Source organism: Nelumbo lutea, chromosome 4 (assembly GCF_056320005.1).
Source record: "Nelumbo lutea isolate HS-2025 chromosome 4, American lotus-T2T, whole genome shotgun sequence".
Taxonomy (NCBI): domain Eukaryota; kingdom Viridiplantae; phylum Streptophyta; class Magnoliopsida; order Proteales; family Nelumbonaceae; genus Nelumbo; species Nelumbo lutea.
In genome coordinates, this window is record NC_142687.1 from 35,457,495 (window position 1) to 35,601,673 (window position 144,179).

Below are 144,179 nucleotides of genomic sequence, written 5' to 3' on the forward strand. Positions count from 1 at the left end.
TTGGCTTGCTAAGGCTCTCCATCAGTTGTAAAACTGGGCGAACGTCTCGTCATTTTTTTGTCTCATGTTGGCTAGGTCATCCAAGGTGACTTCAGCTTCAAGATTGTAGGCGAATCGGTTAATGAATATGCGTGATAGTTGGAAAAAGGTAGTGATAGACTGACTAGGAAGATTTGTGAACCATGTAAGTGGTAGGCCTATTAAACTTTGGGGAAAAAGTTGTAAAAGTAAGGCATCATTGTTCTAAACCTTTTCGCATTTAATGAGGAAAGTTTTTATGTGGGTGCAAGGGTTTCCTATTCCATCATATAAGGTGAATTGGGGAAAAACGAAATTTGGAGGAAAGGGGACAGCACTAATGTGAGAGGGGAAAGGATGGGAACAAAGCTCATGTAAGGAAAAAGCTTATAAAGAGCTTTTATAGTCGTCTAACTGTTTAGCTATTAATTTGTTGACCATTAACTCTATGTTTTCTTGAGACGGGTGGGGAATAGGAAGAGTTGCCTCTGGTGGGAGTGGATGGGTAGTAGGTTGGGTGGGTGTTAGAGTGGGTAGAGGTGCTGAAATGGGTAGGGGAGATGAGGATTGCGTAATGTGCGGTGTGTGTTGTGTGTATTGGGTGTGTAGAGGGAGAGCATGTAGTTTGTGTGGGGTGTGGATTTTGGATTTGTTGGTGAAGTTCTCTATTTTCAGTAGCTAGCGCGGCTAGGCGTTTATTTAGTACAGCGGTTGTATCTTCGTAAGATGTAGAAGTGAGTTGGGTTCTGTTTCAGCTATGGTTGTTTGTTGTATAGGGGAAATGGCAGGGAATGTGGTGTGGGTGTGGTTTTCTAAGTTGAATCCAGGGAGTTGGAATTGGTTGGAAGCCATGATTTCGTTGACACTTCTAAGTTTTTGTAGTCGTGTTTGGACCGGCATGCAAGGAGGTTAAATAGGATCAGGTGTGTGGGGAGCGCAGGCGTGCCAAAATGAAAATACTAATAAAAATCAGAAAGGTTTAAATAGCAAATAGGCAGATAATAATAATGGAGAAATGCTATAAGGAATAGTTACAGCAAGAGAATGAATTAGCGGTGAAAGTTAACAGCAAGAAGAAAATGAGCATTGATAATAATAACTAAAGTGCTTAAGTAGGATTAAATAGGCCAGTCAACAAAACAAAAGAGAGAATAGCAATGAGTATAATAGAATTCACAAAACAGACTTTAGCGTAGCAGTACGAAAGATGCAAATAAGGCTTTACAGCCTGATTATGAATGCTAATATTGGATAGGTACAGCTGCTACAATTATCAAGAAATAACAAGATGAGGTAGGACCAAGGCAATGAATAACAATTTGTACAGGAAATACTGAACACTAATATTGAGTCAGTAACAAATAACAATTTGTCAAATGAAGTCAATAGCTAGTTCGGACAAAAGGGATTTTAAAGGTTCGGATCCGATTCTACTAATATGAAGAAATGAATAAATCAGCATCAGCCATGTATTTATCAAGTGTTAAAGGGTAAACCAATCAGATCATTCTGCTAAACCACAGTAGCATGAATATCATATAGCAAATAGATATAGAACAAATCAGGGAGGAAATCACAATAGATAGGGAGTTTAGTACTTTCCTATTCAGATAACATTGGATTCCTTCCCCCTTTACAAATACGATGATGACAGAACAAACAGTCGGCTGAAGCTTTCTTCTCCGAAATCAAATGGAGAAAATAGATGTGTGTTTCGTCAGCCTGTTTTTGCCGGATTTGCATCTGTAATCTAATATGTGGAGCCAATGGTGGGCTAATTGTAGCCCTGCTGTGAAGCCAAGTTAACGGTTGAGACAAAGTTTGCCCCAGTGAAGTGAGAGAGCAGGGAAATGGTTTCCGAACTTAAATGGAACTTGGTGCTGAGTGAATAAGGTGTCGCTTAGACAATGGTCGCCTCTGCGTTCTGTATTTTGTTCTCCCCAAGGCGCCTCCCCTTGGAGTTTGAAAAGGTTTTGGGAGGAAGAGGCAAGGAAGTGGGGCCCACTTGGGTCAAGGGTCTGCTACTTACAATAGGAACCTTTTCTTCTCATTATTCATTCTTGGTTGAACAAGCTCAAACTAAGTATGAGAAGGAACTTGATCACTACTTTGCCCGATTCTACATTATTTTGAGGCTCATATAGGACGAGCAAAACTCGAGGAAATTTCAAAATCTATTCTCATCCCCTATACAAGTGTTGGAAAAGTTAAAATTGTTATACAAAGAAAGCCTCGGGAGCTCTTCTACTCAGCAAAATTGTTCCTTAAGTCGTCTCAAGCCTCAGATTTTATCAGAACATATGTTGATGGTTCATTTAAGTCTCCATGCTTACATGCTAGTGTAGCTTATTCTATAGTATCTAGAAAGAATCATTTAATATCGGTAGAAGGAATTCCATGTCAAGAAGCAAGATGCCAAGATGTTGATCTCCGCACCATAATTGAAGGACTTGAAGTAGCTAAAAAGGAAGGATTCAAAAAAAAATCCTTTTATTTTTCTGCAACATACATGGGGAGGAGTTTCAAATGGAAACAATGCTTTTAGATCATATATATAATTTACTAAGATTCTTTGAGGAGATTCAAATAGAACATATTGGGCGTGAGCAGAGCACTATAGCTCATTTTTTTGCTTATTGGTCTTGTTTACATATTATTAATATCAATTACATATATAACAAACTCACGGTTTCTCCTTCATATATCTATACTATATATAAAAGTGTGAATGTAGTGTAAAATTTTTTTTGCACTAAAATTACCTTTTATTTCTTTGATTGAGAAAGAGTAAAAATGTATTTTATTATAGTTTAATGCTAGCTTTTATGGCTACTAAAATGCCTATGTTTGTGTATTTACTCCATCTCAAATTGTATGGGTTGAAAATGTAGTTTCAATTATTACTTTCCTTCTTATTTAATCTTCTCTCATTAAGGCTTATACTTAAAGTATTCAATCTCATTTTCTCTTATTAAATAATATATTTAAATTATTTTTCATTGAGAAATGCTACTAATTAATCTATGTCAATATTTTTTTAACAATATAAACCCATATATTTTAAAACTAACTCAAAACAAACCCATTCTTTAGTCAAGTGGTGGCTAAGCAATTAAACCATTCAAATAAAATTAATCAACCTATAAAGTTATAATTGGGTAATAAAAGTTTTAAAATATAAATAAATATAAAAAATTACAAAAATGTAGAAAAATAGACACATTTATAATATTTTTATTGTTAATAAAAATTAAAATACAAATATGTAGGAGTACAAATACAAATGTGTATTATGCAAATACATACAAAATAAAAGGTTTTGCACTCTATAAATTTGTATTTGTACTCCTTCCAAACTAAGCCTTAGGTCTCTATTGCTTCAAGGAAAAATGGTTGTAAAATTTGCATTGTAAATTAAAATATAAGCAATATCTTATGATTTTGGAAAAGAGATGCAGAATTTACATTGACCAATGAGAATCCCTTATGAATTTTGATGAATACGAATTTATGATACTAGTTGATTGGTTATCACATGTTTTAGGGGTATAATGCCTTTCTACAAATTTTACCACAAGAATGGAATTTTCACCTCTTTTTCTATAGCTAAAACAAAACATTTAAAAGAGGAAAATAGTACAAATGTTGTGCTATTAAAGAGAAATTCCTTATTTTGAGCCCTAGCGGGGACTTGTGCGATGCACAAGCTTTGTTAAGAGAAAGTTAAACAATATAAACACAAAATAGTATACAATTGTTTTATATTTTAACTTTTTAAATAGAGAAAATTCTATATTAGTACCATGTACTTTGGGCCAAGTGTCACTTTGGTCCCTAAACTTTAAAACGTGTCAATCTAGTACCTAAACTTTTAAAATATACCAACTTAGTACCTACAACCTACCATTAATTAGTCATTAGTTATGTATATCATGTGACATATGTGCAACTTAAAATTTTTGAAAATGTTAAAATTATCCTTTTAAAATAAATATTATTCATCATCTTCTTCCTCAAGAAAATGAAAAATGGGTGAAAAACTAAAAACTCATAGCGTTTATGGATGAACGGTAGACATATCCATCGTGTCTCTTCTAGCCAACGGTGTTTCACACTTCTCCCCTCAAGTCTCCTGAAACAATGAAAGCCCTAAAAGGATTCTCTCCTAAATTTGATGCTTTGAAAACCTTGAAGCCAGAAGCACTGGTTCCAAGCTCTTGAAGGTTAGGGCAAATGTCGGTTACGAATCTAAAAACCCATTCGCTGACAACTCTCTATTTATCCTAAGGAAGACATGGTTATGGATATTCAAAAGTTCAACCCAGCTGTGTTTTTTAATCATTTGGTAGAAATAAAACCCATTCATTGGCAACATCAAAGAAGGCCACCAGTCATTGATTATTACCGTTCAATGTGCCGAAAGCAATCTAGATCTACATATTATGAGTTTTTTTTCTTCTCACAGAATTTGTAGGGAAGAGGATTGATTAGAGTTTAATACAAGGGAAGGTTGGAGTTTTTCAGCTGAATGCTGTACTTTATTCTTTAATAATAATAAAAAAAGAATTTCGAGAGATAAAAACAATAATTAGAACATCTTTTGACGGTGATAGGTCTATTCATTGGATGTGTGACAGAGTCTAAAACTTCAGACACTACTAGAGAATTTCCAGAGACTAGAGGAGCCTCCTCCTTTGTTGGGTTGTTTCAACTCTATTTTTCTTTCCAAGGTTTCTACTTTATCCATGGAAGCGCTTTCAAGTACAATCCTCTTCTAGGTTGGTTCACAGAGTAAGTAACATGTTGATAAAAAAAAAACTCACCTAGATCTACTAGGTCCTACTCCTTGATCGTCTCTGATATTGATGCAGAGATAAAGGATGCTAGAAGTGAATCAGCTTATGAGCTTGTTCATGAGAGAGACAATTTCTTGTTTCTAGAAGAAAGTGTTTGACAAGTTCCCTGATGAGTTTGGTGCTGAAGTGAATCAGCTTATGAGCTTGAAGCTTGAGAGATTTGTTGGTTGAGCCACTAGTTATGTACCATTTATAGTTAACACTTCTTATTCTCAAAACAGATTCACTTCACCTTTCACTGAAATTAAAGCTCATTGAATTAACTAAAAGTAAAAATTTTTGAGTGAAATCAACACGCTCTTGAATGAACCGCAAATATGAAAGCTTACAGAAATCACTCGGTGAGTGTATTCTGTATCACTCACGTACGCTGAATTCACAGGAACCAATTTAAGCTTACAAAATTCTGTCAGTCAAGCCCCAACTAACCTAGGATGAACTCGGATCTTGCCATTTCTGAAGACCCATTCAACCTCTTGGAGAGATCTTCTGGACCATATTCAAAACAATGTGGGGTTGGGTCCATGTAATTAAAATCATTAAAACTTGAACTCAAGGGGCATTGTGTTGCCTTCTTTCCATTATTGCCTTTACACACAATTTGGAAGCTAACATACTAACATCCCATGTTAATTTTTTGACTACTTTTGAACACAGAAGTTGATAAACAAAATTGAAGTCATTACAAGAAACGGAATTGAAATAAGTTTTTTTTACTTTCAAAACTAGTGAATGACCCCATACTAAGTACAAGGAAGTTAATTATATATATAGTGAGTTATTATTATTAGAAATTAATAGCTGAAATTATTATTAGTGAGTTCAAGTTGTTATTATTAGTAATTATTATTAGTGAGTTATTATTATTATTAGTAATTAATAGCTGAAATTAATTAATTAGAAGTCATTAATTATTATCAGTACCCCCTCTCTTTCGAAAAGTTGACTCATCGTCACCGTCGTCATCAATGACAACAACTTGATAAATACATAAGTTGATAAAAATAGGTAAATATCATTAATTTATTTTTTTATCATTTGGAAAACTGAATAAGAGAAAATTAAAATGGTTAGCGTTGCAAAAGAAAAATTATTTGGATTTTTCCAAAAAAAAATATTAAACATAAGAAACCAATTGTTCAAAAATAAGGTTGTTAATCAAAGAGTAATTAAAATTATTCAGTAAATAATAAATTTAATAAATTAATTATTAATAATTAATAATTAATTACTTGTCCAAATTAAAACGGGTAATTTCAGAAAATAATTTTAAAAAATAAAATTTTCTAATAACATTTTTAATAATAATCAGCATTATTAATAGATTAATAATATATTAATAATTATAAAATCAGTAATAATAATAAGTATTTTATTACTAACTAATAATATATTCTTATTATGTGTTTATTGATTTTGAAATCAGCAATATTAAAGTATTATTATTATTTTATTTTTATTTTTATTAAGTAATTAATTTGTTATAGTTACGATTTTTAGTTAATTCATAAAATAATATTTTATTTTATAATTCTTTAAGTTTAACAATATTGAATAATTGAAAGTTTTATAATTTAACTTTCACTAAATGAAGTATTTATTGGAGAATAATAATAGTATTAGTTATAAATAAGTAACACTAATTATATATTTATAAAATAATTAATACGAATTTAATATTAATATAAAATGGTTATATCCCAGTTAATAATTAAAATTATTAAAATACTTATTAATTAACATTCTGAAGTAATAATTATCATCACTAGTATTAGTAATAATTAATTATAATTATTGATAATAATAATATAATTATAGTAATTAATATAATATTATTAATAATAATTACTTATAATAAAATAATTCATTAACATTAAATATAAAATGATTATTTCAAAATAATTACTTATAATAATATAATAATTATAATACAAATATTTAATATTAAATATTTATTTTCAAAATAATTAATATTAGTTAATATAAATATAAAATGATTATTTCTGAATTATTAATTACCATTATGAAAATATTTATTAATTATAATTTCGAATTAATAGTGAGCAATATTGTCAGTAATTAAGTATTAGAAGTAATTATTATAAGAAATTATTTTTCTGAATTAATAATGAGCAATATTATCACTAATTAATTATTATTAGCAATTAAGTAATAACAGTAATTATTAAAAGAAATTATTTTAAATAATTAATTATTGTTATTAATTAGTTATTATTATTAGTAACTAATAGCTAGAATTAATTAATTAGAAATAATTAACAATAATAATTATTATTAATTAATAGTTGTACTTAATTAATTAGAAATAAATTATTATTAATAATCAATAGCTGGAATTAATTAATTATAAAGTTTTGTTTTGAAACACATGGAAAAACTAAAATGTAATCATTTAATCTGATTTTTCTTTCAAAAACCGTCAATCAAAAATCATCCCTACCAATAAGACATATATGGGGCAACCTAAAACCTGTAGCTATGACATGATCAAATGAACATTCAGCGTACGTGAGCGATACAAAATATACTCAAGCTTAAAACCCGTTCAATGCAAAATCAATTTAGATGGATTGGACGGACCAACAAGACATATTGGATTAGACCAATCCGGTTCAAAATATTTATTAGATTGGATTGGACCTGGTCCGTCCATAACAAATTTATATTGGAGTAGGTTGGATTAAGCCAATATCTGATCCATTAATTTAAGATAAGAATATGTGTCAATGGGCTGGGTTTGGGTTGAAACCAATCTGAACCAAAATGAATTTGAATAGATTGGATGGTCCAAACATTGAATTGGACCAGTCCTAATTGGTCCAAAACATTCATTGGATTGAATTGGACCTGTTCCATTTATAATGGACTAACATTGTACTGGATTGGATTGGACCAAATCCAATCCAATTGACACCCCTAATTGTACGTTCTTCGGACAGTTTTCTAGTGATATTTCCTTTTTTGTGTCATATTTTACTTATTAGAACCAACATGAAGAACTAATTAATAAAAAAATAGATGATACTTGAAGGGCATTTGTGTTCTTTTACATGATATTTAACAATGTATTAATGATAGGTACTAAATTGTTTCACTAATAGAAATCAATTTCCATTTCCACTCACAAGTACTACAAACACCCTTTGTTCCTGGTTCACTCACTGAGCAGGTCAACCACACTATGCAATTGTGTGACACAATAAAAGCTACATTATGCTCTCCATGTGTATGACCTACACACTATCAATCGAAGTAAAATTTAATTTTGTCTATGTTCGATAGGGTAGTTCTAAGGGTTGAGTGGACACCATCTTTTATTACAGGTAAACACAACCTAACTATCAACCACACATGTCACATAGAAAACTGTTAAATGGATATAGAATTGGTCTTAGCACTTGAACATGCTAAACACAACCTAACTAGCCAAAATTACATTTTTGCAGTTTCGACCATTGAAGACCGTTATGTTGATTCTGCTGGTTAGATGGGCACCATTTATTACAGGTAGATGTAGAAACCCGTTTAATGGATTGCTGAATTGGTCATGATACATGGAAACGTTAGGCGAGGTTGAGTTGGCCAAAATTACAATTTCACAATAATTTTAACTATTAAGGACAGTTATGGTGGTTCTAGGGGTCAGTTGGGTATTGTATGTTATAATTGGAAATTATATCCCATTTAACAGATGACAAAATTTGTCTTAAGACCTAAACAAACTAGTTAGGATAGGGCCAAGAAAAATTGTAATTTTATAGTTTCAACCATTAAGGACCGCTATGGTGATCTCGGACATGGAAACTCATTTAATAATTAGCAAAATTGGCCTCAACATCTACACATGTCACATAGGATTATGCCATCAAAAGTTGAAATCTAATAGTTTAAATTGTTAAGGACCATTATGATAGTTCTAGAGGACAGACGATCACAATATTATAAATCTAGATGTGAAAACCCATTTCGTAGATGACCGAATTGGTCACAACACTTTAACACTCCAATAAAGGTTGAACTGACCAAAACTATGATTTCAAGGTTTCAATCGTTAATGACCATTATGGTTCTTTCTACGGCCAAATGGGCACCATATTTTAGGGGCAAATGTGAAAAGTCATTTAATAGATGGCCGAGTTGGTCTCACCACCTAGACACATTAGGTAGAGTTGGGGTGACCAAAAGTGGAATTTTGCAGTTTCGACTATTAAGGGTCGTTATAGTGGTTTCAATGGTTGGATGTGCACCCTCTTTTAAGGGTGGTTGTGAGAACCCATTCCATCAATGGCAGAATTGGTCTCAACACTTGTACATGTCAAGAAAGATTAAGCTAGCCAAAACTGTGTACTTGAAGCTTTAACCGTTAACAACCATTATGGCCCTTAACGGTTGAAATTGTGAAAACATAGCTTTGGTGATCCTCACCCCTTTTTTCTGTTCTAGGTGCTAGAACCAACTGCACCATTTATTATATTAACTTCCACATTGGTATATAAAAGATGGTGTCAATCCATTTACCATAATCCCCATAACAGTATTTAATGGTTAAAACTGTGAAATCACAATATTGGCAAGTTATACCCTATTTGGAATGTGCACCATTTATTATATTAACTTTTATGGTGCATCTTTGTGTTCAAGTCATAGATCAAGGCTTGCTATTAATTGTCGTAAGCGTTTGACCAAACATCTTGATCCAATTGATTTCTAAATCATTATTGTTCACTAACAACCTACAAGAAAAGACAAATTAATTATGAAATTTGCATATAACAATTTCCATTTCAATTTTGTGCACCATTGTACAAAATAAATAAGTGGTACAATAATAATACAAATAAAGATGTGAATAATTTCTCATAATACAAATAACCATTCATGGAGAAATCTCACACACAATTGTTGTGCTTATAAAAGAGGATTAAGGCAAGGAGATTGTCACTCCCTCCTCTTTCTTGTTCACCTTGGTAGTTGAGGTCCTAAGTTAACAAATCCTTAAGGCTGATCAGAAAGGTCTATTTAGAGGTTGGAGAATTAGTAAGGATGAGATTGTGGTGACCTCACTTTCAATTTGTAAATGGCATAATTATCTTTTGTGAAGATTGTGAAGAACTTACCTTCATCAACTCAAAAGCTTTAGTAGATAAATTCCAACAGGTTTCAAAGTCGAAGGTCAATTAGGGTAAGAATTGTGTTGTAACAATCAACTAGGAAGAGCATGTTGTCTAGTCCTTAGTAGATATATTGGGTTGTGAGTTGAACTCTTGGCCTATATATATATATATATATATATCTTGGTGTTCCTTTGGGGGAAATTCCAAAGATAACTTTTGAAAACCAATTATAGAAATATTCACTAAAAAATTAGCCATGTAGAAGAGAAGCTACTTTTTAACAAGGGGTAGAATCACTTTGATTAGGTCCACCCTAGCAAATTTGCTAACATACTTGCTTTTCACCTTTAGGATCCCAACAAAAGTAGCCAGGAGAAGATAATGAGGGACTTTTTGAGCATTTCTATAATATGTTGTAACTAGGTCATGAAAAGATGAATTGCATTATATTTTCAACAAAAACTTTAATTAAGGGAAATTGTCTAAAACTCACACCATGACTTTTCACGAATTCCATTAAACTCACCATAACTTTTCAAAATGTCTAGGGAACCTCATGTCAATAAGTTTTTGTTTTCCAAAACTCACCATCTGTTGAAGCACCATTAGAGTTCATTGACACAAGTTATCCACGTCGGCATAAATGTAATTTACATGACCAAACTACCCTTGAATGAGTCAGCCTTAGTAAACATTTTTTTGACTAAAATGCCTTTAAGCACCCAAACTACTTCATATATAAGATTTCCCTTCGTTGAGAGTCTTGTTGCTCTCAACATCCAAGCAACCCATATTTGACCTTCATTTTTTTAGTTTTGCTTAATTAGGACTCTCTTTTTTTTTCATTATTTCTTCTTTTGCTTTAGTTCTAGTCCTTTAAACCCACTATGTTAGTTAACGAGCTATATGAATAAGATCCAAACAATACATATACCTAAGTTGTAAAAGATTTAATAGACTTGGTGAAAGAGAAAATATTGAATGCCCCCAAAAAGCCAACACTAGAAGCATGTGATGAACACCAAAAACAAGTAAAAAAAAGCAAAAGAACAAAATACCAAAAGTGATGTGTTTCGATTAGACCACTAGATTGAAAATAGCCCCTTACCTAGCAATGCCAATTGGATGGACCATTAAAGGGTAGGAGGAAAACCAATAATCTCTAGTATCAAGTTGTTGGTTAGTACCCAATTCTCAAATATTGTACTAATAATTGATATATCCTATCCATTTACAAATGTTGATATATTCCGATGGTTATTTTTCTATTTATTCAAGTGGCTCAGGCTTAAGTTTTCCAAATCATTTTTTTTTGTTGAAATACATACATATTCGTTCAATACAGACTTAAATAAACAAAAAAATACAGAAACTGTGTATAGCTTAATGGTTATACAACACTATGTAAAAATACATACATATCTTTTCTTTCTTTTTTTCCTTATAAATAAGAAATGAAACAGAATAAGGAAGTGTGCAATATTTATAAATTTCATAAATATGAAATCTTTTTGTAGGTAGAAGAATTATATACAAGAGTGACTTTACCCTTACAAGCAAAGTAAATAAAAAGATGGGCCATTGGATTTAACTGTCTATTTACATGAATAAGCGAAAAGATTGAAAACTAAGCATCAACCTTCAAATGTGAGCCTAGTGAAGAGATTAACAAGCTTTTGACAATCAGAATATATTATTATATCAACTATATTAGCTATTGAAGCTGCTTCTAGTCCACTAAGTAAGGCACGAAGCTCTGCATCATAACTTTCTATGGCCCAACAACTTCTTCCTTCATCTATTGTTGTCACTAGAGAGGTAGTAAAATATGAAATCTTGTTGTATTACTCAAATGGAGATCTTTATGAATTAGATTGAAGCTCAAGTCCATCATGGAAGAAACATATTTGGAGTGAAAAATCAAAGCAAGATGAAACAACTTACTTAATAACAGCCTAGGATCCAAAACCCAACCATGGATTCCTCTTCCACTATCAAGATAAAGATACTAAAAGGAATTGCTTTGTCTCTTTCTCTCTCTATTGCCTTGTATTCTCAGGAGAAACACTGATAATGATGAACTAAACGTGGTTGAAAATTGTGTACAAAAATTATCATCGATTGAAGAATTCCCAATTAACAAAACCCAAGAGATTTTGAAGTTCAAATTGAAAAAACATGAAAAATATATTATTAGTCCTGCAAATTCATGAAAAGCACAAATAAAAAAACTTCTCCTAGTGAATTGTATCAAGATAAAGATACATGGGTGAACTCTCTCTCTCTCTCTATTTCCTCTTGTTTTTAGGAGGAAAAATAAAATGGTAAACTATAGCAATTGTAAATGACTTAGAACAGTGGGGTAGTTAGATTCGAAGAACAAGGCATGAACAATGGAACACAGTTATCTTTCAGACGTAACATAACAATCCACAAAAATTAGATCGATTGAGTTGGGGGTAATTTTGTCCAAAACTATAGGAGATTATGACATGGAATGTCTATCAAATAAGGGATGGGGGGAGCACTAGGATTTTGAAATAGAGGGAGGATTGCAGTGGCTCCCATTTTAACGATCGGGCATTCTTGGGCTTATAATTTGTGAAGTGGGCTACAACGTCATTCCCCGATGATAGATAATAACAGCAAATGTCAGCATATAATCATCATGCATATTCATGTAAAACAGATAATTCCACAACAAAAAGGGGTCAATATCAATCAATCCTAAACACAACCCATCTAACTAGGGGTGAAAGTGAGTTGAGCTTATTCGCAAGCTGTTGGAGATTGGCTTGCAATAATCAGCTTCAAATCGAGCTTGATTTGAATTGAGTACTTGGTCGAGTCAAGTTCGAGCTTCACATAACCAGCTCAAGTGGCTTGCAAGCCTAATCGAATTCATAATAAAATAATATTTTTTAATATATTTGTATTTATAATATAAATAAATATTAAGTTTTTTATACTAACTTATTTATAATATAAACAAATACATTTATAATTAATTTTTAAAATATATTTTTATTTATAATATTAATTTATTTATAATTTTTAACATATTTTTAATTTTAATGTACTTATTATTGATTTATTTATAATCACTTGAGTCGAAGTCGAGCTCAAGTAGCTCGTAAGTATCAACTCAAATCTAGTTTGAGCCAAATATACAAAACTTGATCGAGCTCGAGTTGAATTTTGAGCTCTATGTTTTTGAGGCAAGCTTGAGCTCATGTTGCTTGATACTCGGCTCAACTCGACTCGATTGCATCCCTACACCTAACAATTTTGCATTTTTTCAAGCTTCCACAAATAACAAAGAAACGTAAATAGAACTATCCCTTCCCTTTCACCCCATCAATTAAAAATAAAGTTTTCAATAAAAAATTACAAATAAAAAAAAGTAAGTAGAAGAACAAAGACACTAGCACATATCCACAGATTTTATGTCAAAAAGAAATGGAACCCAATTCAAACTCATACTAGTAAGGATTGATAAGCACGAAGAACCCAACATAACACAATCGGTATATTAAATTCTCAAAGCATAAGCCAATTTATATCAAACAAAAAGAAGCTCTATATCCACTGATTCCGTAGAGACAAAACAAACCAGATAAAAAAATCGAAACTAGGTACTTATAATACTCAAATAAAGCAGAAAGAAGATAGAGTTAGAGGCTAAGAATGTCGAAATTGGATGGAAACAGGGAAAAGTGGGGTTCCTTGAGGAGCACACGCAATGAAGCAATAAGAACACGAAGAAATATTCAGACAATTCACCTAGGAGTTCTGAAATCCATCTCAGCTTTCAAAACTTTGTGAGCATCAATGGAAAGAGTCAGATGAAGATGAAGGTTATTGTCCGATGAATATGAATACGAAGATATCTCTTTGTTGCCTCTAATTTTGGGAAGAAACAAAAGACGACTTTTTTTTTCTCTATTAGCTCTTGTTCTAGCAAGACACACTCAAAATCACAAACTTGGAGGCTGTTGACTATATCATATAATAGAGGGTATCAATCGAAGCATTTTCAATTCTAAGATATACATTATCAGCGTAGTAGACTCGCGAACCGGAGGGACTTATCATACAACATTCAAAATTAGGCAATGAGCTTGGAGATATGATCTAAATATTTAGGGATAATTTTGTCAAAAAAAATTAAATAGATGTTGTGGAGAATCTATCTGATGGGGGATGGGGGCTTAAAGGAATTTTGAAATAAAAGGAGGCTTGGAGGGTCTCCCCATTTAACTTATTGGTTTAAGTGGGATTAAAATTCATTAAGTCAGTTTCAACATCATTTTCCCTTTAAATAATTAATAATTATATTTGATATACTACTTTTAATATTTGTTTATAATACAAAAATAACAATAATTAATTTTAGCTATAATTGTTTATCAAACCAATGAAACTAACCAACCTGACTCAACTTGACCCGAGTTGGTTTTTCGATCGGCTTTGGTCCAACAATTTCCCAAGCTGACCAAGTTGGATCAACTTCAATTTAGCCATTTGTATATATATATATACATACGTTAATAGAAAAAGTAGGAAAATTTCCATATTCCTTAGGATAAAATTTCTTATATCATTAATTTAATTTTTTAATAATACCAATATAATTTTTAAGTGTAAATCTTTTGAACTGATTGACCAAATTGACAATTGATCCAAACCAATGCAACTTGAGTTGGCCGGATTTCACTAATGGTTAGTCAATTTTGAGTGACCAACTCTCCAACCCGACCAAGCCAATTTGGTTGGCCAAACAACCTACAACAAATCAAACCAACCCATGAAAATAAGTTTATAATGAAAATACATGCTTTTTGAAAATAAGTTTATAATGAAAATACAACAAAGAACTTATACAAATATAATAAATACCATAAATACAAAAAATATATTAAATGAGCCAATAAATAATGTAATCTCAAATAATAGTATAAGCTCTAATAAATATTAAACAATAAATTATAATAAAAATACATAATTACAAAAATACAATAAAAACATTTAAGTATGACATGTCTTCTTCCTCTCACTCTAACTCGAGTCTGGATAAAATTTATCAGATTAGAAGTCCAAGCCTTTTTATTTGCACGTTGAATCATCTCAGATGTATAGAAGGACCACTGAAACCCCCTGGTGTCATTGAGTTTGAATGATCAAAACACACCCAAGTTCGGTCTCTAAATCTCCAAATAACTAGCAATAATTATTCTTTCTAAATAAATCTATAATGGTTAGAGCATAAACAAGATGTTTCAATGGGATTGGGAGGTGCCAAAGATTTCAAAGGAACTGGTTTGGCGACCCTCCTCAGATGCCAACTACATCACAACAAAAGGCAAGAAGAAAACAATAAATAAATAAAGAGGAATAAATCAGAAAAAAGAAGAAGAAGAAAACAATGCAAATAAAATTGTACTTTATTTGATTTCAGTTTGCACTCAATAGGTGAAACAAGGGAACTTTAGTCCGATCCAATCTTGAGTAGTTTGCCTTCGATGGGGATAGCTTTCATGGGATGCAACCGGAGGAGAACTAGAAGCCTGACGATCTCCTGAAGACGTGTTTCTCCAACAGGTTAGAAATGGAATCTCCAGTAATAATTAGGACATTTTACTCACTGAGGAATCTATATTCTCATCGAAGGAACAACGAACGATAGCGAGAATGGAGGAAAAATATAAAAGGGAATGTTGAACGGGAAGGAGAAGAAAGAAGAAAAATCGAAGGAGGTGGTTTTTCTAGGCTGCTACCACTAGTTCTGTGTCGAGAGGAAGAAGGGAGTGAAATAATGTTCTACCTTCCTTCTTCCTCGATCTTCCCTCATCTGCTTCACTCACCGTTGCAACTTACAACAACATTAGTTTTTCTTCCTCCCCTATCTTTCCATCGATCTCCCCCTTTTTATCTCTCATTGTCTCCTTCTCTCTCCCTCAGCTTTTATTCTCTATCTATCTCTCTTTTTGTTTTACCTAGAAGAAAACCGTTGTTGTTGAACGTTATAGCTATGGTGGCAGGTAGAGATGATAACAGGGGAGGGGAAATAGATGGATGGTTGGGAGAGAGTGATAGAGAGATAAAGAGAGTGAGAGAATATAAAATAAAAAAAAAAAAAATAGAGAGGAGAGAATACGAAAGGTTTAACAGAAGAAGGAAAAGAAGATGAAGGATAATTGGGTTTTAAGTAAAATTTATATGTTACTTGGTGTCATGCATATACAGATTTTGACGAAACATTAACCGATATTAACGAAATTGTCAGAAACGATAGGGATGGTTTGAGACAATAATTAAACATTAAGGTTAGAGTTTGTCAATTAACTAAACAGTAATAATTTAAGAAATTTGCCCTTAAAAAAACTTTAATCATACCATTATTATTGTTATTTCCCTTTCTCTAAACTCTAAAACTTGTACATAGTGAATACTTATAAGTTATAACTAAATGCATGAAACTTGCTTATAAGTGATAACTAAATGCACAAAACTTGTGGTTCAAGCTCCCTTTGGAAAGAGTGCAAATACAAAAATGCTTGGTATAACTACAAATATGTCTTATTCACAAAAATGCAAAGTTGATTTAGTTTTTCAATGCTAATTTTGCACCATTGCCAAATAATTTTTAGTTGTAATGGGTGTAAATACCAATTCCAAAAATGGAATCCACCTGTGTGATTAACAAACTTTGCTCTCATTTTAAATACAAATATGTCAAATTCATTACAAATGCCATTTGCAATAGATAAATACATTGTGATATACCTACAAAACTGACCTAGAATACATAAATGAACCGGCATTTGCATTCTTTCGGAACAGGAATAATTACCTGGCAATTAGTTTCGTAAGGTAACACATGCCCTTGCGAGTTGCGATACTAAACCTCACCAATTGTTATGTTGTATATTGTGGGGCCTCCATAATTTTATATCTCTAGATGGGTCCACAAATTGCACGCTGAAAATTGATTCCTATCCAACAGTCCCAAGTGCTGTCTATCCTACAACCTGCGATAAAAGATTCCAATCCGATGATTCCCACCAACGAAAATAGTACGACCTTTGTCTTACCCTGTTGTCCTAAGGCATGATCATCCATTGGATTGTCACGATTTCAACAAAGACAACGATTTGTAACCAAACCACCACACATTCCGTGCTCCTTCCCCACAGAGCCTCGGTGACGTTCCGAACTCACTATCTCACAACTCCTATTTTAGCCACGTGGCGATTCTGCAGAGTACGATCAGCTGATCAGGGTCACCACAGTCGGGCCATAAAATGGAGTGACGAACTCGGTGGGTCCCGTCACCCCAGCATGTCTGCGACGCGTCCCCGCACTGGTTCCCGTCTCTCCTCGTTCGTTTCCGAAACGGCACATCGATCGAGTCCAGGTCAGACCAATTATTGATTAGAGAGCCGATGCCCGATGGAGTGATTGATTAACGCAAGCATCCACCTCGACGACTTCTCTGTTTCTTATAAGTTGCAGCCAGCCATGGCGGTTTCTTCATCTCTGGCTTCAATTCCCCCAAAACCCCCATTTTTGAAACCACGCTAACTTCAAGTTATGGTCTACCTGTTGAAGCCCCCATTTCCTTTCCACCCCAGGTTTCTGCGAAACCCTAATTTCACAGCCTCATGGAATTCCCTCTACCTTTCTGTCTTTTCGCGTCTCTGTTTCCATCTTCTCTTCCAAAAACCCTAGCTATGCTATCTGAGATCTGCCTAAATGACCGGGGTTTGAAAATTTATAGTTAAATGTATCCGAAATTTGGTTTTTGATTTAGTCTTCTTGAGTTAGATTCAGAGGAAACTGTACTTTTGGCTGTTATGCATTCTTTGTTTGCTCCATGCATTGGTTTCTTATAGTCTGAGGGTTGGGGGTTTGTCATCAATGGCAATTGTGACAGGAGATAGGTACCTTGATTATCTGGTGAAGTTTGTTGACAAACAAGCGGGTCCTTTGCTCGAAGGAACTTTGGTTTTGAAGCTAAATCCAGTCGGGCTTCACTATGTTCAGTCAAGACTCGAAGCGTTGCAGGAACTTGAGCGTCTTCTAGCTGCTGCTCCCATTGATTACCTTCGGGCTTATGTTTCTGATCTCGGGGACCACCGGGCGCTCGAGCAGCTCCGGAGGATTCTCAGGCTCCTTACTTCTCTCAAGGTTGTTTCGGTATTTCCGCCGCCTGCTAGAGATCCGACGCCTTTATCTTTATTGCCTTTCGGACGGCTCAAGTATTTGGAGCTCCGCGGATGTGATCTTTCAACTTCGGCCGCAAGAGGACTACTGGAGCTGAGACATACTTTGGAGAAGTTCATTTGTCATAATTCTACTGTAAGTTTGATTTTATTATATTGTAATCTATTTGATTATATTCTGGGGTTCCTTTATATGACTGGGTGTACATACCAGTCTCCAAACATTTGATTTGTGTTGTTTCTTCAATAATTTAGGATGCTCTTCGACATGTATTTGCCAGTAGAATTGTGGATATAAGGAAATCTCCTGTATGGAATCGGTTGTCATTCGTTTCATGTGCATGCAATGCATTGGTTCTCATGGATGAGTCTTTGCAACTGCTTCCTGCTGTTGAAACGCTTGATCTAAGTCGAAACAAATTTGCAAAAGTTGATAATTTACGGAAGTGTACAAAGTTGAGGTTCCTGGATCTTGGGTTCAATCACTTGAGGACAATCACATCATTTAGTGAGGTTGGATAATTCGCATTATTACTTCAGTATTTTGTTATTTGATATCACCATTTTGTTCAGTGGTGTAGTTAATTTCTATTACATAAATTCGAATCTCTTTTTTAGATATGTTCTTTTTCTTCTGTTTCTCTTTATACGCCATTAATGCTTTTAAACAGGTAAAAGATGATAAACATATATAGCTCTCTTATTGATCATGCAGAATGTGAACTTTATTTGTATAATACAGAAAAACAAGCACATGAAGATCTTTTCTAAGAATCTAACTAGTCTGATCTCGTGGTTCATACACCTTTGGAGGAACTTTTTAGAATGGCAACCTTGAGTGGAAGTAATAACTAACATGCATGTGGACATCATGTACCACAACCATTGTCATCTGATCCTTGGTAGCAGCAATGCTATACAAGAGACCCAGATTAGAGTATTGTTTTTCATTGCAACAGCAGAACAACATCATTTAGAATCCTATTTTTGATCCGGTTTAAGTTTTCGGAAGAGTGGAACAATCATATTTTCTAAGGAAAGAGATATCCTAAATCCCAGCTCATTTATATTGCATCTGTCGAGTTGTGCCTTGAATTCTTTGCTGCAGCCTGCTCCATGTTCTGACCCACATTTGGGGAGAGAAACCTAGAAGGCTTTTTTGGGTAAATTTCCTAAACTACCCGTAAGGTTTAGGAAATTGACTAACTATACCCCTGCTGTTTCAGTATTGTCTTAAAGTACCCCTACTGTTTCTAACAATTGTCGACATCGTTAAATGGTAATGGAAAAAAATAAAATGTCGAATTTGGCCTCCATGGTTTCTCAAATTTTCAAAATAAAATCCAACTGCTGAATTTTTTAGAACCCAATATTATCCTTCACCTCTCTTCTGCCATGTAAGGATCACCGTCACAGTGTTCCTTCGCTACCTTCACCTTCACAGTGTTCATCTTTCTCGCTTTCTCTCACACTCGTAAACAGGATAAGCCTCTAGCCTCCTCTGTGATGAGAGGTAGAGAGTAGAGAGCAATGAGTCTCCATCCCAACTCTCAAAGAAAGAAGCAACGAAAATAAAAAGAGCCGAAATGCTATTTTTTTTCATGAATTTTAGCATTCACGATGGAAGATCATCCCCACCTCTGAAAACTCTAAATTTTCTTCGTTTCAAATTTGGTAGCTACCAAATTCTTTGCTGAGAAATCTTGTTTAATGGCGGTCATTTCAACCTCTTTGGTTCCGATGGATGCTGAGGATCAACTGGATTTGAATTGAGAGAGAGAACAGATTTCCCCTCCATGACCACACCCCATTCTCCATGCACCATCAAATCACTCGCATAGCTATAGCATCACTGATTATTTTTTAGCCAGTCCCACTGCGGGCTTTTCCATTTGGATGATTGAGTAAAGAAGAACAATTGTTGCGCCTTGCGCCTTAGGGGCAAATTGACCCCTGCACCTTTTTTGCGCCTTGCGCTTTTAAAACACTGATTGGCACCACATGCATCGTTGCTGGATTATGGGTTCAAGGTTCACGCCAGGTTAGTTTGCTTTTATTTCACAGTTCTCTATGTTGCTGCCTTTGTAGGACCCGAGAGCACGTGTCTTGCCTGCATATTCGGGCTGCCACTGGCCATATCTGCAGATAGTAAGAAGCAATCGGCTCTTGTTTTTTGCCTGCCAGATGTGGAGATGATGAAACATGGGAGAGAGAACAAAGGGAAAGAAGAAGGAGAGAGAGAGGCTAGAGGTGGAGGGGTCTGTTGCTGCAATGAGTTGCAGCGGCAGTGATGAAACAAGGGAGAGAATGAAGGGGAAGAAGGAGAGAGAGAGAGAGAGAGAGAGAGAGTGAAGGGTAAAATTGGGTTTTAAAAAATATATGCCACATGGTTTCACATGTGTACGGAACTTGATGGAATATTAATGGATGATAACGGTAAGGGTAGAGCTAGTCAATTGTCAGAAATAGTAGGGTTACTTTAAGACAATATTGAAGCAGTAGGGGTATAGTTAGTCAATTCCCTAAACCTTAGGGGTAATTTAAGAAATTTGCCCTTTTTTCATTGAGGTCTGTGGTGGGTGTGGAGGGCTTTGTATAGACCCGACCGGTTTTCATCTTATGGATCTGATCTGGCATGTTATGTTCCTAAGGTGCCATTCTCCCGCATATGAATACTCATATTGTATATATTTTTTTTGATAATTGAAAATATTTATTAATCAGTAATAGACAATAGTACAAAATCCCCTAGGAGAGGCATGAGTTGCAACCTCTCCGGGCTAGTTAAGTACAAATTTCTAGATTACTAATAACTTACAATGTAGCACAAAAAAGATCTTCCCTAGAAACTCCCTGTTTGGCTAAAGAATCAGCCATAGAATTAGCAGACCTGCTAACCCATTTTACCTCAACTCTCATATTGCTGGTTAACCACTTTATTTTTTTGATGAGATCTTTGTAGCCCCAAATGGTAGTATCCGGGTTTAAAAGCCACCCTGTTACTACCTGAGAGTCCCCTTCAACTAGGAGATGCTCCACCCCAAGCCAGTTAGCAATCTGAATTCCTTGTACTGCAACAAGGATTTCTGCCCGTGTGGAGCCCCCCACTCCCACTTGTCCTGAGAATAAGGAGATTATGCTGCTGTCCTTATTTCTCAGGATACCCTCTATACCTGAAGGTCCGGGGTTACCTTGGCTGCTTCCATCAAAATTCAACTTGATGACACCTTCCAAAGGAGGAACCCATTCTGACAAAATTCTATTCTTCTTTGTTGAAGTGTTAGCTATTATTAACCAATTCCTCCACAAGTCATCAAAGGAGAAATCATCAAACATATCTAAGGTTTTTAGCCAATGGATTGTTCTTGTTAGGATGTAGTCCTTCACTTCATCTAATCCTCTTTCCTTCTCTAAGAAGATTCTTCCATTCCTTTCCTCCCAAAGAGTTCATAAAGTGGCTGTCCTGACACATTTCCGCATGACCTTGCCTCTTCTAGTGTGCCAAACAAAAAAAGATGGGTTAAATAACGATCTTAAATTAGAAGGCAAAGACCAACTACCTCCAAATAAACAATGGCTCCAATTCTATAAAGCTGTAGAAAAGAAACAAGAGATCAACAAATGGAAACAGTCCTCATTCTCGGCCTTACTCAAGGAACACCAATTTGGGGAAAGACAAAGAGAGGGTCTCTTTTTCTGTAAGTTTTCCAAAGTATTGATTTTCCCATAGTAGACTTCCTAGCAGAATACAACAATTTTTGGGGGAATAGGTCGTGCCCAGACTTCTTTGAAAGGGAAGCTTTGGGAAATGGGGTTAGAATTGAGGGATTTTAGAAAGGAAGAACAAGTAAATGTACTTTTTGGAAGAGGAGTCCAAACTCTTTGATCAAAAGAAGTGGGGTCCAAACAAACAGATTCTAGTAAATGAACTAGCTCAACAACACAACTCGACTCACCATCCCTTAATCCTCTATGAAAGTCGAAGTCCTAGGTTAAAGACAGGGGGGGTTAATGGGCTCGAGAGAAAATTTGCAATTGGCTCATTTTTGTGACGGGAAAGGGAATAAAGTGAGGGGAAATGATCTTTGAGGGGTTGAGTACCCACCCAAATATCCTCCCAAAATAGAATGGCATTACCAGAACAAACATCATACCTGATGAAATTGAGGAAGTGAGGGAGAATACTATGTATAACCTTCCAAGGTGTAGTGAGGGTAGCTCGACGAGATATCTCGGAACCCCAACCATTTCTTGAGCAGCCATGAATGCTTTCCACCACCTCATGCCATAATCTCTCTCTCTCTCTCTCTCTCTCTCTTTCTCGGGGCCATCTCCATAACCACTTCCCTTAGAGGGCTACATTCTTTAGCACTATGTTCCCTATCCCTAGACCCCCTTCTTCCTTTGGTTTGTTAACTATCTCCCATCTAACCAGATGATCCTTTTTCACCTCTCCTGGTTCCCATAGAAAGTCCCTCATTCTCTTCTCCAGTTTCTTAGCCTCCCTTGGAGGAACCCTAAATACTAAAAGGAAGTAGGTTGGAAGATTGGCAAGTGTAGCCTTAATTAAGGTCAGCCTACCCCCTATTGAGATGTAATTTTTTTTCCAAGCCACCAAGCATTTATCAAATTTCTCCACAATAGGGACCCAGAAACTACTTTATTTAGGGTTAGCTCCTAAGGGTAGCCCTAAGTATGTCAAAGGCCAAGAAGAAATGTTGCAACCTAAGCACTCTGCAATGGATTCAATCTCCCTATTCTCCATATTTACTCCAGCACACAACTTTTATCAAAGTTTACCCTCAAGTTGGAGACACTCTTAAAGGTTCTTATTAAATTCTTAAGGTTCTCCACCTTACTTAACTCATTCCCTTCACAGAAAATAACAATATCATCAGTAAACTTAAGGTGAGTTACTGGAATGCCTCTACTCCCTATTATCCATCCCTTTATTTGGCCCTCATCATCTTCTTTGGAGATCATTTTACTGAAGACATCAACAACAAGAGTAAAGAGGAAAGGGGAAAGTGGATCACCTTGTCTTAAACCTCTATTGGCTAGAAAAAAGGTCCTTAACCACCCCATTCACCAAAACAGAATAACAACAAGAACTTAAACATCCTTTTAGCCAATTACACCATTTATCCCCAAATCCATGTCTACTTGACATCTCTAGCAGGAAACTCTAGTCCACTAGGTCATAGGCCTTCTCCAAATTTGCAAACAAAGCCTTTTCCACCCGATCTCCTCATTTCTTTCACACTCTCATTTGCAATAAGGATCTGATATGTAATTTGTCTATCATGTATAAAGGCTCCTTGTGCTTGGCCAATGTGAGAAGGGAGAACTGTTTTGATCCTCCTAGAGAGCACTTTTGCCATAATCTTATAGATGCTTGTCACCAGGCTGATTGGCCGAAAATCTTTGGGGTGTTTGGCATCAGTCTTTTTAGGAATTAAGGCTAGAAAGGTGGCATTGATTCCAGGATTCACAATATGTTTATCCTCAAATTCTCTAATGGCTCCAATTAAATCTTCTTTGACTATGTCCCAACAATCTTGATAAAATGCCATTGTAAATCCATATGAACCCGGTGCCTTAGCCCTATCCATAGAAAAGACAACTTGTTTAATTTCCTCTTCCTCACTCATTCTTTCCAGCCATCCCCTATCTGTTTGGTTCAAAGTTGGCCAATTCTCCTCCCCCACTATTAACCGATTCTCTAAAGGTCTTTGAAAGATTGATTTGAAATGATCCACAATCCTACTAGCAATCTCCTCTTAAAAGGTTATCTCCACACCATCAACCTCCATCTTTAGTATCAAAATTTTCCTTCTTCTCCCATTAGCCATAGCATGAAAAAATTTGGTATTCCCATCCCCTTCTTTGATCCACTTGTGTCTGGATTTTTGTCCCCATGATATCTCCTCCCTCAACAAGATCTCCTCTAACTCCTTTTTCAATTTCCTTCTCATTTCTCTGTCTTGCTCATCCATCATTCCCTGGGATTCTTTTGCATCTAAATCCTCAATCTGAATTAATAATCTAGCTTTTACCTCCTCCGCTCTTCCAAATTGATCCCTATTCCATTCTTTTATTTTGCCTCTTAATCCTTTTAAATTTGTGGAATCTAACCCCATTCCATTTCACTTCTCTCATCTCTTCACTCCACCATTCCTTAACCGTAGGCAAAAAGTCTGGATGTGTTAGCCACATTTTCTCAAATCTGAATGATCTAGGTCCATTACCAAGAGGTTCTTGTCCTACTTCTATAGGGCAGTGATCAAAGGTTATCCTAGGTTGGGCCTTAGCCACCAAACCTCTCTAGTGGCTCTCCCAACCTTCATTAAACAGGAACCTATGTAGCTTCGGGCAAGTTGGGTTTTCTTGGAAGTTGGACCAGGTGTAGGTAGCATGTAGTTGTGATGGCCTCATATTGTATATGCTGGTTCAATTGGTTTAGTGTTTATGTTAGTCTTATTTATGTTTTAAGTTCTTAGTTATTGAGCCTAAACTTGTTTTATTTATTTTTCATGTCTAGGTGTCCCATCATTAATCAAGGGCATTCTAGTCCATTCTTGTAACGTTACTTTGTAAACATTTGTATAAGGTTATAGGGCCGGCTGAAGTGAGTATGCCGCCATTCTCAAATCTCCTTCTTTTCTTCTTCTTCTTCTTCTTCTTTGGCTGTTGTTCTCCAACAAACATGGTATCAGAGCACTAATCGGTTTGACTGGTTACAACCGCCTCTTTTTCTCCACTTCTCTAGTCCTTTTTTTTTCTCTCTCTCCTATCTCGACCATTGTGAAGAAACCCTACGACTGACCGTAGAACACAACAAGGTCTGTATCTAGGGTTTCCCTTGGTTGTAGGGCCCAAGGGGGGTTTGTTCCAAAAGTTGATGCCCTACTAGAAACCCTGCAACAGGTAGTAGCCATTAGGTTGCAAAGAGAGATCTGTGTGGAACATATCTAGGTGGAAGGATTGAGTTAGACAGTCCTAGTACAGATCGTAAGGGTGGTCATAGTCTACGACAGCAGACGTCAAAGCCCAGTCCAGAAGTGTCCAGCATAGTACAAGAGTGTATTGTTCTTGGTTTTAGACCTGTTATGAGGGGTTCTCAGACTTGTAACAGTTTCGGTAAGTCTGAAATTGTGTTCTTTGAACTGAGTTTTCAATTGTGTTCACTGTAAGAGGAAGGAGATGTCTTAAATATCGGGAGAGGTGTCTTCTAGGGATAATAGAACTAGTGGGAGGTCTTCTAATCTGGAAAACCCAAATCTGCACAGCTCGCAGATCACCAGTGTATTGTTGGATGAATATAACTTCAGGGAATGGTCTGTTTCAGCCATGCTCTTCATTACTTCCTGCGAACTTACATGTTATTTAGATGGACAGAAGCAGGAACCTGAAGTGGGTAGTGTGGAGTATGCAATATGGCGTAAGGAAAATGCTACTGTTATGCCCCGACTGCTTGCTTCGATGACTCCAAGAGTGGCCAGGACTGTTCAACACTTTCCCACTGCTGCTAAGATTTGGGAGAAAGTGTCTAAAACTTATGGATAGAGAAAGAACAATGCATGAATCTATAGGCTAAACCAAGACATTGTTGCATTGAGACAAGGAGATATGACAGTTGCAACTCATTTTGCAACCCTAGAAGGACTATGGGAAGAACTTGATCATCATCTTATTCTTGGTTGGGAGAATGTAAGAGACAAGGAGAGGCATGATAAACAAATTGAAGAAGGTAGAGCCTTTAAGTTCTTGGGTGGCTTAGACCCAATGAATGAGAGCATAAGGTCTCAAATTTGGGAAGGGATGAAATGCCAGATTTACACCATGTCTACTATCTAGTAAGGAATGAAGAGGTTAGGAGGAAAGAGATGCAAGTTGGCACTCAAATACAGCCTGTTGAACATTCAACTTTGATTTCTTCAAACCAAAAAGGGAGCAAGCATTCGGATAAGAGGTATCTTAAGTGCACTCATTGTGGAGGTGAAAGGCATGTAAAAGAGACTTGTTGGGTTCTTTATCCTCATCTGAAACCAGCTGCATTAAGGAAAGACAAGAAGCCTAAGAGAAATCAAACAACAAGTGAGAACCTTGTTACTAGTCACAGTGGTGAGAGCTTGAAGAACACATCTACAGTTACACCTCCTCCCATGGGACAGATTGCTAATTTCCACACATTCGGGTCCTTGGTTTTCACTGCTGATGAGGTTGAGGTTCTTAGCCAGGCCTTAACCCGTCTAAAGACTAATTCCCTTGCTTCCACCTCTCTTGCCAGATCAGATATTGTCTTTGCTTATAGTGCAACTAGTTCTGTAGAGTCTACTTCTTGGATTATTGATTTCGGTGCAACTGACCACATGACACACATGTCCTCTTTATCTTCTTATCATTTGATGTCTGGCCAAGATAAGATGAGAGTTGCTGATGGTTCTCTCTCCACCATCTCTAGGAAGGGGGGGGGGTTGACCTAAGCAAGGGCCTCTCTCTTAAATCTGTTCTACATGTTCCCAATCTTACTTCCATTATCTTATCTGTTTTGAAGCTTACCAAGAATTTAAACTGTAGCATAACTTTCTTTCCTACTCATTGTGTCTATCAAGACAGACTGATGAAGAGAATGATTGGGGGCGGTTATGAGTGTGGAGGTTTCTTCTATTTTGATGCAAACACTAGTTCGGCCTTACTATCATCTGCTGGCAGTAGTCAAAATAATGAGGAGTCAATAGCTAGGTTACACTTGTGGCATGATAGGCTAGGTCATTTACCTTTTTCGTCACTGCAAGGGTTGTTTCCTGAATTATTCAAGGGTATTTTAAGTCAAAGTTTAGTTTGTGAAGTGTGCCAATTGTCAAAACAATGTAGAACTCTTTATCCAATTTCTAGTAGTGAAATTCAAGCTCCTTTTGATTTGACCCATTCTGATGTTTGGGGCCCTTCACCTCTTGTTTTTGTAGATGGCTTTCGTTACTTTATCAGTTTTATTGATCACTATTCACGATGCACATGGATCTACTTGTTAAAAGGACGTGATGAAGTGCCACAGATAACTATGGAATTTCGTAAAATGATTGAAACTCAATTTGACAAGAAGATTAAGCAACTCCATTCAGACAATGCTGCTGAATATTTTGAAAGATCCTTGAACCTGTTCATGGAGGATGCAGGCATGCTACACCAGTCATCTTGCGCTAGTACCCCTCGACAGAATGGGGTTGTTGAGTGCAAAAATAGACACTTATTGGTAGCCGCTCGAGCTTTACTATTTTAGAACAAGGTTCCCAAGCACTATTGGTCTTAAGTAGTTCTTACCGCATCATATCTGATAAATCGGATGCCATCCAAGGTGTTGGGTATGAAAACTCCTTTCTCTGTCCTTTGCCCTAATCGTCCAAACTTTCCTCTTCCACCTAGAGTCTTTGGTTGTGTATTTTTTATTCATGTAAAGGATTCAAAGAAGACCAAGTTGGATCTTAGGGCTATGAAAGGAATCTTTCTAGGGTACTCTCCTACACAGAAGGGTTATAAGTGTTATGATCCCGTTATCAAGAAGAAATACATCACAAAAGATGTGGTATTTTTTGAGTCTCAATCCTATTTTCATTCTTCCCAGAATCCTCTTCAGGGGGAGACTAGTGGGATAGAAGAGGATTCTTCTTCTCCCTCTTTTTTTTGTGCCTCTTTCAGCCTCGAGCCTTCCATCTTCTCCTCCTGATCCTCCTAGTTGTAGCATCCTAGGTGAATCTAGTGAGGCTCTCACTAAACCTGTTACCACTCTTGATGCTGCAAATGTAACTAAGGACACTAGTAGGCAACAAAAAGATATAAGAATCACCTACAACAGGAGGAAAAAAGACCCTCCAACTCATGGCAGCAACCAATTGGACTTGGATTAATCTGTCTCAACAACTCCAGGTAATCTTATCACTCATACTTCTGATTTGGATCTCCCTATTGCTCTTCGTAAGTCTACCTGTTCTTGTACTATCTGACACCCCATTGCTAAATATGTTTCTTACTCACGTTTATCTCTTTGTTATTATTCCTTTGTGTCTGTTCTCTCTTATGTGCATGTCCCTACTAGGTACTCAGAGGCAATGTTTGATGCAAGATGGAGAGAGGCTATGAATGAAGAAATGAAAGTCTTAATGAAAGCCAGGACTTGGGAATTAGTGGATCTACTAGAAGGGAAGAGCACTGTGAGATGCAAGTGGGTGTTTACTGTGAAGCATAGGGAGGATAGGTCCATTGAAAGATACAAGGCCAGACTAGTGGCGAAGGGATTTACTCAAAAGGAAGGGATTGACTACAAAGAGACTTTTGCTCCAGTCGCAAAGCTCAACACAATCTGGGTTCTATTGTCATTAGTTGCAAACTTCTCATGGGAGCTACATCAGTTGGATGTGAAGAACGCTTTCCTAAATGGCGATCTACATGAAGAAGTATTCATGGATCCTCCACCAGGTTATGGTTTTGATGGGTAAGTGTGTAGACTGAGGAAGGCATTATATAGTCTTAAGCAGTCTCCTTGAGCTTGGTTTGAGAAGCTCTGTGAGGCCATGAAGAGAGTGGGATACACTCAAAGTGGTGCAGATCATACTTTGTTCATAAGGAAACAGGATAGTAGACTTACGACACTCGTAGTTTATGCGGATGATATGGTGATTACAGGGAATGATCTAGAAGAGATAAAAAGATTGAAGGAGTTCTTGGCATCTGAGTTTGAGATCAAAGACTTGGGCCATCTGAGATACTTCATTGGAATTGAAGTTGCTAGGTCACAAGAGGGCATCTATATATGTCAACGGAAGTACGTCATTGATCTTCTAGAGGAGACAAGTATGATGGGGAGTAGACCAACAGATACTCCAATAGAACATAATCATGGTCTACAGGAATTAGTAGGAGAGGACTACCTTGATAAAGAGAGATGTCAAAAACTGGTAGGGAAATTGATATATCTGTCTCTCACTCGACCAGATATTGCTTATGCTGTACATGTTGTCAGCCAGTTCATGCACTCTCCAAAGATTCCTCATATGAGAGTAGCAGAAATGATTCTTAGGTATTTGAAAACTTGCCCAGGAAAAGGAGTTTTGTTCAAAAAAACAATAAAATTGAAATTAAAGCATATACTGATGCAGATTCGGCTGGTTCTGTTGGAGATAAGAAGTCTACTTCTGGGTATTGCACGTTTGTTGGAGGGAATTTTGTTACATGGCGAAGTAAAAAGCAGAATGTGGTTGCTAGATCAAGTGCAGAGGTTGAATATTGAGCTATGACTCATGGTGTTGCTGAACTATTGTGGCTTAGGACCCTTCTTGGTGAGCTCGGGATAAAGGTTGAGTGTCCTCTCAAGCTGTACTGTGACAACAAGGCTGCCATCAACATTGCAAATAACCCAGTGCAACATGATAGGACAAAGCATATTGAGATTGATCGACACTTCGTTAGAGAAATGATAGTTTTAGGGGAATTCTGCATTCCTTATACTCCTTCCGAGATGCAGATTGTAGATGTACTAACAAAAGGACTAGCTTCAACAAAATTCTTAGACTTACTTGGCAAGCTAAACATGACTGACATCCATGCTTAGCTTGAGGGGGAATGTTGGTTCAATTGGTTTAGTGTTTATGCTAGTCTTATTTATGTTTTAAGTTCTTACTTATTGGGCCTAAACTTGTTTTATTTTTTTTTATGTCTAGGTGTCCCATCACTAATCAGGGGCATTCTAGTCCATTCTTGTAACATTAATTTGTAAACATCTATATAAGGTTATAGGTCCGGCTGAAGTGAGTATTGCCGCCATTCTCAAATCTCCTTCTTTTTTTCTTCTTCTTTTTATTCTTCTTCTTCTTTTTCTTCTTCTTCTTCTTTGGCTGCTGTTCTCCAGCAAACAGTATATTGTGCTACAAGCTTCCTGCACATGAAAAAAAAGATTAGGTGAGAGCATGAGAGTGGATTAGGTTGGAACTTGTGAGTCTAGGTGTATTCTGAGTGCAAGGGTTTTTTATGAGGCCTTGTAAGAGAGTTTTCTGTGTGAGGAAGCTGCTCATCATTTTTTTGGTAATGAAGAAAGAAATTTTATTAAAATAAAGAAGAGACAATACAGAGAAAGGTGACCACTGATCACCGAGAGAAGAAAAAAAGAAAAAACACCTTCCTACTCCAAGACTACACCTAGACTGAAATAACAAGCCTCACACCCCTGACACAACAACTCCCCCTCAACAAAACACAACTGCCCCGATTAAACAAGAGGAACAAAACAAGGAAAGCACCTTACAACGACCCAAACAATGAAATCCAGCGAACAAATCTTAATGTGAGGACACAATTTCTTCTATTACGTTTCTTTGATTTCTTCACCTTCTTAGTAGGTCCAATTCCAAACAAATGCTCTTTCAGTCTTGCAAAGATTCTTGATGCCTGAACTGTTCAAATATTCTTCTGGCTAGTAAATCTTCTTACTGCATTCAGTTTCTTCAAAAACTTTCTGATCCTATGGCATTCATTAGTTCTTTCCATCTCCAGCACTACATTTCTTTCAAACAACATAGAAGACTTCAACTCTCTCTTCTCTAAAAACTCACTTCAAATCCCTTACCCTTAAATTATTTCCTTGAAGCTCTAAATTTGAGCTGGCATCCCTTTCTACAGGGTTTTCATTCAAATTTCCTTTATCCTGCTGTTTAGGCATTGTAGGAAATTCTTCTTCTAGCTCTCTAAGCATCTTCCTTGTGTGGTTCTTTTCTTTTTGATCAGCAACACAGAAAATAGATTTCATTAATTATAAGAAAGCAGGATTACAACAAGAAGTTGTGAAAGAAACCAGCTTTAGAAGTTATCCCAAAACAATATTACAAATGAGCCCAAAACATGAGTTCTCTGCACCCCTTGCTTGGCTAAACTACCTGCCAAGCTATTGGCAGTTCTCCTCACCAATCTCACTCGGATTGACATGTCCTGTGACAGCCATTTGAAACGCCTGAAATCATTCCTCAAATGCCATGCAACTCCTCCCCCTTAAGTAGCCAATTAACCACAGTTTTCAAGTCTCCCTCAATAATCAGCCTTCTAATACCCAGTTCTTTTGCCTTCTCAATCCCATAAACAGCAGCCAAAAACTCTAATATTGCCACATCACCAAACTCCACAGGGCTGGAGTATAAAGCCATTACATTCCCCACTTTCAAAAGGCGCACAAGTGAGGCACATTTTAGGGTAGGCACCACGCCCAGGTCCTAGGCACAACACTTTCAAAAGGCGCACGCCTGGTGTGCCTAGGCGTGTGCTGATGTGCCTTGTGCCTTAGCTTAGGCATGCGCCTTTTGAAAATTTTACGTTTTTTTGAACCTAGCGTGGGCTGGGGTCTCCGCCTCGAGACCCCTGACCACACCCCTCGAGGCAAGCCAATGTTGTTCATTCATTCATCTTAATAAAATATCTTCTTGAAAGGCAATTAAAATTATACAATAATTATTTTTTGTGTGAAAATTAAGAATTTAAGACCCTAACATGGACTTTTTTTGGGCTTGCCTCGAGGGGGCGTGGCACGAGGCGGCTCGTAGAATTAGGAATGTAATATGTTTTGCATCGCATTAACTACTTGAAGTATTGCAATTGAGGAAAAAAGAGATTGTGGGTTTTACATGTTTGAAAATGTTTTATATGTTTGATTTTATTTTTAAATTTTAAATTTGAATACACTTTACATGTTATGTTTATTTATTTTAATTTTAGATAATGGGTTTTTAAAACTAATTTTTAAAATTTAAGTTTATATTTTTATTAACATCATGTTTAACATTTTTATTTTTCTTTGCATTTTTTTGGAATTTTTTGACTTTTTTTTAAATCTTTTAACATTTTTTTTGTATTTTTGCGCCTTGCTTCAAAAAGGCGCGTGCCTTGCCTTACACCTTGTGCTTGAGGCGCAAATTGGCCCTTGTGCCTTTTTTGTGCCTAGCGCTTTTAAAGCATTGCTTCATTCCTAATGGCCCCACTAATACCTGACGGGCCTGGAACCCAAACAGCTCCCATCAAAGTTCAGTTTCTTCTAGCCATTTATTGTGGGAGCCCAAATCTTAACAGATTTTTGTCTTGTAATTGAGGATACAACAATAGCACCCCAAGCTTTGAATAAGTCTTCAATCTTGAAATTAGAAAACAACTTCAAACTTTTTGCCCAATGTGCCACTCTTCAAGTTATTGTTTCAACCAAGGCTTCCTTACTTCTTTCCTTTTCTTCAAATATTATTGCATTTCATTCCTTCCAAACAGTCCAAAGTAGTGCTGCTATAGTGCATCTCTACAAAGTACGGTTTCAAATTGGTCCAAATAACCAAAAAAATATAGTTTTTCCTATTACGTTGACAAGATGTCGACTAATATACATTAATAATATAATATATTAGTATATTATGTTAAAGTTCGGCCTGCCCTAGAAGTCTGTTTTGTTTGTTAGCTGAAAGGTAAAGTAAACAGCAAGAAGGAAGAGAGGAAAGAAGAAGGAAGAAAGAGGAAGGAGAAGAGAAAAGGTCTGGTTTGAAATTAGGAAAAAGTCAACCCTAGTTTCGGCCAGACTTGTTATTATATTATTAATGTAATTGGAAAAGACATAAGTGCCCTTATTTAAGTAAGAGGCACTCGAACTAACATAATAGTACACATCAGGACTCTCAACAGGTACAAAGACTGAAATACCCCTTCACTAACATATTATATTAATATAATACAGCATATTAATATAAATTATTCCATTAATAATTTCTATTTAATATTTAAAATAAAATATTTATAAAAAAGAATTAACAAAAAATAAAAACAAAAGAATAAATTAATTACTTTATAATATAAAATATAAAATATTAACTAGTTAATATTTTTAAAATATTTTTTAAAGTCAGAAAATGTTTATTAAATTTTATACTAAATCATAATTTATTATAAATTTAGTATTAAAAATCATAATAAATTCATTAAATTTTATAAGAAATCAGAATTTATCATAATCTTAATACTACAAAAAGGAGAATCAGTTTATTAAATTTATAATAAAACATAATGTATTATAACTTTAATATTTAAAAAATCAGAACAAATGTATTTCTATTTACTAGTGTGAAATAAATATATTAGAATTTATAATAAATCAGAATAAAAAATAAGAAAAGAAAATATCAGATAACCTTGTAAAAAACATCAAAATGCATAATAAATCAGTAAATCGTCATTTACTAATTTGTTATTGATCTTAGTTTCTTAGCTTTATATAATGGTTGGGAATAAGATAATAGTCTAGAAATATGTATTAATGCTTCTTTTATCATTTTACAAAATATCATTGCGTAATTCCACAACGTCTCTAATTTTTACAATATTTCTCCTTGACATTTCCGACATATCCGACATATGTCCTATATTTTGGTAAGCGACATTTCCATTGACATCAACATTTTAAACCTTGCCACAAAGTCCTACCTCTCTTTTTTGTACAGCTAATACTAGAAGGGCTAAACAAACCATCCAACCTATCAGGAGATGACCATCTGCATCCAAAGAGAGAAGTAAACCAATTCCAAAGAAAGCTAACAAAAGGACATGAGATTAGAAGATGAAAGGCAGTTTCACCATTCAACTTACAAAGAACACACTAGTTGGGGGTTAAACACCAATTTGGTTTTTTTTAACTAGGAAAGAAGGGGAAGTAGAGGTGGCAACCAAGGAATGTAAGGACTTACAAGAAAACAACCCTTCAGAGTTAGGACTCTAGACTTCAGAATCTGAGCCACCTTCATTCAATAAAACTGAATTCCACAAGCTCAGAAGTTCAATCACCATAGGAAGTTTAGAATCTCTAAGGTTCCTAATGAAACCAAATCCAGTTTAGACCTGAATATAGGTAATGTTGGTTTAAGAAAACCGAAATAGGCCTACTCTTAAACCTGGAAAGATCAAAAAGAGAAGGAAATCTGCCACCAAGAGGGGTATCCCTAATCCACACATCCTTCCAAAACTTGATTTTCTGGCCAGGTGCCAAATCATACTTGATATGATGTAAGAAGGAAGGAAGATGGTCACAGATGGCCTTCTAGAGAGCAAGCCAAGGTTGCTCTATGAAGATGGTCATGGATGCCAAATCATACTCGACATGCCATGAATACTTGCCACAACTTTGTGCCATAGCTTCTCATTTTCAATGGGAAATCTCCATAACCATTTGCTTAGTAAAGCCTGATTCTTCAACTTAACATTACCAACTCCAAACCCTCCTATTTTCAGTTTCACCGCCTTTTCCCATTTAACCTTGGGATCGTTCTTTTTATTCCCTTGTCTCCCAAAGAAAACCCCTCATGATTTTTTCAATTTTCCTCACTACCTCCTGTGGCATCCTAAATACTGACATATAGTTCATTGGAAGATTTGCTAGGTAGACTTAATGAGGGTTAGCCTCCCATCATCGAGATGTAGTTCCTCTTCCACCCAGCTAATCTCTTTTCAACCCTTTCCACCATTGGGGACCAAAAACTAGTTGATCTAGGATTATCTCCTAGTGGTAATCCTAAGTATTTCATAGGCCATTCACCTTTCTCACAACCTAGGGATTCTGCCATGCTTCTCAAAAGCTCCTCTTCAATGTTGGTTGACTTGGTTCCAACCACTAGACTCTTCGACCAATTAATCCTCAAATTAGACAGTCTCTCAAATAGTTTCACCACCAACTTTAAGTTTTCCACCCCCTCACTACAGTCTCCATCACAAAAAAATCAAGATATCGTCTGCAAATTGTAAATGAATGATCCAAATATTATCTCTCCCTACAGGCCAGCCCTAAACAGATGCAAACAATTTGCTCTAGAAATTAACTTGCCTAGTACTTTTGCGATCAAAGTGAACAAAAGGGGAGAAAGGGGATCAACTTGTCTAAGTCTATGAAATCCCTAAAAGAAAACATATACCGTCCCATTAACAATGACGGGGTAGTGACTAGACTACAAGCAGCCCTTAGTCCATTTACACCACAAATCTCCAAATCCACACCTCATAACATCAATTAAGAAATTTCAGTCCACTAGATCATAGGCTTTCTCCAAGTCCAATTTGATAGTCACTCCCTTTCTCTTTAGTCTTTTCTGAGCCCCCACATTCATTAGCAATATGAATTTGATCAGCAATTTGTCTATCCTACACCAAGGCCCCTTGAGACTGTGAAATCAAGGGGGGGGGGTCACTTTCTTAGTCCTCAAAGACAACACTTCTGCTTTGACCTTGTAAATGTTGGTAACTAGGCTGATAGGTCTGAAATCACCAGGCTGGATAGCATTGTTCTTCTTTGTATCAATGCTAAAAATGTAGAGTTCATCCCTGTCTGACTACCTATGGAATTCACTAGACACTATTAGAAGATCTCTTTTAATTATGTCCCAACAATCTTGATAGAAAGCCGTAGTGAATCCATCAGGCCTTGGAGCTTTTGATCTATTCATAGAGAAAACAGTTTCCTTGACCTCATCTTCTTCAAGCCTTCTCTCTAAAAACTGCAATTGAGATTCCCCCCCAATCTCCAATTCCAGTCTGGTCACCTTTCATTTAGAGGCCTTCTGTAAATAGACTTGGACTGCATCGAAAAAGCCTTTGCAATCTCTGTTTGGTCTTGTTATCAGATGTTATTTTATGTGTATAGTACCGCAGGGGTACTATTGTACTTTTCCTTTTCATTATGTTTAGTTGTTGTCGCCCTAATATAAATATAACATACTACGCCGCCTGCAGTATCTTTTTGGGCTCTCAGTCCTCTCGTCTCTCCTCTCCTCTCTCCCTTTCTCTCTTCTTCCTGTACAACATGGTATTAGAGCAGGACGTCCAGGTTTGAAGGGTGAAGTCGAGCAGTCTGTCTTTTCCTCTTCTTCGCACCAGATTTCCAGCATGTAGAAGACTTTGTTTCGAGGGTGATAGATTTTTCAGAAGTTATCATTTGTTGTTCATCTACTGTTCGACTGTTCTGATGTTCGACTAAAGCAACCTTCTTTTACTTTGTTCTCATATGCTGTTCGGCTGTCCTGATGTTCGACCGAAGTAACTTTTTTTTTACTCTCTTCTCTTTTCTGGTCGTGTGCCTGCACTGGACCTATACTAGGTCTGCCGATTGGATGTGAGGTGAGCTGCACCTCTTTCTTTTCCTTTTTGTGGGGTCGTTTGATCCTTGTGAAACTGTAGGTCGTAAGGACCTTGTTTATGTGCTGCAACAACACCTTTTGTTTTTTGGTGGACTGAAGGTCTAGAAGTGGCCGGCACCTTCTGTAACAACTTTTTATGGCTGTGTTCCTCTTTTGGGTGTTGTTTTTTGAATCTGAAATCATGGGTGGTGAAGATTCTGCTACATCCGGAGTTTCCTCAACGCTTAATGGAATGAGTGGGGGTGTGGACCTATCCTTTCCCATGGCTGTTGTCCCTCTTGATGGTTTAAATTATTTAGGGTGGTCAAGAGGGATCAAGCTGTACATCACTGCAAGGGGGAAGATAGGTTATATTAATGGGAGAATAAAAGAACCACTTTCTGGGAGTGCTGAATATGATAGATGGAATCAGGAAAACAACATGGTTATGTCTTGGCTTTTAGTCTCTATGCAACATCAAATAAGGAGGAATTTCATGTGGGCTGAAATGGCAAATGAGATATGGGATCAAGCAAAATCAACATATTCGGAACTGCGACACTATGCAAAAATCTACGAACTACAGGCAGAATCGTCTACTTGTAAACAGGGGGAGAGGTGTCTATCTGTATATTACTCTGACTTGACTTTTGTCTGGAAGGAGTTGGATCATTATCAGAGTGTGGAATGGAAGTGTGATGAAGATGCAAAACTGTACAAAAAACTCATCTCCCAGGAGAGAGTGTTTGCTTTCTTACATGGTTTGAACCCTACATATGAGTCTATCAGGGTCCAGATCCTCGGTTATAAGGATCTTCCATCTGTTCAGGAAGTTTATGCTCTTGTACAATTTGAAGAAAGCAGAAGGAATTTGATGAACAGTTCTGGTGGAGATGCAGTTGTGTTGGCCGCAAAGGGAGTGTTACTACTAATGGAGGAAATTCTTCCTAGAAGGGAGATCTTTAGAAAAAAAATGGATGACAGATAAATTGTGGTGTACTCATTGCCAGAAGCCCCGACACACCCGAGATACATGCTGGGATCTTCATGGAAAGCCGAAATGGGCTCAAGATCTGAATAAGAAGCAAAGTTTAGATATGAATAAAAGGTCAGGACAGCAAGGTACAAAGAAACACACTATGGCCAACATGGCTACTCGAGAGAATCGGGCCCCCATCCATGCTGTGACTAAGACACATTCATCTAGATCTAACCCAAGGGAGGATATTATGAATTCCTTTTGTGACCATTTAGAGCTCTATGGTAGAGCAATTCGTCAGATGGATGCTCCTCCCTCAACCTCATTTGCGTCTATATCAGGTAATTCTGCCACAACTTTCCATGTTGCTTCTCATACCCTTAACTCTCCATAGATCATTGATTCTGGAGCGTCAAAACACATGACTGGTACGTCCTCTTACTTTCAAACCTATCGCCTTCTTTCTAGAAGAGACAAGGTGAGACTAGCTGACATATGCTTCCATAGCTGGTCAAGGAACCATCTCTCTTCCCCTTGGCCTTACCCTCTCTGATGTTTTACATGTTCCAAAATTTCCCATTAATTTGTTCTCTGTTAGTAGTGTTACTAATTCCTTAAACTGCTCAGTGACCTTTTTCCCTTCTTACTGTGTGATCCAGGATCTGGCCTCGGGGAGGACGATTGGTAGAGGACGTATGGTTGATGGACTTTACATGCTAGAGAATAAGGCTGGTGTTCATGTTACAGTGTCTAAGAGTCAGTCCTGTAAGAGTCAAGTTTATTTATGGCATTGTCGCCTTGGTCATTTATCTTTTGAGTCTTTGAAAGTGGTGTTTCTAGATCTGTTTAAGTCGGTGCCCATTTCAGATTTCTCTTGTCAAACATGTCAATTGAGTAAACATTGTAGAACTCATTTTCTTCCAAAAAATAGTAAATCTGAATTTCCTTTTCACATTGTTCAAAACCACATTTTTAACCTTATTTTGTCCAACATTTGTGATCTTCTCCCTAACCGAGTTCTTTTTCTCCCCCAAAACCACATTTTTAACCTTATTGATGCAACAATTCTCAAACTTAATTCTATGCTTTGCCACTAAACCAGGAGACCCTCCAGAGTTTTGACCTTGAGTAAGATGACTCCCTCTCCTTCACCTTTCAAGCAGAAACCCCAATAGGATTCCCAGATAACACTTCCCATAGGAAGCATTATCTGCTCTGCCATCACCCATGGATGTAGGCCAAAGACTAAACCATGTAAATCTTTGTATGCTTGTCTTGTGGTTGTTTTTCTTCCTTGCTTTGAACATTCTCAGCATCTCTGTATTTTTTATTTCTTGATTGCCTTGTGAACTTGGTGTTTCCTGGGGTTTATCTCTGTGAACATGTATCACTTAGATTCACTTGGCGGATTTGCTTTGCTGTGTACTGCAAAGCTGACAACACTCTTGAGCACTCTGTGATTCTGGTATTTTGGCACCTGCAAATCTGCGGTTTGTTTTCTGGGATTCTCACACCTGCAAACCTGTCACTTCATCTTGACTTCAAATCTGCTTTTGATGTAGCATGGGTAAGGGTCCTACTAATTTAGGATATGGTAGCAGGCTTTGTTGGGTAAATGAGGGGCTGTGGGGGTCATTAGAGATGAAGAATATATGGAGGGAAAAAAGTAGGGTTCTTGTTGTGCACCAAAGAATGAGTAATAACTAGAAGAAAGAAGTAAACTTTTGCTGTTAGGGAGAACAGAAAATCCATAACTAACCTATTAGGGCACTTAAATAAGGACATCAACTCCTAAACAATTCTAACAACTCAACACTCTCCTAGGCCAACTAAAGCTACTTTAATTTAAAGAGATCATAGATTACTAAAAATTGTAAACTGCAAGTTTACAAAAAACCATAATTATGAGAATTACCATAAATAGCAAGTTTGAGACATACTATAAATAGTATTTCCAATATAAGTATATAACAAGAACCAAGTAAGCCGTTTTAGTTTTCACCAATTCTTCTCCCATAAATTTCCCTAAGAAAAGAATGGGGCCAAAAGCCTTTTCAGACAATTTCTTCCTTTTCTTCAAATCTATTAACTTCTTTTTGGGTTCCCAAAGAGGCTCAAACTGATCTAACCTAGTGCTTTCTGCTGCATTAGCTTCCCTCCCGGATTTGCAGTGTCAAAAATGGGATTCATACAACAGCATCTATTTTGGTTGAGTTGAGGACCTGAGATTTCACAAAATCTTACACTAATCAGAACTTTTTATTAATCAAATTTCTTCTCTTACTCGAAAAAAAAAAAGGATCATAGTTCAGAAGTTGTGGAACAAGATTACCATATCTCATGTTTCTCTTTATAGCAAAAAAAAATAAATAAATAAATAAGAGGAATTTCTATTAAATACATGCAAAGTATATAGTAGCTGGGGTTGATGATGAAACCTGATATAGAATTCTTTATGTTACATATCAATAATAAATAAACAAAAGAAAACATAATAAAAGAGAACAACATGAATACTTGCTGGAATTATAGTAAAATATATAAAGTCTTAACTGTACATGGTTTGTTCATCCGGTGTCTTTGCTTTGTGTGCTATGGAGTTTTGATTTTTGGATTAGTTGAGAAACCTACATCCAGGAACTTGTTGAATTTTGCAGGTCTCCTGTTCAATTGCCAAACTTGTGCTGAGGAACAATGCTCTAACTTCATTGCGTGGGATTGAGAATTTGAAGTTACTTGAAGGGCTTGACCTTTCTTACAACATTATTTCCAATTTTTCAGAGTTGGAAATTCTTACAAGCCTTCCATCTCTTCAAAGCTTATGGCTAGAAGGAAATCCAATATGTTGTGCCCGATGGTACCGATCTCAAGTTTTCAGCTTTTTTACTTATCCACAAAGAGTAAGTTAATGATTACTATTTCTGTTTCTTTCTCTTGGTTTATGTCCCACATCACTCATTTTCTCCTTTTTAGAGTTGTCACATCTTGTACATGTGTTCTACTTTTGAATGTAGCCATACACTTTCATTTTTCACTGTTTCTATGTATGCTTTTGTATACTTGAGAAGATGAGCATATTTTCTAGCAAGAGCTTTTCAATATCCAATTTTATGGATTGCTAACTTACTGCATCCTTTAATTCTGTTTTATGTTCAATCAAGTTGAAATTAGATGATAAGTTAATTAGCAAGAGAGAAACTTGGAAGAGACAAATTATTCTTGCAAGAAGGCAGAAACGACCTGCTGGCTTTGGATTTTATTCTCCTGCAACACATGATGCTGAAGGGGAAGGGAATTTTAACATGAAAAAGGTAGGCAATTTCACTAATCAGTTTCCAATTTCAGTTTGCCTGTGGTTAAACTATATCACCTGTCTGTATGGAGCTCTATCTCACTTCTTTCTTTTCTGTCAGCCCAACCTAAAAAATAGTTTATGAAAATTTTGCAGAAAAAATTCTCTCGCCTTGCTTCTATTGAGGATGACGAGCAGAGGAGATATACATGTTCAGACTCTGGTGACCATGATGCAGGTTCTTGTGACAGTGAGATCCGAAGTAGAGAAGAGAGTATCATTTCTGATGGTGAAACTGAAATAGTTGGTCTGATAAATAGGATTGAAAGCATGAAAAAAGAGCGTTCTTTTCTTTGGCTGAGAGACTTGAAAGAGTGGATGGATCAGAATTCTGAGAATGTGGGTGAAAACAGCAATTTTACAGGTCAAAACTCATTTCCTGGTAAAGAGATTTTTATGAAAAACGTGAAAAGGCAAAAGAATTTTGGGAACAGCTCAAGATATGTCACTGAATCTGTTCAAGCATCAGGAGATGAGAATAGGACAAACATTTTAGAATCTGAGAACTCTTTTGGAGATTCTTCTATTGATTCCCATGCCCATCAATACTTTGATTTAAATCAAGAAATGGTGCTTGATGTGCCTGTTGGAGTAAATGATACCTTTCTTCCAGATAGAGTCGCTGTCCAGGGAAATGATAATATGGATGTAAAAGTTAATACACCATTGACAGCAATTGATGAGATTATGGAGTCCTATTCATCCTCTGCTTGCCCTAGCTCACCTCCTCATTATCAAGAGGATATCCTGCATCGGCGTCACAATCTGGAGGAAGAATTTATGCAACTATCTGCTGACTCATATTCGGTGGCATCTTCAGATAGTGATACGAGCAGCAGTGAAGACAACTTCTATCGATATGGGACACCTTTATATGAAGTTGATGGGTTACAGCATAAAAATTCTTTGAGCACAATGGATAGGAGTATGAATGACAACATGCACATACTTCTTTCTAATGACAATTATTATGATAAAACGGACAAGGAGTTGGGCATTGTAAAGCAGAACGGAAGAACTTTGTTGGATACTTCCATTGATCATGGCTTTAGCATTGTAGGAGTAGGATGTCTAAAACCAGATAATGCCCAGCAATCTTTCACTGACAATATTCTCTTTAGTGCTAGTGACAGTGGCATTGATCATGTTATGAGCCAACAAGCAGATTCTTTGGAGAAGAAAAGATTTAGAACCAAGCCAAAAAGAAGAATTATTTCACTATCAGAGGAGAATTGCATGGCAAGCAATGCAGAAGTAAGCTATCAAGAATTAAATAACACCCCAGAAGTTTGTAAGGCCAAAATGGAAGATGAGCCACAAAACCAAATTCCGAGGATGATTTCCCCCCCTCTTTCTGAGAATGATATATTTATAAAGAACTATTTTCATTCAAAAGTTGCTGATGCCACAGTCTCCGAGACTTGTATGCAGTATATACGTTGTGACAGTATACTTGAGCAGGAATCAGGTTACCAAGAAGGGTAAGTTTTTCATCACTCTTAAATTTTCTTGTAAAAGATGGTGTAGTATAACATACAGAAATATTTCCACATTTGACATATGGCTTGCGTTGGTGGTTTACAACCTGAAGGAAACTTTTAACTTAAACTTCCATGTAGTTCTATTAAACATAATAGGGGTTCTATCCCTTCATTAAGTTTATCTTACATTTTTTTCTTAATACCTAGAATTTCAGCTTCGTACTTTTTAGTAATGTCAAGTCAACATTAGCCAACCTTCCTACCTACTTCCTGTCAATCTTCTGTATTCCTGTTAAGGCGGCAAAGAAATTGGAGAAGTATATGAAGGGCTTTCCTTGGGAACCAAGGGATGACAAGAGAGGATACCTAGTAAAATAATAAAACATTGACAGATTAGTTGGCTTGCCATTATCTTCCTTATGGGCCTGTTATCACTTATGTGTTTTATGTTTTTAGTTATCACATGGTCACATGATCACTTTAGTTATTGCTGCTGCCCTAGGAGCCTTGATGTATTTCATATCTTCCATTACATATTGAATATAAAAGGGAGTGGGAAACTAACAAACCCCACATATTGTTCTTCTTTCTTTCTTGTTCTCTTCTCTTCTCTCTCTTTCTCTCTCTTCTTGTTTTATATATTTATGTTTTGCTGAAAATTATAACTGAAATAGATCAAGGGAACATGGTGGTGGTGATCCATTCACGAGATCCTTCCCGCCTTCCTGAGCCTTGTAAGGTATGATGCAGGGTGTGGCAACAAAGTCCTGTTTTGGTAGGACCTTTGGTTAGGTAATTCCCCTCTTAAGGTCCAATTCTCCTTGCTTTACTCTATCTCATCCAACAAGAATGAACCCATAACTAAAACTCTGGTCTAACTCTATTTCTGAGATGAAATGGGACTTTGGGTACAGAAGGGGTCTAAGGGATAGGAAATGCAATTCTCTGATTGTTTTACTTTCAAAACTCTCAACAGTCTATTTACACCCCCATTCTTTAAATGGTATAATTTGGTCAATCCCTCAGGGATTTTCTCTGGTTCTTCTTTCTTTACCTTCCTCATCCAATCCCTCCAAAAATACAGGCTCTCTTTTGGGAAGTCTTCCTTGGAGAGATCAATGCCGGTGGAAAACTCCAAATAAGAAGGATTAGTAAATGCCTTTCTCCCTATGTTTGCATCATTTGCAAAGTAAGTGATCAGATCATTTCCTCAAGATGTGTCTGGCCCCTCCAATCAATGGTTCCTAAGGCAGCCCAAGAAGAGAGGAAGAGATATGTGGAGGGCAGCTATCATTTGAACTATTTGGGAAGAGAAAAATGAAAGAATCTTTAAGGAAAAATACAGAACTAAAGACCATTTAGTGAATATCATTAAAGTGAAGATGTCTCAATTGGTGAAGCCAATGGAGATGTTTAAAGACTTTGCGTGGATGATATAATCAGATAATGAGGAGTGGTGGCAAAAATATTCCACTGCTAGAAACACAGTTATCATGGACTGAAAACCCCCAACAAGGAATAGATTGAAACTGAATTTTGATGGGAGTTCACTTGGTAACCCTGAACCCTAAGTGATTGGGGGTGTATTCAGAGATGGAAGTGGCAAAGTAATAGCTATTGTTCTCAGGCCCCTTTTTTTGATAGATAAAAATTTATTAGCTCTCATTAGAAGCAAAGGATAAAGAGTCTGTTGCAAGCATCCCAGTATGAGGTGCGAGGTGCAGCCTCACTCATTAATACAGAAACAACATAAAGTTACAAGTGGGCCCAGTACAACTAATCCCTAGTTACTCCTTGCTTAGCAAGGGAGATCGGCAATTTAGCCAAGGAATTGGGAGCAACTTTTGGATGGCTTAAGAGATCTGCCAATAGAATGGCTGACTCCTTGGTCAAACAGGGGGTTTACCAGTTTAGAGGGAAGACTTATTTTGGGTACAACTGTAAAGTAATATGGGTGTACCGTCAATATGGAGGGATTGATTCCCGAACAAGTTAATGTAATGTAGTGCCTACACTGTAACCTAATTTGATGCTAATGAATTTTTGTTACTGATAAAAAAAAGGGGGTTATGGCCTGAACTCCTAGGTTTTAGGCTCATTTAGGAGAGATGCTCCCATTGAATCAATATTTTTGTTGGATGAGAGTGATATGATGAGACAATTATACAATACGACTTCTAGTGACTTATGCTCTCAAAGGGGACAAGTCATTTCATTCTAGGTTCAGATAATATTTGGCTTCCCTTAGCATTTTATTTCAACCAAACACTAGAAAAATTGACATTTTTCTATGTTAGCTGTTCTGCAATATATTTTGTATCCATCCAAGCACAGCTTGGATATCTTTTCTTTACTGCCTCTATGGGCAGGTTAAGCTGCAGGCCCAAATAAAATATAAAGTGATTAATAATAATTGTTTTGAGAACAAGTTACCTATCGAAAAATAATAATTGTCTTGAGAATTATACTTCCTAAAGAAATTTCAAAAAGACTTATGAGAGAGGCAGTTCTCTAGACTGAATTGTAAAATATGCAGCCATAATGTCATCCCTGTTGTTTTAGATGTTGGCTATGTATTTTGAGCAATCTAGTATTGAATTTTGACTAGGGTGCTACGTTCATTTGGACTCAAAGATCAGTTAACTGCATGGCAGATGCATTGTCTAATGGTGTCAAGAGGATTCATTTGTATTTGTGGTGGGGTGGGGGGGTGGGGGGGGATACTGGAAGTAATATAAAAAATTAAATGTAATCGGATGGGGTGGGGTGGGTAGCGGGGCCAGGATATTCTGTTGGGGGTGCATGACACTAATAAAAATTTATAGGTAACAGATGAAAATTTGACTTGTGAGGCCAAATGGCCAATCACATCTTGTGTTGTTTTCTTTCTGTCTTCTTTGTAACCACTGCTCTTAGTTTTATTCAGGTCTATGCTGTAGTTGTTTACTCTTTACAGGGATTCTCATCTGTTGTGTTGTACATGCAGAGAAGTAGCTTTACTACTGAGCAGTGAAAATAAGCTATACGTTCTACTCATTGATGTGACATCTGATGGGTCAGGTTAGTTAGGTTAGTCGCATGAACTATTTATCAGTGGCATACACACTTGTTAGGTCATGCTGCGCAGTTAGAAAGTGCCTTCTGTTGGTTTTTGGTTATACCACTACTGCTGTTAATTTGGTTGGTATCTTGCAGGAACTATCTCAAAGGTCATTGGATACCATAGACTTGAAGATATAAAAGAAATTGTAGTTGGTATAGGGCTACAGATTTTGAGGTTGGTGTGGTGGTTCATCTTTTCTTCTTATGACAGTTACAAGACTATTCACTTCTATGGTTTACTGATGCTTTCTATCTCTCTCTCTCTCTCTCTCTCTCTCTCTCTCTCTCTCTCAGTGTTAACTTGGAGAAGGTTGCACCATACTTATTCATAACTAAGACTATCGATAAATCAAGGAGATTACTTAATCTCTTGCAAGTTGTTGATTCATACGCAAGTAATAGATGCTCCTTCAAAAGGTGATTTCTCCACCTTATACCTCTAAGGTATTGAAGACAAAATTGATGCTTCTATTAATTATTTATGACTTTTTCACCTTCCTCTAATGATTGGGGACTTGGAAATTTGAATTACAGTTTGGAACAGGTTCAGCTTAAATTGTTTGAGAGGCATATTTGTGGAGCTCTGAAAGTGAGCATATTTCTTTACACAATGTTGCTTTTTCGACAAAGCAATTGTGAAGGTATATGTATGCATGCTTTATCTAAAATTTCACCATGATAATTTTCCCATTTCTTTTTGGTTTTTGAAGTGAATGCATGTAATAATATGCTTCTGTTTTTGTCAGTTCTTGATATATGCCAGAGTTTTAATTAGTATCTCTTTTTCTCTGTGGTCACTTCAAGTCCATCTGTGAAGTTTAAAGATTGCTTGAACTAATATTACATGGTTTTAAATATTGGTGTGCTACGAAAATGCCTAGATGCCTCTCTTGCACTTTATACGGGAGGTGTACACCTCTATGCTCTTAGCTTTTAAGCTAGTTCTTATAATAAAGATATTAATAGAAGTGGGGGCACCCTTTTAGTATGTTCCCCATTATATGTTAACACAATATAGAGGACAAAAACCATCCAAATTTGTTTCTTGTAATATTATAACAAAATGCTATAGATAGAAGTGGAGGTTTTATTTCTTTTAATGCATTACAGTCATTTGAATATGAGATGACACAATTGTTTATGATAATGTTTTGCAATTTATGTGAATTTTCAATTCTGAAATTTTGATATACTGATTGACTAGTGATGTTTGTATTATTATGGATGAATGATGCTTCATATGATATACTTCAATATGTGACAATTTTTTTTTTTTATTTTGATAAATAACATCAATTCCATGAAAATAATGAATAGATACAAGAAGATCCCCTTAGAGGCGCGAGGAGCAGCCTCTCCAAACAGCAAATACACAAACTATAACAGAGATAACATGAATGTTGAAATTAAAACAATAGTTACAATTGTGCCCAGAACAATGTTTCCCTACTTATCCCTTGTTTTGCCAAGACATCAGCAAAAGCATTAGCTGATCACCCAACCCATTGTACTGTTATAGACATATTTCTTGTCAGCCATTTGAATTTCTTTAACTCATTTTTGTAGCCCCAATTGACATCCTCCGGATTATTTAACCAGTCCACCACTGTCTTAGAGTCTCCTTCAATCTGAAGCTGCTCCACACCCACTTCTTTTCTAAGAAGTATTCCTTGTATTGCAGCTAACAGTTATGTCCGGATAGAGTTCCCAACTCCTAAAGGGCCAGAGTAGATTAAGACCTATCCAGCTTCAATATGTGACAATTTTATTATTTTGAAATTACAAAATGAAAACTTCTAACTTCTAATAATTTTCCTATTTTTATAGGATACTAACTACATTCTTTATTTATTAATTGAAAAAAAATCTATGTCAGAGTTGTCAACACTCTTGGCTGAATAGAGAGGAGAACAAGAATAACCTTTGAGGTGTCCAAAATAGTCGACCCCTATCTCAAAGAGTCTCTTATATATTTAAAGATATGTGCAATTACAATAATGCCAATACAGGGTTGAAAGAGAAAAAAGAAAAAAGAATATAAGTAATGTAATGTACAACAAGGACTATACCAAGGGCAAAGGCATTCTTCACATCTAACTGGCAAATGTCCAATATCAGACAATATACAATGCTAAGAGAACACGAACTATGGTGATCATAGCAACAAGGGCAAAGGTTTCTTCATAATCAACGCCATACTCTTGACTATATCCCTGGGCAAATAATCAAGCCCTATATTGATCAAGAAATCTCTTAGATTAAACCCAAGAACTCCCAACAATGGAGGCATCTAAAGGAATAGGCACAAGGTCCCAAGTGTCTTTCTTATGTAAAGCATGAATCTCTACATCCATGGCTTCCTTCCAATGAGGGCTACTACTAGCTTCCTACTAGGAGCGAGGAATATTTATGGAAGATAAGACAACAAATAAGGAGCTATGGTTTGAAGGAAAACCATAGTGGTTAGGAGGTCTAGAGATATAAGTAGAATGACAAAGAGGAATAGAGATAAGAGGAGTATCTGAAATAGAAAGTAGTAGCAGAAATAGAAGTATCACTTATAACAAAGGTAAGTGAAGATTCACTTTAATTCAATTGCTAGACCTTCTAGGGCAATCTGCTTGAACCCTTCATTGGAAGATTCTAGAATCTGGGTAGGCTCTCCAAACGGTCTCTTTTCTTGCTCTTCTTTCTTCAGAGTACTTGCTTCCCCCAATCCCCCTAGGTGGGGATTTCCCTGTGAAACAAATTTAGTGCAAGCCTATTCCCCCGAAGATTTAAGCCTTCTGTTGGGAAATATTCCTTGATAAGGTGAACACTTGTGATATGCTACAGAGAAGAAGGCCATACATTTGCCTTCTCCTCATGTGTGCTCTTTGTGTAAGGAAAGTGGTGCGACCCTAAGAACCTGGTCTGAAGTAGCATAATCATTGAGAGTAAGAGATAAAGTAAGGCTGGAGTGAAAACCACCAGAAGGCTATAAAGTGAAACTAAAATCTGATGGAAGCTCCTTTGGAAATCTGGGCCTTTCAGGAGTAGGAGTATTCATAAATTCTAAAAGGAGGATATTGGGTATGTTCTCATTGGTTGGCACCGGAAACTCAATAAAGGCTGAACTTTTGGCATTACTACATGGTTTAAAGCTAGCCAAACAGTTAGGATATAGGCATGTTGAGGTGGAAGGGGACTATAGTAATTTCCTGGGCAGCAAAAAACAACCATACCCCATGGACATTTAAACATGTGATTAGGGAAGTGGGGAAGATTCAAAAGGATGTTGAGGCTGAATTTAAACGGGTCCGAAGGAGTGCAAATGGGTTAAGCTGATTGTCTAGCAAAATAAGAGGCACTGAGATGACAATTATTTTGGGTTGCACTGTAATGAGGGACAGAAAAGAGTGATTAAAGGGATCATCAGTCCCATCACCAAGTTGCATAAACTGCTTACAATCTAAAATTTAAATAAAATACATGTTTGCTGATAAAAAAACTATAGGGGCAGTGGTGAGATGATCTGAATCGGGAGGAAGGGGATCGCAGGAGTAGGGAGTGGAGCACATAATTGCTTTGTGAGAGAAGACAAGAAAGTCCTTCTAAATAGGAGGTAGAGCATCCTGTGAATCAAAGTTTGGCCGAACAGAAACAGATAGTGCAGGCAGTCTAAAGAAAAACAACATTACGCGAGACATGAATACAACAAATAAAGGGATCATAGCAAATAAATCCTCTGTGGTCAATATTGTAACCCACAAAGGAACACACGGTGGACTGTGCAGACAATTTAGAACGTTCACAAGAAGAAAGATAAACAAAGCAAACACATCCAAAACATGAAGCATAGATAAATTCGGAGGACGACCAAAACTTCTGAAAGGGAAACATATATCAAGAATAGAAGAAGGAATATAGTTAATCAAAAACACAGTTGTACTAGTTTCCTCTACTCAAAAAGAAGATAGAACATGGGACTCCTATAGCAATGTCCTCACAACACTAAGGATATGTCCATTCTTGCGCTCTACCACACCGTTCTACTAAGTATATGGATAGCTTTATTATACTTGTATTCCATGATTCTTCAAATATGATAGGAAGTCTCCATCAGTGTATTCTCCCCTTGAATTTGAATGGAGAATATGCACTTATGGTTGAAACCAAACTTGTACCATAGCATGAAACATCTAAATGTTGGAAGCACCTTTAACTTGTGGCATAGAAAGTATATCCATGTTGGTACAATCATCAATGAACAATACAAAGTATTTGTATCCAAGTTGAGAAGTGATGGGTGCAGTCCAGAATCACTATGTATAAGCTCAAAGGGAGAAGTAGCACACTCAAACATGTGAGGAAAAAAAGCCCTAGATAGTGGTGATACATTTAGAGAAATGTTAGATTCCAAGTGCATTTAGTTTTGCACCACAAGGTTGTTTTTGTTCATATTGACGTTGGAAACTTTGGTTTCTGTTTCATGATCTAATCCAAGAGAATGATGTTCTGAATGCTTTGTTTTGACTAATGTACATTGTAAATGGAATGGGATTTTGACTCATTGTGGTTAATAATTCTTAACATTTCTTTATCTCATCCTTGGACAGATGACCCATGGCTTTTGAGATCCTTATTTGTGATTGAAGGGTATGTGATTGTATGCATTGAAGACCTTGTGCGGTTCAATTCTTTTTCACTGGATGACAGATCATCATCGACTTATTTCTCCCTAGATTCATGCTGCTCCATCGGTAACATAACAGAATTGGTAATTGATCTTTCTGCTGGTGGTTACCATTTTTTCAGTATTTCTTAATATACTAAATAGCTTGTATCTTGTGATTTCTCATAAATTACCTTCACCAGTTTAACCAACAAGAATATGTTGTATAGTATTATTGGTGCCTGTGCGTCTGCTCTCAAAGATACTGCATTCATAACCAACATCCACCAAATTCTACAGCTAGTTTTCATTGATATATGGAATGCCTTTTTGACATCAATGAATCACTAGCTATTGGCTTTTCCTAGAAATAGATTATTAGATAGCTATGATCTAGGTAAAATTTTGGCCTGTATCTGAGAGTATCATAGTTGTAGGCAGTATCTCTTGCTGTGTAAGAAGCTTTTTTTTTTTTCTTTCTTTCTCTTTTGTTTTTTGACATGATCATCCTCCGGATTTAAAGTATCATGGTGCTTAACATAATGGAACTTAAAATTTTCAGATCATTGAGCCCTGGGAGAGTTGGTCTGTCACCTTGACCCTAGACCGGGTTACATCTAAGAATTTAGGTTGCTTTTCTGATCCCAAGAAAGAAAAGAACAAGGCCAAGCTCAAGAATGAAAAAATGGCTATGGGATCTCTTACATGGAAGCTGAAGTGGTTCTCTGAAGAGACTCTGTTCAAATTTGTGGGATTGCTGAAGGCCATGTATGCAGGAACAACCTTGTCTCCCCTACCTGTAAGATGCATCTCATGAAGCTTTCTGTACTTATTTTGGTAGTTGTATAATCATTTCATTCATTTTGTTCCTGAGCTGCTTTGCATTTTCATTTTTTACCTTGTTTTGGCTGCTGTGTGTTAGTTATTCTTTCTCCTCCCCTCCCTCCGGGTTCTATCTATTCTTTAATTTGTGTTCTTTTCAAATTTGAGTAGTCTGGTGTCTTTGTAAAAATTGTACAGAATAGACCATTAAAGAAAATTCTCATTGATTTTATTTTCTTTTCTACAAGTATCTGTACCAGTACCATGTAAAAATCTTTACAGCAACTATAAACAGGTTTTGCCTCTTCGGTTGAGTACCTAAAATGGATTCAAGCAAACAATTGTTTCCATGTGTGTTTTACAACTGCACTTGTTGATTCGCGTGACTAATTATTGCAGAAGAAATGACCCTAACAGGTGATGATTTATTCAGTTATTAATTCGTAATTTCACATAACCAAGTAACAACCCCGGACCAATCAATAGATCATAACCCATTATTATGATCCAATCCATTGCATTATCCTGGAGCAGTAGTAAAAATCTGGTGACAATGTCCAGGAAAAATCCAAGAATTGGATTGCTTTTATTGTAGGAAATCTTCTGGTGGAATCCTCTGTGGATGGTGGGACAGCAAACCATGCGCCTGTCTCTGGGTTGGCTTATTGGTTCAAATGTTGATTGACACGGTCCTTAATTTGCAAATTCAGATTTCAAATATAGTTATCAGTTATCTTCACCCAGAGGCCAGAGGGTGCTTGGCATTCTGGTGTTTATTCTGCCGTCATAATCACCAATGCAATGCCCCCCCCCCCCCCCCGGTTATGCAACGTTTCTGTCATAAACACGTTTGGTATAGACATCACAGATGTGCTGGCCATTTAAAGTGATTGCTTTTTCATGTGACATTCCAATGCGACAGACACATCAGAAGAGGGTGTTGTAGCAGTGCTTTGTGCTCCTCAAAAAATAAAAAAAATTGGGGCAAAATTCTGGAGTCTGCAATGGGTGTTTTTTTTTTTTTTGCAGAAATGGGCATCAGTAAACACAATTTTTGCCTGTTCATGATATAATACTGATGTTAAACACATATGCAGATAAACACCACGATGCCAGATTTCGTTTGAGTGAGAACAATGATTTCGGGGAGGGATTGACCGGAAACGCTTATCGAAACTCTTAAAGCAGACAATACTCTCGATTTACTTAAAGTGATCTTAAGCGACCAAGTTTATTCAACAGGCCTTTCTCTTTTTTTCTCACGGTTCGAACAAACAACCTTGTAATCCAATCACATGGGTCTCAACTCTCAAGTCAAACAAACTGTTTGATTCAAACCGTCCGAATGCCCTTTTTCCAGCTTGTAGTCTAGACTTTTAGTGATCGAAAATAGAGGCCCAATAGGGGGCGTGATGATTCATTCTAAGGGGACATGTCTTCTGGATAGCACATGCTAAGAGTTTGGATGGTTCTGGCAGCCACTCTGCCATTATCTTGCGCAATTGCCTCGGCATAGATCTTATTCCTGGGGTTCATGATTTTAACTTCCTGTTTTATCTGGAGGTGAAATGGAGTTAAGACCCCAGCAACTGGATGTTGTTTTCTGAGAGTGACAGATGATGCAAGACTTGCCATCTAAGCAACACGGCCTGGCACCTTACACGTTACAAGGACGGATCATTCGATGGGCCCCATTCATGAGAGAGCCTGAGCAAAAGTAAGCATGATTGATGACTTTTGAATCATCTGATTTTTGCTTTTCTTTTGGCAAAGCCTGTAACATGGCCCATATGATATTTTTAATAAAGTAATAGGCCGCCTCACCAGGGGAAAACACAAAGATGGGTTGCCACTTGCCAAGCCAACAAGGTACCACGCCTCTCTGGTTGGTCACAAGACTCACAACTCATAAATGGATTGGTGCTGGTCCAGTCCTTGACATGCCATTTCACTCCCACTAGGGGTACCACCTGTTCTTTACTTTTGCCACGTGGTGTAAATATATCAATGGACCTGTCCATTGTTGTGTGTATGTAAGAGAGAGAGAAAGAGAATTTCTGTTTGGCACGCTTATTTGGGGGTTAAGGTGTGCAAACTTCGAAGCCATAGAAGGAGCCAAAAGGGATGCCGACCAAATTTCAAAAGTCATCGTTGTGGGCCTTGTAGCCGCTTCTTTTTCTCCTTGAATGCCGTTTGTTGTCTCAGAAACTAGGCTCCTTATCAAGTGTCCACTTTTGGTCTTGCTTCCAAATCACTCTTTTTTCTGTTTTGGTCGTTTGTTAGTTCCTAAACAAAGAAAATGTGCCAAATCACCTGAGCAATTTATGGACTCATGTCCACTTAGCTGCTTTGTTCGGCCAAAATGCCCCTTATCATTATCCCTAAGACACTTTACATTCCTTTAATTGAATTGCCAAATTAACATGCAAGATGATTCCTGCTCATCCATACTGTAATTGAAGTAGGAACCTGTTTTGGGATTTTAGGACAGAGATTTGGGACGGTGAATAAGAATTTAAAACACCTTAAATTTAAACAAGTTTTCAGCTTCACTGTTTCAGTCACCAAAACAAGCAAAAATGGGCAAAGGATTACTATCCAGTTCCAAACAGAAGGGTCTTTTATTTGCTAAGTTAACGTGCAAGATGATTCAGACTCTCCCTGATCATCCAAAGTAAAACGACGTGTATTGGGGTTTTAGGACAGAGATTTGGGACTGAAAAATATTTAAAAAAAAAAAAACTTCTTTCAAAAGCAAAAGACTGGTCAACACTTCAGCTTCACTGTTTCAGTGATCAAAGAAGTAAAAATGGGCAAAGGGTTACTGTCCAAACAGAAGGGTCTTTTGGTGGATAAGTAGATTATTGAATATGCTATATAGAGATAAATAAATTAACTGTTTCTACTCCAATGTCCCATGGGCACGCAGAAACACAAATAAGAAAAAGAGAAGAAAGAAAAAGCAAAGCTTTGAAAGGAAGAGATTTGTGTAACACACTCGAGACTGGTTAGTGACTACTGGTAGTTGGTCTCTTCTTTCTTTTCTTCCTTTCCATTCATTCATTTCTTCTCTTCCACTTATTTTTTCTCAGTTTTAGTTCCTTTCTCTTTGTCACTCCTTCAAGCCGAAGGTCAGAGACGAGTATTTGTTGATGGAAAGGAAAAACAGTTAAAGAGAGGATCAAATGGAGGGAGCAGAGGAAGAACTAGAGAGAAGAAGCAGATTCTTGAACAGTCTCATACAGAAGAAGAAAGCGATTGAACAGCAAGAACAGAAAGACCACAAGGAGAGGTTCAATATTCGAGTCAGGGCCTCAGACATGCCTGTTGCTTTACAAAACCAGGCTTTTAGATGCGCCAGGGAATCCCTGGACTCCATGCCCAAAAAGCTTGATAGCAAACGCCTCGCACTTGCCCTTAAGAAGGTAATACTTTAATAGTAAGACTGGTCTTTTTTTCTTATTTTTCTGTAAGTGTTCTGATGATGGTTCCTAGTAAAAGTTTAGTGCTTGGTAGTGTGACCGAATGTTATGAAAGTTCGTTAAACCACTTGAAGCCATCATGGATTCTTCTCATTTGGATCAAAAGTTCTTTCTTATTTTTCCCTCTTTGTTCTTTTTCCCTTCTTCTTTTCTTTTTGTTGATTGGTTTGGAGGAGGGGGGGTTGGATTTGCTGGTCCTGGTTTGTGATGTTTTCAGCTCATCTCTAGAACACTATGTAGATTATTTGATTCGGGTTTGCAGTTGTTAAATTCAATTTTAATATAATAACATTTGGTTCTTACTTAGGCTTTGGGGGATTTGATCTTACATGCATTTGGACATGGTGTTCCATAGGTGCATAAGCGTAGAACTTATAAGCAAGCTTGCTTTTACTATAAAAGCACAGACAGTTTCTTGGAGCATCTGAAATCCGCTCTTGTTCTAAGCGAGGAATCCATTATTGATAGCTTGGTTTAATACCCGAACTACCTATTTTCAATCGAGCAAAGGCTGTTCGCATGTTTTCTTGGTGTTCGATACAGTATGTTTAAGTTTTTGGTGGTATCCAGTAACTTATACAGTACCAAATTTTTTGGTATGAGTTCCTCAAAGTTTCTTCTGCCATCTATCTATTTTATTTGTTAGCAGCACTGGTGTTTTGAGTGTCTTCCTTTAATGTGAAACTTCTTTATATTTCTGATAAAATATAATCACAGATTCACAGGCAAACTTGTTTTATATTTTCTTATTAATTCCATGTTTATCCTTAATGTAAAATCTATAGTTGGGGCCAGAAGAATAAAAACCTCATTAAGATTAAAACTATATTTTCTGAAAAAAAAAGAACTTTTTTAAAGAAATGCCTCCCAGGAAAAGAAAAGAAAATAGAATAAAAAATGAACAATTAAACATAGTTGAATTGGGTTGAGCAGAGATTAGGTCTTCATTGATATATGGTTTTGTGTGATATCATATATGTGTGTCTGTAAGATTTTTCATCAACAAGAGGTTTGAAAATTTTGAACTCTTGACCCAAAACATCCCCTTGCTATATATTTCAATGTATTTAAGCATATAAAGAGAAATGTCCAAGGACATACGCATAACGGTGGACAATTTGGGTGAGGTTACTCAAGACTCTAATCCTAGCCTAACCTGATCTTATTCCAAGTTAACTTCTCTAATTCAAGTGCAGACTAGATACATTTTAGCCTAATGCAACTTAAAGATAGGTTAGGCTAGTCCAATTTGGGATGAGCCTTATCCATGTTGCATCCACAACCCCAGAAGTAGTTCATAGCCTATACAAAATCCAAGCATAGCTCATAGAATAGAAAACAAGTCAAGAATCAAAAGTTACATTTACCTTCTGCAGAAACAGGATCCCTCTGGTTTCTGAAGATTGAGATGAGTGGCCTTTTATGGATTTCTTTTTCATATGTCTATCTTGTTATTTAGCTTCTCTACAGAGACAAGAATGAGGGTGGGAAAGAGGCATTCCATTAGATTAACAGAAGGTAATGGGAACCAAAAACTCCCTTAAAATAAATGAGAAAATGGGGAAAAAGAAAAATAGGATCCCATAAATATAATATAAAGTTCTATGGCATTGACGGTAATGCTTTTGGTATCTGCTCAGTCAAGATACCTTTTATCTTCCTATTCTAGTTTCCTTGTTTGTTATAACTGCCAATTTCCTTCATTTTAACCCATGTTGGATAACACTTCTTATGAATTGTCTATATAGCTGTTAAATAAATTAATGTGGTATTTTTAATAATAGTCATTACTGATCAACATTGGGTGATGCTGTGATGTTCTATGTTTTAGTCATGCTGGTCAATATCTTCATCCTTCAATTATATCCTTCTTTCCTTTCTAATTTAGCTTTAACGTGTCTAGAAGCATGATACCCAGATGTCTGTACATTCTAACATATCCATCCTATATTGAACAAAATGGGTGATCTATATGGCAATAGATAGTGCATGAACACTTCTGGAGTATAGTTTATAGCATGAGCACTCCTAAAATTTGTAAATGGTATATTTTAACAAATCATACTATAAAAAGAATATATGCTTTTGAAGTTTAATTAAATTTAGCAGCCATGTGTCCCCACTTTCTGTGTACATATCAGCATCCACATCCATATCTGGTTATTTTATTTAGTCTATGAGATTATCTCCCCTTCTTTTCTGTATTTGATTGTCATTAATTTTAATGATAGTTACTTGTTATAGATAAAAAAAAAAAAAAAAAAAATAGTCTGAGATGTGGCCTAGATAGAGGGGAACTGTAGAAAACAGGAGCTGCATGGTGACCCAGATGATTGGAATAGTTGACTTGACTTGATCTGACTTAGCTTGTTCAGGTATTATGATGGCATAGGAATTCCTTATAGTGTTTCAACTTGGGCTGGGGCTGAAAACTTCCTAATCTATGGTGGATTTTGCAATGGAAATTTGACAACACAACCAAATCCAGGTCAGGTTGTCCTTGGTGCCTTACCATGTTAACTATATCATAAAAATAACAGAAATGCTCGGCTCATTGGTCTAGTCACTGTTACAAGTTTGAAAGCATTGGAGTCTTAAAATGTTCATGTGATTCATGTTTAGCAATTTATATGGTGGTCTACAGTGTCCACTCAACCTTTGAGAGTCTAGTTAGAGCCAAGTAAATTACAATACAGTAGTCTTGTTTGACAGGTTAAAAGTTGACAGTAAGGCCTCGTTCTTTTTGTGCTACCCAGGTAATGTGTTTCCCCAGGCAAGTGATTCCTGGGGAAATGTTGCCCAGCTACTTACAAATACAGTGTTTGCTTAGGCGATTAGTTACCCAGGTAAGGCACGATAAGAGGAGTGATTTGAGTTTTCAGTGGGTGGGTATATTACTTACCCACCCTCCAGGAGGGTAACCAATACTCTCCGAAATTTTTTTTTCTGTGGGCCCCATTATAACGGTGGCTGAATGTGGGGTTCTTGCAATTCCATGGGATCCACCAAATTACATGTTCATCTTTACTAGAAGACGAACGAGACCTAAGAAGTAAGAACAAATACTTTGTGTTGAGTTTGTTCTGGCCCCTGATCTGTTACAATTCGTACTCTTGGAGTGTAGAGTAATTTAAATTAAACATACTTCCATGCAAGGTTACTGTTAGTATGAGGATAGCTCCAGAACTGCAAAAATTCACTGGCAGACTGGTAAATTCAAATTGGTTTATTCCACATTGTCTCACTTATTTGGAAAGAGAAGTTTTTTCTTAGTGGAATAATACTGATAGGAAGGATTTTTCTCTTGCTTAAACTATCAAAAAAATCTCTTTTTCATCTCTCAAAAGGTTTTTATGTTAACAAATCCATGCATGGGTTATACTACATTGCTTCTTTACCGCTGACAGCTCCATTCAATGTCATGAGTTTGAAAAGAAATTTCTGGACTTAATGTTGCTTTTGAATTTCCCCATCCATAAAGGCATCATGGTGCTTATTTTGGCTCTTGAATTGAATAACTTGGTACAGAATCCTTCCCTGATTCTTGCAGAAGTCTATACAGAATGATTAGCATGGTGCAGAACATTAAATTGTAAACAGAGTTTCTGTTGAGACCACATTTGAGTAACTTCTGTAGTTTACCACTCTTATTGAAGATCTCTTATTAAAAACTAAGGAATTATTTCTTTTTCAATGAAGACGTGATACTCCTATGACCAAATCTTGGAATTGTCTATTCATTTCCTACCTTCTTTACATAGGATATTAGGCAAATTTAACTAATTTCATGTTGAAATAGAAAAACAATTGTGCTTGGGTGTGATGGCTGGAAAAGCCTGCTTGAAGCCTTGACTTTTCTATTGAACTTACAAGTTAAAAAATTTCTTATCTTCAGATTGTGAACAACTTTAATGGGTTTTCTTTTGGTTGTTCAGGAGTTTGATTCATCATATGGTCCAGCTTGGCACTGCATCGTTGGAACGAGCTTTGGTTCTTATGTCACGCATTCACTAGGAGGTTTCTTATACTTTTCCATTGATAAGGTTTACATCCTTCTCTTCAAGACTGCTGTCGAGCCTTTGGACCAGTAAACTTGCCATGGATTTGAATTCCACGACCATAGTGTGGTATATGGAAGGAATATCCAAAAGATTTATGTAAATTTGTGAACACTGCATCATATATATTCATCTGTTTATCCATCATGGATGGTATTCTAGAATGATTTCTAGAACAATAACCTTTTAGACAAAGGTCTCAGTCCTGGAACTCATTCTAGATTTCTGGGTTGATAGCTTATATTTCTTCTTTGCACACTCGATGGTTTCTAGCGTTACATCAGTATTAGCCCCAAATTCACTCTATGGAAGTGTTTGAAATGGAGCATTTGTTTCGTACAGACAAGTTCTTGCTTTCTTGCAAAGGTTGTCGTATGTTTATGTATATTGGCTATGCAATGCAGTGTTTTCAAACCATTTTTTATCCAATCAACCAATGGCCCGAAAGCTGATGGGATCCTGGTTTTTTTGACAGTTTTGATCGGATCAATGGGTTAGCTGCTCGGTTGAACCACCAAACCCATGAGCAGTCCGAGTAGCAAGGTCGCTTGGGGTTCAAGGAGACCCACTTATTTAACTCTTGACCTATTTCTTTTGGCTTAAAAGCTTTGTTACCTGTTTGAAATATACCATTTTCCACAGGGATTTTATCTAACAATGGTCCTTGCCTCCTTGGTTTTGATCTAGATAGGAACCTAAACTTGTAGAGTGGGGGATTGGGAGCGATCAATGTTTTCAACCCGCTGTTGACCATCCAGTTGGACCGTTCAACTTCAACCTGTGATCTAACTAATAGTCGGAAAATGTTCTACAGTTGACCTGGTGAAAAAACCATCAACCTGGGTTTCTGCTCAGTGGTCGAATTGGGGTGGTGTTTTTTCTTTTTTTTTTTTTTTATTTCGAATAACTTTTGGTGAGATGCCAACCGACCAATTTTTTTGTCAAAAAAATGTCTTTTTTGGACCTCAAATCTCAATTTTTAGTTCTTTTTAATTTGTAAAAAATTAAATCTAAAATATAAAATATAAATTAGATCTAAGTAAAACAAAATATATGATGCATGAGAATATAATTATTTATTCTAAATATATATACAAGGGCCACGTGCTATGCATGTATGTTAAATCCGAGGAGAACATTACGCCATGAAAGGGCTCTGTGAAATGAAGAGATGAGAAAGAAAGTGGTTCCTAGAGAGAGACATGGCCAACCTTTTAGTCTAAGTCTCCCCTCCCCCCAAAATGTGCTCCTTCCACCCTTATTTATAGAGTGGGGAGAAAATGAAATTAAATATTATTTTAGAAAATAAAATAAAATGTGATGTGATGATTATAACGAGTTTTAGAAGAAGAGTAAGAAATACCAAGGTTCAAAGTATCAAAAACGCTGTGTGTATTGGAAAGGCAAATTTAAGAGACGTATCAGGATACATCTTGGATACGCATGGATACAGATGAAAAATTAAGATACGCATGGAAACATATGGAAATGCTATAAATATTTTAATAAATCAAAAATAAATATTAATATTACTAAATATAAGACATAAATGAGCTATTTATGCATAAAAATAATATGCTTGTGGGTTTTATGAAAAAAACATATTATAATCAATAAACAGGAAGTCGGGAATAAAAACATACTATCTAATTATGGACATTATAGATCAAGTAATTATTTTGCATGCTTTATTTTAATTATTTAAATACTAAATAATTATTTATTTTTATTCAAATAATTATTTTGCATGTTTTATTCTAAAAATTAAATTAAAATTAAGAAAAGTAAATACATAACAAAAATTGAATTGATTTATAGACATAACAGATGAAATAATTATTTTGTATATTTTATTCTAAAAATTAAAAAAGAAATATCAGAGGCATTCCACTACCTAGAGGCGTGAAGCATAGTTCAAAATGCAAGAGGCGTAAGCCTTTCGAACACAAAGAGGTGAAAACTTCCTTAAGAGGAGGAAGGAGGAATGGGGGATTTCATTTTTTTTCTTTATTTTTAATAAAAATCTTATAATAAGAATAATAAAAATGCATAATAGTTGTTAAAAGGGGGGTCTTGTCGAAACGGAGGCGAGCGAGCAAAGCGAGCTCGCCAAATAAATTGGGCTACATCAAAAAGGGGGATGGGGGGGGGTTTGGCCCCCCAGCCAAAGGGGCAGGGGGCAAACCACTTTCTTTCCCCTTATCTTTTCTAACATTGGCTGAAAATGTAAAAGAAGTTTGAAAAAAAAAACATATTTATTTTTGCTCATTTTTTTACAACCTTGAAAAACTTATTGAATCTTGCAAATTTATAGATGTTTTGGAAAATTTTTACAATATTTGAGTCAATAGAAAAGTTAAAAAGCTTTCTGAAAAAGAAAGAGGGTTTGGGAAAGAAAGGGTTTGGGATAGAAGCCCTCTTTCAAAGGGAGTTTTATTTGCGATTCTGCCACAATAAAATTGTACTGTATCGGCCGATATGGTGCCAAAATGCACTGATAACGATACGGGCACGATACGGCATCGATACAATGAATAGATATGACACATTCAATTTGGTATCATGTACCATGCCGAAAACTTGTTGGATCGATACATATCGACCGATACGGGCCGATACGCGATGAAATTTTGAACCTTGAGAAATACTTAAGGCTTCATTTGTTTGCAATACAAACATCGAACCGAGGTATTTATGTATCCCTTTTTTCATTTGTAAGCGTTTGTTTGATATATAAAAAAGTAATGGTTATCAAATCGAAAATGTATTTTTTGGCATTTTTGTACTTTGAGAAGAGAGCATTGCTATAATTGTTTTTTAGATACAATTTTGTGTTCTTTTAATAATTAATTTTTTGACCAAAGTTAAGATATTGGAGCATTTAATGATGGGCCTACACTTTGCACCGATTTCCAACAAACAAGATGAGTGCAAAAACGATTTAAAATGTGAACCGTGTTTGCATTTATAAATCGAAAAAAGGGTAAATATGCAGTATATATTTGTGTTTTGCATTGCAACCAAACACAACCTAAGAGGTCATTTCAGCATACATTTTCATGTACTATGGGACCCACACTACTTGTGGATATGCCACCAAACGCAGCCTAAGAGAACATTTCAACATACGTTTTCATGTAGTGTGGGACCCACACTACTTGTGGATCATGTCAACACTCTAGGGTGCTACAACCATTATTTTATTCTATGTATGGCTAATGGCATCTTGCCACATCAGCCATATCGGTGACACGATCCCCAACCTATGCACTTGTCTAAGACAGGGACGCCATGGCATCTGGACATGCATTTAACTGCTCTTCTTCATGTGCATTAACATGATGTCTTACTGACTTCCAATCCAAGGTTCAAAATATCGATATGCCCGATGCGCCGGTAGGGGTGTATCTAGGGGTGTATCGGGTGAATCGATACTGTGTTTTATTGGTTTTTTTCTTTTTTTCACAACCGATTCAGGGGGACCGGTTTAAGACTCCTCCACCCCCTGAACTAGTCAGACCCCTGATACACCCACTATAGGGGCATATTGGAAGGGTCTCGAAATGATATGTATTGATCGATATGTGTCAATACTTAGAACTTTGCTTCAAACTATTTTCTCACTTAAAAAAATAAGTGAGTAGACCTAACCTTGCCAACAAGAATAGAGCATCTGCCTTGGGCATATTGAGTAGCCTGGTCTAGAATGTATATGCCTATGATGTGTAGGCCTATACATGCCAAGTTTAGGGTATATGAGCCCAAGTCACCAGGTTGAATTAGACCCCATAATCTGAAGGTTTCAGGTTGAGGTGGGTCTTTAGGTTGAAAATTCTCGGTCGAAGTATAAATGTCCCAAACTATTGAATTATGAGGGTTTATATCAATTCTCTTTTGTCTTTTTGCAAGCATTGTCCCTACATGGGTGTCAAAATTCAAAAATATCCCCGACAATGTAGAAGATGAAAGGGCAAAAATATAAGAATGACTTGAACCAAAAGCAAGGCAAAATCATATAGATCAGCCTCTGGGTCAGCATTAAAACTAAGGCAATACTAAAAATATAAGAATGCTAATAAGTATCTGAGTTTGGGTATGGAGTTTGTGTTGAGGTCACTCCTAAGGCCCTAACTAATTAAACCTGATAACTTTGGTTTGGGAAGATTTTATTTTATTTTGTTGATAATTAGGGTTGTTGAGAAGGTTCGCTTACTTAACTCAATATATCATTATATGTACAAGGGCATATAGTTTTTTCGTAGTCATGGTTCTTCAAGAGTATCATATTACACTAGAAAACGTTTGCCTTTAAACTGAAAATTATCAATAGGGTTGCAAATGGAATGGTATCTTTTTGTCCCATTTTGATTTCAAAGATCCGGCGAAAAGGTGATCCAAATTTGACCCATTTATGTTAGGATTTAATATGAATCCACCCCTTTCAAATCCCCTATGATCTTATTTGGGTTCGATTTCAATATTTAGGGTTTTGTATATAATGGTCAAATTAGTTTAAATGTTGTATTTTTATTAGAGGTATAGGTTTAAGTCTATATAAGTTATTCTCAATTCATTTTGTTCATTATGCACATTAGCAAAAGATTCAAAACTACTTTTAGGTGGTTTTATTAATAATTTATAATATTTTTTATCATTTGGATTTTATTTTATTAATGCTATTCAATATTCAGTTGCAAACCAAATTAAAATTAAATATATATATATATATATATATACATGTATGTGTGTATGTTATCTTTGCTGCCCATTTAACCTGAATGGTCAAACTGGTGACACGCGATCTAGAGACAAGAGTGGTTTGGCCTCCGAATTGAATTTTAGAACATTGTTTTGTACCTATTAGGTTGTTCTTACCATCATGTTTTAAACATGATGAATTTTGAAATGCTAAATTTTAGTTATACTTATAAAATGATGTTTCTTAATCCATTAGAATTGACCTAACTTTCGAACTTTAAGCAATCCTGAGTTGGAATTGATTTTTTTATTCAATGTTTAATAATCAATCTACTTTCTAAAGATGAGATTAATTTTTGCATTTTTTTATGAAAAAATAATTTTGCTTAATTTTTAACATGACAAGTGGGTCAAAACCTAGTATATAATATCCATGTATATTTAACACTATATACACATGTAATAATTCAAATTATATTTTTGAGCCAAATTAAAAAATAAAGATATTTTTATCAAACAAAATCTCCACACTTTCATTTTTTACTTTTTAATAGTATAGATAAAGATATTGAGCTCTAATCCAATGAAACTGTAACCCAATTTTTCGAATTGGATTTGGACTAACCGGGTCCAAGTTGCAGTTGTAGGGGATATTATGAAGTATGATGAACTAATTGATGCACGTAGAAGAAGTGAAAGAGAGTAGATTGTCAAGGAAGTAAAGAAGTGATGGTCCTCTTGAGGTGAGGCCAATGCAAGTGTATCTCAAGTAGGAGAGAGATATTCCACCAAAAAAAAAAAAAAAGTTGGGAAAGAGATAACCAGCGCGCAGGGATATACCGGTATATCGGTACAACCCACGTTCCTAAATCAAAACCAGCAATACCATTGATTTGTTGCCATGGCCACTTTTTGGTGGAGCAGCAATAGGAAATCTAATGCCCCGATTTTCTGTTTTAACCCTGCTCTACGATCACTATCGTTCAAAAAAGTAAGCGTGGACCATAGTAGCACTGCAGTGGCTGAGTTGAGTACCATCGCCCTAAACGACCCGACATGGTACGCCCAGCCGCTCGGTCCCTGCAACTGCAAACGATGGTCCGAGGAAGATGTGGTCGACAGAAGAAAAGGTTGCTTTTCTTACAGACACAGAGACACAGACACACTCTATGTGTTTGTTTTAATTTCCCTTTGACTTTGACCGTCACCATCGATTAGATATTTGACTGCTTTCATAAACAGTTGTTGCTTTGCTATTTCGCTTAGACCTTGATTTAAACATTGACCCATGAACATGATTCTTTACTTTGCTTTTTATTGCAATTGAACGACATCGTGGTTAGCGCCCCCTTCTTTTCTAATTTGAACTATTACAACCCGGCTTTTCCAGGGCAATTATTATTTATTATTAACTAATGGAATATTGAGTGCAACTTTTGTTCGTCTAAATGGAAATCATTTGGCATGGTATATGATGAGGGTAGATTTGGCACTCCAGTGAAATTGTGACACATGACATCTCGTGATAATTAGGAAAACATTCAGCTAACAAACTTACGAATTTGGTGATCCACCCGGGCACCAGTCTGGCCGGCTTGGCGTGACCTGCGTGCGGTGTGCGCGACCTGTGCGGCGCGACCTGCACGAACTGCACGCGGCCTGTGCGACCTGGCCGACCTGGACCAGCCTAGCGCATAGTCCGGCCAAGCCACCCATAAGGCGCCCACCGACAAACCTGGCGTAGACACTGACCCGCCGACTGACACAAGCGCCAACTTGACAACCTGGTCTAGACACTGACCCGCCGACTGACACAGGCGACGACCTGACGACCTGGCCTAGACACTGACCTACCGACTGACACAGGCGCCCCCCTGACAACCCGGCCCAAGCGCCGACCTGGCCACCTGACACAAGTGCCAGCCTGACGACCTTGAGGAGTTCACCACCGTACCCCGGTTCTGACAGGATGCGACGAGTCTTACCATTTGGAGGCTTTTCACCCACCTAACTCACGAGGACTCCGGTATATAAAGACCTCACCCCCCAAAGGGGAGGGGATGAAAAAAGGGAAGTAACTTTGCTCTCTAGCTCTCTCATATTAACTTCAAAGCTCTCTACAATAAGAATGCTAACTTAAGCGTCAAAGAGCCCCCACCGGGAAAATACCCCCGGGACCTCTGATTCAGTTCTTGCATGTCCTTCAACTCCCGCCGTCTATGAAGAGGAGGAAAAGATGGAGTTCTCGGAGGTCCCTCAGCTGTCGCCACCTACAAAGAGGAGGAAAAGATGGATTTCTCACAGGTCCCTCAGCTCCCGCCACCTACAAAGAGGAGGAAAAGATGAAGTTCTCGCAGGTCCCTCAGCTCCCGCTGCCTACAAAGGAAAGAAGACCACCTCATGCTAAGGGCAGTCGGATTGCCCCGCACCAGGGAGCTCCAGCATTCTCTAAGTCACCGGCCGCCTAGTAGGCAGTTCGCCACCAGGCAATTCGCCACCAAGCAGTTCGCCACCAAGCAGTTCTACACCAGGCAATTCGCCACCAGGCAGTTCGCCACCGAGCAGCTCGCCACCGGGCAGTTCGCCACGCAGTTCGCCACCAAGCAGTTCGCCACCAGGCAGTTCGCCACCAAACAGTTTGCCACCGGGCAGTTCACCGCCAGGCAGTTCGCCCCCAAGCAGTTCTCCACCAAGTAGTTCTACACCAGGCAGCTCGCCACCGGGCAGTTCGCCATCGAGCAGCTCGCCACCGGGCAGTTCGCCACCAGGCAGTTCGCCACCAACCAGTTCGCCACCAGGCAGTTCGCCACCAGGGAGCTCGCCACCAGGCAGTTCGCCACCAGATAGTTCACCACCGAGTAGTTCACCGCCAGGCAGTTCACCCCCAGGCAGTTCTCCACCGAGCAGTTCGTTAGTAGGCAGTTCACCACCAAGTAGCTCATCACTAAGGCACGCCACCACCGGGTCAAATAACGAGGTACTTAGCCAAAAAATTTTACATCACAAAACATTGGTACATGGCCGAAAACGGTTACATCAATTGGCGTCGTCTGTGGGAACACACTACAAAAAGCTAAGTTCTCATCCTACAAAAGCTAAGTTCTCATCTTGCCAAAACTAAGTCCTCACTTTTTAGAAATTGAAGCTATCGCTTTATAGTTTACATTTTTTATGAACTCAGAGACTATGCAGGGAGCTAACGGACTAAGTAGCTCTACCAACCTTACTTTCAATTCAGATAATGCCACATCAGTCCTCTCCGCAAGGTCCTCCCTACAAAGATGAGCTCTTCGTGACTTCCACGGGAGTTGGCGACCAACTGACTACATAGGTGCCCTTACTGGTCGAGCCTTCCAAGGCTCCTGTGTGAGCTGGCAACCTAAAGTTAGTAGTGTTGCCCCCGAAGGTCGAGCCCCTAGTAGCTTCTTGTAGGAGTAGGTGACCGGCATTACAAAGCTGATGCAGGCCAAGCCTATGGGCTACATTACTACTTAAAACCCGGTCGCCTCTCTGGCACGGGCAAAAGTCAAAGAAGAGTAGACTACGAGTTGCTCCCAAAGCCTATGGGCCACACTAGTAATTGGATCAGCACTTACTAGCTCATTGACTTACGGACCAAAAGAAATCTACTCCCTTCGCTGAGTTACTATCAGCTCGGGAGTGGGGGGCTATTGATGAGGGCAGATTTGGCCCTCCAGTGAAATTGTGACACATGGCACCTCGTGACAACTAGGAAAACACCCAGCCAACAAACTTACGAAGTTGGTGACCCACCCGGGCACCAGTCTAGTCGGCTTGGCGCGACCTGCGTGCGCCTGCGTGACCTGCGCGCGGCACATGCGACCTGCGCGGCATGCGCGAACTGCGCACGGCGTGCGGCCTGCGTGACCTGGCAACCTAGACCAGCCTAGCGCATGGTCCGGCCAAGCCACCCATAAGGCGCCCACCGACAAACCTAGCCTAGACACTGACCCGCCGACTGACACAGGCGCCGACCTGACGACCTGGCCTAGACATTGACCTGTCGACTGACGTAGGCGCCCCCCTGACAACTCGGCCCAAGCGCCGACCTGGCCGCCTGACACAAGCGCCAGCCTGACGACCTCAAGGAGTTCACCACCGTACCCTGGTTCTGACAGGATGCGACGAGTCTTACCGTTTGGAGGCTTTTCACCCACCTAACCCGCGAGGACTCCGATATATAAGGACCTCAACCCCCAAAGGGGGAGGGGAATGAAAAAAGGGAAGTAACCCTGCTCTCTAGCTCTCTCATATTATCTTCAAATCTCTCTACAATAAGAGTGCTAACTTAAGCGTCGGAGAGCCCCCACCGGGAAAATACCCCTGGACCTCTGATTCAGTTCTCGCAGGTCCTTCAGCTCCCGCCGCCTACGAAGAGGAGGAAAAGATGGAGTTCTCGGAGGTCCCTCAGCTCTCGCCACCTACAAAGAGGAGGAAAAGATGGAGTTCTCGCAGGTCCCTTACCTCCCGCCACCTACAAAGAGGAGGAAAAGATGAAGTTCTCGCAGGTCCCTCAGCTCCCGCTGCCTACAAAGGAAAGAAGACCACCTCATGCTGAGGGCAGTCGGATTGCGCCGCACCAGGGAGCTCCAGCATTCTCTAAGTCACCAGCCGCCTAGTAGGCAGTTTGCTACCAGGCAGTTCGCCACCAGGCAATTCGCCACCAGGAAGTTTGCCACTGAGCAGCTTGCCACCGGGTAGTTCGCCACCAGGCAGTTCGCCACCAAGCAGCTCGCCACTAGGCAATTCGCCACCAAGCAGTTCGACACTAGGTAGTTCGCAACCAGGGAGCTTGCCACCAGGCTGTTTGCCACCAGACAATTCGCCACCGGGCAGTTCGCCCCGAGGCAGTTCTCCACCGAGCAGTTCGCTAGTAGGCAGTTCACCACCAAGTAGCTCATCAGTAAAGCACGCCACCACCGGGTCAAATAACGAGGTACTTATCCAAAAAATTTTACATCACAAAACATTGGTACGTGACCGAAAACGGTTACATCAGTATATATGTATATATGTAAATATATATAAATATTAGCCAAAGCATTTGATAGCTTCACAACTTTAATTTATATGAAGATTCCCGTGATGATCTCTAATATGATTCTGTTTTTTAATTTGTGTGTTTTTGAATCATGCCATCTCTATAAATGCACTTTTTTTTCTCTCTTTTTTATCGTAACTGTCAATATACAATTATTAGTTATTTGATGATTAATGTGTATCTCTGTTCAATTACCAGAGAAGTCTACATTGATAATCTAACTTATTCTTTTTTTTTTTTTTGCAGTCTTCACACATATTCAATACTCGTAAAATAGTTCAATAATCCAGACCATGATACAAATTATGCCCCAGCTTATAAATCTTCTCAACCATAATGTTTCCTCTACATGGCACGGCGGCCCTAATTTGCATTTTGAGACAAAACATTCTGGGCATGTCAAGCCGATATTGCACATATAAGATTTGGTCAAGCCCATTTATTAATCATTATGCCTGCAAAATATACCATTTTTGTAACTTCCCTGCTGTTGGTGCTAGTGTTCTCAAAAACCAGTATAACACTATAAACCAAAACATCTCCATTGACTGGGCTTCTCAGAACGAATTATATCAAAGATACCCTCGTCTGCATGCCCTTGAAGAGCAATGCAAGTCTGTGAGCCAATTGAAACAGTTCCTGTCCTACATCTTTGTTTCTGGTCTCCACCGAAACTCATTTGTGAGGAGCCGTGTTCTTTATTTCTGTGTTTGCACTTCAGAAGATGAGGAGGCTGACCTAAAAAGAAGTCATGGAACTATTATTTTCAACCAAATTGAGAGGCCCAGTATCTTCTCTTGGAATACCATGATCAGGGCCTTTGCGTGCTCTAAGCATTCGCTTGACAATAAACTTGCTTTTCATTATTACGTTGAAATGCTTCGCCTAGGAACATTGCCTGATAGATACACCTTTCCTTTCTTGCTCCAGGCATGTAAGTCTTCTTGTGAATTGGGTTTGGTGAAACAAGTCCATTGTCATGTTTTAGCATTTGGGTATGCTACTTCTTTGTTTGCACAGAATGCACTTCTCAATCTGTATTTGGTCTGTGAGTCCCCAGGGGATGCATGGCAATTGTTTGATGAAATGATTGAAAGAGATGTTGTGTCTTGGACAACCATGATTTCAGGTCTTGCCTCCCAAGGTTTTTATACTGAGGCCTTCTTCATCTTTACTGAAATGATTGGTGATGAGTCATATGTACAGCCCAATGTTGCTACTATAATCTCTGTAATATCAGCTTGCGTGAATTTAGGTTCTTTGGATCACACACAGTGTTTACATGCTTATACGGAGAAGATTGGATGGACTGCATATATTTCTGTAAGGAATTCGCTTATAGATGCTTATGGTAAGTGTGGGAATATTAATTGTGCCTACCAAGTTTTCCATGAAATACAAGGTCTTCATAGGGATGCGTATTCTTGGACTGCATTAATTGCAGGCTTAGCCATGCATGGCCATGGCAGGGATGCAATTTCTTTGTTCCGGCAAATGAAGGGGACTGGAGTTCTTCTAGATGCCGTTACATTCATTGCTGTTCTGTCTGCTTGTGCGCATGCAGGGCTAGTAGATGAAGGGATGCTGATTTTTGAGTCCATGGAAGCTGAATTTGGCATTGTACCCCAGCTCCAGCATTATGGATGTATGGTGGACCTCTTTAGTAGAGCTGGGCTTCTTGAGCATGCATATGGTTTTGTTGAAAAGCTGCCAATGGATCCCAATTTGGAAATTCTTGGATCTTTGCTTAGTGCTTGTAGAGTCCACAACAACATGGTGTTGGGTGAAGCTGTTCTGAAGAAGATTGAATCATTATGTCAATATAAAGGTGGAGCTTGTGTGCTTTTATCAAATTTGTATGCAGAGAAGAACCAATGGTGTGAAGCTGTGCATGTTCGGGAGGAGATGAGAGGAGAACAGAGGAAGGAAAAGCCTCCTGGACGTAGTTGGATCCAAGTAAAAGGTGCAGTCCATGAATTTGTAGTTGGAGATAAATCACATCCTCAAGCTATGGAGTTGTATATGGCTCTTGATGGACTGGGGAAGTTGTTATTTTTGTAGGAACAGAAGGGAGATTAAGGTGTCCACACTGTGGTCCACAATGCTATGTAACTCATGAACTTCCCTCCCAAGATTAAGATTGGTTTCATTAATTATCTAATTTAATGTTTTTCCAAGCTGTTGGGATTGTAATTTGAGGCACCAAAGAATTTCAACCCAAGTACTAAATGGAGGTAGTTATCTCCTGTTGAGTTCTTTTGGGAAGGTGAGAGATTGAATTTGAACTCAAAGTTTGACTCAAGCCTTCAGGCATGCTTGTTACTTTACAAAATTGAGGTTTTCTCTGCACAAAGGAACCCTTGACTGCATGCTAAAGAAAAGCTTTACAACAAATGCCCAAAAGTTGCCCTTGAGAAGGTAATACTGTAAGACTGAGGCTTCCACCTTTTTTGATCATTTCTATTCTTTTCATTCATGCTTTGTTGTTGGTATATTCGATTATGTTTTTTTTTTTTCTTTTTTCGGTAGGTGCATATATGATTATGGTTGTTAATCAAAATTTGATGCTTCTTATTCAGATTTTCAGATTATAGGTGTCTAATTAATTTAACTATATGAAGATAGAACGGATCATTCTTATTTGGATCAAAATGGTTTTTTTTATTTTTTTTATTTTCTGGAGGAGGCTTTGGAGGCAAGTGAGCTGGTCAATAAGTTAGCAGTTAGGCAGTAAGGATGGGTTGTGAAGCCTTGATAATGCAAATTTGGATGCTCCTAATGGGTTTTGCAGAAGGTGCTTTCTCTTGGTCTTGAAGGAGACATTATGATACTTACTATGTGCATGAACATTTATCTTATAACCTTTAGTAGATATTTAGTATATGCAAACAGCTTGCATCCTGGTTAGCCATCTTAATCTCTTTGATAAAATGAGCTTGTATGTCATGTTTTGCACAAAGTCCTAGGTGATTAAAGGCAACTTGTCGTAATTGCCTAGGTGATGTGTTTTTTTGAATAAAAATCATGAATCCTAGGGTAATTCCCTAGGTTCCATAGAAAGTAGAAACCAGCCGTCACTATTAAGGGGGTGTTCTATAGTGTGGATGAGAAATTGGTGGGTGTGGACTGGTCCACACCACACCCTGTGGTAGGGACCAATCCACACCGCACCACAGTCCACAGTTGTTCTGAATTATGGACAAACTGTGTGGATTGGACCAGTCCACACTCACAGTGGCATTCTATAGCATGGTGTGGCAGGGACCAATCCACACCACACCACAATCCACTTTTTTGATTCCATGTATCTCATATACATTTTATGAATGATATACACAATTAATCATAAATATCTAATTTTTGCATTTTATATGATAGATATTTAAATAAATGCATCAATGAATTAATATTAACCAATAAATGTTAATTTTTTATAAAACAATAGAAAATAATTAAATAATTAAAAAATATATTTTAAATATTTAAAAATATTATTTTATTGATAAAAACATTAAAATTTTATAAAATTTAAAAAATTAAGTAAAATAATTAATATTTTAGAGCATACAGCCGAAATGCAACTATAGGAATTTCAGAGATAAAATTGAAGGTGTATCTTTGTGTATCTGTAGTCTGTCTTAGATCACACAACCTCTAACCCCTGCTCCTTGAAGCATGGGATCAAAAATAAACCGTGGAGGGGACGTATCCACGAGTTTTTCCCGTTGACGATGTATTGGGGTGTGGACAAGACCAGTCCACATCCCGTCCACACCCAATCGAACTGGTCTTCATCCCATGGTCCACGAGATGAACGCGGTGTCAAACACCGCCTAATTGTCTAAAATCTTCATAAAAAATGTATGAACTTCATTTAAAACATAGAAAATCAACATATTCATGAAAAGAATGGAAGAAAGAAAAGGAATTTCAGAAAATAGAGGGATTGAGCCTCATTTTTGTCCTAGGAAAAGAAGAAAAGAAAACGATGAAAGAAGAGGAAGAACAGGGGTGCTAATTTGTTTGTTTGCTGATGTACTAGAAAAACAGGGGTGGGAAGAGATCAAATGTTCTGGGCTGTATTGTGATTTTTTGTTTTGTAGGGAGGAGAGTTAAAAGAATTTATCTCTCCTCTGCTCAACTTGTACTTTGCTTTAATTTTTAATAAATGTTGCAGAAAATCAATATGTATTGATTGGACAAAATTTTGAGCTCTCCCATGCTTATTAGTTCCGGTTTTGAAGTCTTCAAGGATTCAAGACAGTATGCATCTTGATCGAATCCTAAGAAATAAGAAAAATAATAAAAAGAAACTTGTATGTGCAGCTTTTGATTCAATAAATATTACATTACCTTTTTCAAAAAAAAAAGGAACTTGTATTTTAACTCAAAGTGAACAATTTAGTTTTATAATGTGTGTTTTGTTATTATAATATCAGCAAATTAAGAATATAAAAGTATCCAAGAGCATCATGCAAAAATTATCTTGGCGACTAAGTGAGGCCTGATTGTCATAGTAAGCTACCTTGGTGAGACCTGATTGTCATAGTTAGGTAGTATATCCTAGAGATAGTCTCTACTTTATATGATAGTGGGCTGTTCTTCTATCATTTGTTGTGGCAATACCAAACATACCTTTGCTAGGTTATTTGGTTTTTCATTTGGGTAATGTTTGGAACCAATGTTGTTTCTCCAACACCATTTTCTGAGAAAACAGAGCTAAATTGGTATGCCATTTTCTTAGAAAATGACATTTTTTTTTGTTTGGGACCATTGCTGCCACCTAGGCATTTTTAAATGCCACATAGCAAACCATTGCTAGCAATGGTATAAAAATGAGAAAATGTCAAAAAGGACGTTTTCTTAGATCATGTCTTTCTCGATTTCCGAGGAGTGGTATGAGAAAACGTTTTTTGGAAAAATGTCTAATCAAATAGGCATCATTTCCCCCCAACACCATATCTCCTATATGGCATCAATGTGGCAACATTTTTTGGGAAAATGGCATCGGTCCCAAACATGCTCTTGATTGATGGTAGCATGTTCTTTTTATTGGATGGGCACAAGAAATTGTTGTGACTATGTGAATTCATGAAAACCAAATCACCCAATCATGCACACACTGGGTGGTTTGGTTTATCCTTTGACCCATGTTTAGGTTTTCTTAGAGGTCACAAGAAGGTGTTATGATTATATGAACTCAATGCTCCACATGTTAGGATACCTTAATATTTCTTGATATTCCTAGTAAGGTAGCAAATCCTATTGACAACAAGAGGGTTTGAAAAAGAAGGAAGACAAATGGTTTCAAGGTGTCAATGGAATAGTTGGCCTCCACGCCAAAGAGCCTCTATTAGATTAAAATGATATGTACAATTATAGAAGTGCCCATAAAGGGATAAAAGAGAAAAATGACAATACAAAGACTATAGATTACAATAATACTATGCAAAAGAGACTATGATAAACCTATACATCAACCTTAGAATCTTTACTCTCCCCCTCAAATTGATGTGTAAACATAAGCATTAGTTTGCCCAGAAAGATGGAGATCTCGAGCCCTAGTCATGGCTTTGGTGAAGATATGTCCAAAGAAACATGAGGGAGAGAAATGGAGCTAACAATGAAAGGATCTCGAATGAAATAACAATCCACCTCGATGTTTAGTCCTTTCATGGAAGATATGATTTGAGCAATCTTGGTGGTACTTGTATTGTCGGCACAGAGAGGAATATGAGTGGGAAGTTGAGTACCAAGGTCCATAAAGAGAGATTGTAACCAAACAATCTCACTGCAAGTGGAAGACATTGCCCTATACTCAGCTCTAGTGGAAGATTTGGATATTGTCTGTTGCTTCTTGCACTTCTAGGAGATGCGAGAATCACACAGAAAAATACACCATCCCAAAGTGGACCTGTGAGTGTCGGGGCATCCAGCCCAATCAACATCAGCATATGCTCTCACTTGAATGAGAGAAGAGGAGGAGAAAAATAGTCCCTAAGAAATAGGGGTGGATTTAAGCCAAGCTAAGCTGAATATTTAGTTATTTGAGCTCAACTCGCCAGAAAGCCATGAGGCTCGAGTTCAATTCGAGCTTGGCTCGACTCAAAAGCTCGTAAGCTCGAGCTCAACTGTGAGCCAAGCTTCCTATAAAACTAAAAAATTATAAATATATAAAAAAATTATTTTATAATGAAAATTTAAGAATTATAAAAACTAGTTATTATTATACATATAAAAACTAAAAATATTATATAAAATATTTTTAGTTTTTATTTATATATTTATGTATATATTATTTTTATATGTATATATATACATACATACATACATACATACATATACATACAATATATATATATATATATATATATATATATATATATATATATATATATATAGGCTTGATTAGTTTCGCGAGCCTTATGAGCCGAGCTATATTAGGCTCAACTTCAGGTCAAAGCTTGGTTTAGACCGAGCCAAATCGAACTTTTCACAATCCGAGCTTGAATAGCTTGTGAAAGGCTCAATTTGTTTCCATCCCTACTGGGAAATTGTACCTCTAACATAACAAATGGTGCAATGGACAATAGTTATATGAGGCTGACGATTTATGCTATAAGAAGTAAATCCACATATACTTGGTACAATCATCAATAAACAATACAGTATTTGTATAATTGTGAGGTAACAGAAGCAGACCAAATGTCATTGTGTATATTCTCAAAAGGTGAAGTAGCATACTCAGATTTATGAAAGAAAGGTAAAATATGACTTTTCCTAAGGCAACAAATAGTACATGAAGCATCAAAAGTACGAACAGGAGGAATCTTGTTCATGATTAAACCTGAATCAAACAAAAACTTTAATTTTTCAAAACAATGATGACCCAATCGTTTATGCCATAAATCCCATACATTATTTCTTTAACTCAAAATAGAACTAGATTCAGAATAACTAAGATAAGACAAGGATGTTAATCGTGTAAATTTCTCAAACTCTAATGCAAATAGGCAACCCAGTCTACACCACTTCTCTTTCACCTTCGCAATGTGTTGGTCCTAGATCAAACAACCATTATGAGAAAAAGTGAGAACATTTCTTTCATCAACAAGTTGGCTAACAAAAATTAAATTGGTAGTAAGATTGGAAACAAGGAAGGTCTTTGAAAGAGGGAAGGACATAGTGGGTGGGTGAAAGTTTCAGAGACAGGTCATTACTACCAATGCTTAGCTTTTCATCATTAACAGTAACAATAACAATGTGGTAGAGGGCTTACCAAACAAGCCAATGGTAAAAAAAAATAGAGGAGATATTAGAAGATACCAATTATTGATTCTTTTCTTCATCCACAGATATGGATGATTCACCTTTAACAGAGGAATCACACTTGGTAGTAGTCATGTCAGAAGTATGGCCCTCAGTAACTTGATATGAACATAGTTTATTCTTATTTTGAGCACCCTTATCTGGTCGAAAAGACAATTAGGAATAATGTGACCAAGCTATTTACAGTAAGTGCACATATTTTTCTTCTCAGAATGAGAGGCAATGTGACCAAACCCTTTGCACCCAAAACATTGAATTTCTGAGAAGTCCTTAGTAGTTGGCTTCTTATTCCCATGTGCAATAAAAGTAGTATCAGTCCCAGAATCCATCAATTTCCCTTTAACTCCTGCAACAGTCAAAAGTTGGCTCTCCTCTCTCAAGAGTTCCCCCATCACTGAATCCAAGTTTAGAAGGGTTCCCGAACTCAGAATGTTAGACCTAATTATCCCATATTCAGGTCTAAGCCTCATGAGAAGCTTATTAATCTTCCGTTTCTCTTAAATTTTTTGAAGATACTTAACACATTTAGGAGGATCGGAAGGGTCAATGTGTACTAGCCCATATTCAACCCACAAATCCAGAAATTTGACATAATATTCATGTTTTTTCCTGTTTCCTTGACAATATACAAAGATCTTATATTCAATTTGGTACTGCCTAGACATGTTAGACTAGTAATAAACCTTCTTCAAATAAGCATACATTTCAAAAGCAATTCCCATTCTTTTCATGGGTACAATATTGTTTAAATGGTGTTTTTCAGAATGAGGAGGGAGGAGTTATTGCCCTTTACTTGGAACCAGTAGGTGCGGGAGACTCCTTGAGGGAAGAAATCCTAGATGTGATGGAAGGGATCCAAAAAGCAAAGGAGCTTAATATAAGAAAGTTGATCATAGAAGGGGATTCAAAGCTGGTAGTTAGCTGGCTGCAGAAAGACGAGACTGGCTGGTAGAAATTTGTTAATGAAAAGAGGAAGTTTAAGTTTTTAACTCAGGATATAGAGATCAAGTTGCAATGGATTAAAAGGAGTGCAAATGCTTTTGTCGATGTCTTGGCAAAGCAAGGGATGGGAAGGGATCAACTTTTCTGGGCTGTTTTGTAATTGCTATCCTTTATTGTCATCTTGGAAAGCGTTAAGAGAGTTTATCTCTCGCCTGGATGTTCTCTTGTATTTTGCTCATTATTAATGAATTTTTTGGTTATTGATAAAAAAAAAATTGTTTCTTGGAACTTAGAATCCAAGAAACCAATTTTCCATTGTCAAGTTTCCATTGTTGAAAAGCCTTTGCTTCATCTTCATCCAGCTTAGTAATTGTACCATTCAGATAACCTTCTAGAACCTTTGCCTCAACAAAGAAATCAAAATGCAACTTTCACATACTGTAGTTAGTTCCATTGAACTTCACATGTATGACATCAACCTTATCAGCCATCTAGGTTAATAGTTTCCAGTCCAGAATGATAACAGGAATGAGTCCAAGTCCAAAAACGAGCTAAGAGAATGATGCAGTAGGGATAGAACAAACTATCACCAGACAGAAATGAGAGAATAAGAGAGAGTGTGTGAGAGAGAGAGGGAGGAGAAGGGGTGGAGAAAAAGAAATGAGAGAGAAATCCCAAGGAATCACTCCAAAGGGTCCTAAAATCACTCTAAGGTTTGTAGGAATCACTCCATACAGCAAACTTGATCTAAAGAAATCTTCATTCAGTTTCTTCAAAAGGAAGAGAATACATCTATTTATAGAGTGGCGTGTGTGGCCCAGAATACTGTTCACCATAATTACAAAGATGGCATTCATTGTCTTGTGCATCAAGAAACACAATAGCTTCCTATCTACTAGTGCAAATAAACTGAAAATGAAAGATAAGCCCTACTAAACTAGAGGAACAAGATGTTAAAGCACAGGCCCTACACAGGACTAGTTGAAATGATGAAAATACCCATACTGTCCAAAAATACAAAAAAAAAAAACGAAAATTCCATATTTGATTCTTCAGCTCCTACATTATTCTCCCATAACTACTTCAAAAAAACTTGTCCTCGAGTTTTGAAGAACTTGAGGATGAAAAGTCGATGTGCCTCAATGACAAAAGGAGTATTATTTCCCAAAACTACTTCAACATGCTTGGACTGTAGAGTAGATGTCACACACAAAGCTATAAATGGATCTTGAAAGAAATGTATGTCTAAAATACTGCCTTCCATAACCTCTGTTGCTAAATAACCAATAACATTAGCTTCTTGACCACTTACATCACCAATCAACCTATCTTGTGGTGAATCTTCCCCTTGCTTATCACTATAAACTTTCATATCCAAAATCTCAACTACAACATTTAAAACTTTTCCTTCAATCTCTAGTTGAGAAATCTCCAGCTCTATGTGTCCAGCTCCCCTTGGTTCTTCACTAAAATCTTGAACTTCTACCATTATTGATGTTGGTGGAACTTGTACTATGTCAACTTGTAATTCTTGAATTAGATCCAGTTGAACTTGTAAGGTAAATTCATGACTTACTTCCTTGCTAACATCTACTACAACCAACACATTTGCATCTTGCACCTGAATTTCTTCAGTTTCCTCGTCATTAACCTCAAGTTGACCATAGGTTTTGGAAATTCCTTCTTCAACAATTCTAATCTTTTCTTGGCTTGCACCGTTTTGATCTTCAATGTTGACAACTTCTATAGGTTGAAATTCTTCATTCACAACTTTAGCTCCAAGATGGGCATCAACATGCAAGAAATCATGTTCTTTATCTTTAACTTTGTACTTTCTTCTCATTGGCTTCAAATTCTTTGTTGTAATCAGCTGTTTTTTCTCCATCTTAAGAGCCAATTCAAAGGCATGATCTAAGTCATAAATCTGAATTATAGACAATTCATTCTTGATATCATCCCTTAGTCCATTCCTGAAACGAACTGATTTGTGCCTTTCACTTTCTGTAATGTCACATCTAATATAATTCATCAAACTTATGCATATATTGAATTACATATAGCATATATTGCTTGAGATTAGTCAACTCCACATATAGATCATCATGGAAGTATTGTGGAATGTACTGTTCTTGCAAATACATCTTCATCTTTGCCCATGTAGTAATAGGATATTCACCTCTATTTTCTAGTCATTGCTCAAGAGTCCTCTACCATACTTTAGCAATACTCGTGAGCTTCATGCGTGCAAGTCTAAATCTTTGTTTTTCAGACATATCATGCCAATTGAAATATTCTTCTAGTATAGCAATCCAATTAAAGAATGCTTGTCTGACTTCTTGAAAACCTTACTCCTATAGCCAACGTTACTAGATCTACTTTCTTCCACCAATTTCTCAAGTAAATCAACCATAGACCCTTCATATGGTTCAAAAACCCTATCATCATTGATTCTATATCCATGGGATTGTTTAAATGATACCCTAGGCCCATAAAATCGCTCACTTTGTAAGAACACGGTGACTAACCATTAGGTCTGATGCAGTGGGGCTAGAACAAGCTATCAAAAAACAGAAACGAGAGAGGAAGAGAGAGTAAAGGGTAGAGAAAGAGAAAAGAGAGAAATCCCAAGGAATCACTCCATACAGCAAGAGAGCTCTAAAGAAATCTTCATTTCTTTTTTATAATAAGGGGGGGGGGGGGTAGCACGTCTATTTATAGAGTGACATGTGTGACCCGGAATACTGTTCACCATAATTACAAAAATGCATTCCTTGTCTTGTGCATCAAGAAACACAATAACTTTATATCTACTAGTGCAAATAAACTGAAAATTGAAAGACAGGCCCTACTAAACTAGAGGAACAAGATGTTATAGCCCAGGCCCCACACAGGACTAATTAAAATGACGAAAATACCCATACTGTCCAAATATACAAAAAATACAAAAATTTAAAGGAAATTCCATATTTGATTCTTCATCTCCTGCATTAGAGAAGCAGTTCTTCAGGTAAAACTGATTAAAAAGTCTTCTAAACACAAGAACGAATATCCAATAACCAAAGAAAATATGATTCTTGAATATAATAATCCAAAACAACTAGGTTTTAGGAATGGCAATCCAAATATAGAAGGTTGTAGGCCTGTGGAACTAGAGAAGGGATCGGAACCCTTCTAAATTGAAGTAAATCTTCAAACCAACCAATGGAACATCTAAAGTAGGTCAGGGGGACACAAACTTTAGAATACAAGGCTGAACAGAACAGCCGATTGATAGAAATTACCAAAAATAAATAAATCACCTGGTAGGTGTCTTTTTTAGAGAAAACATGTTATCTTGGGTTGATCAAAACAGCCCTCAAAATGGTATTGAAAGTACTTTTGAATGGAGGTCTGAATCCCTTTCAATCACCCTTTTGAATCTCAGGTCTTGAATCAACTCAAATGCTCTAATACCATGACAACAAGAGGGATCAAACAAGAAGGAAGACAAACAGTTTTTAGGGTGTCAATGGAATAGTCGACCCTCACCCCAAAGGGCCTCTATTAGATTGAAATAGTATGTACAATTATAGAAATGCCCATAAAGGGCTAAAAAAGAAAAAGAACAAATACAAAGACTATAGATTACAATAATTTGTACAAAAGGGACTATGATAAAATTATACATAAGTCTTAGAATCTCCACACCTATAGGTACTCTCCATTTTATCATATGATAGTGGGTAGCTCATGTATCACTTGGGGTAGCAACAATAAGCGTGTACTCAATTGGTAATTTTGTCTTTCATTTGATTGAAGAATGTCTATGTTTTATTGGAGGGTTGCAAAAAAGTGTCATGACCATGTGGACTAATCGAAACTAAATCACTTGGGCATGCATTCATAAGGTGGTTTTTGTTTTTAAATTTGATTATTAGCATATTTGTCATTTATTGAAGTGTTACAAGAAAGTTTTGTGGCCACGTGAACTTATCGAAATCAAATCATCTAGGCATGCCCTCACTGGGTGATTTGGTTTTTCTTTTGATTAATAGCATGTTAGTGTTTTATTGGAAGATCACAAGAAAATATTTTGACCATGTGAACATATCACAACACATGTTAGGCTACCTTGGAATTTCTTAATTGTCATAGTAAGGTGGTAGACCTTAGAGGTTGCCTCTAATTTTTCCTTTGTTAGTGGGCTATTTTATATCATTTAGGGTAGGAAAAAGGCATGCACCCATTGGGTGATTTGATTTTTCATTTGATTGTTAGCACGTTTGTGTTTTACTGTAGGGTTGCAAAAAAGTGTTGTGACCATATCAACTCATTGAAACCAAATCACCTATGCATGAGTTGAAAAACAACCCACTTGATGTATGGAACTGTTTGAGATTAGATGCAAACCAGAAAATAAACAAACAAGAGAGGAAGAGAAGAGAGAGCTGGCGGCAATGAGTGTTAGAGAGTAAGAGGTTCGAACATTACCTCTCTCTAATACTCTAAACATCTTATTAATAAGTTAATCTTTGACAAATTACAGAGAGGCCCTTGAGTGGGCAGGAAAATACAAAAAAACAGAACATTACAGAGTATGGGCCCAGAATAAGGCCCACAATAGAGAGAAACATAACATAACATGAAATGACAGTCTATGGGCCATTCGGCCCATCTTCTCTACACTCCCCCTCAAGCTGAGCATAGATGTTAATCATGCCCAGCTTGCCAGTGTCATGTTGAAGCCTTGCTTTGGAAATGCCCTTAGTGAGGAAATCTGTCAATTGTCCTTCAGAAGTAATGAATGGAAGACACACTTCACCGGAGGAGACTCTTTCACGAATGAAATGTCTATCAACCTCAATATGTTTGGTTCTATCATGTTGTACCGGGTTGTGAGCAATGTTGATGGCAGCCTGATTATCACAGTATAACATCATGGGTTTGTTACGATCAATCGCAAGTTCTTCCATTAAGGACCTTAGCCACAACAATTCTGAAACTCCATGTGCCATAGCTCTATATTCTGCTTCTGCGGAGGATCGAGCCACAACTGTTTGTTTCTTACTCCTCCAAGAGACAACATTACCAGCCACCAGACTGCAATACCCTGAAGTAGATCTTCTATCATCAATATTTCCAGCCCAATCAGCATCAATATAGGCTTCAAGTTTCAGATGACCATGTTTGGCAAATAGAATTCATTTTCCTGGAGAGCCTTTCAGATAGCACAAAATCCGTTCTGATGCTGCCATATGGGTATCTCTAAGAGCATGCATGACCTGGCTAATGCAACTGACAGCATATGCAATATCTGGCCTAGTCATGCACAAGTACAAAAGCTTCCCAAGAAGTCTTTGAAAGACCCCTTTGTCTTCCAACAAAGTTCCATCCGAAGCTGAAAGTTTGTGACTCATATCAATAGGAGTTGCAGCTGGTCTTGCACCAAATTTTCCAGTTTCAGACAACAAATCAATGGCATATTTCCTCTGGGAAATAAGAATCCCACCCCTGGATCTGGAAACTTCTATGCCAAGGAAGTATCTCAACTCCCCCAGATCCTTAATCTCAAATTTTGTACAGAGGAAAGACTTAAGGGCCAGAATGCCTGAGGCATCATCACCAGCCACTATAATGTCATCAACATACACAATGAGATACACTGCTAGAGATCCACTTTTCTTCACAAAAAGAGTATGATCTCACCGTGTCTGAACATAGCCGAATTTAACAAGTGCAGATCTAAATCTCTCAAACTAGGCTCTAGGAGATTGTTTGAGGCCATAAAGAGATTTCTTCAGTTTACATACCTTTCCTTGCATATCTTTCACATACATTCCTGGAGGAAGACACATGTAGACCTCCTCATGTAAGTCACCATTCAGAAGTGCATTCTTTACATCTAACTGATAGAGAGGCCAATCAAAGTGAACTGCCAAAGATAAAAGAACCCTCACAAATGTCATCTTAGCAACAGGGGCAAAAGTCTCCACATAATCAATCTCATATGTCTGTGTGTAGCCTTTTGCAACAAGTCTGGCCTTGTACCTCTCAATAGTCCCATTTGCCTTGTATTTAATGGTAAAAACCCACTTGCATCCAACTGGATCATTCCCTTCAGGCAAATCCACCACCTCTCAAGTACCATTTTCATGTAGAGCATCCATTTCAGTCTGCATGGCATCTCTCCATTCTGGAATCCCAAGAGCTTCTGATACAAACCTAGGAATGGGATTAAAAGCAACTGAAGAGAAGTAGGCACAATATGAGGGGGAAAGTAGGTCATAAGAAAGGTGTTTGGAAATGCAGTGTGCAGTACACTTCCGCTTTCCTTTCCTAACAACAATGGGGACATCAAGATCTGGGAAGGATGATTCCAAGGGAGCTGAAGCAGTACTTGTTATCTCATTTGTGATTGGGAGTGTATGAGCCTCATCTGTTGTAAGGGAAACCACTTGCTCATTCCTGGATCTCTGCCTTTGATACACTTTGGGATTATGGATAGGACGAGGAGGTAAAGAAATAGGAGCACGAAGACAAGAGGAATGAAGTGGCTAATCCTCCTTTGATTCATTTGGTGATGATACAAATTTGTCAAGAGACTCAACTGGGATAGGAAGGGAAGAGCAAAAACTTGTGACAGACTCTCCCCCTGTTGACAATGTCCTTCTTGAGATGAACCATAAAAAGGAGAAAGTTCATCAAACGTAACATCCATAGAGACATGTTGGGTGCCAGTCTTTGGATCAAAACAACAATAACCCTTTTGTGTGGGGGAGTAACCAAGGAAGATGCATTTGTGGGCTTTTGGTTCAAACTTGTGTCTCTGCACACTTGGAATGTGAACATAACAGGTACAGCCAAACACACGAAGAGGAATTGGGAAGAGATCCTTGTCTGGATGAAGAATACTGAAGGGGGATTTAAACCCTAAAACCCTAGATGGCATACGGTTTATGAGATAGGTAGCAGTAAGTACAGCATCACCCCAAAATCTTGTGGGAACATGTGAGGCAAATAAAAGGCTCCTTGCAACTTCAACAATATGTCTATTTTTCCTCTCAGCAACTCCATTTTGTTCAGGGGTTCTAACACTGGAGCTTTGGTGAATAACCCCCATGTCAGAGAGATACAAGGATAAACTCTTCTCAAAATACTCTTTTACATTGTCAGATCTGAAAACCTTAATTTTGGTATCAAATTGAGTTAAAACAAACTCATGAAATTGCCTCACAAGTCTCGGGACTTCACCTCAGGATTTCATTCAGTATATCCAAGTGAATCTAGAAAAGTCATCAATAAACAGGATAAAGTATCTATAACCCCCCATAGAGGATAAGTGGTAAGGCCCCTACACATCAGAATGTACAATATGAAAAGGAAAAGAAGATCTTTTATTGCTCACAGGGTAATTTTTTCTACAATGCTTTGACAACTGACATGACTCACAATTGAGACTGGACACACTAACTCAATTAAACAGTTTGGGAAGCAAATGACTTAAAGCAGAAAAAGGTAAATGACCCAACCGACAATCACTCAACATAATTTGACTTAGCTGAGTTCATCCACAGATAATACTGACTAATTTGTGGCTGCATTGAGTTCACAAGCCACCCAATCATTGTGTAGTTTTCTTGCACCCATCTCTCATAAGATGGATCATCCTCTGGAGGAGTTTTCTTGCTCCCAGAAATAAAACCCCATTTTCCTTTGCTACAAATATGGATTTTCACTATTGTGACCAAGCCAAGTAGTTGGTCCCATCAAGCTTCACTGTAGTTACAACCAGCATAGAATCGGTTGGGGTTCTCAAAATTTGTCCATATTCAGTAGCATTCCTGTTTTCAAGGCTTGAGAAATCCATCATGTAAAGGCTCCAATTAGGATTTTCAATAGGTTTCCCAAGGTACTGGGGTCTTGATGAGTTTAGTTTGAACTGAATAGGCAACAACAACTAGCTCACAGAATCAGTTCAATCTTGATAACTGTGACAGTCCAGTTCGGTGGTAGTTCCTTCTTTACTGTTGCAGCCTTCAAAAGACACCCAGCAAACCTCCAATCACAAGGTATTTCAGGTTCCCAACAGCCGTTGTCCCAAAGAGAAGAAAAAAAGGCCACAGTCCTTAAAAGACCTCTTGTCGAACACTCAATGTGCAGTAGTTAACAGCCTACTGTTAACTAGAAGAAACCACTTCAAAGTGTTCAGTATAGGTCCAAGAAGAGGCTGGGATGAAGATGAGACTAGCAGCCCTTTGCTGGGTTATTTTTTGTTGTTTGGAGAGGACTGTTAAAGCATTCAAAGCCCACCTCCATTCGGCCCACTGTTGCTGGACTGATTCTACTCAGAATTTCTGGGTTGTTTTGGAAGTGCTATTCGGCTGATTATTGGACTACCAAGCTACTGAAACTGGTTTGAACTATAAACCAGGCCGAACACTTGTTCTCTGAGATAACTTCGAAATTCTTTTTCTCTGATTTCAAATCAGGCCAAACAACTTGCTCTCTGATTCTTCCTGGTCACCGAACCCTTCTCCAAGTGTATAGAAACTTGGGCACCCTCCAATGACCTCCAAGAACCAGGGGGATGACTGTAAACTTTCAGCCCTAGAACCTCCTCATGTAGTTGGCTGAACTAGAACCACATGAGGGACACACCAAGCAATGGCCCGCTCTGATACCAAGTTAAAAAACAACCCACTTGATGTATGGAACTGTTTGAGATTAGATGCAAACCAGAAAATAAACAAACAAGAGAGGAAGAGAAGAGAGAGCTGGCGGCAATGAGTGTTAGAGAGTAAGAGGTTCGAACATTACCTCTCTCTAACACTCTATACATTTTATTAATAAGCTAATCTTTGACAAATTACAAAGAGGCCCTTGAGTGGGCAAGAAAATACAAAAAAAACAGAACATTACAGAGTATGGGCCCAGAATAAGGCCCACAACAAAGAGAAACATGACATAACATGAAATGATAGTCTATGGGCCATTCGGCCCATCTTCTCTACAGCATGCACTCATTTAGTGATTTGGTTTTTCATTTTATTGATAACATTCTTGTGTTTCATTAGAGGGTTGCATGGAAGTGTTGTGGCCGTGTCACGTATGAACTCATCATTCAACATGTTAAGCTACCTTGGTATTTCTAAATTATCACAGTAAGGTAGTAGACCAGCTCCCAGTGTGAGCTTGTCTTACATTACCGGTTCCAAGCCTGGATAAAGGAGGGTGTATCAGGTTGACAGTCGGCACTAAAACTTTTGCTAAAGTCTCTTGATATGGATCTTTCTGAATTGCTTTCTTGTGGTTTTAATTAATCAGAGGTTTGAATCTTTGTTTTAACTTGATGTGTAAATAATTCAAAGAAAATCCAAAAATAAGTTGTTGAAATCAAGAAACAGTTGCATCAAAATAGAAAGAGGAGAGAAGAAGAGAATGATGAAAAAGAACACTCCAACCATGGGTCTTAATGTGATATCCCCCTAACTTTTATATCAACTTCTTTGAACTGTAAATACAATGACAATTCTGCCCTTATAAGTCAACTGGACAGAAATAAACAATTATAAAAGAATGACAAGTCCAAGGCCCACTAACAGCCCAATAACAAATAAGAATAACCAATTAGTTAAAACGGCCTAACAAGAATTAAACAACTGACCAAACATTATAAACAAAGGAAATTAATATCCTAGTTTGATCCTTCAGCATCATACATTTTAGTTTTCCTTCTGTCCATTTTCAGTTTGTGCATTGACTAATGTAGGATTTTTATGGCTCTGTAAATTGAATAGGCTTGGAATATATTTCTTGAATTGTGCAAGTTACATATATTACACATCAATTAGTAATAAACAAATTTATATAGGAAAATATTGCATAAATTAATTGATGTCATAGATTCCCTTCCTTCTCTAGGGGCCATTGCTTGGTGTAATGATAAAATGTCAGGCTGAAATAGGCGAAAACACTGGTTCAAGTCTGAGAGTAGCCACTTTGTGCTAAAGAAAAAGGTCAAAGTTAGGTCCATATCCTGTCTACTCCTCCCAAAACTCCATACAGCTGGAACCAAGATTGGGTAATGGCCTTTTTATAAATTCTCTGCATTTCTTCTGTAGTTATCTTTAAAATTCTAATGTAGGTTTTTTGTTTTTTCTTATAATTTACCAGGCTTCATGCATTCTTATGAAAAATGTGTAGAAGTGTCACATTCATCTTTGCCACATGGTGCAGAGTTGTCAAATGGCAGAAGCCTTTGGGTCATCTTTTTTTGTCTTGGTTTACTTTTACTGCATTCAAGTCTCAGACTATAAAGACCTTGCCAGTTAATCAAAGCAGTTTTTAATTTGAAATTAAAAATATGTATTGTCCTGAATTTGGTCATCGAGTTATGTGTTTAATGGCATCTTTTTGGAGCAGAGAAGGGATCATTAAAAAAATCACTAATGGAGCAAATAGAAGGGATTGCAGGCATCAAAACCTTGACAATGTTATTATGGCCTAGGGGAAAGAACTCTGACAAATGTACCCTGATATAGTGATATTTCCTGATGACTGGGACATTCAGCTCTTGCTCAAGTAGACGTGACATGAATGTTACTATGTTAGTCAATTAGGTCATCTTCTTTGAATGGATAGAATCTATGTTGTGAACTGAAACATTATAACTCCGTTCCCATTAAGAGTCTACTGCTGTCCGCTTAGCTGGGAGGTTGAAGGATCTACATCAAAGGAGATTCTTAATTCGTCATCAATTGCTTTCTTAGGAAAATCACCCCTACATGGAGATGTAGCAACTTAGTCAAGGATTACCAAGTTATAGCCGAGCAATCAGGATTCCAGGTGGTGTATAGGCAAATATGGTGTGAAGTTAACCCAACTGCGGATTGACTCTCAAATAAAGGATTCAAAGCTGACTTTAACATCACATAACTACATAAGATCCCCCCAGGAGATTAGCTTCATTCTGTTTATGGACTCCTGGGGTTGTGCTTTGATTAGGCTGATTTCTGTTTATTCTTTATTTTTTCCTTTTGTCATTAATTACTTAAAAAAAAAAAAAAAAAACTAAGATTTCACTTCTATTAATTTCTTCAAGGCTCGATATTTGTGAATTTTGAACCATGAAAAGAAAGAATCCCAGTAAAACATATATCAATTTTTCGTAGGCAAAATCCTGGGATCTAGTGACTGAAGAACCATAGTTGAGTCTGAGACCCACCAAGTAAACCTGTCACGTTGCACTCTCATAGCTTCTGGGTCAACCAATGAACATCTCCCCTTTTAACACAAGCTTCAGCAAACCAGTACTGCTGTTCTCAAAGGGTTAAAGATTTTTTTGGAAATTTTTGCAAAGATCAGATGGTTGAGATTGAACTGATCCAGGGGTGATTTCTGGTGTATGCAATGTGTGTTAAAGTCTAAACAAACAGTTGTTAGATTAGTTAAAGCCAAATTGTTAAATCCATTACTTTCTTGGAGATTAGTCCTGTAATACACAAAAGGTTGAAAAAAAAATTGCCACAGTTCAGTTGAGAAGTAATCTTGCTTATTGACGATAATAACTTGCACTTGAAACCAAGAATGAACAAAACATCTTTCAACTGAATCTCAGGTGTTATGTTTACAGAGCCATGAGATTTGGTGATTAATTTTGTGTCATCGGGTAAATGAATTGCCCTTCTAATCATTCTGGATTGGATTTGATAAAAAATGTCGATAGCGGGACTAATGTGATCCGAGGCACCGCTGTCTAGCATGCAATATTCGGCGTTCAAGATTGAATAGGGATCCAAAGACTTATCAGCAGAATTGGAGGTTGGGGTTGCATGCTTACTCGCACCTAGGAAGGTGATGAGTTGCTGGTATTGTTCAAGAGATAGTCCAGGAACAGGGGAAGTGCCACTACAAGCCCCAGGAGCAAGAACAGAGGATGCCTAATTTACAGAGTGTTTGGTGTTCTAGTCGTTATTTGCTCTATTTGCCTGTGATTTGCCTTTCTCCCATCCTGGAGGGTACCCGACCAGTTCATAACATTGACCTTTGTTGTGACCCTATTTCTTGCAATGGTCACAGCGAATCTTGAACCGTTCTTTTTGTCTTGTGGATGGGTTCTTTGAACCAGAAGAAAAGAAAGCAGCAGCTTCGGAGGTTGGAGGGCAGGAAGTAGAGAACAATTGATGGTTCTCTTCTTGGGCAATCAATGCATAGACTTTGTTGACTGGTGGTAATGGCTCCATGCTCAGAATATTTGGTCGTACAATATTAAAACGATCTCCAAGGCCCATCAAGAACTGATAAACCTTTTCTTTTTCCTTTTCTGTGATGAGATCCTTTGCCCCATAGCTGGTGTAGATTGAGATTGGGGTATAAACAAAGAGTTCATCCCAAATCCCTTTCATCTTGGTGTAATATGATGCGACTAAGAAGTTTTCTTGGTGCAGAACAGCCAATTCGCGTTTTAGATGAAAATTCTGTGGAACATTCCCTTGAGAATATCTCTACTCCAGGTCCAGCCAGATTTCTTGTGCCGTTTCAATATAGGCAACACTTTGGTGTAGTTCTCGTGCCAGAGCATTAAACAACCACAAGACATGACTACCATGCAGTTGCATTTTGACCAACCTCTCAATTCTATCGGTTTGGTGACATCCGGCTTACTTATTGTTCTATCCATGAATCCGATCTTATTTTTGGCAATAAGAACATTGATCATTGCATGTCTCCAGGTCAGATAATTTTTTCCATTCAGAAAGAATGATACCAGTACTACACCTAGGTTATGAAGGAAATATGATGATGACGGATCTATAAAAGAATTGATGTCGCCGCATAACTCAAATCTATATTCATTTTGGCAAAACTAAGGAAGACAACGAAGATAGAGAAGATCGTAGGTTAACTACGAACAAGAGAGAGGAGGACAGAAAGACGATTGATGATCAAGAAATGGGAAACCATGATTTTATGACCCGGTGCTCTACACCATGATACCATGTGAAAAATGAGGTTCGAAATGAGGAAGTATGCATATGTATATTGATTTGAGACAAAAGGAGATATATATAGATAAAATACAGGTTGCGATAAGATGGGGTTCTGCGATGAGGTGACGTCCCTCCATTTGCGATGAGGTTTATAAAGCAGTTAAACAATTTTAACTATTTTAACTAATCTAATAACTTGACTTTTACTGCTTTAACAATTTGACAGCTGTTTAAATAAACTATAGCTGTCTGTTTGTTTAAACTTTAACAATGTGTCAGTTCACGCGATGAGTGATAGAGGCCCCAGGCAGTAACGTGTCCTTTTTCTGGAACATTTTTTCGTTTCATCCAGCAGAAAACCATCAAATAAGGTCTCTGTAATTCTCAACACGTCCAGGTGTCCAAGCTTCCTCCCCACGTAAACTCGGGTATATCTCTACAATTCCCTGCAAAATTTCAATCTTTGAGATTTCAGAAGAAATGATAGAATCAGGCCAACCCCATGAAGCCTTGTTCTTGGTCCTTCCTTACCTTCATTTGTTTGAGCTTCTTGTGATCAAGAAGGTGTGTAGATCAATAAGAGATGTAATTAACGGCGATGTGTTGCTGTGGCTGGATATTGTCGTTGAACCGCCTTTGAGTTTGCGGGTTTCTGATAATATCTTGGTGATGATTACGTCCAACGCACATGGTAGGTTAAGAACTCTGGCTCTGATAAATTGTGTGAGGATAACAGATGAAGCGCTTCAGAGGGTCATAGAGAACAACCCCCGTATAAATAAGGTATGTGATTACAAACTGAGAGCACCGTTTTGTTATTGATTCAGGCTAAACTACTCGGGTAGATTTCTTTTAAGCATAATAGCTCTGTGAATTCAGTAATCTGTTGGAGTTTGGAATGGATAAGATAGATTGATTGATCTTCCTCCGTCTACTTGTCGCAGAAACTTACATTAAAATATTGAGTAGAAAAATTCAAATGAATATAGCAGTTGATTGGTGTATCCTGAACCAGGTCTGGGCTGACCAGATGGAATGATTGAGTTTCCAACCAACCAGCTCAGATTGGCGTTATTGATTTTTTGACCTAGATTTTAAGCCTTTTAACAGCCAAAGCCTAGCCCCTGATGTGAACAGCAAGCCACAGGAAAAGATATTGAATTGAACAAGTATGATACTATGTCCAGTAATCGTGTATGTTTTATATTTCTTATGAACAAGTATGCTTTCCTCTTAACCAAGAGGTATGACAATATCTGGTGTTGAAGTTGTCGATCATTTATAGCACTTTAATTTCTTATTAAGTGCTTGGAGAGCTTCAGGAATGAAATGTTCTGTTTTAGTTTTTCACTTCATTTGAGGCCACTAGTTATCCTCTAAAGCAGATTCATTTGGAAATGTTGATGAAGATTAAATTTAAAGCCTTCTTGGATCTCAAAGGACATTCTAGTGTAAGTCAACATTTATTCTTATAAATTGAAATGAGATCATTTCATGCCATGGCTTCACAAAACACCTTATTGAAATAGAAGCTTATCACTGTTATGAGATTAGGTTGCTTCAGTGTCAGACTTGAAACAGTGGGTCTTGAGCTAATTATGCAAAAGAAGTTTAGAACCAATACATATTTTCAAAGCAATATGGGGTTCTGGGAGAGGTAGACTTAATGTAAATCTGTACTTCGAAAAAAAACAAACAAAAAAAAAAAAAAAAGACTTGGGCTCAGTTTGGAAGGAGTACAAATACATATATGTACAGTGCAAATGCATAGAAAATAATACAAAATACAAAGTTTTGTACTGTACATATTTGTATTTGTACTCCTTTCAAACTGAGTCTTGGTATAATGAAGTAATCCCATCAAGTATGCTTTGTGCAGGAGCATGTAAAATTGTAAATGTGCCCTTAATTAAGCCAAATGGATATTTCTACCTACTGTTCACCAGAATGGCATGATCATGGAAAACTTTCTTTTGAGTGTAGGAGAATGAAAGACTAGTTCTAAATAAAGAATGTATAGGGAGTGATTTTCACTATTCAGTTTTCACTGAATACTGAAACCAATAATGCAAGTGTTAGCATAGAAAACTCAGAAGGCTAGGTCATCTGCTATTAAAAGAAATCAGCTAAGCCCATTTAGCAAGGCATCAGAACCCATCAAACTAGCTATCAGAGCCTACAAGAACAAGTCAACCCCAGAAAATCATAGAAGTTAGACACAGAGGGCAAGGAGCAGGAGAGAATTTTGGCTCCTATTAAATTGTAAGTGCAATCACTTTTTCGCGGTGAATGTTAAAACCACCTCATCCAACATTGAAAAATTTTCACAAAAATAAGGAGGCTTGGCGTTGTCTTCCATTGTCAAAAGCGAGTGTACCTACAATTTAAAAGGATTGAAAGTTTTTTCAAGGAGCAAGTCCCATCAAGTCATTAAACCAGGTGGACTCGAGAAGTAAAAATATGTAAGGATTTCCTTATGCATAAAGCTGATGATAGGCAAGAAAACAAACACCAATATGACTGGGTCATGTATTGCTGTTTTGGTAAAACAGGGCCTAATAGATTCGATGCTTCTGTATTGGTTCAGATTTACATACCAGGATGCACTAGCTTAACAGCTGATGGCATTGTGAGAGCAGTGAAGAAGCTGACTGAGCATAACCATGACGTGAAGCGCCTGAGGCTGCATGGTGTCTATGGAATAACCAGACAACACATTGAAACTCTCTACTCCTGTCTGAACATAAGCCAATTGCAACAAGAGCAGCAGAAACAGCACTCAACATTCCGCGACTATAGATGCTTCTCACCACTCAGACATGAGAGCACCACTAGTCCAATTGATGTGGAGGTCTGCCCAAGGTGCAAGGATATAAGACTGGTATTTGATTGCCCAAGGGAGAGCTGCAATAGGACTGAGCCACCATCATCTGAATGCAGAGGATGCTTCTTTTGCATTCCAAGGTGTGTGGAGTGCGGTGGATGCATCGACTTGACAGAGATGGGGCACACCATTTGCATAGATTTCTTGTGTTTGGACTGCTGGATTCCGCTTCCAAAATGCAATATGTGTAACAAGGCATATTGCAGTCTCCATGCTGATCAACAACGAAATCCGGGTGATACTGGATTTATATGTGAAGCTTGTTTTACCTTATCAACTGGAGCTATGGCCCGAACTTCTTCAGAATCAGAACATGAAGAAGATATAATCGAGGATTAATGTGCTTACATGTAACAAACACAAACATTTTTATATGTGGTAACAAGCACTCCATACGAAATATGGTGATTGATTGGAATCTTATTGTTTTGATTACTATGATTTTTGTTTGTCTTTGTATCAGAAATCGTAATTGGGTTCAGAAGCATGAAAATATAAGGCCGAGCTTCCATTAGTGCCCGAGTAGGCGTTTGGCACCAGAGCATTTCACAAGCTCCCCACATCACGGGAAAAAAACAAAACAGATACACTAAGGTGATGTTTGGCATCAATGATGATTTTTCCTTACTGATTATCCAAAAAGTGGTGATATCAGTGATTTTCTGAAAAATCATAAAAAAATGTTGTTTGGTATTTTGCTATGTAAGCTGATTTTTGAGAAATTGGAAATCGACTTTGATTCTGTTTGGTAGGGTTGATTGTTTTGTATTATAATTATTATTCAATGCCATGATGGATGCCATGTCATCCTCAAAAAATCAGAATCAGTTAAAAACCAGGAAATCACCAATCCCTGAAAAAGGGCTGATATCAATAATCGATTTTTGGCTGCTTTCCCAGAAATCGGCATAATTGGCCAACCAAACAAGAAAAGAAAAAGCATTGATTCTTTAAATTCTGATGTGGATCTTACTTAGTGCTGATTTGGGAAAATAATCATCAATGCCAAACATTACCTAAATAAATGTGTTTGGCAATTTGTTTTTTTTTTTTTAATTGTGTTGCAATGATCAACTCCATGATAGTTAAAATTGATGATTTTTTAGTAGATGTTTGGCATTGATGCTTCAGAAAATGGTGCTGTTGATGTGTGGGTTAGAAGCACCGTTTTCAAAACGATGTCTCTTTTTTTTTTTTTGAAATTGTTGTTGCCAGGTAGGATGTTCTTAACGTTTTCTGTTTGGTATCAATGCTCCAAAAAACATTTTCAGCACTGGTACTCATTATCCAGTGCCACATCACTGTCACCACACATCCCTATTGGTAACGAGTTGCAGTTCTAAGAAACGTCAAATTTGGCATTACTCCAAGTCATACCTTCCCGATTTTCAAAACATGGCTTGAAGTATCATTTTTTATGGAAAAATGGTTTCAAACAAATGCTTGTTTCTTTGAGCACCGTTTTTTCAACATGGCACTGATGTGGCACTATTTTCTGGAGCAACGTCAACGATGCCAAACAGACAGACGCTGAATTGCCTTGGTGATCCCACTAAAGTGATGTGGCATGATCTTTTTTGAGACATCATACAGTTATCATTATAAGTATATTATAATAATAAGTCAAAACATTTGGTGTTTTCCAGAAAAACAGGTAAAAGAGACACTTGGTAGGTGTTTGGTACCGTGGCGGTTTCTAGTGAGGTGTTTTCAGGAGGAAACAGCAGTGTAACATCTCACTACAAACAGCCACAAAATGGCTTATTTGTGGTTATGAGTTATGCGGATACATAGGAGGAGCCATTATTGCGAGTACTGGCCTCTTCTTCAAAACACCTTTTTGGAGTTACGTGGATTCCAACTTCCAAAGTGTTTCCGTTTCTGCTCGTTTATCACTTAAAATGATCTAACTAAACATGTTTTTTTTTTACCGTTGAAGTATAATCTCGTATGTGATGTCTAAGTAAACTCGAAACGGATGCACAATACCATCAATACCAAATGATACCTTATAAAATGCTACAGTGCCAAATACCTATCAGCTGACCTAAACTGGAGACAGTATGAGGGAAAACGGGCGGTTGGTGAGGCTAATAAAGAATTGCTCACGTTCTGCTGGCTGGCATGGACAATCCAGACTAGACTAGAAAATTGCCATCCGGATCCCTGAAAATACACGGTTGCTGGATCTGTTCGAGAATTCCCACCTCCATATCATACCCTTGCGTTTGATAGCAGTTACTAAAAACCGACTAGGAGGCTGCTCCATTTTTGCCTCCGGGTCATGAGTTAGCGGTTTGGCACCTTGAATCAATCGCACATATCTTGAAAATTTATTTAAAATTTAAAAAAAGAATATCACTTCAATTGGACAATTAGGCTTAAAGTTATAGCCTTCAAAAGTTTTAATATACATATACTGTATAACCTATGACCCGATGACTAAATTTATTTGATCAAGTCAACAGTTTATCAATTTCCTATTTTTAGAAAAAAAAAAAAAAAAAACTGGACCAATTAGTGGAGAGGAGGCCATGAACATTGCTTGGTGGTGCAATGGATGCAAGGAAGCCATGAAGACATACAGAGGCTGTGTTCATCAATTAGTGGAGAGGAAATCTTCGTGATCAAAAGAAATTGGGTGATCACAATCATCCAAATGTATCCGGTTCCTTTTCTTAGATCGGCTTCAGTAAGTGCAAAACTCATTTTCGAACAGCCTTTACAGCACTACATTAGGAATATCTCCATACTTATGTGCATTATTTCATAGGGAGATATTCCCAATGCAAGGCACAGGATTTGCACCACTGATTCCGGTTTCTTCAGATTGGACCCAAAGACAGGCTCAGTTCCTTAACTACATTCTCGGATCAGATTCCAACCACTCATTACTTACCTACCAACAATGGAAAATTGTGATCAAATATTTGTAGAATCCACTTTAGTCAAGAATCAGAACCCATTGTTCAGATTTAATTAATCTTGGCCCGTCTGTGCAGATGCCTGTCTCTGACGCTCCTTGTGCCCCACTCCCGTTGGGTTTGTTGTAACAGCTGAAGCCGTTTATGTTACAGGAAAAGTGGCAGTACCGCACCTGTTTCTCACTTGGCATACCCTCCAAGAAAGGAAAACTTTGTCCACATTTGAAATTCCTGGACAGAATTGTTGGAAATTTGGGATTTGGAATTGAAATTTCAAGCTGAAAAGTAAAGGAGGATATAACTAACAAACGTGGGAAACCAGAGAAAAATATCATTTCTAGCAGAAAAAGGCATCTCTGATGCCTGATTAAACAAAATCTAATTAGTCCAAGAACATAGATTGGTAAACGCTATAAGACACTTAAAAAATGAAGTCTGAAACCATATATTGAGTATAGACCAAAGTGATTGGTTGGCCAACTGCTGGAGACACCATCAAACGCCATTTCTTGCCAAATTTTACTTGAGTGCAAACTTGTGGGTATGGGCATGACTTAAAAGAGTGTTAAGTACTGACTTGAGACTATAAATCCTTGTTACTACTTTCTACTATCAGTCACAAAGGATTGTAACCAAGAGCTGAAACATGGCCTGGCATGGACCAGCATTTTCTATCATGATTGCTATGGCCATGGTAGCCATGGTTTCAGCAGAAGAACCAGTCACATTTGTCTTTGGTGACTCGTTGACAGAGGTGGGAAACAACAATTATCTCCAATCTCTTGCAAAATCGAATTACCCTTGGTATGGGGTTGATTATATTGGAGGGCAGCCAACAGGAAGATTCACAAATGGCAGAACAATTGGCGACATTATCTGTAATCCATTCTGTTTTGCTTGGAACTACTTCAACTGATACATCATCATGCATGTTTATAACTGTTTTGTTCACTCTGGTTGCTTTACTTTGCAGCTGCAAAGCTTGGAATTCCATCACCACCGCCTTATCTGTCCTTGTCTCCAAATGATGATAAAATTCTCAAGGGAGTCAACTATGCTTCTGGTGGAGCTGGCATTCTCAATGATACCGGACTCTATTTTGTAATTCCCATCTTTTTCCCTTTTTTTCATTCCTCTATCAAATTTTCTGACTATATTCTATCTGTTTGTTTGGACTGCAGATTCAGAGACTGTCTTTTGATGACCAGATAAGTTATTTTGAGAAGACAAAGGAAGCAATCAAGGCTAAAATTGGAGAAGAGGCTGCAAACAAGCTATGCAATGAGGCTATCTACTTCATTGGAATAGGTACAATTTACAAATGGAGAACACTAGTTGTCTCACTTGTTTCTACTTTCAAAAGTTTTCTATTTCTGCAACTATCACTATAATGATATTCCACTGTTAATTTCAGGTAGCAATGACTATGTAAACAATTTTCTCCAGCCCTTCTTAGCAGATGGTCAGCAGTACACACACGATGATTTCATGGATCTCTTAATCTCTACCTTGGAGCGACAACTTAGGGTATACTCAGAACTATCAATCTGATCTCTTTTTAGACTCTGGGATCAAAACAATTAGACCCACCTTTGCCTGGCCTGAAATTACGACTTGGTTCTTTTATCAGTGATTCTATTTTATCAAATTCTAAACCAGATCCTCACTAATTGCTTACTTCTTTTGGATTGCTTATGAAGAGGCTATATCAACTTGGAGCTCGACAAATTGTTTTCAATGATATTGGTCCCTTGGGCTGCATTCCTTCCCAGAGGGTGAAGTCCAAAATGGGAGGATGCTTGAAGCGAGTTAACCAGTGGATCCTGCAATACAACTCAAGGGCACAAAGCCTACTTATCTCCCTCAATCGTCGACTGCCTTCTACACGCTTCATCTTTGCAAATTCTTATTTAACTGTTCTGGATATAATCATGAATCCAACTAGCTTTGGTTAGGAGCTTTTCATTTCTTCTTCACAATTCAAGCTCAAAAGCCAGACCCAACATTTATCGGTTCTTGCAGGTTTCAAGTTTTCCAACACATCCTGCTGCAATGTGGATACAACCGTTGGAGGGCTCTGCTTGCCCAACTCAAAACTATGTAGCAGCCGCAAGGAGTATGTGTTTTGGGATGCCTTCCACCCCACAGATGCTGCAAATCAAGTTATTGCTGATCGCCTTTTCTCCACTGTGTTTCACGTCAAACCCCCTGTCCACCATGCACCATCACCCTCTCCATTCAACGATCCCACCTCTCTAAAACACTCCCCTGCACCTAACCTCAAACCTTCTCCCACTTCTAGGCTCTGATTCATATGGAGATCGAAACTAAGAACTGTTTTAGGAGTTGTACAAGTCGATCATTTTGGTATAAATGAATTTGTTGCCATATGGGACCGTATGTTAAACATTAGAGTAATATATAAATTTTAAGATTCAGATTGTGATCAGCTTGTTCTTTTTGGCGGATAGTGACCAGCCTGCTCAATTCACCTAACTGGGTTGACAATTGTAGAAGGAAGGAAATTCAAATTCAAATCTTCAACTTTGATTAAAAAGACTAAAGGCAAAATGCTTATTTAATTCAACCCCATCCCAAGAAATTCCAGAAATCTCAATTGCAACCAAGTTAAAACATGGATAAATTGCATATAACCATAAATAAAAAAAATATATCTTTTTAATTTCAACCCCATCTGAAAACTATCAAAAAATCGCAGTTCAAAGAGAAGTTCAAAAAGGATGAATTGCCAAAAATTGAAAAGAGTGACAGAATGCTTGCTCTCAGTCGAATGGCCAAAGCTTTCCACATTAGAACCTTGAGAGGAACCATCTTCATAGTTCATCAGAAGACTGACTTCGACGCTAGGCGAAGCTTTCCTCTTCTCTTTAAAAGTGGGTTTGATTGAGCGACTGCCCACAAGAGCAAAATCAAAGCAAATCCCGCTTCTAAATAGAAGAGTCACGAAGCAACACCCAGAACCAAAGAAATCCTCCGATCGACATACAAAGATAGGAAACCCTCCCTTGGCTTCTCTTCAGTGTGGTTAAAGCAAAACGATCATCCTCGAGCAGACCCATGTTTTTTTCCCAATCAAAGAGACCAGCAAATGAAAAACAGATCGAAAGAGACAAAGCAAAGAAAGAAACTGTAGAACCTACGAGAAAAAGCGAGAATCCAGTAGGGAAAGGATTTCGCATGTCCAGAAGTACTTTTTTGTAAATTTGATTTCGCACCCTTAACGTAATCCCTCTGCCTTGAGATCCGCAGAGAAACTCATACAAGATGCTTCAATCGATTAAGAACACAACAGAGACAAAAAAAAAACAAAAAAACAAAAAAACAAAAAATTCCTACAGAGATAAGGGTTTCAAGGGGATGGCAACAAAACAAAAATCAAAACTCAAAAAAGAGTTTCGTTGAACCGATGAAGAGTGGCCGACTGGCCGATTTATATAGACAGCATTTGCCATGAAATTAGGGTTTCGACTGAAGTTATATTGGCCTCAAAGTTTCCGTAAAATACGTTAATGCCCCGGTTAGGTCCCCTCCTCCCGGATACACAAAATCAGAGATTCCACTTTATCTGCTTGCGACATATCAAAACGTTGCATAAACTTGTGGATTTCTAATTAGTTGTACTCATTTTTACTAAGCATTAATTTTATGCAACTTTTAATGGGTAATCATGTATTGGGTTGTAATAATTAAGGGCCTGTTTGGTTTTCAGAATAAGGGTTTGAACTCGGAGTTAGAATCAAATTGTTTGGTCGGATAGAATTCAAATCCAATTCTCATTCTTAGTACAATAGCATCTCCCCATTCGAGGGGATTATTAAGTGTACATATGTTTTGCATGTGATAATTTTAGATGATGATAATGACAATAATATTATATTCAAATTTTTCTATAAATTTTATATGTTGTTTATTTTTATTTTTGTTTTTTTATTAGTAATTGGATGTAGATTACAAAATCCAAATCTGATTATATAAACACTTCAATCAGATATGTGATAATCAAATCGAGTTGTCAAGTTTCAAGTATCATTGAAAATACTACCTACTTGGTTACACTTTTCCTTTTGTAATGTTTTATCTCTCTCTCTCTCTCTCTCTCTCTCTCTCTCTCTCTCTTTGTTCATTTATCAAAAAAAATTGTAAGATTTAAATGTAGAGAATTGAATAAGGTGAAAAATAATAATTCAATTTACAATTTAAACCTTACACTTAAATAAGGACTAAATTAAAATATGAGTATTTTAGTCAAAATAAAGTTTCACAATCTTATTCATATTTTTAATAGTAGTGTAAATATAGAATTATAGATGTGTTCAATTTTTTTATACTTTTTTTTGTATTTTTGTGTGTAAAACTAATTATGATATGTCACATTTACTTTTTGTTTAATATGATAAATATATTATATTATACATGTGCCTAAATGATTTTTTTGCAAAATTTATGTTTTTCTTCATTTTTATATTTTATTAATTTTATTATTTATGACATTAAAGGTTAACACATTTAACCAAAAAGTTGAACTATTTATAATTAATTTTATATTTCATTTTTGGCCAATTCTCAATTATGTATTTCATTTTCATTGTCAATAAAAATAATTCTTGTTTATTACATTTAGTTTTTAAAATTGATTAATAAAAATATCATAAATGTGTATAATTTTTTTCTATATTTATTTTTATTACTTAAATATAACTTCATAGGTTGATCAATTTGATTCAAATGGTTAAATTTCTTAACCACCACTTGGATAAAGAATGGTTTTGTTTTTGAGTCAGTTTTAAAATATATGGCTTTATATTATTAAAAGTATTGACATAGATCTAATTAGTAACCATTGAAGATGAAATAAATGAAGTTAAAATTAATAAATTAAGTTACATTTTCAACCCTTACAATTAAAGATGGACTAAATACATAAATATGAGCATTTTATTAGCCATTAAAACTATAATAAAATAACTTTTATACTATTTCTCAAACAAAAAAATAGAGGACTGTTTTAGTTCAAAAAGCGTTTCACATTGCATCTACACACACACACACACACACACACACACACACACACATATATATATATATATATATATATATATAAACCATCACAATTTTTATTATGAAGAATTTCTTAATCCATTTTTTGAAGCTTTGCTTCCCAAATCCTTGTTATAGAACTACAAATTTCATACCATTTGGACCATAAATTATTATATATTACTATCAAAATATTGAACACCATTAATAAACTAACAGAATGCCACACTTCCTTATCAAATACTAGTACGCAATTTTAAAATTATTTACCCATTGAAATTAGTTCATTTAATGCCTACACTTCTGGTGGAACAAAACATTAATTAAAAAAACATTAAAAAATATCATATCATGTCTTGTGTTTATTTTTATCAACTTTGTTTAATATTTGGACAATACAATAAATAATGTTAATATATTTTTCTGAATATCTGTTATAAACTTAAAATAATTTCACCTAAAATCAATGATGTGTTTATCAAATGGGTTTAAGAAAATTTTTAATTAGATCCAAACAAGCCCAATCAAAATTCAAAAAAAAAAGAAAAACACTTGCTGGAAGTGGGATTAGAAATCCCAAGGAGAACAATTAAGCCCATATCAAACAACATAGCATTCTTTAAGGCCTTTAGTTTAATCCACCCATTGTTACATGATGGTCACCAATGGAAAACAAATTTAGGGAGTGTTTGGTAGCATGTTCATCTAGTTGATGGACCATTTTGGTCTTATCCGCAAGATGAAAACATTGTTCAATTAGCTATGGATGGTCCCGGTCCACAATATCTCATGGACATTGGTCGTCCATACCCTATTTTCTCGTCCTTTTATATTTTGCAATCTCATCCATGAGATGAATATATTGTTTATCACAATATCTCATGAACCAAGACAATCCACACCCCATTTTATCATCCTCTGGTATTTCTTATGGATGGCAACCCTCCATGGTTCTTCATATTCCAAATAACAATCTAGTGCATTGCTTGTTGCCCTATTTTTTTTACCATTGTAACAAGTAGCAAGCTCCTTCTCACCATTCTACTCCACCAGACAAGGGAACTCCACTAGTCTCTATTGCTCTCTCCACCAAACCATCATTATGCTGTTTTTCTTTGTCGATCCCAAACAAATTTAGTGAGATTCTATCTTCTTTATTCTCTCCATCCAAAGCATGTATGAAGCATGTTTTTTATTTTACAGTAGGTCCATCCCATCTTTATCGTTGTTCTCCACCACTAGTCAAGGGAGAATATTGCATGTGAACTACCATTGCATTGCCCCCATTTACCTCTTTCTCAATCAGGCATAGTTTAATTATTAACAGTTTCCCCAACACTTGGGTACACAATTTTTTGGTGCTTTCCATGATTATTTGCTAGTGTCTTCCATGGTTAACATTATATTAGGGGGGGGGTGTTTCATGACAGAGTATTGACTTAAAATGGCGTTATCTCCATGAATAATCAATGTTAAATGTATGAAATGGTAGTAAACATCCTAATCAATCTCCATTGAGTACCTATAAGACAAGGTGAAAATATAATATAAATTTATTGATAAAAATGTTAACCTATCTCTTATAAATGGTGCAAAAAAGAATATAAATTCAATGATAAAAACCCTACCTTATCTCCTATAAAATGGTGGAAGGAATATAAACCCAATCATAAAAAAACTTACCTATCCCCACTGAGTAGCCAACCTCCTTAAGAAAAATAGCATAAAAGACATGGAGAAAAAAGAATATGACATTGGAGATAAAAATAATATTCTATCTCATATGAGATCATGAAAAAAATGAATATAATTTCATTGATAAAAAACCTGACCCTTCTCCATTGTAGCCAACCTTCATAGGAGAAAAATAGTGTAGAAGACATCAAGAAAACCAGTTACCATGAAAAGATCCATATTGAGAGTAGATGAAATGAATTATACACAATAAGAAGCCAATGCATAGCTTTAACCCCAATCATCATCATCATCATTCAAGCCATAACCCTGACTATATGGGATCGGCTATGACTGTTATGCCAAAAGAATATGCTTTTTTGCAGGCTTTGTTGGGTGAAACATATATGTTTATATTTTGGTTAATACTTCTTTTCTTCTATTTTATTTTTGTCATAAGTTAATGTTCATTAGAGTGTGTCATATTTGTTTCACTTGGATGTTATGTTGGATAATGCACTATATACCATGGTTTTGAAATATCGCAAATTTTCAGCAATGTCACCCAACATCAATCAACTTGAAACTTACTGACATAAAGTTGGGGGATGAACATAAAAAATACAATATTTTGGTCAACATTTCCTATATATCGAAAATGTCAATCAAATTGGTCCAAGCACCAAAAAAAATTTTTTTCCTAATATATCGAAAAACATATTGACCAAGTGCAAAAATCTTATTTCGTGTCCAAATAGAGAAAAAGAGATACATTTGATACCTGGCCAGGCTATAGAGAAGCATACAAACAACCATACAAGCATAAATAAGGGGAAAGGAGAACACGAACAAGGGTTTTTTATTTCCATACCTAGAATTGGCAGTTGTAAAGTCTAAAACAACAAAATTTACCATCATTCAATACCAATGTTTTAAAAAAGCGACTCAAAACTAGAACCATTCTGGCCACCGGTTTTTGAGTTGACAGTTCGACCATCTACTTCGAACAAACAACCTGTTCTAGCAAAAATAATAATTAAAATAAAAAATGGTCAAAATCCATTGAATGGGTCGAACGAGTCAGTGGTTCAATCACCCGGGTCAATGGGTCATTAATTGATTCAACGATTTTTGGCCAGGGACCGACTTTAGGGTAAAACAAAAACGGTTGCCTAGATAGTTCCCGGGCCAAATGGTATGACCGTCCGGGTCAACAACGATTCGAAAACGTTGTTCAAGACTTCTTGGAGCAATAATCAAAAGCCAAACTTTGTGGTTTGAATCATTAGCTGAAGACTTAGGGGATATTTGGTTCGTTGGCGTTTATTGAAAAAAAGCTACCACATCAGCGCCACATAGGTGTTGGCGTTTATTGTAGATGAAACAAAATGAAACAATTGTTTTGTTTCACCATTTATCAAATAAATGGTAGAAAACTGAAATGCTTTGATTTTTGTGTATAGGGCATTTGGGGAAACGTCAAATTCTTGTTTCCCCCAACACCCAAACGTTTCTTGAAACCTAATGCTGATGTGGCACACTTTAATAGGTATTAATTTGAGGTGAAGAGTAAAAAACATTTAAAGTGAAGTTCAACCAAACAACAAAAAGATGAAACATTTACAGCAAAAAACGTTTAAAGTGAAGAAGTATAAATAAATATTTAAAGTGAAAAAGTGCAAATAAATGCCCTCTCAATAAATGCCCATAGAACCAAACACATACTTACTTAGAGGTTGGAGCAATGATTGAAAAAGTTAGTCTTTTGAACTTATCTTCAACGTATCATCATCTCAGCTCAACCATTCAAGTGCTTAGGTAAGCATCGACAACAAAGCCCTTTCCAAAATTTTTAAGAAAAAAGAAAAAGGAAAAATATTCAAGGAGAAGGAACATCTCTTTGTTGGACCTTGAAGCTTGCTATTCCTGAATCTGAATTGGATCTTCAACCTTCAAGAGTTCCACAATGGAGCTTTCTTCAAACTCTCACTCTCCTTTCATCCAATGATGAAAAATAACCATGAGATGTTTATGTTAAATTACTAAGTTTTAAGTTAGCATATGTTTTTCTATTATATGTGATGATCTATCAAAAGCCATAGACCATTACAACAAATAACTCTTAAAATACAATCTTTCTAATATATAAAATATACTAAAATAGATGAAGATCCACGGTAATATTGTAGACCTTATTCATTAAAAATGCCAAATCAAATATTAATATATTAATATATATCATTAATAGTATATTATATTAATATAATATATACATATATACATATATTGAAAATATTAGTATATATTATTTTAATATAAAATACATCCTTTACAATTAGGTACAATACAAAAACCTCCCCCGAAGTTTCTGACAATCGTAAAAACCTCCCCTATAGTTTCATTTTACAAAAAGCCTCCCCTCTATTTTTGAGAAAATTAACAAATACCTCCCTTCCATCAATGACCAAGACAGAAAACGTTAAAGAGATGACAAAATACCTAATTTACCCTTTCTTGAACACTATTCATCTTCTTCCTCACGATGCAAAATGGCAAAATGGCAGTGACCTTCCCTCTTCTTTAATTTCCCTCAGATTCTCTCTCTCTCCCCAACAATGGTGATTATTTCATGGCGGTGTTGCACTTTGATTTGCAGTCTGATTTGCTTGGTAGTGACCTTCTCGTGGCTGACAGGGTAGTCTGATTTTCACAGGTGTCACGGTCTGACACAAGCTTAGCATTGCCTATGCTTGGCGGGCTTACGTTAAGGGACACCGTCATCATTTTTGTCTGTAAAATTTTTGGGAGAATTGATGTCATCTTCAGGCAAACCTCCAAAATCTTAATGTACACTTTGAGGAGGGGTGGTCGACCTCCTTGGGTGCCTAACCTTGGCACTCCTAGACCAACATCCCTTGCAGGGTGGCCCTGGTTAATGGCTAACATGGCTACCAGGGTTCCTCACGGGTGCCACATGCTCATGGGGACAGTGCATGGACCGACACTGCGTCACCGATACTAAAGGGAGGCTTGGCATGCGGGCCTGGCCTAATCATGACCCTTCACCACGCCAGCCCCTTGCCCAAACTGAATGAGCTATCTTGTTGCCCATAGCGCACGGGTGTGTTCTGGCCCAGTGATTGCCTCTCATTATTGGCACACAAGTGCCTAACATCTCGGCATACAGAAAACCCTTCACATCGGCGCCAAGTCGCCTCTCATCATGGCCATCCCCCTTTAGCACGTAAGTGGTGCCTCCCATGGATCGGCAAGAGCCAACAGAGTGCCCCGGCCATGTGCCTTGAGGTCATGATCTAGTGCTACTGACCTTGGTGGAGACATCTCATCAGGAAACTCCTAGCCTCGCATCATACATAAGCCTTGCCCTAGCCTGCCTTAGCCTGGACGCCTCACGGGTTTCTTCAACTGCATAATTACCCCCGTGACAGTTGGTATCAGAGCAGATGGACACTGAGCCAGTTGAAGCAGTAATCTCGACAAGCAGCACATTGTGGGGTGCGGTCCCTAGACACTTTCACTTGGGTTCAAGCAAGCAATGCACAACAAACCTGGTAAGAGGCCATTCATCGTGTTCCCATTCCAATGACCCCAAAACAATGCCTTGCTGGGGCAAACGCATTGGTCATTGTGCTCATGCGGGGGCAGACGCATGGGGTTTGAGTGGGGGAGTGCCATGCTTCCTTATGGACAACAGTTGATGTTCATTTTAGTGAGTTGTGGGTGATGCACCTACATCTTGGTTTCATGACGGATGAGCCATTGTTTCGTAGCTTTGTCTGAGGCACTACCGAGGCGGGGATAGCAGTCCGAAATTGGTTTTTGTCGACAGTTAGTCAAGGAATATCACCGAAGTGATAGTTTTGCATCAAATGGGTCCTCGGTTGAAGCCACAATATTGGAACGATAGGAATGTGGGTACACTGGCCGTTGGAGCATGGTGGCCCAACACAGGCAATGCATCGGAGGACATGCTTAGTTCAACACATAGGTAGAACACTTGTAGCAACAACACACATCACAAGGCAAGTGCATGTTCGGCAACATCATGGGTAAAAGTTACCACCACTCGCACACAAAACTCAGTCAGATCTCCTTGAGGCAACAACACATTGGGTTCCCCTCGAAGCGAAGAGGTAGCCCAAACCGGTGAGGTGAAGTGTAGTTTCAAGGGCCAAGAGAGCATAAGCCATGGACTAGGTTTGAATAACCCATACACGGCAAGGCAAAGTCTGCAGGCCAACATGGTGAAAGGATACCCAGGACAAATCGCCAACAGTAGGAGTAGACCTATCTCATCGTGTTCAGTAGCACCACCGAAAAGCTACCAAGAAGACGGTCGAGCCTTGAGGTAAAGATGATACATGGGGCAGACCTCCGCGAAGCATCACACACAATTTCTTCGAGTGCCCTTATTTCACACAGTTCAACGGCATAGCCATTGCATGGTTTGAGTAACCTCAACACTGGAGGTGAAGTCTAGGCAGGCCGACATGGTGAAATGGTTCCGTCCCCATTAATGGACAGCAACATAGGCGAGACCCGGGCTGGCCAGGGGAGCCTAGGAACTAGCAAACAAGTGGATGGCGTGGGACATAGATGCCCATTCAAAGAAGGACCATTGTCGAGGACGACAATGGATCAAGTGGGGGAGCTTGTCCCGGTCTAACACAAGCTTAGCCTTGCCTACGCTTGGTGGGCTTACGTTAAGGGACACCATCGTTATTTTTGCCTATAAGATTTTTGGGAGAACTGATGTCATCTTCAGGTAGACCTCCAAAAGCTTAACATACTCTTTGAGGAGGGGTGGTCGACCTCCTTGGGTGCCTAACCTTGGCACTCCTGGACCAACATCCCTTGCGGGGCGGCCCTGGTTAATGGCTAGCATGGCTACCAGGATTCCTCATGGGCGCACACATGCTCATGGAGACAGTGCATGGACCGGCACTCTGCCACCAACACCCAAGGGAGGCTTGGCATGTGGGCTTGGCCTAAGCATGACCCTTCACCACGCCAACCCCTTGCCCAAGCTGAATGAGCTATATCGTTGCCCATAGCGCATGGGTGTGCTTCGGCCCAGTGGTTGCCTCTCATTATTGGCACACAGGTGCCTAGCATCTCGACATACAGGAGACCCTTCACATCGGTGCCAAGTCACCTCCCATGAACCAACAAGAGCCAGTGGAGTGCCCGGCCATGTGCCTTGAGGTCATGATCTAGTGCTATTGACCTTGGTGGAGCCATCTCATCAGGCAACTCCTAGGCTCGCATCATACATAAGACTTGGCCTGGACATCGCACGGGTTCCTTCCGCTATAGAACTACCGCTATGACACAAGGGCACTGTGGTGGTTGACAAGGGTGATTATTTCATGGCGGTGACCTTCCCTCATCTTCGTCTTGTGAGCATTTCGATATCAAAATCGATAGTAGAAGCACGCCCTTCTTGTGTCCGATTTGCTTGCACAAGATGATGAAGACCTTCTCTAGGTTGCAATCAAGAAATTGTCGTCTTGGAAAAGAATAAACTTCGCAATCTTGAAGAACGCTTCTTCGGATACTAATGGGGGAAAAGAAAATCCAGAGACTATTGATGTCAGGAAATTCGATTGTTTCAGTCGTGAGCTCGTCATCAAGAATGCTTTCGCGATGGATGAGCAAGATAATTATAACCTCTTGTCCATAGTTAAAGAATGTCTTGAAAGGTATTGTCATCTAGAGAGAACATCTTTGTTAATTTTCTCATGAATCTCATACTCAATCATCTCTACTGATAGTGGAGATAGTCCGAGAAGATGATATGGGACTATCACTGCGCCCAAATCCTCCACTGTTCAGAGTGCCATTGTCTCCCTCTTTGATATGTTTCTCATGGGGAATCTCTACATCCGACGGGAGTTGTTTCACCGTCACAATGGCGTTCGCTTTCCTAGTTTTCTTCTTTCCGCACAAAAGAAACAAAATGAGAAGAATCAATAGGAATGCAAACATCGACCCAATTGCAATTCTTGCAATAACTCCTCTAGACAACTTCTTCTTCTTCTTCCTACCATTGTCATTGTTGTTGGCAGCACCATTGATTTATGTGTTTTTCGATGACATTGGTTCACCGAAACAAGGGCTAAGCGGTGAACCACACAACAAAGTTCTTAGAAAGGAACTAGTTGTAAACTTTTAGAGTTCTTTGGAATTGAACCATTCAATTGATTGAACGAAACATTGAATTGTACAAGATTCGTAAGGTTCAACTCATATTGGGGTTTCTGGAGTATAGGAGTGTAACGGGGTTTCTTGAGATCGGACCAGGCCTCGTGAAATCAATGTGATTACAAGACCCTGGTTTGCCATTAATTATCAACAAACACTGGTTCAAGGATGAACACCGACCACAGGACGTTGTCACATATTGGTGGGTTGCACCATCTTTCGTGATGGGGAGGAACAGAGTGGCTGGTGTGGAAGCCTCAAATTAATAGAGAAAAGAAGAAGAATGGGAGAGCAAGAGGAGACACAAAGATGCCATTGATGAAGATTGAAGAATGAGAGAGAGGGGAATGATGAATAGTGTTTTTCTTCTGTGTTAGTGGGGAGAGAGAGAGAGAGAATCAGAGGGAAGGTTGGAGGGGAGAGTGAACCACCATTCTGTCGTTTGCATAGTGAGGAAGAAGATGAATAGTGTTTGAAAAAGGGTAAAATAGGTAATTTGAAAAAAAATATCATCTCTTTAGCGTTTTCCGTCTTGGTCATTGACAGAAGGGAGGTATTTGTTGATTTTGTCAAAAATAGAGGGGAGGTTTTTGTTAAAATGAAACTACAGGGGAGGTTTTTGTATAACATTTTTAATAAAATAATTATAAAAAAATAAATACAAAAGATTGAATTAATTACTTCTTACAATATAAAATAGGCATAATATAAAATATTAAATGGTTAATATTTTTAATATATTTATATGTCTGATAAAGTATTAAGATATGGTACAGGTGTAAAGTTATATATCTCTTATGAGATTATGAGCAAAAAAAGAGTAAAATAAAGTGCATATACAATCTCTTAAGCTAAGTTGGCCCAAATATAAGTAATAATTATGCATGATAGTTAGATATGTCCTATAAAATTGTTTATTATCAATTTTATGATTTATTGCAATGAAAATATAATATTTCATACATATATAAGTGCATTGAAAGATAAAAAGATGCACCACAAATTTAAAAGCTAATGGCATGTGTTATTAATAATGTAGGACCTAAAAATGTGGTATAGAATATAACATACAATGAAAGTAATTATTTAAAGGCATGCAAAAGAATAATAGATAAGTATAACATATTATAGACTCCATGTGTTACACATTGCATTAACTTAATGATAGAAGATATTGGAAAGAGAAAATTAACAAATACCACTATTGATGGTGTAAAAAAAGTAACAAATTTTATCTACAACCATGGTATTTTTCTTTATACGACAAGAGAACAGTATAGAAGGGACATTGTTTAACCAAAGGTGACACGCTTTATTACAAACTTATTTATTGTTGAGAGCATTAAAAAGCATAAGCAACGTCTAAAAAACTATTTAATTTTGAATAATTTGAAGAATATGGCCTGAGCTTGAAGGTACAAAAATTTAGAAAATAGTTTGTAATAACTCATTTTGAGATTTGATATATATTATGGTTTATATCTTGGAGCCTACGTATAGGGCTTTAAAAATGGTCAATGGTGATACATGACCGACCACGGAATTAGTGTATGAAGCCATAAAAGTAATAAAGAATTCTATTTTAATTGTTGTTCCAAAATCTAATTAGGTATGCTGAAAGGTCAAAGATGAGAGATGGACAAAACAACTTAAACACACTCATCATAAAGTTGATAAATATTATAATCCTATCATTCTATTTATTTATTTTTATGATACTATGATATGGTGAATCCAAAGTATGCATGTTAGCTTATTTTATGAATCCAAAGTATCAATATAAATATGAACATGGGGATCAGGCTAATTTATTGATTTATATGATTAAAACTAAGTTCAAATGGACAAGTTTATTGTATGATAAACGTAATACATGTAAATTGTGATAATTAAATATAAAAACATATATATACTTATCATATTTTTAGGGTAAAAGAATTAAACCTCCCCTGAATTTTGTGATAAATACTTACACCCCCTCTAATCTTTTATTGGACTTAAACCTCCCCCATTAAAACAACTTGCTGTTATATTTGACAAAATACATCAAAAGACACTTTCACCCTTGATAACTCTTTAAATTTTCAAATAAAACCACTAAAAGTACTATAAAATCAAGAAAGAAATGGGATGTAATGGCTTGCCAAACTCTCCCTTCATTGAAGCAAGCTATCTAGGACCTCCTTTAAGTCCTACTTGATTTCCAAAAGGAACATCTTGGACTAGAAGGCATCTCACCTGAAAATAAACAATGTTGTACGTTCTACTTAATTATAAACAATACAAGAGTCTTGATTCTTAAATTTCTAGGTTTCAACACCTACCCATTGGGTTAATGGAGGAAGCTCCCGAGTCATTCAATGAAATGCCATTGGACTTTTAAAATTAAAAGGAAGTAAATCTTTGCAAATTATTTCTAAAAAAACTCATGAGTTATGAAGTGAATTGGCACCGCTTGGGTTATTTTACTTTGTTTTGCAAATATTCTGGGGTTTTTTCTGAAAATTAAAATTAGATAGTACTCATAAAATTGAAAAAACAAAAGATAGCACAAATACCATATGAAACTGTCGGACCACGATTGCGGGTTTCGAATTGGACTTGAACCCCACCGAGATGGGTTTTACAACCAAGTATTACTACTGAAGTCATAGGGAGCTCTAGTAAGAGGATCAGAAGGCATGTTTTGGAATGGATATGGGATTATAATGGGTAAATTGTTGATCCAAATGCTAGAAATGACCCATTTTGATGGTCATTTGTATCGCCTTCCTTGGATTGTAAGGTGGGATGCAATAGGAAATGGAGGATTGATTATTAATTAATAGGGTCTATTCTATATCAAGAGCAACAATGAGAAAGCTCCAGTACAGTTAGTATATTGTCATAGAAAATTTGAAAAATAATGATGGATGTAAATGTCTTTTTATCCTATAAGGGCAAATTTGAGATTTCAAAAAACTTAAATTACATTATGTCAAGTGTAACAAGTATGAATGGAAAGTTAACGGATGGGAGGCTTTTGTGCACTGATGTCAACATACAGAGGAGGTCTAAGTCCATTTTAAAAAATTAGAGGATGTTTTAGTATTTAGGTGAAATATGAAGGGGGGTTTTAGGTTCGTCTGAGGCTATGCGTAGGCCAAGACACAATCCTTGGACCCCAAATCCGGTCACACCATTGTTATCAGAATCACCTCGTTGAACTCCCCCTCTTCCCTCTCCCTCTCGTTCTCTTCCTTGCACCAGTGGGCAAGGACATTAACAAAGAGGATGTCATTGGTGGTGAAGCATTCCTCGGCTATAGAAGGGGAAGGGATGAGGATATGGCAGAAGCCGAACTGGAGGAACGAAATCGGGCCATATCAGTTTGAAATATGAGCTAGAGTTTAGTAGGGTTTTGTATTTGATAACACATCTGCAGGCATCCAAATCAAATTTAAGGCAAGTTTTAGTGGTTTCTTTGCACTGAAATCACACAAATATACATCTTCATCAAATGGGTTTTATATTGAAATTTTGAGGAATTGTAAAGGATAAATTTGACACTCCATTGTTTTCCGTTAGTGTGGGTTCCTTAAGAAAATCCTATATGGAGAAAACTGTATTGCACTACAAATGTGTTGGTAGGATGCTCCTTTGTTATATAGTTTACTTTCATTTATGTGACTTGGGGAAAGATCCACCAATGACTAGGTAATTTGCAAAAGCTATTTGTTATTCACATTTACAATTCTCACATTTTCCTATATATACTCCGATTTTTTCAGTTTCTTTAAGGTTGTGTTTGGTTTGAAGGAAAAAGTGGGGAAAGGAAAGGAAATATAGGGAAATCTTTACAAACCTTGTATGAATTTCCCTTTCTTTTCTTACCTTTTCCCTCAAACCAAACATAGCTTAAAAGCCTATTTGTATAGTTAATTAGATGATTGCACATGATTTTATATAGAGAAGTATTATCTTGTGGATTTTATATTCGTCGTCATTAGGCTTAGATACCTAACACCTTATTTAGGAAAGCGTTATCATTTAAATGATTTTGGAGGACAACAAAGAAGATTTCGACCAAAAAAAGAACTCTTTAATTATAAGCACTCATCCCTCAAGAATGTTATAAAGAAGTGCTTTATGATATTGAAAAACAAGTTTCCTATTTTGCAAAATATTCCATCATTCAATCTATGAATTCAGTGAGTGTCATCACATACGATTGTATTAAAAAAAAAAAAAAAAGGCTATTCATGATAATAAAAAATTGGTAAGGAAAGATAATACGCGAGGGGACGAACAAAGCCAATAAGTGTGATTTTGATGGAACAAATGAATAGGCAAAGATACAAATATCTAATCTTAGAAACAGGATGTGGGGGCAAGACCGATTAATTATGATGCATCAAATTTTTTCCTTTGTTTTTTTTATGAATTAACCATAGCTCATAATTTTATTTAAACTAGTAATTGATTTAGGAATGGATGGACGTATGCATACACTTATATACTCATGCAATAAAGGACCGATGGAACTAGTCATGACAAGAATTAAGGCCAATTATGATCGTTGGTCTCCTGTTGCCCAAAATGGAAGAACCATCCAAATTCATTTTATTAGATAAATGAAATACAAAGGCACGCCTAATTTATTGGGCATTGTGTTACCATGTTGTGCCACAATATAATTGCACCACTCTTCTTATTCGTAATATAGTAGTTTTGCTCTTTTTGTTTAAAATTTGTCTACTTTAATTTCATTTGTTTTCGTGTTTTTATCCATACAATACACTAGTATATAATTTTTTTTCTGCTAGGTTTCATCATAATTAATTTTTCTTTTGATTTTATGTTTTACTGTGTGGTTACTCCTTTTTTTTTCTTTTGGGAAAATTCTCGATTAGTACCCTATACTTTGTGCCTGGTGCCACTTTGGTTCCCGAACTTTAAACGTGACAATTCAATATCCAAACTTTCAAAATGTGTCAATCATTGACTTATCGTTAATCAATCTGTTAATTAACCCATTAAGTGACATTTGAAAAAACACACAAATACCCTTCGAGTATCATCTAATTCTCTTTATCAACCATTCAAACATTGACAAAAAAAATGAATAGTCTCAAATCCTTACCTCTTCTGTTCAAGAAAGTTGGGGTCACCAGAATGCCCACTAAGACGTAATCCCAACTTTCTTGGATAGAAGAGGTAAGGATTTGAGCATGTTCATTTTTATCAACATGTGGATGGTTGATAAAGAAAATTAGACGACACTCAAAGGGCATTTGTGTCTTTTCAAATGACACTTAACGGCTGATTAACGGATTGACACATTTTAAAAGTTCAAGTACTGAATTGCCACGTTTTAAAATTCGAGGACAAGAATAGGCACAATGTACAGGTACTAACCAGGAATTCTCCCTTTTCTTTTTCATGTATTGTATTTTTATTATTTCTTTATTAACAATGTATTTATTTTTGTAAATTTTACAACCTTTTGCATTAAATTTTAGTAATTTTTTATAATGACTTTTCTTTAAATATTGTTATTTTTTTCAATTATACTTACCACTTTTTGTCAATTATTATTTTTTTAAATGCTTTCTCATTTTCTCATAATGATCATTCCTTTTTTCATTAACTTTTAATCAGATTTTAATAATTTTATTCCAAAATAGTATTATGATGACTTTTTTAAAACATTGAAATATTTCCATTATTTTTATTCTTAAATAAATTCATATCTTATATATTTCAATCCTCTAATATTTGTCACATATGACATTTTTTATATCTATTAGTAATTATATAATGGTGTTTTATTTAATCATTATACTCCACACAACACCTACGAAACATCCCTTTGGCTTTTGGGTGAGTGTGGACCATTTCAATACACATATTTTGTCCAAGGTATAGAGCATTTGCAAACTGGTATGGTGTAAATTGTCCATGCCACAATTGTGTGTGGTGTGGTAGAGACCATTCCACACTACCCAACAAATCATGGCCAACTTATCCCTAGTTAAGAGGTGCATTCTTGCCCACTTTAACCTTCAATGCCAACTGGGGACTATTGATGAATCAATTTTTTGTGTTAAGTGCCTTGTCATTTGATCTAAGTTGGGGGCAGATAAGGTGTCGAGTTAATTAGGCCGAGTTGGACAGGTTAGGTGTCGAACTGACTGAGCCGAGCTAGGCAGGTTAGGTGTCGAGCTGACCAGAGTGTCGAGCTACCTATTAGGTGTCGGTCGAGCTGACCAGAGTGTCGAGCTGCCTATCAGGTGACGAGCTGACCAGAGAGTCGAGCTACCCATTAGGGGCCGAGCTGACTAGAGGGTCGAACTGCCTGGTGGTGAACTGGATTGATTGTTGAGCTTCGTAGTTCTTTAAAGACTTGTGAGGAACCAATATCAAAGGACCCGAGGTGGCTAACCCAGCAAGGTCACTCTGATGCTTAAGCCAATACTCTCATAGTAGACCGCAAGCTAAAAATCACAAAGTATGAGAGCTAGAATATGCTTACTTCCCCCCCCCCAATGCCATTGGGGTTGGTGCCTTTATATAGGCATTGTTTGGTGCCTTTATATACTCGACGAAAGGAGTAGATTGCTTCTCTTGGCCTGAAATGACTAATTCAATGAACTCGTAAGCGTCGATTCAATTCCTTAGGCTCTGTGAGCGACTCACAGTCCGCTCTCCTTACCCTTGATTTTGCCCATGCCGAAGAGGCGAATGGGTCTTATGTGAAGTCGAAGTCTTTGCTAGTTTGGCACTTTAGCCCTTAGACTCTAGGACCGACTCATAGTCCACTCTCCTTGATCTTTAATTGTGCCCATGCCGAAGAGGCGACTGGGTCTTATGTGGTACCGAAGTCTTTGCCAGTTCGGCACTTTAGCCCTTAGGCTCTAGGAGCAACTCATAGTCCACTCTTCTTGATCTTTGATTTTGCCCAAGCCGAGGAGGTGACAGGGTCTTATGTGGTGCCGAAGTCTTTGCCAGTTTGACACTTTAGCCTTTAGACTCTGGGAGCGACTCATAGTCCACTCTCCTTGATCTTTAATTTTGCCCATGCCGAAAAGGCGACTGGGTCTTATGTGGTACCGAAGTCTTTGCCAGTTCGGCACTTTAGCCCTTAGGCTCTGGGAGCAACTCATAGTCCACTCTTCTTGACCTTTGATTTTGCCCAAGCCGAGGAGGCGACTGGGTCATATGTGGTGCCAAAGTCTTTGCCAGTTCGACACTTTAGCCCTTAGGCTTTGGGAACGACTCGTAGTCCACTCTCCTTGATCTTTGATTTTGCCCATGCCGAAGAGGCGGCTAGGTCTTATGTGGTGCCAAAGTCTTTTATTAGCTCAGCACCTTAAAGCTATGGCTGTGTTGCATCAGCCTCGTTATTGACATTGGTTACTCACTCCTACAAAAAGCTACTAGGAGCTTGACCTACGGGGGCAACACTACTGACTTTAGGTCACCAGCTTGCACGGGAGCCTTGGAAGGCTCAACCGGCAAGGGCATCCATGCAATCTATTGGTCACCTACTCCCGCGGAAGCCACGAAAAACTCATCTTTGTAGAGGGTACCTCGTGAAGAGGACTGATGAGGCTTTATCCGAGTTGAAATAAAGTTGGTAGAGTCGCTTAGTCTTTTGGCCATCAAATTCTTGCAGTCTTTGAGTTCATAAAAAATGGAAACTAGAAAATGAGAGATTTTAGTTTCTAAAATGTGAGAACTTAGCTTTCTGGAAGAAGATGACTTAGCCTTTCAGAGGACGAGAACTTGGTTTTTTGTAGTGTTTCCCACAGACGGCACCAATTGATGAATCAATTTTTTTGTGATGTGTCAATTTTTTGTGCTAAGTATCTCGTCATTTGGTCTGAGCTGGGGGCAGATTAGGCGTCGAATTAACTGGGCTGAGCTGGGCAAGTTAGGTGCCGAACTGACTGGGCCGAGCTAGGCATGTTAGGTAACGAGCTGACTAGGCCAAGCTAGGCAAGTTAGGTGACGAGCTGACTAGAGTGTCAAACTGCCTATTAGGTGCCGAGCTGACCAGAGTGTTGAGCTGCATATTAGGTGATGAGCTGACCAGAGGGCCGAGCAGACTATTAGGTGCCAAGTTGACCAGAGTATCGAGCTGCCTATTAGTTGTCGAGCTGACCGAAGGGCCAAGCTGCCTGGTGGCGAACTGGATTGATTGTTGAGCTTCGTAGTTCTTTAAAAACCTATGAGGAACCAATGTTAGAAGCACGAAGTGGCTAACCCGGCGAGGTCGCTCCGATACTTAAATCAATACTCTCATAATAGACTACTAGCTAAAAATCACGAATTATGAGAACTAGAATATGCTTACAAGAACCCCCCCCCCCAATGCCATTGGGGTTGATACCTTTATATAGGCATTGTTTGGCGTGGACTTCACACACCATATCCAAGATTTCTGAAAAGTCATCTAAGTGGTTCGAGATTCCTTGAAGTAACCACTATGCACATTGACCAACCTCCGAATCATTCGACACATGAGCCAACTTCCAATGATTGTAGAAGTGTTTGGATATGCATGTCGAATTTGTCGTCAAGCATGTCTCGCAGGTCGCCAAGCCAACGCCTGTGTCAAACCGTCAAGTCACACCAATTCGTAACAGGGCCAGGCCGCCAAGTCACGCCAGTGCCAAACTGCTAGCTTGCGCATGTGCCAGATTACCAATTCACACCAGGGCCAAACCATCAGATGGGACACCATCAACTTGGCCAAGGCAAATTGTTGCCAAAATGGTTTCAGATGTCACTTAGTTGTTCCAAAGTGCCATGTGTCACAATATTATTGGAAGGGCAAATCCGCCCTCATCAACTATCTTGAAAACAGTTAGACAATAACCAGGGAACTCCAACCATATCCAAAAACCTAAACAAGTCGCATCACAAAAATTACACTCTGGTGATAGATGTTTAAACTATTTATGGAGTATGCACCTTTCCACAGTCAAATGAAGAAACAAAATGGTTGGAACTGAAGAGCTGAATTGGAGCAATCGATCATAAATCTAATTCAATGAATGCAACTCCAATCCAATGAAAGCCTAATGTAGTGGAGGTGGAGGTTGGGTACACTAATAAAAATCCCAATAATCCTTCTGGGGTTTGTTTGTACAGGATCAAAATGGATGAACTCTCTCTCTCTCTCTCTCTCTCTCTCTCTCTCTCTCTCTCTCTCTCTCTCTCTCTCTCTCTCTTTAACTACTTCGTCGCCCTTCTCTCCCCCACTCCTCGGAGGAGACAAAATTGGGTACGATGCAGGTTCTCTCAAACAGGAGAGGAATACACATACCATCTCCCCCCAAGCCTCCTCATCTGTTACAGGAGACAGTCGATCAAAGATTTTTGGAAGGAGACTACAAGAAAGCTGCACTCCAGAGCAGAACCCCTATGATCAAAGTGATTGCGGCAGAGCCAACATCGAAATTTGAGGAGCACCCAGAGGCCGTAGAGTTCGAAGAAGGAGCAAGTGACGTGCCGTTAATGAAAGTGCCGTTTCCACCACTACGCAAGAGAAAGCACACAAGTAAGAAGCATTCAGAAAAACAATTCATGTGAGGGGAAGATTTTTACCCATAGCCATCTACTATTCATCTTTCTCGTATTTAACATACTAAGACTAGAAAATATGAGACAATGGATTTGAAGAGATCTGATCGGAAAAAACATTATACAAAAATCATCTTTCAAGGGTAAGATTGCATGCAACAGACTTAAAGGGGGAATGTATTGAGAATTGATTGTTTGAATAAGATCAACAATGAAACTATTGAATTAAGCAAATTGGCTATTGAGAGAAATCAGTATGCAACTAATTTCCCCATCTCACATGCTTCGAAGGGTGATATGATTAGGTTACCAAAAGAAAAAAGGTGATATGATTAGACAAGGTGAAGGACTCTGAATTTTAATATTGTTGCCCACTGGAGGATGAGATTTTCAACTTTACCAGGTTTATATATATATATATATATATATATATATATTAGAAAATCAACTTGGGGCAAACAAGGCATGGGCTGGCTACCTGCACTTATAATTTGTCGTTTTATCTGATGAAACAGGTTATACCAAGTTACTCTGTTTGGAATAAGATGTGCAATAATTCTACAATCAGTTTTATGTTCATCTAGCCATTGGTAAAAACATCTTTAGTTGGAGAAGTAGTGGTTAGCAAGTAATTAGTTATATCCTTACCTTCCATGAAACTTGCAGGAACCATGACCTGCATCAAAGAAAGAAATTATCAGTAACCCCAAAAAATAATCCATCTAGTTCAAGAAAAATGACAAGTGCACGTCATGGTTCTTTACTTGGGTCTGATGTAGTGACAGAAGCCACCCCATTGAAGTAACAAGTCCCAGAAGCCATCCCCATCTGGTGATAGTAAGTATTAAAAGCATATGTAGCATGAGCATTAACTGAGTCAGGCTCGTAGCATGGCTGTCCCTGCAATAAAGGTGAGCAATCCACTTTTCCAGGGCCACATGCCCAATCCAAAGCGGCCTGCAGCATCTTTTCGTCAGCACCATCCCTAGCTACACAATATGTCTGGTTTGTTGTGTCATTTGCCAATACCATTCCAGAATCTGTCAGGTGTAGAATATAAATTGGTACACCATTAGCATCAAACAGCCCCCAGTTCTTTTCTGAGAGTGACCCAGGTCTCATATCCTCGTTGTAGAGTTCATAGATGTAGGTACTAACAGCAATCCCAGGATGCTTGGGTGTCCCAGTGTTGTTAAGCACATGCCTGATCAAATTGCTGTTATATGTGTTGGCATTGTCAAGAGTGGCATCTGGCTCATTCTTGTCACCCTTGGAAGGCCATCCTGACTCAGTCACTACAATAGGAACATTTGTAAAGTTTAGGTAGGCCATGGCAAAGTAGGCTGCATCTACTACAGCGTCAAAGACATTGGTGTAGTGGAGGAGTGTATTTGCATCCACAGCTTCTTTGTTTGGAGGGAGGGGGCGGAAAAGTGCATAGTCCAATGGGATAACTCCATTTGATTGCATGTAGTCATAATAAGGGTATGAATTGAGCATGAAGTATGATCCCGAGGACTGCAAGAACTTGAGCATGGGGATCATGACATTGTCCCAGGAGCGGTTGAAGAACGCCTGTGAAGGAGGAAAAGAGTCAAGGATGAAGGAGGATGAGTGTGGTGTAGACACTTTAATCTGATCGTCAAGATTGGAGGCAACCAGGGCTGAGTGGATGAACTTCATGGCAGATACTAGCACAGGAGCAGCATTTGGAAGGGTTGTAAGGACCTCAGATCCAACTGCAATGGCAGTGATGTTTGTGGCTGGGACATGTGCCACAACATTGCGGGCAACCCAATTGGCAGCGGTAGCATTGGACTGGCCCACACCAAGGAGCTCTTCATTTGGGACAGAGACGGTGACTTGAATACCAGTGTTGGCAAGAGCAAGGAGTATGGCCCGGTCAGCATCATACAGCCTCACATGTCGAATCTGTTGTGCCTTGAGGAGGGCCACCACCTGAGTTGGGTTTGGCATGTCAGAGAGCGTCGTGCCAATGTTGACACCAATAAATGCATCTGAAAGGCAAGACAGAAAAACACAGGATGCAAAAGTTCAGAGATACACACAATAATGGTCAGACTGGGTCACCATGGAAGCACAGGTATTGCTTGTTAGTTGTTGCATAATAAGCAAGCACCATCACATTTTCATGTCATTCAAACATAACCCCCCCCCACACACACACGCACACACACATTCATGTCAAGTTGAAACTCTCGTGATGCTACTACTAAATGACAAATACCACAGATATATTTAAATGTTTGATTCTTACTATTCACAATTTGGATTGTTCTTCGTTCTTAACTTTTACCCACTTACTGAGGGAAGAAACTAGACAAAAGGCCTTCAAGGAAGGTCATAAGCCTTTGGAAGCATTTCACCTTGCCATACATGAAATCACAAGAAACGTGGATTGTTTTTCGTTCTTAACTTTTACCCACTTACTGAGGGAAGAAACTAGACAAAAGGCCTTCAGGGAAGGTCATAAGCCTTTGGAAGCATTTCACCTTGCCATACATGAAATCACAAGAAACGGAACAAGCATATACAATACAAAGTGAACATTATTGCTCTTCCGACCAATGCAGTAAGGCCTGGCAGAGAGATACACTAAAAGGAGGTTCCTAAGTAGTGATAGAATAGACCAAAAGGACAGTCAAGCCTCATTACCTCACACACAGAGTATTTGGACATGCCTATGGACCCCCCATGACAAAGATGAGTATTTGGACATGCCTATGGACCCCCCATGACAAAGATGAGTATTTGGACATGCCCATGGACCTTCCATGACAAAGATGGGTTCTTGGAATAAATGGTGATCACCAGTTGGTCGCATTTAAGATATTAGCCCAGAGGTTAATGCCTTGAAGGCACCAACACCCGCCCAAATTTAAAACATAGTCTTTGAGACTGCTACTAGCCATTACCCTTTCAAATGGGTCCCATCAAAAAATCCATCCAGGAATCCAAGATAAGGATGGAAACAATAGATGAGATGATCATCTTAGCTTTATTCACGAAAACCATATTAAGTCTTCTTTTCAATCGTTTCCCACCATATCCCTTCTTCCTTTTCCAGCCCGGTGACTTCTGAAGGACAATAATGCATTTCCAAGTTGGATGGACTTTTCTTTATTCCTCTGTCCCTAAAGACACATAAATGATGCTACACATAAATAGTCGGCCAGCTGGGATGGATATTATGTGGAATACAGGAGGCACAATCTGACAAATTGAAGGATTTGAAAATCTGGGCCACAAAATATTTGTGTGGAGTTCCACAAATAATCAAAAATGTATAATATGATGTTTTTGACCAACCCCGAAAAATTATATTTTTACAAGAGACCCTTTTTCATGACAAAGACAATTTTGTCCCATCTCATTTGGCACATACACATTAGCACAGAGATCTTATGGGCATTAAGGTCATTGTCAAGAGAGTTGGTTTATTTCAAAAAATATGGTTTTCTGGTTAACACTTCGTTTAGAATATAATTGTGTCATTTAATAAGATAGGTAGATGACACGTAATAGCATACATGCACTAAAATACAAGAAGATATTCAACATGCCCCCACCATATTTAAAGAATCAAAAGCATAAAAAGAAAGGTACAGATGGAAGACATTAAGGTATGTTAAGGACCTTTTTTGTAAAACCCAAATCATAATGATGTTAAGAAATGTACGGTTCTAGTAATATTTAATTAGACATGGATGGAATTACATTAGAAAAATCCAACAAACGGTAAAGACTTTCTGATCTATCTAGTTTAGAGAGAAGAAAAAAGGGCACTGATCCATCATCCTAGGGCTAGAGATGACCCATTTAGTAGATTTTGCCATTTTGGTAACCAGGACTAGGACCTAACAGATTAAAATGACAATCATGCCCTCAAGTGTAGCTTCAGGATTCAGTTGAATGAAAACCCCTAAAACTTTTGGTCGATATGATATCAAAGTAGGGGTATTTTTGCCTGTTTAACTGTGCAGGCTAGACCTACATTTTAAAGCATCCTTTCAGTTTTGTTTATTAAATACAGATAAATAATGCTCTAGGGCATTGTAGTGAAAACTGAAAAGACATGAAACAAGAAACGTGGTGAGCCACTGGAGTGTCTGGGTCCTCATGTTTAATAGATGAGTCGATGGTGAGCTGGTTCCTGGTGGCAAGCATCGTCGGCTGTTCCAAGAAGGAAATGAGTACTGAGGACTGAGGAGAGGACAAATCAGCTGGTTGGATGGTGAACAAAACATATTACAAAGAATCCAGAACCGACTGCCATTCTCTCTCTCTCTCAGAGGGTTCTGAACTTGATCAGAAACAAGGGAAGTAAAAGAAAGCTCTTTACTTGCATTTAATAATAGACACAGACTATTCCATGCTACATCAGGTTAGGACAACTTAAAAGCTTAAAGCCCCTTTCCCTTCTCAACACAGTGATAAGAAAAACATTTCAGCTATTCTTCACTCCCAGCTTGATTCCGCTTGCCTCCGGACCTCCATCTCTACTCAAATCTCTTGCAGAAAAAAAATAGAAAGAAGAAACACTAAAAGTAGCAGACAAATGGTAAAACCCCATATGGGTTTTAGCTCAAGCAAAACAGGAGCAAGAAACCTATTTTGTTCTGAACCATATGAATCCAAACGACCCATCAAAAATATTGATTAAAGAAGCAACGGAGCACCAAATCACTAAAAAAAGCAACTAAATCTTGGCACATATTTTAAAAACCCACAACCGTAAGAGAAATCCCACTAAACTGAAACAACCAAACAGAAACGGCAATGTGGAAGAGAAGAGAAAGAGAGGAGGAGAAAGAGGAGGAAGAAGAAGAAGAAGAAGTAGAGAACGCACCTTCGTCAGCAGAGACAACAGAGGCAGCCAAAAGCAAAAGAAGAAGCAGAGGGGCCATAGATTCCCAATACGCCAAAGGCCAAACCTTACTCTCGCAAGCAATAGGCAATCCACCGAGAATGAATCTGAGAAAAACCCACTAACGAGAGAATGACTAAAGAAGAAGAATGGCGAGAAAGGGAGCTCCTTTTTTAAGCCAATGTGCGTAGGGAAGACTGAGGAGTGTGTGACAGAGTGAGGAAGTGAAGAATTAAAATAAAAATAAAGTTTTTTAAAGGTGTGAATGGGGTTTTATAAGAGAAGGGATTTTGTCCTTCTGGGATGTTCTCACCCATCACGTGGCTTCTGTCAGAAATCGGACGGTCATTATTCCCTTGCTATTCTCTTCAACCAGTCAACTGACTCAAGCACTATAATGATCTAATCAAGCCCCATCGGTCAATACTCTTTCGAGCCATTACTCCCGTTTGATTATTTATCTGACCTCACCAAGACAAAATATGCCGATCCTACTGCAAGAGAGTACAGAAACAATATTTCAACATTTGTACTATATCATCGCCCTTCAGCTCTTATCGCGGTGTACGAGGAGACCACCAAAGCTGACATGGCAAACTACCAGCTGGAATCAACGGTCATATTCCGGACATTACTACTACTATCACCTTCTTTTTTTTAATTTATTTTGTATTTTTTTGGGGGAATCCGAGCTAAAATGCTCTTGGTTGCGCAGTGAGTGCAGTACGCCAGATCCCTTTTTTCGAAGAAGAGCTCTCACCATTGAAGCGCTGCCACTTTCAGTGCAATGCATGCCCGCATGGCTGTGTTTTTTTCTCGTTTTAACCTCAGTGTACAGTACAAAGCAACGGTCTAAAGACAGAACGGTGGAGCCGGTTGGAATGGGACCAGACCTTCATAGTTTCTACCGGTTCGCTTCAGATACCCATATACAATGTTTTAAAACCGATTCGGAACCGGAACCGCTTTGGCCACCTGTTTTTAGGTCAGTGGTTCGACTGTCAGGTTCAGATGGATGGCCCATCACATTTAAAAAAGTAAAAATAATAATTGAAATAAAAAATGATCAAAACCCTTCATCCAATGAAATAAATTAATGGTTCAATCGCCTAGGTCAATAGGTTGTTGATGGTTTTAAGATAAATCAGAACCAATTGGATAAACGATTTTTGGGTTGAATAGCCCAACCGTCTATATCAATGATGGTGGCTCATAAACCATGTCTATATATATTTAATAATTTAGTTGGCCCAAATCCAATTGAAGTATTTGAATGTTGGATCTATCCATCAATGTTAGGAAACTTGAGTTTATTTTCCCTTAACCCAACAAATCGAGCTTGGTCCACTGAACATTCATCCAACAGAGGTTTCATTTCATCAAACCCAATTTGGCCTATCAAATTGGGAAAGGGTGATCTGAATTTGATCTGATTTTAAATCAGATTCTACTATTCAATTCAATTTAATCCAAAAGGAAGATATTTAAATCTAATAAAATAATATTAAATTTTGGATAAATCAAATTATATCATAATCCGAACCATTTAAACCAAAAAAGAGAGTATTGCTTCTTCTCCTTTATTTTTGGTAGGCCATTGATATCTTATTAATGCTAATCTTATTATAAAGAATAGGAACGAAGATATTGCCACTACTTTGCAAGCATATCTTCATCCTCTGGCATGAAATTAGAGGAGAGTGTTTCAGCAATCATACAGCCTTTTTGAGAGTCAGGCACATGTATTGTCATATGGAAACCAGTGTTGTTGCTTGGCCCGGACTGAATACAGGCTTTTTGGACCAAAAACCAGCAGCCAAATCAGTTGGGTTTTTCCTAGAAAAATGTTGACTTGTCAAATTTATTCAAGTACATGTTTCAATGTTGATCCAATTTTTCTTTTTATTCCCACTGATGGTTCAACCTTTGGATGGAAACGTTATGTTGATTTATATGCATTTCTCAACAAGATGAAGGGATAGAGAGAGAGAGGCCCTTATCTGGTGTGGTGGTGGTAAAATCTTGGACTTCAGGTACCCCGGAAAAACAGAAACACCAAGAAAATGAAAAAGGAAGAAAAAAAGGGGTTGATTTATTGCCTCTCCCCTCTTTATCTCAGTCTTCCTTCTATCTATTCTCTCTCTCTCTCTTTTTTAATATATAAATATATGTTTTGCATTTTATTTTTTTATTGTCATATTATAATATTAAAAATCAATATTTAATGGTTTATATAGCTTATTTGAATCATGACTCATGAATAATTTGAATGGTTTATAAGTTTAACCATTTGGGTCAAATAATATTACAAAATCAATTATTGTGGCCTCACCTTGACCTAGATGAAGTGATGTCGTGATGGGCACGGGCAGAAGCAGGGGGTGGCAGAAAATCAACAATTTTTTTATATTATTGGCCTTGGGAGTAAAAGGAACCTAACTTATAATTTAGATGACAAATCAAACCAACGTTTTAAAAAGCATCTTAGAAATGGAACCTAACTTATAATCAGGTCACCGGTTTCTGGGTAGACAGTTCAACATCCAATTCGAACTGATGTCCCGTTCTGAAAAATAAATTAAAAAAAATAATTAAAAATAAAAAATGATCAAAACCGTTGAACGGGTCAATAATTCGACCACTTTAATTAACAGTTTATTGACTTTTTCAATAATTTTTTACCAAAATTCAAGTTTGTAGTAAAATGGAACCGGTTACTTGGACGATTCACAAGTCCAACAGTCCAAGTGTCCAACCATCCAATCAACGACAGTTTGAAAACCTTGAATCAAACAACTCAACTGATCATACAATAATTAACTGAGGGACGACTCAATTGGTATATTATGTGATTCATTACAGCGGAGATGGGGATTCCAATACCTCTACCACCAACTTCGGGGATGGGTGACCATACAGCTAAAAAAATATTGATTGGGTAGGGTAACCAACAAGATGATTGAACCATTCCACTCGGGTGGCAACAGGGGTAGCCATCCCCTATGCAGATTGATATACCCCAATCCCGGTGGTTGGTGGCAGCCATTCAGCCAAATTTGATCCCAGGGCTCTACTTTTTTTTTTTTTCTTTTTTATAGTATTTAGTGATACACCCGAATCCCCCCATAGGGGCCATTAATAGAGTACCACAATAATAATTCTTTAGAAATCGGGGTTGTAGGAATCAAATCCACGTCTATATTGAATAATCCAGTTAACGTATCAACTGAATCATCACTCACTTGCATCTCAATTCTCCACTTAAAACCATTAGACCTACCACTAACGGACTTGGATCTATTATCCACAAGCTGTTCCCATTACATTTTACAGCTGTATATAGAAATGACAACCGGGTGGGGCGGGGCAGGTTTTACGTATCCCATCCCCAACCCCAAACTCATATGCCCTATTTGGCCCATACCTGCCCTATCCCCGTCTCCGTAGTGATGATCCACCGTGCATTGAGAATATCTCATCTCCGTGGTGAGGAGCAGATCCGATTTAATCGACTCATTGACACCTCGAATTAAACGTTCAAAATACAACTTCGGCTATTAATGCATAGTGATTGATGGTACCTTTTGTTGATCATATGTGGTGGGTTATTCACCAGTAACTCATCTAATGAAAAAGAAGCACCAAATTTGGGTTTAAAGCAGTAAAATTTCATTTAAGGGTTGAAAAATCCTAGAGCTTGCCACCGAAACCCCAACATGGTAGACTCTTTACATTAGTTTGGCATGGAACAAAAGGATACTTTTAAGTTTTTATCATGTAAGAAATCCTTGGAAGGAACGGAAAAATAGTTGATGACAAGTTTGAGATTTAAAAGTAATTAGAGGTTTTTAATTTACTGAAACTGAATTGAATGCTACCTCATGCTCAGAAACCTTCTGACTTTTGAGTCATGAGAAACAGTTTCTTAATTTGTCTAAATTCTAAAATAGACGCCAGTGTATTGGGGATATCTCTCTCAGTCTCTTTGTCATTCACGGGGAGATATTCCCAATACATAACAGTGGTGTTTTTTATGGAGAGGGATGTTGGAACTGTTTTGTGGGTAACAAGTCTGAAGTGCCAACATTGATAGTCAGAAAATGAGAATTCTTTAAAAATGATGAATTGATGCAGTATGCAGTTATTTGAACTAAGGTTATGTTTGGATAAATGTTTTGAAAACTAGACCGGCTTATCAAACTAGAAAGGCACCGCACCGGGTTCCTAGTCTCTTGCTTTTCATTGAAGCAGGAAGGGGTTTGGTATATGTCGAATTTGATCACAACAGGTTGATTTTGTTCAAATTCAAAAACAAATGTTTTGGATTGTAGAATACTACAATGGTTTAAATTTCAGGTTGTAATGCATTGAGGCAAATCATCAAACTAAGGTATCCTATGAATCGTTTGGAACCCCCACCTCCCCCAAAAGAACTTTTCATTGTGGTCCAAGAAATCAAAAGATAACCATTTATACATGGTCTTGAAAAGTGATCGGATTATGGAGTTAAGTCCAGTTTTGGATCCAAAAACCATTTGATCAGGGTTTGAACTAGACGATCAGACCATTTGACCCAAGAACCGGTGGTCAAAACGATTATAAATGTAAATAAAAAAATAAACAATATAAGCATGTATTAGAAGATGCGAGCTCACAAATGCTGAGGAGTGATTGTCCACAACAAATGAAAATATATAAACAAGCTTTGTTGTTTTATGCAAACTAAAGCAAAATAGCCTGCAAAAGAAAATATCCCCATTGCATTAACCAAAACCATGTTCTCCCAATAACAATTCTTCAAACTATATTCGGTAATTTTGCTCATATCAAATCAAATACGTACTAATAAATTTTTATTTTGTAAATACAAAACAAAGAAAGCTACAAAAATCAGCCCCCCACAACGTCCCACACCACATCTTCCTCCATATATTGTAAACATCTTTCGATGAATGATGATATCAATATCGGAAAATGTTTCCAACATATGGCGGAAATGTCCTGTGGCATGTTGTGAGAGGCAGTCTTATAGGGGATGATTCGGTCTCTTCATCTTGCTATCGTTTATTGGCAACGAAATCTGTTCCCCATGACCCAGGGCTATTAGGCATTACATGTGGAAATGGCAATTTTTGTGGTGACATTGGTGGAATGGTTGAAACTCAACTCCTTTCCAATTTTGACATGAATGTATTTAAGGTCTTTGAAATGTAATTAGATCTATTTCCATTTTTTATTAATTAAATTCTCATAACTAAGGCCACTCAGATGATTTTTTCAGTGTTTTTAATTCGCCATTGAATCGTTTCAATCATTATCCTATCAAGATTTTGGGTTTGATTCAAGTAAAATGTAGAGAAATGTAAAAAATCATTGGTTGTCAAAAATTGTCCAACCCAGATAGTTGAATCGTTGACCCAGTTGACTCGGTGACAAGGTCGCAAGTTGCATACTAAATGTATATGCAAACTTCAAGAGGTCATAATTTTGCACACCAATGTCCAATTGAGGTGATTTTTTATATTTTGTGTAACTTTCCGAGATTTATGCATTCCAAGTGTCGTAAGTGCCTTGTCTCGCTATTTTCGAGAAAAAAATCCTTTTTGTCCTTAAATCATAATTTTTAATATTTTTATAATAAAAAATAAAAACTAAATTAAACAACACAAATTAAATATAAAAAAAATGCATATATCATATCTAAAACCCGGAGGCAAAAATGTTTCGACCTCCGGGTTGGTTTTTAAAACACTGGTTTTCTCCACACCCCAAAGTATAAGATAAAGTAAAAAGATTTAAATTTGGATTGTTGTGTTGAATGATATTTCCAACCATTGCACCATGTGTTCACTTATGGTGCATTTGGTTTCTGAGAAGCAGATGGGAAGGGAAGCATATTTGGGGAATATTCAGTTTTGCGTGTGTTTGTTTCAAAGGAAAGCCTGGGAAAGGAAGGGAAACACTAGGGGTGCAAGTTCCCAAAGATCAGTAAGCGGGGTCACACTAAAATGGTGAGACCCTGTTGAGAAAAGAAGAAATAGGCAAGTGGTGAGAAAATATTGTCTAGAGCCACTCTCTCAAACAATGTCTCCTTCCTTCAAGTCGGCCAACGATAACATCTCTGACGTTCTCGTCGAATGGTAAGCTTAGATCTAGCACTATCTCGTCATTTTCGTTCATTTTTATACCGTTTTGACCTATTTCGTTGGATGGGTTCCCCTTGAAATCTCACTGTCGGCTCCCTTCGTCCTTGGCCGTCCAGATCTATCTTCTAGCATGTTTGATCCATTTCTAGCTTCTATATGGACGATCATTTGAGTTTGTTCGCCCAGAGCTCTAGATCTGGCTCCTAGAATATGTTTGTTCCAAATCTAGAGTTCCTCTTATCACAAATCTGATATTTTTGTGTCCAACTTTTGATTCAAACTTTTTTTTTGTTCGGTTGATCTTAGATCTCATATTTTTGTGTTGTTATTTTTTATTTTATTTTTTGCTTTAGGTAATCACAAACCACAAAATAGGTGATTTCGGCTTCAGGTCATCACAAACAACAAACTTGGTTTAATATGTTTTCTATTAAATTTTCTTAGAAAACAAACATAGGAAAATGAATTTTGATCGTATTGTTTCTCTGGAAACAAACACTAGATGCAAAAATGGGAAAAAAATATATTCCTTTCTCATCCCATCCTTTCTCAAAATTCAAACGGACCATTAGGGACTGTTTGGAAAAGTTTCAGCTTTCAATGAGTGTTGCTCATATACGTTTGAGATAAGTTACTCGAAGTGGCTTCATGGGAGCAAAAGTGGTTTGCTGGCTTTTGAGTTTTCACCAAACAAAACTTTTGGGCCTTCCATTTGGGGCCCACCTCAGTACGACTAAAGTCGGCCTCACATGAAAAGCCTACAAGCTATGTTTGGTGAAAATAGATGCAGAATATGCTTTAATTAAGCTAATAAATTAGTGTGCCTCCAACCAAATGATTTTTGGGCTTCGAGGATTGTTATATAAAAGTTCACTATGTCTTTTGGTTATTAGATCTTCCAAAAAATCTTTTAAAAAAGACTTTCCAAGCGACATCTTAGTTAGAGATGCAACTTAATTGGGCATGGGTTGGATTTTTGTCAAAATTTAATTGGACTCAGCCCAAAATCCGAACCCAAATTAGTGTAAAATGTTAATTTGGACCAACCCAAATTGCACCCCTAATTTGAGTAGCTTTTTCACATTGGCTCTATCAATGCAATTAAATTAGAGCTGAAGCCTTATCAAGTCTCTTATTATAACTCCATGCATTCTAAAATTTGACTTTTAGACCTAATCTCTTCCCAAAGAGATGAGTAGTAAATAGAGTACGGAGAGAGAAAAAGGAAAATTTAATGTTGTGTTTGGTTGCAATGCTAATAAATTTACACTGATGCAAAACCATGACAATGCAAATGATATGAGTGTAAATTTTGACCTATTTTTGTTTTAAATTTTAATTTATTTTATTTGATTGCAGTACAAATGAAGTCAATTAAGATATGAAGCAAAATAAAGTAAAATCCAAAACAAAATTAAACAAGAATTTGCATTTTTTACATTTGCACTCCCATACACTTATACTAGTGCAAATAAATTTGCACTGCAACCAAACACAACCTAAGGTTTTAGGCACTGTATTGAGATGAGGCCAAGCCGCCAAGGTAAAAGGGAGAAACATAGTGTTTTCAACATCCAGTTGAACCAGGTGGTTCGACAAATCAATCCATCACTTGGCCATATTTCTATGTCCATTTCACCCCTAAATTGTACACCTAAAAAGACATTGTCTCTCAATAATCTGGTAATCTAGCTCTTTAACCATTGATTCATTTGACTTGATTAATGTATCGAAAGTTAATATTTATCTATTATTATTATTTCTTTATTTAACCATTCCCATAATTAATAATGATAATTTTACATTTATGATGGATATATGATATTAGAGATATAGGGTTTTGAATCTTTTGATATCATATAGAGTGTGATTTGTAAAATAAGAATACTATTCCTAAAGGAAATAGGAAAAATTCAATCTATAATGTTGCTTTCAACTTTCAAGGGAGAAGGAAGATAAAATGATTTAGGGGTTTAAATCCAATGGAATCCTTCTCACTAAAATCAGCCTATGCCCATATCAATAGAGTGGAGGAATAATATGAAATGGTCAAAAATATTAGTAGGAAACTCAATAGTAGGAAGTGGAAGATACAAAACTTTTATTTATTTGGGCCTGTTTGGTTCATGGGAATAAGGGTTTGAAATCAGAATTGGAATGGATTATTTTGATTTGGAGTCCCATTTCCACAGAGTGGAAATCCCCTCAATGGACCCTTAGGTTGTGTTTGGTGATCCCATTCCAACTTATTCTAATTCTAATTCCGGTTCCTGTTTGAATCAATCAAACTTTAGGAATAAACCATTCCTATTCTAATTCTAAGGGATTTTGATTGGATTCCGACTACAAACCAATGGACCCTTAGGCTGTGTTTGGTTGCAATGTGCATAAATTTGCATTGATGCAAAACCATGGCAGTGCAAATGATTTGAGTGTAAATTCTAACCTATTTTTGTTTTAGTTTTTAGCTTATTTTGTTTGATTGCAGTACAAATGAAGTACATTAGAACATGAAGCAAAATAAAGTAAAATCCAAAACAAAATTAAACAAGAATTTGCATTTTTTTTTTACATTTGGAATCCCATGTAGTGGTGAGCACTATACGGTTATAACTGAAAAACCGAATCAAAAATTTCGGTTTCAGTTTATTCAGTTTGATTAATTCGGTTTTTGACTAATTCGATTTTCAGTTTCAGTTTTTAGAATTAGAAATTTAGCTAACCGAATTAACTGAACTTTCTATTATTATATGTAATATATAATATATAAGATATAGTATATAATATATTATATATTTATATATTAATATATAATGTAATAAAATTTGATTTCATAATATATATTTTGTAATATATAATATATATTATATGTTATAATATATATAATAAAGTTATATTATTAAAATTCAGTTTTAACCAAAACAACCAAAAACCAAATAAAAAATTTTGGTTTCAGTTTGGTTTTTCTATAATTTGGTTTTGTTTCCATTTTAAAATTTTAATTTGTTCAATTTGATATTTTTAATGGAATAAACATAATGCTCACCCCTACTCCCATGCATTTGTACTAGTGCTTGCAACCAAACACAACCTCATTGTCAAATAGCCAATCAAATCAGGATGCTATTAAATGACATCATATCATTCATACCAACGCCATCCACAATACTCAATTATCAATGAAACAATGGTGGTTAGACTTCATTATAGAAAAAAAAAAGGGACAAGACATTTCTCTATCTAAGGGAAAGTAGTCATTATTCTTGATACATATTAAAGACTTTCAATAGTAAGCAATTCAGAGCTGAAAACAGTAAGAAAGGCCTTAAGGGAATTCTTAGAGTCTCTAAATTTAGGGTCCGTTTGATGCATCTTTTTTAGATGATATTATTGTAGCTTTGACAGTCAAAAGTTGCATTAACCTTTTGATATAAGATTTGGGCAACCCAAAGACAGTTTGACAGATACATTGACTTTCCTGCATTTGTCTACGTCTTCCCATGCGAGATTAAAACTTAAAAGACACGAAAAAATTTATTTGAAGCTTCTCCAAATCAGCCCAAAATGGACTTTTTGCGTCTTTTTTGACACTATTTTTTGGCAAATAGATCTTATGCAAGCCAAAAATAACAGGCCAAAAATCTATCTTCCCAACTTATAAACAACCAGAAAACCACACAAAAATACACATCAAACAGGCCCTAATAAAAGAGATGAGAAGAAGAAACAACAAGCACATGGGGTCGATGGAGCCCTGCCACCCATTCCACATGAAATTAACATTAACTTTAATATTTCGAGGAAATAAGATGGAAATTATACTTTTGAACGAGTGGTAATGAATTAGAAGGGCTCAATTTAAAAACAATGTAAATACAAATATGTAAGAATCTACTCTTCCTCGCCCTGCCCATTAGTATCACTAGTAAGGAGGCCGAAATGTTGGCGGGCCTTGTACACGTGGCTAATCAGACCCATCTTACCACGTCAGCCTCCAACTTCAACTTGGCGGAACACATCTGTTCGATGATTGAACCCTGTAGATTTTTTGACTCCGTCCCCCAAGAGCATTCATTACACATTACAAGGCCCAAGATGAAGGGACAAACAAACTGTTGCTCCTTGTCCACTTTAAAACGAATCTCTGATTGCCTTGAGGCTTGAACCCTGACCAAAGCTTTATTACCCTAGTAATAGGCTAGGTACTACATGAGTGGTATTTTCGTAAATTAAACAAAAAAAAGGAGGCTTACTAGGAATTTCATCACTTCTAGGGCATCCATATAACGTAAGCCTCCACTCCAGTGTCCAGTCTCCACTCTCCGGCATATATACAAAAGGTTATAAACCCTTTCCTTCCACAGACCCAAATTCTTCGTCTGTCTTTTCAGGCCTACGCGGGTGTGCCCCGTGGGTTCACTGGTTTGTTGCGAGCTTATCCCTCCAGTGTTTTTCGTTAGCTTCTTTGATTCGTCTTCTTCTTCAGAACTCCATGGATTATCCCTTTTGTCTCTTTCTTTGTTCGTTTTGATGTTGTTGGGTGAAAGGAAAAGCAATAAGTGAGCGTCACTGATGCGCTTCGTGAATCAAAGATAGCGTTTTCAGCCCTTTGCGTTGTCGACAGAGAAACAGTAGTTGCGCGTTGAGATTCTGGCATTTGCCGTACTCCCATGCGGCTTTTGCATTCAGATGCTCGTATATCTCTCTTATTTCAATTCTAATTTCTTTGTCTACTGTATCCTAACATCTTTCAAAACTATTTTCAAATGGGTCGACTTGTTTTTCTGGTTTTTCTTAGTTTTTTAGGGTAAGAGAGGGGGTGTTATCGGCAGTGAGTTGATAACCTGATTGTGCCGGAGACGTAATGGGATTTGTTTGGCCAGGTCCATGGGAAAGAAAAAAGAGGTTGTGATTTAGTGCTTATTTCTCAATCAGAACTTCTGAATAAGAAGAATCCCCATGGGCTGTGGTCCGGCTTATGTTTTATCAGTTCGGTTCTCAATATATTTATTTGGATGATTGGATCATTGGATGGCTGATGAAAAAAATAAAAAAAAAAATCATTTTGGATTTTTGGGTGGACAAGCCTTCTGAAGATTCTATACTCCAGGAAAGAAGATGAAGATTTTCTTTCCAAACTCCAGAAACGGCATCAGATTCCAAATATGCCAGTCCTTCATGAGCAGTAAATCAGTGAACAGCTTGATTTAACTCCTCACAGTGAGGGTTTTCATAATCGGTCTGTCTTGGATACAAATATACAGCTGAATTGAGAAGTCTCTGCCTACACACAGAAACAGCGAACAGTTGGATTAAGGGCAAAACAGCGTCGTTGCAAATGAACTTGTTTCTAGTAAAAAGTGCTATAGTTTGTCGGCAGCTATCGAAACCACATCGTGGATTTCAAATTCATAAAGCACAACTCTACATCATCGTCCAGGAAATAAACGAAACCCTTTGATTCAAATGTTATTCAACCATATATTCCAAATTTGTCAAAAAAGGCCAGTCGGGGTCCGTTTGGTTGCAATCGAATTGGAATCAAAATCTTTGAAATCGAATTTGAATCAAAATCCATTGGAATCAAATTGGGATGGTCTTCTCTGTTTGCTTCAGATGGGAATGAAAATGAAAATTAAAATTAGAAGAAATGAGATTTCATTACGAAGGGAAGGGAGGGGCAGGAATGGCCATTCCCTCAAACCGGCCGCTAGTGCTGCAAACAAATAGGTTTGAATTGGACTTTAGATCCGCATTTGATTCTTTAATTTTAGGTTTTGAACCAACTTTATTAATAAGGTAAATTGCTTATACCCATCCCGAACTTTTTAACAAAACAAAATTGGAATTAGACACCTGTTAGAATCTCCAACAAGAGGCATAAAAATGTAAACTGCAAATTGATATAAAGGGAAAATTTTGAAAAATAAATTAATTATTTTAAAAAAGAGATTGAAAGCTTTTGGGTATCATTATATGAAGCAAAAATTTTGAAAATAAACATTTTTAATATTTCGGATATTTTCGTGGCCCTTTTTAGAAGATTCTAATAAAGGGATCAACAATAATGTTAAAATGTTTAGAGGAGGTGATGTTTAAGCAATTTCTCTTTATTAATAATATAGGTTTTAAATATATTGGATGGATCGTCCTCTTTAGACTGGTTCGTTCGTAAGTATCCATAACTGCATCACTTATTGATATGAAGATCTCCCTTGGACATTTTACTTGTGTGGAAAAGTCGGCCATCTTTTCCATAGGTGTTCTCAACCTTTCCCAGACACTTCAAGCTTTTGATCAATATTTTAATTAGTGCCCCATGAATAATCCATGCCCCTGGTTGAGAGCTGAATAGGCTTTGCGGTGGACATGGAGATGCCCCAACTTTGGTGATTTTGTTAATCTCAATGCAACCACCTCGTTATCCTCTGAAAACCTTCGCAATGAAGCATCCACGTTCCCATCTAATCACCAGGTTCAGTCTAATCAAAACTCTCCTCCAGTCCCATTGGTTTCCTCAAACATGTTGGTAGCTTCGAATTCGGCACCCCCTCCTCTTCGAGTCTCAGCCGAAACATTCCATCTGGCGACTTCTGCTCAGGATCTAGTAAATCGCCTTTTTGAAGATACTCTCAGTCCCTCTTCTTCAACTAGAGGAAAAAGGCCTAGAATTGATCTTTTATCGAATATGCAACCTGATCATCTATCCCCAGACTTACCTATTTATGATAGGCCTAAATCTTCAGGCACGGCTGTACAAGAGGAACGCATTGTCTCCATCCATCACGTAGCTCACAATGATCCCAGTGTAGTTGCAGAGGATCAACATTATGTAAGTATATGCTTACCTTCTTTTTTCTATGTCCTTATTAGAGGTGGTTGGTCCTTATCAGCCCCACCTTTCGCAATGATTATCCTCAATTGGAACTGTTGTGGGGTAGGTCGCCCTAAGGCAGTTCAGGGGTTAAGGGATTTTGTCCAATGAGTCAACTCCGATTTTATCTTTTTATGTGAGACAAAAATCATAGGGTGCAAGATAGATGTCTTAACAAATAAGTTTCGTTATCCTAACTATATTACTATTAATCCTGAAGGAAAAGCATATGGTTTAGCTGTCATGTGGAAAGCAAGTTTTTAGGTCACTATAGAATCATCAACTCCAAGGTACGTATTTCTCAAGATTCATTTACCCACCTATAATTGGTTACTAGCTTTCATCTAGGGACCCGCTGTTAAACATTGTCGAAATAGCTTTTGGCTAGATCTGAATTCAAAATTGCAACAAATCTCTCTACCCTATTTATTAATTGGGGGCTTCAATGAGACCGCCTCTGTTAATTCTCTAGAACCTTCAACCTCCTGTAATACCTCTACTTTATCCTCTAGGCAATATAGAAATATGATAATAGAGCATAATCTTTTAGAATTGAATATTCAGGGAGGAGGAATATCATGGACTAATAAAAGAACCATAGGTCATATTCAAAGAACTCTTGATAGGGCAGTCACTTCTTCTGATTGGCTATCTCTCTTTCCTAATGCAACCCTCTATCTAGGTCCTAAATGAGGATCGGATCATCATCCTCTCATTCTCAACATTAATCCTACAATCTGTAGCCTCCCAAAATCGTTTAGGTTCAATGTGGCTTTCAGAGACTTCTTGTAAATAGATCATAGAAGATGGTTGGCAACTTTCAATTAATGTCCATGCAACATATCAAATAACTAAAAAATTGGATGCTTTAAAAAGAAGTTTAATAAATTGGAGAAAATCTTACCTTGTTGAACCAAGAAAAAAAATACAAAAATTGGAAGATCAGATCTTACAAGTAGAGACAAACTTCTCGCCAAACTTGGCTGTAGTTGGGAGATAAAAACACAATTTTTTTCCCACAAAAGTACTCTTTCCAGAAGGAAGAGAAATTATATTGAAGGAATTAAAGATGAACAAAACAATTGAAAAACTGAGCATGAAGACATCACTAGAATTTTTATGGATTATTTCTCGAACCTTTACTCCTCCCAAACTCATGAAGAATTAGAAGTGTATCCAATTGTTTTAACCCAATTATCACGTAGGAAGAGAATCAAATGTTTACTGATGTTCCTTCTACTGATGAAGTAATAGTAGCCCTTTTTAGTATTGGGAGTCTAAAATCCCCTGGTCCTAATGATATTCCAACAATACTGTTTAAGGATTTTTGGGACTTAATGGGGCCAAATTTAGTATTATTGGTATAAGAATTTTTCCAAAATAGAAAAATCCTAAAAATGTTGAACCAGACCTTCATATGTCTTATCCCAAAAAAGATAGATTGCTCTAAAGTCCAAGATTATAAACCTATTAGCCTTTGTAATGTTACCTACAAAATAATTGCTAAAGTGATTATTGGTAGACTTCATTAAATTTTGGACAAGTGTATCTCCCCAAACCAAGTAGCTTTTATACCTGAAAGACAAATGTCTGACAACTCAATTATCATCTAGGAGATGTTTCATTTCTTAAAGCACAAAAAACAAGGAGAAGGCTATGTAGGTCTCAAACTAGATATGTCCAAAGTTTATGATAGACTAGAATGGCCTTTCCTCCTTCAAATTCTTTATCTTCTAGGTTTCTCACCTAACTTTTGTCTTCTAATCAAAGAATGTATTTCAACTATCTCCTTTTTAGTCCTCATAAATGGGACTTCTGAAGGTCATTTTCACCCCACTAGGGGTTTGAGACAAGGAGATTCATTATCTCCATATCTATTCATTTTAGAAATGGAGGGCCTGTCTAGACTTCTTCATCAACCTGAACAAAAAGGGAAACTCCAAGGTATTCACATTTCCTAGTCATCCCCCAAAATCTCTCACCTCTTCTTTGTGGATGATGTCATGATTTTCATAAGAGCTCATAGAGAAGAAATAGATAATCTCATCCAAGTCCTAAACAAATTCCAAATTGCTTCAAGACAAATGATAAACATGGATAAATCGGGAATTTTTTGTAGCCAAAATATTCATCCCAGACTCCAACGTATAATTAGGAGACAACTGAAAATAAAACCTTTGCATAAGAATTGTAAATATCTATGGCTCCCACTCTTTTGGTCTATGAATAAACATTCCAAATTAACTTTTATCCTAGACAACATGCAAGCAAGCTTAACTCTTTGAGAGCCTCAACTATTAGTTAGGTTGGGAAAAAAGTATTAATTCAGTCTGTCTTACAATCTATTCCCCTTCATGCCATGACCTTAATTAAATTCCCCCAGAAAACTACTAACCAGATAGATAGAATGACTAAGAATTTCTAGTGGGGAACTACTAAATCAAAACCTCACCCATTCCATTGGTGTGCTTTGAATGTCCTCATGTTACCTCAAGTTGCGAGAGGTTTAGGTTTCAGAAATCTCCAATTAACAAATAAAGCTTTACTCAAGAAGACAACATCGAGGTTTCTGAATGAACAAAACAATTTATGGACTCAACTTTGGAAATCAAAATACCTAAAAAACCATGCTTTGTTTCCCCATTTTATCACGGCTTCAAGTTCCCTTTTTTAGAAGTCAGTCGCCCCAACTCTGATTTACCTTGCTTCTAAATGTGGGTCTTTAATTAAGGAAGACTCTGGCTTTCCAATTTCTCAACGACCTTGGTTTCAAATGCACAATCAATTTTATTGGATATCTATTCATTTAGCTCCCTAGCTTTAAAACTTGAACATCACCCATCTTATTCAGAATGGTCAATGGAATCGAAATGTTATTATCTCTTTATTTTCTACTGATGAAGCAACAAAGATTTTGAATACCCCCATTTTTCCCACTTCCTGGGTCTGGTGCCAACATAGTTCACGCAAATTTACAGTAAAGGAAGATTACAAGAAGAACCAAGAAATATCTGGTACACCTATAGACCTAGATCTCAGCTTCTGCATTAAAAAGCTTTGGAAACTCAAAACTACACCTTGTTTTCAACTTTTGTTTTGGAGAATTCTTAATAATTTCTTTCCTATAAAAGATAAGATCTTTTAAGATAATCAACACAAAACCCACTCCCTCTGTGATCTAGAAGCTGAAACTTTAAATCACTTATCCATGAATTGCACTTATACACAAGCAATTCTTTTTGCCAACCCTTGGAATATTCATTTCCAATCTATATTTTAGGGATCCTGGATTTTCTATATTAAAACTCTCTATAATCAAACTGTAGATTGCTCTTTATTCATAAATATTTTTAACTGGATAGTTACAGCTTCTTACTACATTTGGTATGTTAGGAATGAAAAGATTTTTAAAAACATATTAATGCGACCTACCAATCTATAAATCCAAATTAATAATTCTTGCTTATAGTCACATTATCATTCCAATATTAATGATCCCTCAAGCCAATACTCAATGGATAAAGTTTCCCTTAGAATATCCCAAAATTTGGATCTTATTGGGTTTACTGATGCAGGAAAAATCGCAGATTCTCTATACACCTATGGTGTTGTTTTTCTCTCAAAAAATATATCATGCTTAAAATCTATTGGAGGTAGAACTAATCAAATTTTCTTTGTAATTCAAGCTGAATTGTATGCTATTCTGCATGCTTTATCAGAACTGTCACTTTGGGGAATTCAGGAAGTTTGTATATACACTGATGCTCAGCAAGTAGTTCAAGCGCTTCAACAGAATATGGATCTGCCCTGGTCCTGCCAATGGCTTTTGTACTTAATGAATATCAAGATGGGATACCTAAAGTGGAAGACTTTGTTATCTTGGTTTAGTATTAATAATATGTATCTTTAAAATATATATATATATATATATATATAAGATGGACCATATGTGGTGTGGATCCATACTTAAACCAATTAAATATTGATCATATATTCATGTTGGATCCCTAAGTTGTTTCATTTAGCTTTTAAATAAATTTAATGTCCTTTTCATTTACACTAAAGTTTGACATCTAAATGCTTATTAAATTGTAATAATTAATTGGGTAAATTATAAAAACCTCCCCTAATGTTTTTGACAATCATAAAAAACTACCTTATAGTTTCATTTTAGCAAATACCTCCCCTGAATTTTTGAGAAATTCAACAAAAACCTCCCTTTTGTCATCGTCCCAAATGGAAAACGTTAAATTGATGCATCCGCTTTTTCCAAATACACATTTTATCCTTTTATAAATTATTTTACATACATAATTATTGAAATAATCCCGTTTTAACTCAACAAAAACCTCATTTAACGACCATCTCAATAAATTTACATACAAAATTACTAAAACATGTATTTTTATTGAGTTAAAATGGGATTATTTCAGTAATTTTGTATATAAAATAATTTATAAAAGGGTAGAATAGGTATTTGGAAAAAATTGGTGCGTCAATCTAATGTTTTTCGCCTGGGACCGTGATAGAAGGGAGGTTTTTGTCAAGTTTCTGAAAATACCAAGGGAGGTATTTGTTAAAATGAAACTATAGCAGAGGTTTTTATGATTGTTAGAAACTTTAGGGGAGGCTGTTGTATTTTACCCTAATTAATTTTAGAGTTGAATTAGAGTTAGTGAACTCTTGCTAGTTATGAAGTCTGAATGTAAATAACATTGTTTTGAAATCTAAATGATGAGATCTGAAAAATGACAATTCACCATTTTAAAGGTGGATATGAGAAAGTTTGTTTAACTATTTAAAAATTTAATTAAATGAATATTAAATAATTAATAAATATGGAATTGATAAATATTATAAATTATTAAATACTTTTAAAGAATTGAACATTAATTAATTAATAAGTATTTAAAATAAATAATTACATAACTACAAATTAAATAGTTAACTTAACTGTTAGTAAGAATTGATAATCAATAATTAAAATCATTATTAATAATTGATAACTATGTATTAATTAATTAATTAATTAAAATAATTGCTTATTAAATAATTGAATAAAGAATAAAATAATCATTACTAGATAATAAAATAATTAAATAAGTAATTAAGTAATACATATATAATTCATAAAATAATAATAACTTTTAAATATTACATCATTAATAGATAAGAGGCACTAAAAATAATAAGAGATAAGAGGTATTAAGAGCAAAGGCCCTATAGCAAAGAAAAAAAAGTCCAATTCAGGTCACCCTTGACCGGATCAAATTAAACATACACCATTTGAAGCTCTACCTACAAATCAAGTATTGAAAGAAATAAGACGTTGCCTCAAAGGTTATTGGCATGGAGCAACAGGCTGAATGCTCTCTCTCTCTCTAAAGGCTTAGTTTGACATTCTACATATTTGTATTTGTACTCCTTTCCAAGGATTTTAAAATTAGATTGAACAGAGAATCATTTTGGCTCCAGTTCCCGGGGTCAAACAGTCTGACTGTTTGGTTCAAATAGATGACCCATTCTAACAAAAAAAAGTAAAAAACAAAAAAGGCCAAAAAACATTATCGGATTCAATAGTTCGACTGTTTGGGCCAATGATTTATTGACCAAATCAATGATTTTCTTACTAAAAAGCGAGTTTAGGGTGAAATGGAACCAATTAAATAACCATTCCCAAATTTTTCGGTACAATTTTAAAAACACTGCTCCTTTCAAACTGAGTTAGAAGGAAAAAATGACCTTAACTAAATACATACAACCAATAAAAAGCAATATGGGAGATTGGGAGTCCCACCAACTCTTTCTCATGGTTTACCACCTTCCTTTGGTTTGCGGTTGCAGACACTCTCCTTCCTAAAGACTAAAGTCCTCCTTAATAACCACTCACGTTAGCTCACTCCTAAAACCTCTCAATCTAGTCTCTTCCAAATTTTTCTAGGAATTGGGGAAGATGATTTCTTTCACTTCCCTAGCTACCCCTTATCACTAAGGTAAAACCTTAGATTTATATAGTTATATCCCTCTCCATATCCTTCTAAAATAGCATATTATTGATTTTCTTTTTTATTTCTTTCTGTTCCCTGTGGGTGGGGAGGTAAAGTTAGATTGATTGAACCAAAGTCTTTTTTTTTTTTCAAAAAGTTTGAATATTTTAAATATTATGCTTCATTTTCCCTTCTAAACATGAGGTATTTCAAATACCAACTTTTGGCAATGTTTTTCAGGCACAACTATTACATGATAGAGAAAATAGAGTTCCAACTTAAAAGTTTTGTAAAAAGTTGATATTAATAGGGTTGTAAATGGATCGGATCATCATGTAATGCTCTCTCTCTCTCTCTCTCTCTCTCTCTCTCTCTCTCTCTCTCTCTCTCTCTCTCTATATATATATATATATATATATATATATATATATATAGACACACAACAGACACACATGCATATACACCAAATGGTGTTGCATTTTTTGTAATTTTTTATAAAAAGGCATGTATATATTAATATATGTGATGAAAGAGTTGATCAAATACTTGTATTTTTTTATTGTTCTTTATATAAACTGTTATATTCTTTTATTTTAATAATTTATTAAAATTCTTAGAAATTAAATCAAATCAGATAAGATTTGGATATCCAACATTCTTAACGGATTCAGATTCGAATCACCATATGTAAGACCTAGTTGGACCAGATGCCTAGCATGTGTTATCAGATCCAATTTGGATATACCCTAATTCAAATCAGATCTGACCCCTTTACATCGTAAATGACTCAAAATGAGCAATATGTAATAATTGTGTCATTTACTAATACACCCCTCTTCTTTACCATATCAACTATAACACCCCCTGTAGTTTGTGAATTACTAAGACACCTTCTTAGTTTGCACCTTTTTTACTTACTATTCATTCTCTTTAACGGATGTGTAAATCGATTCTTTTAACCTTGTCGTCTGTTAAACTGAACAAATAAAATTTCTATTTTAACCCATTTGAATATAGAGCGATTGTGGATCAAGGTTTTAAAAACCGACCTGGAACCAGAACCGTTTAGCCACTAGTTTTCGGGTTGGTGATTTGACTGTCCAATTCAAACAAATGGTCCGTTCCAATGAAAAATAAAAAGTAATTAAAGAACGGCCAAAAAATCATTGAACAGGTTAAGGGTTTGATCACCTGAATCAACGGGTTACTGACCAATTTTATGGTTATTGTCCAGGGACTGAATTTAGGGTAAAATTGCCTGCATGATTCTTGAACCGAACGATCCAACCGTCTGGGTCAACGATGGTTCAAAAACAGTGGTGTAGACAACACCCATTCTACTATTTGAGTTAATCGTTGTCTATGACTGACAATTACAAGAGAGATGCAGAAAATGGAGATAATCAGAATCTTTGTTGTCTCTTTGCATCTTAGGTGACCATTACAGAGTTTCAGATAATCAGAATCTTTCTTCTCTTTGCATCTTAGGTGACCATTACAGGTTGCAGACCAGAGTGATGACGTTCTACAATATTCACCGTGTCTCTTTACAGAGGAGTTGGGGGGGTGAGGGGAATGGGGATGATCAGGATGGGGGCGTTCTGTAATACAAAATGGCAAAAGTTTGAAATTGTAAAAAATGGAAAAAATTAGGAGTTGCAGATTATGGAGATAGCAGTCCATTAACAGGAGATACCGGGTATGTTTTAAGAAAAATGCCATCACATCAACCTACTTAGAAGTTAACATTTATTGTGCATGAGATCGTTGTTTCATTTCAATATTTATCAAATAAACATTAAAAAACAGAAATGCTTGGATTATGCATGAAACGTTGGAAAAACTTTAAATTCTGGTTCTTCCCAATGGCCAACGTTTATTGAAATGCAATGGTGTACTTGAAATGCTCAACCAAACAACAAAAAACGTTTAAAGTGACATTTTTCAATAAAGCATTTATCTAAGAAACATCACATCTATAAACGCCATGCAACCAAACACAAAAATCATCTCTACAATCTTTGCTCTCTTTGCTGTCTCATTCATGATAAGGACATTGTGTGGGGTAACTCTGAAACCAGTTCCCTCCCTTTTCTGTTTTATTCACCATGCTGATTCATCTCACAAGAGGTGTTGGTTGCAGAAACAAACAAAGCCACTCGAACTAGAAGAACTTTCTTAGACAAAATACGCATCTTACCATTTCCAAGTTGGATCAGACCATCAAAGTAAAATGATGAATTCTTATGGGCTCCTTGCTCAACATATGAGCCAAAAAGTACAAAGGTTCCCACTCCCAGGGACTGTGACCTTCCCCTATTCAGAAACAAGGCAACTGCATCTCATCTTTGTCCTAATTCCATCTCAACTTTATTCCACAAAGAGACCTCATCAGGACTAAATATGCATCTATGCCGTGTAGCTTCATAGACTGCACGAAGAGAATTTGGCAAGGGCTTCACATTCTCACCACCGTTCGACAGAAAACCGGATTCACTCAGTGCAAGGCCCATTCAAACACCTTTTATAACCTTGCATAGGGAATATCTCCCCATGAAATAAAGCACAGAAGTGCGGAGGATGTTCCCAATGCAAGGCTGTAAAGGCTATTCGAAT

The 144,179-nt window shown here is 37.1% G+C and overlaps 6 protein-coding genes across 13 annotated transcripts; 5 read left to right on the forward strand and 1 right to left on the reverse strand.

Moving 5' to 3' along the window:
- The first annotated feature begins 17,352 nt into the window (after positions 1 to 17,352).
- LOC148855175 (uncharacterized) lies at positions 17,353 to 51,118 on the forward strand. 2 transcript variants are annotated; one of them, XR_016094966.1, is made up of 11 exons: positions 17,353 to 18,370; positions 18,490 to 18,747; positions 40,041 to 40,283; positions 40,545 to 40,694; positions 40,832 to 42,216; positions 45,203 to 45,276; positions 45,412 to 45,493; positions 45,613 to 45,762; positions 45,853 to 45,959; positions 49,917 to 50,077; positions 50,535 to 51,118. XR_016094966.1 is itself a non-coding variant. In XM_088941531.1 (11 exons), exons 1-11 carry the CDS (start codon positions 17,930 to 17,932, stop codon positions 50,787 to 50,789), a joined length of 3,279 nt encoding a protein of 1,092 aa, XP_088797657.1. In that variant the 5' UTR covers positions 17,353 to 17,929; the 3' UTR covers positions 50,790 to 51,118. The 2 variants fall into 2 exon arrangements, 1 of the variants encoding a protein (XP_088797657.1); XM_088941531.1 differs by having other exon boundaries at positions 45,613 to 45,735.
- A 2,368-nt stretch (positions 51,119 to 53,486) lies between these two features.
- On the forward strand, positions 53,487 to 58,719 carry LOC148855176 (Dynein light chain type 1 family protein). Of its 6 annotated transcripts, none has more exons than XM_088941882.1 (3): positions 53,487 to 53,801; positions 53,920 to 54,219; positions 58,212 to 58,719. In XM_088941882.1, the coding sequence occupies exons 2-3, from the start codon at positions 53,980 to 53,982 to the stop codon at positions 58,365 to 58,367; spliced, it is 396 nt and encodes a 131-aa protein (XP_088798008.1). In that variant the 5' UTR covers positions 53,487 to 53,801; positions 53,920 to 53,979; the 3' UTR covers positions 58,368 to 58,719. The 6 variants fall into 6 exon arrangements, with proteins under 6 accessions (XP_088798008.1, XP_088798005.1, XP_088798004.1 ...); XM_088941879.1 differs by having other exon boundaries at positions 53,577 to 53,801; positions 53,887 to 54,219; XM_088941883.1 differs by having other exon boundaries at positions 53,634 to 53,815.
- A 9,384-nt stretch (positions 58,720 to 68,103) lies between these two features.
- On the forward strand, positions 68,104 to 86,722 carry LOC148855177 (pentatricopeptide repeat-containing protein At2g20540-like). Of its 2 annotated transcripts, XM_088981941.1 has the most exons (3): positions 68,104 to 70,512; positions 86,266 to 86,425; positions 86,518 to 86,722. In XM_088981941.1, exon 1 carries the CDS (start codon positions 68,431 to 68,433, stop codon positions 70,153 to 70,155), a length of 1,725 nt encoding a protein of 574 aa, XP_088838067.1. In that variant the 5' UTR covers positions 68,104 to 68,430; the 3' UTR covers positions 70,156 to 70,512; positions 86,266 to 86,425; positions 86,518 to 86,722. The 2 variants fall into 2 exon arrangements, with proteins under 2 accessions (XP_088838067.1, XP_088838068.1); XM_088981942.1 differs by having other exon boundaries at positions 68,395 to 70,512; positions 86,266 to 86,722.
- A 2,883-nt stretch (positions 86,723 to 89,605) lies between these two features.
- LOC148855178 (F-box protein SKIP28-like) lies at positions 89,606 to 92,635 on the forward strand. The gene is made up of 2 exons (XM_088981943.1): positions 89,606 to 90,116; positions 91,921 to 92,635. Exons 1-2 carry the CDS (start codon positions 89,814 to 89,816, stop codon positions 92,554 to 92,556), a joined length of 939 nt encoding a protein of 312 aa, XP_088838069.1. The 5' UTR covers positions 89,606 to 89,813; the 3' UTR covers positions 92,557 to 92,635.
- A 3,119-nt stretch (positions 92,636 to 95,754) lies between these two features.
- On the forward strand, positions 95,755 to 97,590 carry LOC148855179 (SGNH hydrolase-type esterase superfamily protein). Its single transcript, XM_088982695.1, has 6 exons — positions 95,755 to 96,019; positions 96,115 to 96,242; positions 96,323 to 96,449; positions 96,556 to 96,668; positions 96,842 to 97,091; positions 97,164 to 97,590. Exons 1-6 carry the CDS (start codon positions 95,788 to 95,790, stop codon positions 97,448 to 97,450), a joined length of 1,137 nt encoding a protein of 378 aa, XP_088838821.1. The 5' UTR covers positions 95,755 to 95,787; the 3' UTR covers positions 97,451 to 97,590.
- Positions 97,591 to 116,981: 19,391 nt separating this feature from the next.
- On the reverse strand, positions 116,982 to 122,804 carry LOC148855180 (glucan endo-1,3-beta-glucosidase 2-like). Its single transcript, XM_088986063.1, has 4 exons — positions 122,539 to 122,804; positions 118,433 to 119,686; positions 118,317 to 118,344; positions 116,982 to 117,623 (listed from the first exon to the last, which is right to left on the reverse strand). The coding sequence occupies exons 1-4, from the start codon at positions 122,594 to 122,596 to the stop codon at positions 117,476 to 117,478; spliced, it is 1,488 nt and encodes a 495-aa protein (XP_088842189.1). The 5' UTR covers positions 122,597 to 122,804; the 3' UTR covers positions 116,982 to 117,475.
- Positions 122,805 to 144,179: the final 21,375 nt, after the last annotated feature.

Excerpts from the sequence above, each read along its gene's own strand:
- LOC148855175 (XM_088941531.1), top strand. The coding sequence starts at position 17,930 with ATGGCAATTGTGACAGGAGATAGGTACCTTGATTATCTGGTGAAGTTT. Across the intron at positions 18,748-40,040 it reads CAATCACATCATTTAGTGAG|GTCTCCTGTTCAATTGCCAA; the intron begins GTTGGATAATTC and ends TGAATTTTGCAG. Across the intron at positions 45,960-49,916 it reads TCGACAAAGCAATTGTGAAG|ATGACCCATGGCTTTTGAGA; the intron begins GTATATGTATGC and ends ATCCTTGGACAG.
- LOC148855176 (XM_088941882.1), top strand. The coding sequence starts at position 53,980 with ATGGAGGGAGCAGAGGAAGAACTAGAGAGAAGAAGCAGATTCTTGAAC. Across the intron at positions 54,220-58,211 it reads TCGCACTTGCCCTTAAGAAG|GAGTTTGATTCATCATATGG; the intron begins GTAATACTTTAA and ends TTGGTTGTTCAG.
- LOC148855177 (XM_088981941.1), top strand. The coding sequence starts at position 68,431 with ATGTTTCCTCTACATGGCACGGCGGCCCTAATTTGCATTTTGAGACAA.
- LOC148855178 (XM_088981943.1), top strand. The coding sequence starts at position 89,814 with ATGATAGAATCAGGCCAACCCCATGAAGCCTTGTTCTTGGTCCTTCCT. Across the intron at positions 90,117-91,920 it reads ACAACCCCCGTATAAATAAG|ATTTACATACCAGGATGCAC; the intron begins GTATGTGATTAC and ends GTATTGGTTCAG.
- LOC148855179 (XM_088982695.1), top strand. The coding sequence starts at position 95,788 with ATGGCCTGGCATGGACCAGCATTTTCTATCATGATTGCTATGGCCATG. Across the intron at positions 96,669-96,841 it reads CCTTGGAGCGACAACTTAGG|AGGCTATATCAACTTGGAGC; the intron begins GTATACTCAGAA and ends TTGCTTATGAAG. Across the intron at positions 97,092-97,163 it reads CATGAATCCAACTAGCTTTG|GTTTCAAGTTTTCCAACACA; the intron begins GTTAGGAGCTTT and ends CGGTTCTTGCAG.
- LOC148855180 (XM_088986063.1), bottom strand. The coding sequence starts at position 122,596 with ATGGCCCCTCTGCTTCTTCTTTTGCTTTTGGCTGCCTCTGTTGTCTCT. Across the intron at positions 118,345-118,432 it reads TGTCACTACATCAGACCCAA|GTCATGGTTCCTGCAAGTTT; the intron begins GTAAAGAACCAT and ends TCTTTGATGCAG. Across the intron at positions 117,624-118,316 it reads TCCTGCAAGTTTCATGGAAG|TGGTGGAAACGGCACTTTCA; the intron begins GTAAGGATATAA and ends TCTCTTGCGTAG.